A 140895-nucleotide genomic window follows, 5' to 3' on the forward strand; every position below is an offset into this window, starting at 1 on the left:
CTATAATCACCATGCACAGCACGGACGCCCACTAACAGAGAGGAGCAGAGGTCACGTGAGCCTGCAGAGACCGCACCGTGCATTAAAACTGACGTTCGGGACGAGGCGTTACCCTGGCATCTCCCACGGTGATGTTCTGCAGGGCTCCGATGGCGGCCTCGCGGCTGCAGGAACTGTAGTCGCTGTTCTGCAGGATGAGCTTGTAGAGCCCCACAACCTTCGGGTGCCACAGCCACTCGGACCCTTTAGGCTGAGAGAGGGTGGGCAGGTTCTGGTGATGCTGCTGTGGATGAAGAGAGAAATCACCTGAAACTGTTAGACTGGAGATAAAGCGTCCGAGAGAGAGGCCCACAGGAGGCAGCTCGAGGCGGAGCTTCCACAGGAAACTAGAGAACACAAAGTCTAAGGTCAAATGTGGGGAGACTCCTAATCCCAGAGGAATGTTCAGAGTATCCCACCTGAAAAACATTCCTCACAGCTCCACCGGGACTCTTCACCCAGACTCACTCAGAGAAAAGTCTCAACAGACATGAAGCAAGAATTTTGGGGAAAAAGCAGCAAAAACATATAAAACAAAAAGTTTATTTATTCAAATAATTCATCATTGAGGAAAATCTGCTGAGTGTAAACTCAACGCAAAACTAAACCAAACCAAGCTAAACCAAAAAAAAAGCTAAACTAAACTAAACTAAACTAAACCAAGCTAAACCAAACCAAGCTAAACCAAAAAAAAACCTAAACTAAACTAAACCAAGCTAAACTAAACCAAGCTAAACCAAACAAAGCTAAACTAAACTAAACCAAAAAAAGCTAAGCTAAACCAAACCAAGCTAAACCAAGCCACGCTAAACTAAACTAAACTAAACCAAACCAAGCTAAACTAAACTAAACAGAGCTAAACCAAAAAAAGCTGAGCTAAACCAAGCTAAACCAACCCAAGCTAAACTAAACCAAACCAAACCAAGCTAAACTAAACTAAACTAAACTAAACCAAGCGAAACTAAACCAAGCTAAACCAAACCAAGCTAAACCAAAAAAAAGCTAAGCTAAACTAAACGAAGCTAAACCAAACCAAGCTAAACTAAACCAAACCAAGCTAAACTAAACCAAGCTAAACCAAAAAAAGCTAAGCTAAACCAAACCAACTTAAGCTATACTAAACTAAACCAAGCTAAACCAAACCAAGCTAAACCAAAAAAAGCTAAGCTAAACCAAACCAAGCCAAACTAAACCAAGCTAAGCCAAACCAAGCTAAACTAAACTAAACCAAACTAAACTAAACTAAACCAAGCTAAACTAAACTAAACCAAACCAAGCTAAACTATACTAAACCAAGCTAAACCAAACCAAACTAAAACTAAACCAAGCTAAACCAAAAAAAGGTAAGCTAAACCAAACCAAGCTAAACTAAACCAAGCTAAACTAAACTAAACCAAGCTAAACCAAACTAAACCAAGCTAAACTAAACCAAACTAAACTAAACTAAACTAAACGAAGCTAAGCTAAACCAAGCTAAACTAAACTAAACTAAACCAAGCTAAACCAAAAAAAGCTAAGCTAAACCAAACCAAGCTAAACCAAACCCAACCAAGCAAAACCAAGCTAAATTAAACTAAACCAAACCAAGCTAAACTAAACTAAGCTAAACTAAACTAAACCAAACTAAACCAAGCTAAACCAAACCCAACCAAGCTAAACTAAACTAAACCAAGCTAAACCAAACAAAGCTAAACTAAACTAAACCAAACTAAACCAAACCAAGCTAAACCAAACCCAACCAAGCTAAACTAAACTAAACCAAGCTAAACCAAACAAAGCTAAACTAAACTAAACTAAACTAAACTAAAACTAAACCAAGCTAAACCAAACTAAAGTAAGCTAAACCAAACCAAGCTAAACCAAAAAAAAGCTAAACTAAACTAAACGAAGCTAAACTAAACGAAGCTAAACCAAACCAAGCTAAACTAAACCAAACCAAGCCAAGCTAAACCAAACCAAGCTAAGCTATACTAAACTAAACCAAGCTAAACCAAACCAAGCTAAACAAAAAAAAGCTAAGCTAAACCAAACCAAGCCAAACTAAACCAAGCTAAGCCAAACCAAGCTAAAATAAACTAAACCAAACTAAAATAAACTAAACCAAGCTAAACCAAACTAAACTAAATCAAACCAAACCAAACCAAGCTAAACTAAACTAAACCAAGCTAAACCAAAAAAAGGTAAGCTAAACCAAAAAAAGGTAAGCTAAACCAAACCAAGCTAAACCAAGCTAAACTAAACTAAACCAAACCAAGCTAAACAAAAAAAAAAGGTAAGCTAAACCAAACCAAGCTAAACCAAGCTAAGCCAAACCAAGCTAAACTAAACTAAACCAAACTAAAATAAACTAAACCAAGCTAAACCAAACTAAACTAAACCAAACCAAACCAAGCTAAACTAAACCAAGCTAAACTAAACTAAACTAAACCAAGCTAAATTAAACTAAACCAAACCAAGCTAAGCTAAACCAAACCAAGCTAAACTAAACTAAACAAAGCTAAATTAAACTAAACCAAACCAAGCTAAGCTAAACCAAACCAAGCTAAACCAAGCTAAACTAAACTAAACAAAGCTAAGTTAAACCAAACCAAAGTTGAGTCATTCAATACAAAGAAAGATTGTTATGAATTTATCTTTCAGTGGTTTTTACAGGCGGTCGTGTGATTAAACTGCTTACGTCTGTCTGCTGCTTAGTTTTCCAGTTTGAGGGATTTCAGGAGTTTTCACATTTAAGATTTTAAATGAACACATTACTATGAAATCTAGCGGACCATAACTACTCTAGCATGCAGAAGCAGAAGGTCTTTGGAGGTGATGGAGGGGGTGGAGGTGATGGGGATCCAGACAAGCACAGAGCACCACACGGGTGGATAACACCAGCACCCTCTCCTCCTGCTCGTACCTCCACGTTCTTCTTGCTGTGCAGAGTGAAGCAGCCGATGGTCTCGATCTCTCTGTTGGCAGAAGCTCTCGATGGGCCTTCGAGGCGGAGCTGGACTGAGGGGGGAAGCTCCGAGTACAGCTGATAGGACAGATTTCTCATCACGCACAGGGAGTTCTCCAAACCCTGAACACGCAGACAGGAAATAAAAGATCGATATCAGTTAAAAGCGACCGAAACAAACGGGCTCAAAGCAGCGAGTCTTAGTCTCGGTGCCGACTCTGATGAGCGTCAGACACTAAAAGCACATTACAGTGAAGATCTGCATCCACGCAGAAAGAAGTCTGAACCCTTTTCACACGATACCCAAACCACTGCACCGTTATTAACATGGAGAGTCGGCCACCATCGAAAACCGGGAATGACTGAGGACTCTGTCGCCCCCATCCTTTAAGCTCTCACATCACGATTCCTGCCCGCTCTGACCCGAGGACAGATAAAATCAATGTTTATTAACCAGCTGTTTTCTTTCTCCCAGCCTTCTTTATGATGCACTGCTGCAGTTTCACATTATTGACATGAAACACGACTTTTTAATAACAGCACAGAGATTATTTCAGAGAAATAACTGAGCAGACCTGGAATACGGGCCACACTAAAAATAGAACAAAGACATACAGGAAATGTCTTCAGTTTGAAGCTTTATTCATTTAGTGACACATTCCAGCACAAGCCCCCCGAGGAGACTTTGGGAAATCCGTTGAGTGGGACGGCGGTGAGTCAGCGACTTCCTGACAAACACAAACACTGAAACCGGTCCAGACTGCACCAGACCCACTCGTCACTGTGCACCACTTCATCCATGTTGAGAAGAGTTCACTTTAAAGAAAACCTGCTAAAGAAACTAAGAGCTGAGACTAAAGTATCAACCCGATACTAACGCAGCAGCAAACACGATGAAGACGAGCAGATGATCTGGAAGATCGGCCAAAGTGAACTCTGGTTTTGGTTTCTGTCGACCAGGTCTCAGATCTGCGGGATCACTCCTCGTTTATACAAGTTTAGAAGTAAAGCCTCCACAGTCATACAGACTGATGCTGAAACTGTGACATGAGGCAGTGATGAATCAGAGCGACCGCTCTCAAATGTGCGTTCACTTTCTCTTTGTCACGTCACTCTTTACACTCCGAGGTTAACCTCAGTGAGACCTGAGCCGGTTACTGTTCTGCTGTAAAATGACAAACGTTGTCTCGGCGTCTGTGGTTTGTGCTCACGGCTCCAGACGCCTGCGCTGCGGTGCCCTCAGACATCATTATCCACTCGCCTCTGTGGCTCACCTTCTCGTCGGCCTGTTCTTCCTGCTGGATGTAGGTCACCAGAGAGTCCACGAGGCCGGGCATTTCTCTCATCTTCTGCCTCGTTCTCTCGTTCACGGAGCTCAGGTTCCTGTCGGAGCAACACAGACGGAGACATTCAACCCGACCAAATCCTTCACTTACATCAAACAGCTGCTGCTCTGTGAGACTGCATTATGTGACGTTACTTTATTTAAACATCCATTCAATTAATGTTTTATTCCTGGAAATGATGCGTCAGAGCCTAATTGAGGTTAAAATCCTTCTAGGAGCCAGTCTCACTGTCATTAAACAGCTCTGGGCAGTTATTTTGAAGCATTATCTAAATTTACTTTAATTTCCATGTGCACAAAACTGTCCAGTCTGAGTGAAACCTCTGAAACGTTTGCAGACTTTGTACTAAAAGGATGAAGGAAGCAGCTTTCTCCCTCCAGTGAAACTTCTTCCACCTTCTTTGCTGTTGCTGATCTCTTCACTCTGAGTGAAAGAGCGTCTCTCGGTCCACGCCTGGACGACATTATACTGACCGAGTGCTTTCCTGAGTCACACTGAGGCTGTGCTCACTCTGCATGCTGAGACGGCCCAAATCCTGGCATGCCTGAGCTCTGCAGCAGGGTTTGTGGTTATTAAGGTAAAACCAGGTCAAAGCCTGTGTGTCAGAGTTATGAAGGTGGTTCACATCTTATATCAGAGCAGATTATGTTCCAGATGAGAGATCACCCCACGCTAAACCTTTTATTATTGACCCATCAGTTCCTGGAAAAGCCTCTGAATTTTTTCTCTGATGAGCCCAAAAAATTCAAAGATTCTATTTTACTCCAAGTTTAAAGCAATTTTATTGCCTTAACATATGATCCTAAAACAGGGCCTTGTAGTCACTGACCTTGTGTAAAATTTGAAACTAAGACTACTTATTGGTTTAAATTATGTTGTTTTTTATGTTATTCAGTCTTTACAAGCTATCAGACACCGAGTACAATAACCTCAGTTTGATCTGAATTAAGAAGCAGAAAGTTAGCGGCCATCCAGGTCTTTATGTCTTTAAGACATTCCTGCAGTTTAACTAATTGGTGTGTGTTACCTGGCTTCATGGATAGATAGAGCTGCGTGTCATCTGCATAGCAGTGAAAATTTATGCTATGTCTTCTAATGATGCTGCCTAAGGGAAGCATGTATAATGTAAATAGAATTGGTCCTAGCACTGAACCCTGTGGAACACCATAATTAACCTCAGTGTGTGAAGAGGACTCTCCATTTACATGTACACATTGGAGTCTATTAGATAGATATGATACAAACCTGTAATACCTGTGTACTGATTTATCAAGCTGATAATCAGCTGATGATGGTAGATTAAGAGAAGCCAGAGAAATAAAAGATATCCTGGACATGTTGAGCTTCTTTTCTATTCTCCATCAGATGATTTAGTTTTTTAAACCTGATGGCACAGAGCAGCCCATCACTGGTACCTGAGGCAGCCGGTGGTGCTGTTAAAGATGTCTCTCTCTGATGGACTTAGCGGGATGCTCCTGCACAGAGGAATCAGAACTTTCTGTGTCAGCACAGGTAACGCCTCCCGGGACAGCTTCTCCTTCAGGTTATCTCTGGAGGACAGATTCCACAGGACGCCTGCGGACGGCCACAGTGAGCTTGTAAGACGGGTTCACATCGCTAACATCTCACACTGGTCCAGAGAGCAGAGGGTTCCCACCTGTGATGGTCTTTCGCAGCTCCTCGTCAGGTTCGTTCAGGAGGCTAACGAGAGGTGTCAGCCCGCCGGCGTCGATGAGAGCCACCTTGTTCTCGGCGCTCTCGTAGATGAGGTTCCTCGTGGCGGCAGTAGCGTAACGCTTCACTTCCTGGTTGTCGCTGGAGAAAAGTTGCACCAGAGCTGGAACACCTTGCAGAACTCGGACCTGAGAAAGAGAGTGAGAGTCACCAACCACCTTCACCTCACCACGTTCTCTTCCTCTTACCCCCGCAAACACGGGGAGAACACCCAAACGCCACAGGGAAAGGCCCCGCCTGCATGGTGGAGTCAAACTCACTGTTGTTGTGAGGTAACAGTGCTAACCGTCATGCCACCATGCTGCCCTTTATGTGTCTTTATGCTTTTGTTTCCATTCATTTGGAACGAGAAAGCTGATGAAGAGTTCCTTTAAGCTGCTTCCTGCAGATCGTCCATCACAGACACGCTGACGTCACCGTTTATCTGCCTGTCGCAGCTTCTTTGTCTCTTTGTTGTGTCTGTGTGTGTTTCTGTGTGTGTTTCTGTGTGTTTCAGTGTCATGCCATTTTCTGTAGTCACTTCCTGTTTTATTTCAGTAATTCATTTGTTTCCCCGCCCTGTGACCGCTTGCTCCACGCTAACTGTTTCCATGTGTTCCCAAACAGCCTCCTGTCAGCACGTACCTGGTTTTTGGCGTCCCTGCTGTGGTAGCACTGATGCTGAATGAACGCAGCTCCAACAACCTGCAAGTGAGCGTCTGACTCGGACAGATACTTGACAGCCGTGGGCATGTCCAGATTTTGCATCCTGTACACACACACACACACAGACACACACACACACACACACACACTTGCATTAAAAGGGTTCCTACCAGCGGTGCAGCTCAGCCTGCATCAACTGAATAATCCAATACTGCTCTCTTTATTCTTTTTTCTGCTTCATCACAATTTTTACTGATTTGTTTTTTATAAGATCAAATAAAGATTCTCTACACTCGCAGTCTTTGGGCATTGGACAGTGAAATTTATGATTGCTGAAAGATTTTCAGATATTGATGTCAAACCCCTCCCACGCCCCGGGTGACCCGTACGTGACTCTAATGAAGCTCAATGATCCCGCCCACTTTAACACTTTGCTGCAGCAAGTCAGGAAGCAGTATGCGCCTCATGTTATTTCCAGGTTACCCCCTCGGCGTAACAGCAGCTAGCTACGCTCAGCCAATCAAAATTCACCTTGCACATGATTGGTTGTTTCTATGACGACGGTGTATTGCCCTGACCACATATGAAGTGATCGTCACGTGTCCTCTGAGGCTGATGGTCGGTCACGAGTAGTAGTAGGGCTGGGCTCTGGTTGCCTAGGTAACCCTTTAATTACTGCCCCTCACATGTGAATCAGTTGTGTCCTGTGCTCCTATTGGTAGTCACCTCTATTAACCTTAACTCTGGCCCCGCCCACTTAATATCTCTAAAGCTGCGTACATACTGGCAGCGATTCGCTCACACTGACGGCTGGTGGCTCTGGTTGCCTAGTAACCCTCTAAGGTATGTACTACCAGGTCATCTGTCAGTCATGGTATTCTTTACTCGATCGTCGCACACTTAAAAATTGAGAGAGGTTCATCTCGAGTCCGCGCACTTCCTGTCGCCCGCAGTGTCACAGAATGCCGTTCACCTACTGCGGTCTCTGGTCGCCACTTCCTGTGTGTAGTTTAATGGTTATTTGCCCGTCTGTTTCGTTTAAGTGAGCTAAAGATAAATCTGATGAAAGCTAAGCTAACTAGCTAAATAAATGAAGGTGTCTCACTCTCCCAGCGGGTCGTTGCTGTGGATCGACGCTCCATCGAAGACGTCCACTCCTTTCCCGACACTCCTCAGGCTGCGCAGCGAGGCGGCACGGTGCATGGTCCCGGAGCTCCTGGACACGTGTTGCTGCTGTTGTTGCTGCTGGTGGTGCCACTGTGTTCCCCAGGCGTCCCCCCCAGTGGGGATGCCCCTGCCGTTCCCCACCCAGCCCTCCTGGCCTAGGCTGGAGCTCTGCTGCTGCTGCTGGTAGTGCTGCTGTCTGTTGGTGATGCGGCTGATGGTGCGGTGGGAGGGCCTTTATAGGTGTACTGCTGTGGAAGCTCCTCCTCCTGCCAGTAGCCTTTCTCCTGGGCCAGAATACCACTGAGGCTGCGCCTCAGGGTACCTGGTGGAGGCGCAGGGAGAGTAAGCGAAGGGTTCTCCAGACGGCCGGAGGAAGTGACCGGAAGTGCCTCGTGCTCGCCCTGGGTCAGCGACTTAGAGCGTCTGCTTCTGCTGTACACCTGGGAGGTCTGAGAGCTGCTGTGGACCACGGCCCCACCTTTGTGGGTCAGCCGGGAAGTGGTGTCCACAGCAGAGCGAGACGAGAACCCCGAGGCAGGAAGAGGCACAGTGGGCACCTGGAGACAGGAGGTGTGGGGAGAAAGAAAGGTTAGAGGACGAACTGCTTTCTTAGAGTCTCAGTCAGATCAATAATTTGTTAAAGGTTCACTGAATCCCAAAATGAAAAGTGTTCAGTGAGATTTGTTCCCGGTTGGTTTTGGACTCTGCCCGGTCCTTCCGCTTCACTTCTCTTCATTTGATGGACTGAATTTCTCAGCACAGTCTGGAGGAGGAGCAAAGATCATGGCTGCTTGTTGTGGACGATGTCCTCCTGTTGGCAATGGAGCTGATTGCAGCTCGCTGAGAGCTGTGAGGTCTGAGGCCTTGTTCTCAGTCAGAAAAGGGCAGAGTTCCTTCTCTGGAGTTCAGAGGAGCCTCAAGTTTAAGTATCTCAGGGTCTTACTGCCGGGGGAGGCGTGAGAGGAAGGCGTGATTGATTGGCGTGACACCAAAGCTGTTGATTTACTGGTTGATCTACATTCCTACCCCCACCTATGACCACGAGCTGTGAGTGGGACTGAAAGAATGTGACTGAGGATGCGAGCAGCTTCCTCTGAAGGATGTCTGTGCTCTTCCTTAGAGATAAGGTGAAGATCTCGGTCGTTCAGGAGGAACTCGGAGCAGAGCCGCTCGTCCAGATATAAAGGAACCAGCTGATGTGCTTCAGGATGGGACCTGGATGCTTTTCAGGTGCGTCCAACTAGGAGGAGACTCTGAGCAGACGTAGGACAGGCTGGAGGAGGTGGCCTGGAGATGGAGCGAGTTTGGCTGTAGAGATGTGTGACAGTGTGCAACACAGCTAAAAGGAATGTGTCGCATTTAATAATAATACAAATGTCTCGTTCCAGAAATCCAAACTCTGCCGCGAGCAGCTTAAAGTCGGAACTATTTTCGTTCCCCAGAGTCGTATCAATGTGCAGACGAAGGCGTACTGCTACCTGCGAAGGTTCGTGCTCATAACAGGATGTAAACATTAACAGCATCCTCCCTCAGGTGAGCTGGAAGGTTAGCCAGCGGCGCGCTCGTTTTGGCCGCTGGTTTTAGAAAGTTGACTGAAAAATTGTTCCTTCATAAAACTGCTCACAGCAACCAAGGTTTGTGCAGATATCACTGCCGCCACTGCACGCCAGAGCGAGGGAGTGAAACGGAGCTGTACTGGGGCTCGGGCGCAGGGAGGAGCATTTTACGGCTCTTCCTCTCCTTCATTATAATCTACAGGAAACGCCGTGCAGCCTCTGTATTGTTAAGCTGCAGAGGTAAAGCAGCGGGTCGATGTCCTGTTTGTGTTTTTCTTTTCTTTACATTGTTCTGAACTCTGACAGACACACAGAGGAAACGCTCCAACACAATGGCTGCTCGGTGTGAGCGCCTTGCTCTCAGGCACACGTAGGTCGAGTAACAAACACTTCTTCTGTCGCACATTTAGGGGAAAACGATACAGGGCAGATGTAACCCGCTGCTTTTTTATGAAGGTGAGTGAATGATAAATCATTTCTTCAGAACGTTTCTCTTCACTGTTTCATGAGTTCTCAGCCAACAATAACAGGACAGCTCCTCCGAGTCCCGCCCCCGTGAACTTTGAAAGGTCGCCTGAGCCGCTGGTGACGTCCTGCAGAACAATGCTCTTTGCTTCTGTTGGAGTTCAGAGGGAGAAACGCCGCGGGGCACTGCTGTGGGCGGGGTTGATGAAGATGTTTGGACCTCTTCCTCACTTGTTACTCATGAACAATAAAAAGGATCCGAGCTGAATTTGAACGAAATCAGCATGAAAAGATCAAACAGAAATCATCGTCAGTCTCATCTTTACGCTGCTTTGTGCCTGACGTGGTCAGCCACCGACCTCCTTTTACAGTCTTTTTTCTCACTTTTGTTTTCACCCTCTGCTCCTGTTTCGCCACTAAAAGTTACTCAGCGATGCAAAAGATGGCGGCTTTGGCTAAAATACACACTGCACACCTGTGGTCCTGTTTTTAAATAATAATGGGCGAGGACCGACAGCACCGTCTCATTAACACTGAGCGTCACGCTCCAAACGACAGCTTGTGTATAACTGAGAATTATTTCAAATCCCAGGAATGAGGAGAAGCCCGGCACAGCTCGCCAGCTCAGCTGAAGCTTTGTGCTGGTTCAGGATTCCTAAAAGATCAAATTTAGTCAAATGTAATAATAACAAAAACATTTTATTATTATTATTTTCCTCTGAGCACGAGGCTCATTTCCTCATAGACTTCTATCCAATCGGACGTCTTTTCAAAGTCGCCCCCTGCTGGATGTTACAGAAATGTCAGCTTGAGGGAGCTTTCCTTTACTCGTACATCCCCACCCACCCCCACCCACCCACATGTCACAAAGAGGAAAACATCATCTTTTATATTTATTTATACATTTAAATTCTAATTATTGAGTTCCTTTCTGTGTCGCAGTGAAGCTGCTCCCACCACAGTGACTCACGCTGTGTGTTTAAAGCTCTTCGTCGTGTGTGTGGCGTGTACTCACAGCCATGACGCGGCTCGGCGTGTTTATCATGGATCTGGAGCTGAAACCGTGAGCGTGGCCGTAGCTCTTCATCTCAGGAGGGTCTGCACGGAGAGAAGGAAGACAGTCACACTCATTACAACTTCACGTTCTCGCCATCAGTCTAACCTTCACACACAAGCACCAGCCACTTTATTAGGAACACATGTGCATCTGCTCATCCAATCAGCCAATCAAGTGGCAGTGCATAATATCAGGTGCAGGTTACCGAGCACCAATCACAGTCAGAGGAACCGCCTCTGTGACCAGTTCAGTCCAGAGCTCATGAAACGCTGGAGAGGCTGAGAAGAATAACAGACAAAGACGTGTTAGAAAGAGGAGAGCCAGGAGGCGCTCAGGCCACAAATACACTCAGTGTGTCGTCATTTAACAAGAGGAAGAAGCACCGCGCACCGGGAATGTCCCCGACTCGGGCCAAAGGTGGACCAGCGTCGCCACTGAATACTCCGTCCAACAAACACACTGCACGCCTTCAACAGAAGCTTCAGCCGCCGCCACACGAGACCCGAGCAAAGCCCATTTATCCTAACACGTGATGCAAGCTGCTGGACGCAGTGAGAAAGCGAACAGAAAAACATCACACACCATCGAGCCGAGCAGGAAGGAGGGAGGAAATGCTGCTGGGCGGGCCGCGGGGCATGCAAGCATCAACACGTCAGAGATGAGGGAACGACGGTCACGCACGGCGTACAAACGGGTCTCAAACCAGACCAGATCAAACCAGAAAGCATCGACCTGCAGGTCAGTGAAGGTCGTCTGTACCCGACACACACACGACGCCTGCAAAGACCGAAAGTTTTTATGGGTTTGTGTAAATGTCATAAATGATGACACAGCAACAGACACATGAAACTGAGGTGGGCTCATACACCTGCAGAAGATCATCTTCTAAGCAAAATGATGAAAATAACTCAAACTTCCAACCAACACCATAAACCGACCAGCTGAGACTTCAGGATTAAAGCTTCTTAATCCCAAAATGAATCTTATTCACTTTTTGGCAGCAGCAGCACAGCCTGAACTGGGACTCACTTTAATTCTGTTATTTTTGAGTTGAAAGTACAAATTCCTGCAAAATAAACCTTTCTGCAGATTAAATGTAGTTTAGTTATTTCATAAAGCTAACAAACAGAAAGATATGACATCGTATGTGTGGTGACTGCGGCTCAGCAGGTGGAGGATCGATTCCCCCACAGACTGCATGTCCAAGATGCTGAAGCCTGAGTTGCGCTCGATGCATCCATGCGTGAATGCGTGTGATTGGCTGAAAAAGGCTTGCAATTAAAAAAGTGCTTTGAGTGTTCAGAGTAGAAAAACACTCCATCGGTACCAGAAACACCATGAAAACGAGGAGCTGGGGTGGAGGTGGGTTACAAAGCAGCTTGCAGAATGCAGCAACTGTATGGAGGCAAAAGCAGCGTCAATAATTTATACTGTGAGAGGTTTGAGCCATCAGCTGATTGGCTGCAATCTGCAGGCTTCTTGAGCTGATGACAGAAATAAAAACGTGGTGCACTTTGGATTTATGCTACAACTCAAATTACAAACTCAAACTGAAGATGAATTTCCTGAATAAAAACAGGCAAAACTAAGAGAAAATCAGGCCTTGCTGTTGTGTTGGTTTGAAGGTGTGCTGCAGCCGTCACCCCGTAACGTTCACACAGTGAGAAATACCAGCCTCACTGTGGAAGAGCAGCAGCCCGACCAACAGTCTAAAATAGGCTGTGATAACATGCTGTGAAGAGCAGATTGGAGAGGAATGTTCCACACAGGAGGTGGTCTATGAGCTTACACAGGGACCTTTACTTTCATTTTCTTTGGGCTGCACTGCGTGAAGGTCGTGTGCGTTTTACCCCAAACCGTCCGGATCGCTGCATTCCACGTCGCTCAGACTGAATCTGGCAACACGTTCACCTGTTAGAGACACAGCTGTGCCTCCAGTTTCCAGCAGAACATTGCTGACTAAGCAGCACAGTGATAATGGGAAACATGACATCAGTGCTCAGAGCTTTCTCACAGCCTGAGTAAAGCTGCTCTGCACGTTTCTAATGAGCGTGCTCGACATTTAGTGGACTGTGAAGCATCTGAATCAGGATTCAGATCCGGATGATCGATACGTCAGAAAAGGCCGGAGATCAGGAGAATCGAGGACCAACCCTCGACGCGGGCTCAACACTGCTATCTTTGTGTACAGTCTATTTACCACCGAATGCTGCTTGTGTGTGAACCTGCTTTTTTGGAAGTCTTCACCTGATGTTTGTGGACACCAGGACTGACCACATTTCAATAAGAGCTCATTCTTGGACGGTCACATGATGTCATTAAAATGCTCCAAAAAGCTCCAACAGCAAAAACACGGCGCAGCGGTCCAGCTCAGGTGAAGCTAGCAGCTACAGCCGCCTGTGTCACCATCCACCTGTCAGTCATACAGCGGGTCATCTGTGAGTCTAAACATGAGTCCATGCCCTCTGTTTAAATCTAGATTATAATCAGAGGTCCAGTTCTCTCCCCCATGTCTGCTGTCCTTCACGAACGCAGGGTTCATGTTTTTCCATATTCACCACCTCTGACATCACAGATGTCCACATGGAAACTGAAGCGGGATCACCTCCGACTTACTTTTCTCGCTAACATTGAAGGATCACATCCTTCTTTTCTTTAAGAGCAGCGGGAATGTTTCCAAGCAGATCCAGAGGTGGATTTGCTGAAACCTGCTGCTGCACTAACACTTCAACACGCTGCACAACGCTTGAATTTGAACCTTGTGGTGAAATTCCCACCCTGTAGATCTGTAGAGGACTCAACTCTTTATACCTGTTGCATGTTTAAATTATGGAAGGCAGACTCGTAAAAAATTCAAGGTTCAAGCTTAAGAACGGAGTTTGGATAAAGAGGACGTGACTCGGTTGGGATTTCTTCCCAGTTATGCACAAAGGACTCACTGATCTGTAAATATCTGCTGAATGCTTTATTTGATATGTCGCACTGAGCTTCCAGTGAATCAGATGCTTTAAATCTCAAATTCTCAAACAGGTCAGAGACTCTAACAACACCAGCTCCTTGCCAAAGTGTAAGGTTTGTCCTGCTCCCTGCAGTAAGAGCTCTGGGTCATGTGTCAGTGTTATTATAGGACAGAGAGGGCGAGTAGAACTGAATATTGAATATAACACAAGTTTTTCTCCAAGCCCGCAAACATAAAGTCATGTGGCTCCTCGCTGTCGAAGGGCTCAGACCCCCGTGCTGATGCAGTTAATCCAAAATGCTGCAGCAAGAGTCCTGACAGGGACTAGAAAGAGAGAGCAGATTTCTCCTGTTTTGGCTTCCCTTCATTGGCTTCCTGTTAAATCCAGAATTCAAAATCCTGCTCCTCACATACAAGGTCTTAAATAATCAGGCCCCATCTTATCTTAATGACCTTGTAGTACCATATCACCCTATTAGAGCACTTCGCTCTCACACTGCAGGCCTACTTGCTGTTCCTAGAGTATTTAAAAGTAGAATGGGAGGCAGAGCCTTCAGTTTTCAGGCCCCTCTTCTGTGGAACCAGCTTCCAGTTTGGATTCGGGAGACAGACACTATCTCTACTTTCAAGATTAGGCTTCAAACTTTCCTTTTTGCTAAAGCATATAGTTAGGGCTGGACCAGGTGACCCTGAATCCTCCCTTAGTTATGCTGCAATAGACGTAGGCTGCCGGGGATTCCCATGATGCATTGAGTTTTTCCTTTCAGTCACCTTTCTCACTCACTATGTGTTAATAGACCTCTCTGCATCGAATCATATCTGTTATTAATCTCTGTCTCTCTTCCACAGCATGTCTTTATCCTGTCTTCCTTCTCTCACCCCAACCAATCACAGCAGATGGCCCCGCCCCTCCCTGAGCCTGGTTCTGCTGGAGGTTTCTTCCTGTTAAAAGGGAGTTTTTCCTTCCCACTGTCGCCAAAGTGCTTGCTCATAGGGGGTCATATGATTGTTGGGTTTTTCTCTGTATGTATTATTGTAGGGTCTACCTTACAGTATAAAGTGCCTTGAGGCGACTGTTGCTGTGATTTGGCGCTGTGTAAATAAAACTGAATTTCTTTTAAACAAAGCAGGAAGTTTTAACACAATTTTTCCAAACATCCACTTTTATTTTGGATACTTTCATTATTTTACTTTTGCACACAGACACAAAATAATGAGCGCTCCCATTCTTCTTTAGTGAATCTCTCAGCCAGTCGGGGTTTTGTGCTCGAGGTCATTCTGGCTCGCTGTGGTCTTTTAAATGTTCCTTCTTTATTCCCGAGTCCTTCCACCTTGATGGAATTCCCAGTTCCAGACACACTGAAGCGTCCCCACAGCACAATACTGCCACCACCATGCTTCACTGTGGGGACGCCCGTCTCTGTGGACAAAGAGCAGCTTCATTTCATCTGACCAAAGGAGGCTTCAGCTGCAGAATCTGCAGAGACACACCTCTCGCTCGTTTTTAGGGGACTAAAAATATTGACTTTGGTCATTTTTGTTTATCCTGAAATGATTTTACTATCGTGTACAAACTGAAATAACTGATATTTACAGTGAGGAAAATTCCTCCCTTTAAAAAAGCACTTGGGAGAATTTAGACAAAACTTTGAATTTCATTGGTGGGCTAATAATTGTTTCCTCATCTGTGGCCTTTGCAGCATTAGCTTTAGCTTCCTTTTTCTTGTTTCCTCTTCCTGATCAACCCAGGGTGTGCAACAAATATGCTGAGTGAGGTTAATTACACCGAAGGGTTTTTCCCAGAGTTTGAAGCTTGTTGATGAATCTTGGTTCGAGAGTGGCTGCAGGGAGAAGCGAGAGAACCATCAGTCCAGCCTCCAGTTTGATCTTTGTGCAGAAGGAAACTGAAGCAAAGCAAACACACCTCAATATCTGAAGAACACAGAGGACTTTCCAGCACAGACCCCTGACCTGAACCCCACAGAGCTTTTCTCCGAAACAAAAACAGAGGCTCTGTGAACGCCGTCAGATCACGTCGGGGTCAGGTGAGAAAGAGGCGATGAATCGCACATTAGTGCGCTCGCGCTGGTCGTGTACGAGGCCCGCTGTGTTCACATGCTCTGGAAGCAGTGCTCAAAATACCAACGGAGCAGGGAGGGGCTCCGTCATCAGTGGCTCCTCCTGAAAAACAAGCTCTTCACTCAATATTAAGCACTTGAGCCCCGTAAGCTCGGACCAGGTGCAGCTACTTCATTGTTGATATTAAATACGAGCAGTTTCACCTCTATGGCTCTGTCGGGCATTTTACTAATAATTCCATGCAGACAACATCCTGACTCCTCTGTGGGTCAGACCGAGGGCCTCTTTCATCAGCCAAGAGACGGAGCAGCCGTCAGGAGGGGGGGGGTGTCTCCTTCCTCTCCCAGACGTTCTTTGTGAAAACAGATGTGGATCATCACAGCTCCCCTCCTCACCGACTGCTTATGTCCAAACAGAGACCACCTCTCTTCTTCTTTCTGCATTATTAACGTTCTGGGGTCGAACGTCCATGTTTAACATTTTATCCGGTCGGGAATTTGTGATGTCACACTGCACTTTTCCGTAAAGAGGGAAAAAAACAGGAAATGGTGGAAATAACACCCACACGGCTTCACACAAATTCACATCTGTGTGAACAATAAACAGACAGCTGCCCTGATGTCGCCTGTGTTTGGCTCACAGTGCAAATTACAGCCGCTTAGCATTTAGCTTTGTTTTCATCGTGCAGGGTTGCTGCTGTATTTGACCACAACACACCATCGAGCTTCTTCTTCTTCTCGTTTTTACCCGAACCAAAGCAGAGAGTCAAAAACGAAAAACATCCAACTTGACAGACGCGAGCTTCGCCCACCTCCACCCCTGTGAACACCCAGCCAGCATCTAAGACTGGTGTTACAGCAGAGCATCGGTTTCCCATCACGGCTGGTGTTTCTTTCTTAGAAAGATGCACAAAACTTCTGACTTCATGTTAAACTTTCCTTTGTTCACTGCAAACTGTCAGATTAGCTTCAATCTGTCTGCGCAGGTTTGACTAAATCCTGAAAGTTCCTGAGAAAAACTGTCAAAGAAGAAATGTTCAATTTCCTAAAAGCCAGCTGGATCCCGTCTTTCATTAGTCCCTCTGTGCATCCTAAACATCACTTCTGTCCCACTTTTAAACTCCAGTTGTGACATTTTCTGCTGATGACCCTGATAAGAAGGTCGAGTCTGTTAAAGCTCTGCGCTCTCTTCTAACACACAGCACAGCTCGTTCATACAAACATGCAGCTCATCGTTTCTGGATACAAAGTGAAAGCTGAGCTCGTGCTGTGACTCAGATCTCAGACGAACTCAGTAAAACTGGCTTATGTGAACATCTGGACCTCCCCCGGGTCCAGTGCTGGAATAAAGCTCCAGCAGACACACGGAGGAGACGATTAGAGGCTGAAGGAGCCGCTTCACTGATTGGCACAAAGATTCCAACACGTCGGGAAGAGCTCAGAGATGCAGGAGGAGACATGATTTCTAAAGAAACGCCACTGCCTCTGCTGGGTTTGGATCCAGAACGACACCGTTAGAAGCAAAAGTCACTGATTTGTTGGGAAATGAGCTCACAGTCCAGATGTTTCACACTGGATTAAACAAACCTGCCAAACCTTCAACTCGAAAGAAGAACATGAACATTCACCATGTTTATTTGCATCATACGGAGGGTACGGCTTAACTATAGTTTGTTGCTGACAGAGATTTATTTATTTGGGGGGGGGGGGGGTATTAATACTTGTGGGGTCTGGGGTTAGTTATATTAATATTATCGTGCTCATCAATATAAGCTGCGGTGTAACTGAAAGTGGGCGGGTACTGACTCAGAGTACTGCTCCACTACAGGCCACATTCAGACTCGGTGCTCTGTGGCTGAGTTTTGTGTCTGCTGGTATCGGGGGTTCAGCACCTCACCCAGATACAGCGTACGGACCGGGCTATCAAACCACGACCTTCTGATTAGCAGATCACCCGCTCTACTTCCTGAGCCACAGCTGCCCCAAAGGCAGATTTCTGCCTCCGTTTCTTTGAACACGTGCAGATACTGTGGTGGGGAAACGATCCTTCCACACTGAACGAGCTTCTGGTGTCTCAGCTTTTGCAGAATGATGATCTACAGCCCAAAGTATTTAGACAGTCACACCTTCTTTAGGGCTGAAGCTTTAGTGCTGCCATGTTTTATATGCTTGATATTCACTTCTTGGTAGCGATGACGATAAGCACTGTGTGCGCCATATGCTCTGTACTGATGTAACAAAGGGAAGGAGTTGGAAGAGTTTAAAGAGAGCTGAGAGGAGTTTCAGGCTCTGTACAAACATTTCACAGCCTCGCTCAGGAGGTCCAAACTGTCCATCACATCATCAACTAACCTTTCATTTCACCGCACACTTCTCTCAGAGAAACTACACATGACGGTTGTTTCACCAGGCTCCGCCCAGAGGTCGAGTGCCAGGGTGGCATCAGCCCACCTTGAGACATGATTTACCCCCAAAGCTACTGGATTAGAGCCCTGGAGGATTTGAGCACAGAGCCAGTGGTAATTTATTCCCACAGATCAGATAATGGAGGAAATCCCACAATCACAGGTGTGGAGCGATCAGCTGGACGCCGTGACGTACACTGACCTCTGACCTGGACAACAACTGGAGCTCTCTCTGACGTTTCAGCACGTCTCCTTGCAAAGACAGAGGGCAACAAAGATGTGAGACGTGGACTGGCAGCTGATGAGAAACACGCTCCAGGTGATTTGTAAGGTGAAGCAGCGGTACGAGGATGAGTGTGAGGCTGACTCAGAGTATGTTGAGCTTCTGATGGTGAAACGGGAAGAATGAGATTTATCCCCCACGGAGGATAAAGCACCCCTGTGGGGGGAATTCACCTCAAACTCAAAGTATGGAAGTCAAGACCTGTCCACTTCATGCAAATACGGTACTAATATATGGTAATGTCTTATTGTACATACAGCATCGGCACATGCATCACTAAAACCAGCTGTAACGTTAAAGCGACTGCCCATAAATAATGAAGGATAAACCCACAGAGATAAATGTGTGTAACAAGAAACGAGTTCTTTGGTATCAGTCTGATAATCACTCTCAGGGGGAAGTCATTATCTTTGAACTCAAACCACATTTTCCTTCCTTAAGTTTGGAAAAGTTCAAAATAAAAGTAAGAACAAAAGTGAGCAGAGTGAGACTCACATGATAGTTAAAGCCTGACAATCATCATGACTCTGATGAGGGAGGTTACTGTGAAGCTAACAACAACTATTTTCCAGTGAGTGCACATTTTTAACCCCTTAGCACCAAGCGTGTCATAGCTCAGACATCAGATTCCCCCAGAAGAACCTGACTAAAGGGTTAATGATCCGTTTACTGTTAGTCAGCAGCTGATCACTACATCCCTGTTTTTATTTCGTTGCATTCGTTTAAGTAACGGACGGGACCGTGGACAGAAGGACGTGAAGCATTACATCTGTGGCTTGTTGTGCTGCGATCGTTGTTTCAGTGTCTGTGCTGTGTATTAATATCAATAACAGACAGACTTTAAATGACTCTCTGTGTGAACACATGCTGGAATATTGTGTTTATTATCATCACCTCTGCTTTCATACTCGCTGCTCTTTTTAAAACTAAAGCCAACTGCGGGGCCCCCTGTGGCCCCAGTAAAAAGAAATCCTGGAAACGCCCCTGATCGCTACTTTCGGTGGGGGGAAACAGATACTCCACCGTCCACTGTGGACTTTACTGAGACTTTATTTTCCCCTCGGCCCCACCTGAGGCTCTCCCGCCCGTTACTCTCCTCCTCTGCGCTCATTTCAAGCTCTCACCTGTTGATCCTTCCAGCCTGCTCAGGGAGGACGACTTCCTCTCAGCCAGCCGCATCCGGACCTGCTCCCGGACCCTCCGAGCTTTCGCCACCGGGTCCGGAGACGGGCCGTCCGAGGGGACCACGTAGGCGGTGCAGGAGGAGTTGGGCTGCAGGGCGGACAGAAAGCAGCCCTCCGGGATCCCGACATTCATCCTGACGCTTCACCGGGCGAACAAAGAAAAAAGGCTCCAGGCAAACTCCGGCGAACAGCGGACCGTCCGGTGCGCAGCGCAGCTACGAGTGTTCGCCAAGAAACGGCGCTCCGTCAGCCCTGCCTCTGTGGGCGGGGCCTGAGAGTGGGGGGCGGGGGTCTAAAAATCCACCTGCTGTCAAGACAACCGGTACACAGGAGGTCTGACCTCACACGCTTACGTCACAGCAGCCCCCGTGACCTCTGCGTTCCCACAAATATTAATAAACATGATTACAAATAAAAACAGATTAGTGTTCAGCTGTGTGGAGACCACATACCTGCTTCACGTCAAACTCAGGTGAAGACGTCGCCATCCACCTACCAGTCAAAGAGGCCACGCCCCTCATAATAATGATGGACTGGTTCTTATATAAGGCTTTCCTACTCTGAGGCTTTATACAGCTTGAACATTTTATTCACACAAGCATATTTTTCTGTGCTGCTTCTAACATTCACACGCATTCACTCTCCAATGGATGCATCAGACAGCAGCTTGGGGTTAATACCTTGCCCAAGGACACTTGGCATGCAGACTGGGATTGAACAACAAACCTTCCAGTTAGGTGACCTGCTCTACCACCTGCTCATAGCCCACCCCACAGGTGTTATGAAGGACTAAATTACCTATAGAGACCAAACAGTTTGTGTATCAGGCTGTAAAAATATTTGTTTTAACATTGGAGTCTATGGGGACTGACTCACTGCTGCCTCTGCTGGACGCCAGGGGAACTGCAGGCTTCGAGTTTCAGAGTTGGCTTCATCTCTCAGATCCAGGAGTGGAAACAACCTGATAAACTGAGTGCTTCAGCTCACAGGGATGACTGATGTCGTTTAATATGAACATCCACCAGTGGAACAGGAGATACGTGAGTGGAAACAAAGAGTAGGTTTGAGTTTAACCGCCTTCAAGAGCGGCTGTAAATGATTCATGAAGAAAAATGGTCACTTTGAACTTTGGTGCTGTGAACATGAGTAGAAGTTAGAAAACGTGTCAGTCATCAGTTTTGGTGAAGCATGATGTCAGGGTTACACATCTGTACGTTATGCAAGCCGATGAAAATAACCCTTCTTACCCAATCCTGATAAATGAGTGGAGTCAACAGAAGGGCCGAGCCGGGGTCAGACGTTTAGCTCCAAACTCGACTGTCGATTCACAAAAACAACATGTGCTCACACTCAGACATGTGTTTCTAATGTATACGCCGACAGAAAGTTAGCTGGCCCCTGTGCTTCTTTTAGCAACTTTTGAACAGGGGTACGAGCGGGATTGTGAAATAAGCCGAGAGACTGTGATTGTTTAAGGGTCCAGGAATGTGGAAATAGTTGGGGGAGGTCTGGGAAGGCGAGAGTGAGGAGCAGCAATACGTCAGGAGGGAACAGGGAGGGATCCTGCAGCAGAAACCACGGACTTTCACACAAACCACTCCATCTGGTTTTGGATGCACACAGGAGTGCATTTAGCAACACACACACAGGTCACGACCTCTTTGTGTGACTTCACAAACCCAGAAATATGTGCAGAAAGATCTGCGGTGTGCAGCTGAGAACACGCTCTTCTGATTTTGTTTAGAGGCAACAAAGCTACAGACAAGCTGAGGTTTCAGCCCAGAAGAAGTTTCACTCCTTAGATTCTTTCGTGTTTGTTTTTTTACTGTTTGTGATGAATCTCCACTAAAAAAAACAAATAAAGAGCGAGACCGCCTCCCTAAAAAGAACGCTTTGGACAGGACTGGATCACAGAGCATCTCAGGACAGGAAATTGGAAAATCAGCAGGAATATGAGGACAGCCTCAGCTCATGGTCTGACAGTCCTCGTGGTTAGTAAACGACCTTTGTGGGAACTCCTCACACATCCTGTGGAAACAAATGAAGGTGGTGTGGGGGGAAAGAACAAAAAGGATGGTGGGGAAGGAGGAGGAGGGCGCCTCCCAGCCAAGCGAGTGTAGGAGAGAAGCCGTTTGTCAGCGCTGCCCAAAGATCTCGACTCCTGTAACAGGGAAATGGGAAATGTCTCCGTTGTGATCAGAGACGGGATCCTGATTCTTTAACACGATTGTCTATCGACTGAAATAGTTAAAAACCTATTTTAAAGTTCTGTAACTTTAAACACTGAAATGAAAAATAAATGGTGGAGAAAGGGAGGAGGGGGGGCACGGGGCCATCCTGTAGGGCGTCAGGCCCGGGCTGGACCATAAAGCGTGTTTGGCGAGCGTTTCAGCGCTCCCTGCTGATCTGCAGCATCCATCACAGGATGTCTACAACAAGCAGGCTGCACGACGAAGAGCCAGCAGCCCAACACCCCCCACCCCCCCAGGGCCTTTATTAGCTTTGATTCTTCTGCAGCGAATCCAGTCATGAGAAAGGGTATTTAGGGTGGCCAATTGCATCTTCTCTCGAGAGTGGCTACATGGGAGCCTCAAAACAACTCTCAAATGACCTGGAAACAAAGATTGCTCAACATCATGGTTTAGGGGAAGGATACAAAAAGCTGTCTCAGAGATTTCAGCTGTCAGTTTCCACTGTGAGGAACATAGTGAGGAAATGGAAGACCACAGGGACATGTCTAGTTAAGGCCGGAAGTGACAGGTCAAGAAAAATCTTAGATAAGCAGAGGCAAAGGATGGTGAGAACACTCAGAGTCAACCCACAGACCAGCTCCAAAGACCCACAACATCATCTTGCTGCAGATGGAGTCACTGTGCATCGTTCAACTATTCAGCGCACTTTGCACAAGGAGACGCTGTATGCGAGAGTGAAGCAGAGGAAGCCTTTTCTGCGAAACTAAAATGGAGTTATTTGGGCTTAACAAGGGGCGTTATGCATGGAGGAAAAGAACACAGCATTCCAAGAACAACACCTGCTACCTACAGTAAAATATGGTGGTGGTTCCATCATGCTGTGGGGCTGTGTGGCCAGTGCAGGGACTGGGAATCTTGTTAAAGTTGAGGGACACATGAATTGCAGTCAGTATCAGCAGATTCTGGAGACCAATGTTCAAGAATCAGTCACAAAGCTGAAGTTGCGCCAGGGCTGGATCTTTTAGCAAGACAACGACCCGAAACACTGCTCAAAATCCACTAAGGCGTTCATGCAGAGGATCAAGTACAACGTTCTGGAACGGCCATCTCAGTCCCAGACCTGAATATTATTGAAAATCTGTGGTGGGAGTTAGAGAGAGCTGTCCATGCTCAGAGGCCATCAAACCTGAATGAACTAGAGATGTTTTGTAAAGAGGAATGGTCCAAAATACCTTCAACCACAATCCAGACTCTCATTGGAAGCTATAAGAAGTGTTTGGAGGCTGTAATTTCTGCAAAAGGAGGATCTACTAGATATTGATGTAATTTTTCTGTTGGGTTGCCCAAATTTATGCACCTGCATAATTTAGTTTAAGTAACTTTTGCACACTTTCTGTAAATCCTATAAACTTAATTTCACTTGTCAAATATCATTGTGTTCACCTGCTATATGATATATTTAAATGAAATTGCTGATCCAAACAACCAATGATTTATGAAGGAAAATCATGAAGATTATCAGGGGTGCCCAAACTTTAGCATACAACTGTAACACAGGAGGATTTATAACATGAAACATTTGATTCAAAATAAAGAAAATGTTATTCTAGTTTAGCTTTCATGTTGTGTTGATCAAATACTGCAGACACGTGTTTCACACACACAAATCATACAAACCATTCAAAAATAGTGACTAGTTGTCTTTTGCAATATGAAGTTTTTTCTTAGTGCGTCCTCAAATATGGGAGTTTAGCTGAGTGCTGACTAACACTGACTGCACCAGTTTACACACCCTGACCTACTTTTATGGTAAAGATCAGTGAAACCTCCAGACTTTAATATTCAAACATTGCCTCAGTGTGTAAAAAAGGTCCCGAAAGGGGTCAAAACACCATTTTTCAAAACGATTTATGTTCAAAAGTATTTGATATCTGAAGCCAAAAACTTCCAGCAATAATTCGATGTGTTCAAACTTTGTACCATGTTTACACTGGTGGAGCAGAAACTATTGTAAAAACTGCTGATGTGAGATGGAATGTGTGACTTTCTCTATGTTGAAGTATAAAAGTGCAAGTTTGACTTTAAAACGAGGCTCAAAGAGTGAAACAGAACACGCAGCAATCATTTCAGTTTACTTACTGTTTCTAAAGCAGCAGCTCGGGACACATCTCACTGTGTGACTACATGTGACAAATAAAGAACCTTGAATCTTTAGACAAGGCGCCACGATAACTCTGTTTCTCTGAAAAACAGGATTTCTGATTTTGTGATATTGAGATGAAGAAGAATTGGTGCCATCCGACATCTTTAATATCGCTGAGACGTTTAAAGCAGCTGCTGGTCTTCTACGGTCGCCAGGAATCATCAGCAGGTCCATCTGTGTGTCAGCGTGGCCGTGACACTTTAAGCGGGAGGAAAAGTGACAGAAAATAAAACAGGACCTACCAAAAAATCCTGCAGGAGGCCACAGGTAATGCAGGCTGCACACCAAAAAGGTTATAAAACAGTTTCCATGCGTCCCTGCTGCAACACACCTGAATAAAACTGACTCCATGCTGAGGTGCCCACTCCCAACCTGCTCACGTACATTTAAATAAGTGGTTAGAAAAATGTACTTCTTCTAAAAGTACTTTTATTGCACCGTGTTCATTCACTCCTGAGCTGCTGTAACATCGATCAAGTGGCTGAATCGCCTCCTCAGCATGCAGTCAAGTCCTGCTGATGACCTAATAATTTTATTCAGCTGTGTTGCAGCAGGAACACATGGAAAAGTTTCAGGACAGCAGCCCTCGAGGACTGGAGTTTGACACCTGTGTTCTCAAATATATGAAAGCAACAAGTGCAGCATCCTTGATGCCAACCAAAGCTCGACTAAAGAGCTCACACTGCTGCACTCACTAACATATTACTGGTAAAGGTAACCAACCCCTGGACTGAAGGTAAAAGCGACCCCCTCTTACAACAGTCACCGTTCCTCAAATAAAAGACAAGAAGAGCTGAAAGGTTATTTGTAAAATACATTTAATCCCTTTATATTTGGGCAAACCAAAGTCTACAGAGCAGAGAGGAGATTTATGCGGCAGTTATTCAAAAGGCAGCATCAACGCTTCATCCCATCGGCGCTGTCACAAAATCTTCCCCTCCCCTTCCAGACTCCTGTGATGACGTACCAGACACAGATATCACGATACAAAGAGAAGAAAGGCATACATTGTTTCTACAGCCTTCATTATTTTCATTAGTACGATACATCAGAGCTGTACGTCGCACTGTCGAGCGCGACTTAGTTAACAAGGCAAGGTTTTAATTGGTTGAGAAAAGCTACGGTTATACGGAGGGTTACACGAGGCGCTATGATTTAAAGTGAGGAGTTAGAGGGCCGCGGTGCCGTGCAGTTAGCGGTCGGCCGATGAGGCGGGAACAGTTGGGACGAAGGCGGTGAAATAAAACAGCTCCTGGAGCCGCTCTGCACGCGCACAGGTCAGCTCGGACGGGCCGATAGAGCCACGCTCGCTACGACAATGACGACACAACAGATGAGCTGCACGCTGCTAACGACGGCGGGGGGATGACGACCACATAAACATGTCAGATTAGACCAACAAGGCTCAACCGGACGAGGCAACCAGGATCGGAAACTCCAAACCGAGGCTGCTGCACTCTCTGAAGCCCGTAAGTACGGGGATTTCAAAATAAAGGCAAAATACACAAAATGACTCAAATATGCCAAATATAACATGAATTTAAGATGCAACATTAATTATTATTTCTGGGTTTTTATAGTTCTGCTTTTAATCATTTTTAGCAGCCCATTGTTTTATTTGTGAGCAAACACAACCAGCTCCCTACCAGGACAACCAGTTTGCTGGGAAACGCACGTGACCAGTACACGACTGCAGGAATGAGCCAGACATTAAACTTTGAGGCGTGTTCCAATTCTGAAATGATGATCATAGTTTAACACCGCTCCGATAAGAGCGCAGAAAGTTTGGACCAACAAAGGAAAGCAAACGGGGTCAGAGGTCACTGACTTTGGTTCCAGCTTCAGATTAAACATTTCAGTTCCTGACAACATCCCACAGTATGACCAGAGGGGTGTGTGTGTGTGTGTGTGTGTGTGTGTGAGTGAGAGAGCGCCGGTCACGTACACCATCTGTCTGGATCCATCCACAGACAAACAAGCAGAGTGTTCGGGAACAAAGCTCATGATATACAACATCCGTGCTCAGGCAGACATGAAGCACTGTCCACATATATTTATATACAGTTTATACAGAAAACAGTGGGATAACATCCAGAAAACCCCGATATGAGAGCATGGACGTAGGCAGGAAAGCAGTAAACTAATCAGATTACAGCACCTCGACGGTGTGTGACAGTGTGATAGCATATCTACATAAAACACTGCTCTAATATGCATAACAGCATCTGTGACTAACAAAAATAACAATAAAAAATGATCTTTGACAGTGTAAGAAAAACAGGATATTGTCTTTAAGAGCTGACTAAAATCCAGCAAGCAATACATGTGGCATTTCCTGGTTATAAAAAACAAACAAACAAAGGAGACGGCGAGGTCGTCCTCTCCTCGTTCATTGGCCGGAGCCCTGGCACTTTAGTACACGGGGCTGTTGCGGATCCCGCAGCACAACACCATGCTGAAGATCATCTCGAAGATCTGAGAAACAGGAGGAAGCTGTCAGGGCTGCGTCACAACATTACATCATTACAGCATCTACGATTTCCACTCGGCGATAGCATTTGTACGCTCGCTCCGCCGTCCGCCTCCTGATTATCACTGAGATTCTTTTTGACATGAGAAGGTGGGATGGTCCTCTTTGACAAACAGAGGGAGGAGCAGTGCCTCAGCTTCACTAACGCACCAGTAAAGACTCTGTTTTCTCTGCATTTCACAGACTTCAGTGGTCAGGGGTCACCTTCATCTTCAAAGCGGGTCTATCCCGCTCATTTGTAGTTTGTAATAATCTTTACTTTACACTGAGCTCAGTTCATCTAAAATAAGCTTCTTTTTTTAGCTCCTCCCTTTTTCATTCATCCTTCTGATTGGCTGCCCCTCACACACGGAGGTTTAAAGAGCTAGTGGGTGGGGCTTCTACGTGGCTGAGGATGACTGCATAAGGACGTATCCTCTCTCATGTATGCATGCAATAAGCAGAAACAATCAAATCTGCCCCTCAGCCTTCAGCACATTTACCAACAGTTTGCAGCACTGTGCGATGTTCATGTTCTCACCATAATAACGGCGACCACCAGCGCGGCGATGCCGATCAGGTAAATCTTATCGTGGAACAGCTCGTTGATTCTCTGGTGGCAGCTCTGCAAAGCAAACATCACAAAACATTCAAACACCGCCATCTACTGGAGATCAGAGAGAATAAGATAAGATAAGATGACCTTTATTAGTCCCACAGGTGGGAAATTTGTTTCGTTACAGCAAAAGTGCAAAGTTATGTGGCAGAAATTAGAAAACACTGGAATGCAATAAAATAAAATACTATATACAATAGAATAAAATAGAATACAAATGCTATATACAACTGAGTAAGAAGATACAAAAGTACAACTTTGTCAGAAAAAGAATTGCACATGTAGCAGTCTTACTGCACATCCTGCTCTCCTGCTGCTTGTTCACATTTTTACAAACACCACGTGTCGACATTTCTTTATTCTCTTAAACCACGATTTCATTTGAGGATTCTTTTGTTTTGAAGTTTTGGATAGATGGAGGTTGTCAACATGGAGAAAAAAACCCATATTTTTTTTAACTGGTCCAGTCTTAGAGACAGCTGATCACCAACACACATCGTCTGTGAGCTTCTCTCTTACAGCCACCTCAGCTCACACACACTCATTTATTTATCAGTCATTAATATTTCAGCTCATTCACTCTGTAACACTGCTTTTATTTATTCATGCTAACGCTACTTTAGCTTCCTGCTGTGTCCACATGTTCAGTGCGTTAGCTTTACCTCCTCCTCCTCCTCCTGATGAGTTTCCTCTCACAGAAATCAGCAACAGACAAAGTAAAAAGTGCTTCTTTTAAACACTTCTGTCTTGTGGCAGCCGCGCAGCTCTGCACTGACCTCGGGTCACTTCAGTAATGTGACTGCGCTGCCAACAAGTGGAGCTAAGACTCGTGTGAAGCTGCAGGCTGCATACAGATCAGCCTCCTGCAGATCTTTGGACTCCTGAAACTTTTCCTCAGTCTGAGGTTTTTGGTGTCTCGATGTTCTCTAAATCTTTTATCCGGCCTCTGAGCTGCCGTGTGAGAACGTCCGAGGTTTCAACGCAGACACTGCTCAAGAGGAAATGTGTATTCCTCGACGGGCTGGCAGTGGCTGCAGAGCTCAGACTACCACAAGTTTTTACTTATACTGCTGGCTGCGTGGTAAAAAAAACGTGTGACACAAACTGAAAATGGAGAAGGTTTACCTTCAAAGTAAAAGTCTCAAAAGATGTGACTTTTACTTTGAAGTGAAATGTTCTCAGTTTGTGGAGAGCAGCTGCACAGACTCAACCACTTCCATTCATTTAACTGAAACTAAAATATACGTTTTTATCTCAGTCTAGCTCCATTCACTTCTGTTCAGTGAACTAAAAGCGCCCCCTGCTGTGCCCTCGGGTGAACTGCAACTACTTTCGATACCACGGTTTAACAGGAAGTGGAACAGCCCCCCGTGACTGCATCAGGTCACCAAGAGCAGATTATTTTACAGCAGCACAGGAGAACCCGCCAACACTATCAATGACATGAATGACCCCGCCCCTCGCACACCTTTGTTTGCCTGGTGCATGTATACAGCAGAGAGAAAATGTCTCACGGCAAAGTTTGTGGAGCTTTTTTGACTAACTTCATGATTTCTGCAGAGAACTAAATGATGGTCCTGCTTTTTCTCCCCGTGAGCCAGAAGTACGCGAGCAAAGATTGAACCACTGAAAAAAATATTGTGCTTACCGTGAATGCACCACTGGGGCAAATATTGGTCAATCCCAAACTGTCTGTGAACTTTGTCCCGATGTTAGTGGCTGTGCCTTTACCGCAGCAGCTCAGCTGAAACACAAAGACAACACAGTGAAGACCTGGAAACCTCCTGACAGCTGCATTTCCTCTGACGTCCAGCAGAGGCAGCAGTGAGTCTGTCCCCATAAGCCCCTTTTCCATTTGACCTACTCGGGTCGACTTGGATCGACTGGTTTTCCATTATAACCCAGTAGTACCTTGTTTGTACGCTTGTCATCATAGCAATGCGTCTGCACATCTGATTGTTCCAACAAAGGTGGACATCGAAGCTAATATTTACCTGCTGCTCGGTCTGTAGGTGTTCGTCACACTCGGGGGATCACGGTGTTGTTTTGTAGCTGAGTTTCAAAAATGTCAGTTTTGATTTTCGTGAACGAGACGCTCTCGTGACTCGTCGAGTGACACTACTGACCAGCCAATCGGTTGCACGCAGTCTGACGACGTCACATTTTAGTACCTGTCTGGATCACTTAGAACCCCGGCTGAGCAGGTACTAAAAAAGTACCTGGTACCAGGACTACGACCTAATGGAAAACCCTGGAAAACTGTGTCGAGTCAGTCCAAGTAGGTACTCTAGGAAAAGGGGCCGTAGACTCCCATGTTAGAACTTTACAGCAGAAACAAACATGTTTACAGCCTGATACACAAACTGTTTGGTCTCTGTGGATCATTTCCTCCTTTCCTCCCTGTACAGGGGAGGATGTTTCTATAACTCACCTGTTTAAATCCTATTAAAGTTTAAAGTTTGCATTATTAGGGGCGTGGCCTCTTTGACGGACAGGTGGATGTAGCCGCTAGGTGTCTGCTAGCTGCACCTCAGCTAACTGCAGCGTGTTTGTGCTGTTGGAGCCTTTTGGAGCATTTTTAATGACATCATGTGACCAATAACACGGCTGCTGTGAGGTCACTGTACTAACAGGCCGTCACAGAGGGCGGAGCTCCAGGTTTGCTGAGTGAAGTTTGAAGATTCTGACTTAATGTTTGTGATCAGTGATTATTAGCAGGTTTCTGCCTTAGTGAGGGTCTCGTGTTAGCTAGCATTAGCCGATAACTCAGGGCTTCACCGTCTCATGAAAACGCGGTGACAGACAAGACGCTCCAACAGAGGACGTGGTGCAGACCTGACGTCTACCTGCATCTCTCTGATTTGGAGTTTAGTTTCTGCTAATTCCAAAGTCAGCTCACCTGGTATTCCCAACTTTTATTCCCAAATTCAACACGTCAGAATTTGTACGTGAACTTCAAAGCATGCGTTCATGCATTACACCGTGTTCTTAGTGTTTGCTGTACTTTAAGGAGACGAGGTTCCTGGAAAAGCTCAGGACCCCTCTTTCTCCAAAAGTCAGAAAAACATTCCCTTTACTTTATAAGAAAATATTCACATGATCATTTTGTAATATATCTGCGTTGTACCGTCTCATGGAAGGCCTTGAGGACAACGGAGGCGGCATTGTTCTTTTCCTGCGTATTGACGGTAGTCTGCATTGCGCTGTCGTAGGCGCTGTCATAGAAGTTTTTCATCTCCTCTGTAACCTGCAAAAGTTTAAATAAAGTTATTAGTTGTTGCCTGGTGACAGAAGCACGCTGATTCAAAGGTCCTGCAGTATAACTACTAACTCACACAAGGTTGGTGTCCTAAGTACATTTTTCTTTTTGCAGTTTTGTATTTCCACCTTAAATGATATTCATGCAGTTATTCCATGAAAAAAACCCCCAATCAGCTTCTCTCACCTGACCCAGCTGACCCCTCAGAATCAGAATCATCACAGATCTCAGTACAGTCTGCTGTTGCTTTCATAATTTTTTCTTATTAAAGTTCAAACCTGAGGTTTTGCGTGTGCTGCTGACTGTATGAACCACGTTTAATCCCAGGTGTCAACCAGGACCAAACGCTTCCCGATCCGATCCTGTACTTTGGAACCTGCAGTGTCCGTGCGCACACTCACCGTGTCCCTGTTCATGTAGCCCCAGATTCCAGCTGCAACCTCACAGGCGAACAGGATGACGAGGCAGGCGAAGAACTGCGGGACGGGCCAGAAACACAGCAGGTGAGTGCAAGCATCCTTCTACCTGAGCTCTGACTCAGAGAACACGTGCAGCTGCTGCTTTTATGACGTCAGAGCAGATTCACAGATTAAAACCAGACAAAGACAAGATGCATTCTGGGTAGTGATGTAAAATGGCTGGTCCCGGTCTGCGGACCTCACAGCGAGATAAATGTGTTCAACCTTTACATAATGTAACCACGGAGACGATTGCAGACATTACATCACTACGGCAACAACCCCACAGGTGAGAGTGGCGACTGGACGCCACCCAATGTGGAGACAGTTCCACTTCCTGTCATCATGAAGTACGATTAAGCATCTTCCACTAAGAGGCGTCTCACAGATGAATCGTCTGCATCAGTCTGAGCGCGTGCAGGCTGCTGAGCTCACTGAACAGCTGATGCTTCATATGTAAACACCGTGGAGGTTCTAACGGCGCCGGAAGCTCGAGCCATTCAGTCTGAAACTCATCTTTGGACTTTCCCATTTCTGTGCGTGAGGATGCTGAGGACTCACGCCGCCGTCCTCAGTGGGTGCAGATCTGTGTCCGGCCCCGCCGTGAGGGTACGAGCGCCCTCTGCGGTTTCAGGGGTGAGTCCACCTCTGGTCAGCTCAGCACTATGGTTCTACACTGATGAGATACTGTGAGGTTCAGTGGGGATGTGTGTGGATGGGTTTACGTTTCTCTTGCTTATGTTTTTGGATCTTACAGTTTCCCAAAAAATTGATTCTGTTCATCAGGACGTAGCAGTTTTTCTTTGAAAATGTCCAGATGAACAGAATCAACTTTTGATCAACTTTGGGACCAGGATGCTTGAGCATGCATCCAGATATCTTACAGTTTATTTCATGCTGTGTGGACCTGCAGATGGAAATTAGCCGGGAGCTAAACCTGGTGCGAAGCATCTTTTCACATCATTATTCGTGCACCGTCTCAGACAAAGAAATATTAAAACTAGAAGCAGGTCGAAGTCCACAGGGAAGCTTCAGTGTGACTCACAGTTCCCAGCAGGCACTGCGACTCCTGGATGGCGCCGTAACAGCCGAGGAAGCCGACCACCATCATCACCGCACCGACAGCGATCAGAATGTGGACACCTAGACAGAAACACAGACGGATGGACGTTACGAGAGGGGTGGAAATCATCCTGGACCACAGACTCACAACTTCTCATTTTATAACACCTGCAGTGACGTGTGGCGGACAGCAGATGGCGCACTTTTGTTTTCGTGCCAGGGTGGTGAGTCATGTTCCTGTTATGTTCACACTTTTCTCAGTTTCTGACACAAAGCTCCAGCTCTGTAATGTAACACGGCATCCATCATCGGGGCACCAAACAGATTTTTCCTAAAGCTTCCACAGAATTCCTGGTAAAGATGGAAGACGGTGGAAACTAAAGCGTGAACGTGCCCCAGTCTGTGTGTGTGTGTGTCTGTGAGTGTGTGTGTGTCTGTGAGTGTGTGTGTGTGTGTGTGTGTGAGTGTGTGTGAGAGTGTGTGTGTCTGTGTGAGTGTGTGTCTGTGAGTGTGTGTGTGTGTCTGAGTGTGTGTGTGTGAGTGTGTGTGTCTGTGAGTGTGTGTCACTTCTCAGTGAAACTACTTTAAACAGAAATGAAAAGTTTTTAAAGCATCAGAGAAAGTTTGCATGTTAGAATCAACATGTTAAAGGTTTTACTGAAGAACAGTATGATCCCAGTTTACAGGAACAATTTCACTGGAAAAATCTGGAAACACACAAATCTGCCATCATCACTTATTTCCTGCAGATTCTCACTTTCATGCTTTAAGGCCAACAAATACATTTGACATCATTGAGCTTCAGAATAAACACAAAGAAAAAGGAAGAATCGCTGAAGCGAATGTGGAGACAACAGACGAGCAGACACTCGGAGCAGCTTCTGACACAAACAGGAAGTCGAACCCAAACAGATTCCAAATTGTCGTCCCGGCAAATATAATCAAAGATCGAGCAAGACCGCCCCAGCGGAGACGGCGGTGTCCCCAAGAACGAAAGGCCGATGAATCACTGCAGTGGCAGCAAAGTTCAAGATGACGGCCGCGCCAACAGCTCGCCTTTATAAACACGCACACCATTTACAGTGACACAACATAAACGCTGCTTTTCACAATAAAAGCCTAAGGAACTACATGAATGTTTCTTCTAAACAGCTGTGGAAACCACAGACTGTACATAGAAGATGGCACCATGAAATCGCCTGCTGGTCCTGCTTTGAAACCAGCGACAGGCGGAGCGCTACATTTAGACCCACCTCACAGTTATTGACATCAAAGATAAATAAGTAAATAAAAAAACAGAAAACTCTGAACTAAAATGTAAAAAAGGAGAAACTTTCTGAATAATTAGCTGAGCTTCAAAAAATTTCCTTTGAGTTTAGTTTCAGTCGTTTCCTTTTTTATTAAAATAACACCGGCGCTCGTTCGCGCACGCACAACTCGGATGCTTTTATTTTGGGAGGCGTTCGGCCCGCCCTCCTTCCTGCTTGTCAGATCACACATTATTGAATAATTGGACCACTAACTGGTGCTCTACGCCCCCCTCCCTTTTCTTTCTCTTTCTTTTTTTCTTTTTTTTAACTCGGAGCCACAAAACTACGGGTAATTTATAAATCGATATCTTGGCAAGTGCTCCCTCCATCTCTTCCATTACGGCTCTCCGGTGTCAAACTCCTCCTGGCGGTTTGGCGCTCTTCATCCCTCGCTCTCCTGGCGCTGGGCCATCCGTCCGTCCTCTCTGCGTAATGCATTCTCTCATTCAGAATTATGCTCTCAACCATCCATTTACTTAAATGTCTCTTCCTGTCTCTCCTTATTTAATCTTCTTATGGCTTTGCTTCCATTACAGCCTCTCTGCTTCCATCCTTCAGCCTGCTGCTCCGCGGGAAGAGGAGCTGATGGAATGTGAGATTCTCGGCTTTGTGCCGAGATCTTCTCAGATGTTACAGAAGAACGTCCGCAGGAAGAATTCGAACACATGGTTTCTCATTTTTATTTGTCTGGAGAAAACGTATAAAACTGCATCTGTACAGGCCCCTCGCTCTCAGCTCCACTCCTTCCTCGCCAATCAGATCACCGTTATCCTCGACGTCATTCGGCTGTCTCGGACAGACGCCGCCTCCTCCATGTTCGACTGCAGTTGGTGATGGCGGTCCTGGTTCTGGAGAGCCTGTGCGAGCTGCAGCAGGTGGAGAGATGGTTGTTGAGCCACTACGCCAAGCAGAACCAGAACCTGGACCAGGTCCACCAGAACGACGTGGAGCACGCCAAAGAGGGACCGCTGTCTCTAATCCCACGAGAATGACTCATGGCTGGTCAGAGTGTGAAAGCCAAACCCGACACTAGGGCAATAAGACATTTCTCATCCCGATAACGATATAAATCACACAATAGCGCATTTTCTGTAAATTCTGTGAATCTCAGGCAGCTCGACTGGTGTGAAGTGTTTTCAGCTGGGCGTCAGTTTCAGCCGGAGACGAGTGTGTGACCGATGCTTAAACGATACATTTTTAGACATAAGTTGTAGCGGCCGCCATTTTCTTTGTGAGTATTTATTACACGGCGTGCTGCGTGAAAAGCCCGTTCTAACGTTTGAGCCGGAGGTTTATTTGGAGCACCTGACGGCTCTTTTTGCTTCTCATCCGTAAACTCTCTCCATACTCTGTCATGTGATTCTTGCGTAGGTGGTTGAAGAGGTTTGCCGTGTTTGAGTCTGTGGTGGGGGCCGGTTTGCAGCATAATTTGCATAGTATCAGTTTTCTGGTCCGTGTCAGACGTTTCATTACGAAACCACGTCCAGAACCAGAACAGCGTGTGGACGCTGGACTCTGTCTCAGGATGTTGGCCTTTATGGAGCTTCAGGACTTTGGTTTGGAACCAAAAGTACATTCATACCATTCCTCTATCCAGTTAAAAATGTAACTGTGGTTCAACGTTCAGACTGATGGATTCCTCTTCTAGAAGTCTGACTTCAAAGTCACCCCACAGGCTTCTGCTGGAAACCTTTACTTAGTCTGCTCCAACAACTTTGATTCAACTGTCCAGAAAACAGACGGAAAATACTTTTGTTTTCGAGTCCACAGACGTCCCCCTTACAGTCATTATCTGTCAGTAGAGCCTAAAAGCTCTGCCCTTTGCCTCTGCGTCAGTTTGATTACAGCAGCAGTCACGACCGGCTGTTCCCCTGTGAGCAGGACTTGGTGGCGGTGGGTGGAGATCTGCCTCCACCAGGCTCTCTGTGGGTTAGCCTTAGATTTATTATCATTTGTCTTTTCTGATGAGCACAGAGTCGCTGCTTCCTCCGCTCGCTGCTGAAAATAACCTTGGAATTTCCCTCTGACGATCAAGACTTTATAACCCAACCTTCAAATATTTTACCCATGTGTGAAGTCATCTGGGTATTGTTCATCGTACGGTGGAAACCTTCCCTTCTGCTGCTTCCTGTTACTTTTTTTCTTTTATTACAGTTATTGTTAATACAGTAGTCCAGCCTCGGGAGGAAACTCTGAATCCACAATGGAACAAGCGATAAAGACCTTTAAGGTGGAACTTCAAGGTTGATGCTAAAAACGTTGCCCACGGCCTCAACTCTTTGTTTTGGTTCAGTTAGTGAGCATCAGCCTCAGACACAGCGGTGCCCGCAGTGTTGCCAACTCCTCAGTAAGGAAAATCGCTATTGGCTGTCTTAAAAGTCGCTAGAAGTCGCTAAATGACGTCATCACCTAATTTGCATAATTGGTCACGCTAATGTAATTGTAACCTATGTTGTTGGAGAGAGAAATAACATCGTGGAAGAGACATAAAGTGAGTAAAAAAACGTCCTAAATGCATTTAGAGTTTATTCAGAACTAAAAATTTAATTTCTTTTAGCTATTATTGTTTTTTTTAATGTCACAATTCCAACCCTGCTCCTTTACCCAGGCTTGGACCGGCAAAAGTGATCTGAAATAGGCACTCTGGTGGAGTTACTTTGTGTGTGTGTGTTTATAAGTAGTTTTAAACCTTGTGATCCACAAAACAGCATAAGAGTAAAAGAAGAACTGCCTGCGTTACAGCACCCGCTGCTTGTTGAGAGTAAAAGCGATATGCGCTTTCACGTCTTTTTTTAGCGACTTTCTTTAGAAACAAAGTCGCTAGGGGGTCTGAAAACTCGCTAAATATAGCGAGAAAGTCGCTAAGTTGGCAACACTGGGTGCCCGTGCTTCCTGCCTGAACCCTTTCCCCCATAAAGATGACCTCAATGACAAGCTGTGAAACCTCAGCATGCATCAATAAAGTCATGCTTTGGCGACCATTAGAGTAGTTTGTGTGTTTTTCCCAGGGTATCTGCAGAGAGCACCCTCGCTCGCTCCTGAAGCACAGCCAGTCGTTTTGGTCTAAGCAGCCTCAGGAAAGAGCTTCAAGGGTTACTGAAGCAAGTCTTCAAGAGGTGAAGAGTCTATGACAGTCGATGGGACAGCATTTTAAAATCTGTGACAGCATCAGTAACCAGCTATAGGAAGCGCTTTCACTCACTCAGTGACACCGAAATTACACAACCGGCCGTGACAAGCAGAGGTGGTTTCTATGTTTGGAAAGGGAAGTAGAATAAAAAACCAAAAGGGGAATTTCTGATGTAATATTTGATTTCGTGTCATTTAAGAAAACTTCTGTATTCCCAAGAACAAAAATAACCAACATTTTTAAAATCCTTTTTAAAGAGCGATGACGTGATGCGTGGGTGTCAGTGAGTGACGCCTCTGCAGCGTTTCCAAAAATAAATCTGCACGTCTTTGGATGTGTGTTCCCGGGAACGTTTAATCTGGAGGTTTCTGCATCAGAGCGAAGCGTCTCCTGCAGATCGACCTGGAAAGGTTGGAGGTTCTCTAATAAGGATTAGCCACATATGACGCAGTCACATGACTAACCGGGTGGTGGTTTCATTTCTTTACTGGACATTATTCCCAGTTCATGATGCACCATTTTTGTACCTCTGAGCATGAACCCAGAAATGCACTAAAATAAAACTACAGAGCAAAGTCAGTGTATGTGACGCAGGCTGTTGTTAGGGGAGTTTTTCAGTAAATGAATTCCCCACGTAGTGGATTATTTAACACCGCTCCATATTGGTCCCTCCTGTGAATGTGGCCGAGGGTCGAGACTCTTTGGGATGTCCTGACTAGGGATGGGTATTGATAAGATTTTCACGATTCCGATTCCATTTTCGATTCTGTTTAACGATTCGATTCTTTATCGATTCTTTTTAAAAAGGAGAACACTAAGGTCGATTAGCTTAGAACTTTGTTTTATATCTTCTCTTTGAACAAGATAGAAATTTAGGAGTAACATGGCCTTACAAACCCAACAGTGGGATCTTAAGAGATCCACAGCCTACAGCTCTTCAATGGGGTGTCACAGGGTCCCAGGAAAAAAAATTGTCAATGTAAAATAATAAAATAAATATTCTTCTGTAGCAACAACAAAGTATAACATAAATTATTCTGTAGCAATTACACAAGAATATCCAGTAATGTCCCTGCCTACAATTAAACACATTCACTTATGGAAAATCGGGGGCATCTGCTGTGGCAAATGGGTGCAAGCCTTTGACCACAAACTTAGTCACTGCTCGGTGACATTCGTCTATCCTGGCCTGAAAGGAGACGCTAACGGTAGACTGCAGCGAGAACTGCCAGCCAGACTCTGTCTGTCTCATCATGGTCACCTAAATGCACAGTAATGGCAGGTTTTGTAATAAGGCAGATCGCGCTAACATAATATGCACTGTTAGCTGATTATTTACCTGCCGCATTAACGGGAGAGGACGTGCAAACGTTACCGCTGCTGCTGGGTTGAGATTCACGAGTCCGGAGCGGAATTAAAAACACGACATTCATTTAAGGTCATCGCGTGTTTTGTGAGCAAATGCTTTTGCATATTCGTAGTGTTTCCTCCTTTAAATGAAATATCTACTTTGCAAGTATTGCAAGTTGTCCTGTTGTCATCCGTTCTCGTAAAGTATAACCAAACTTTTGAGCGTTTAAGCCGCCATGTTTCCTGCCAGGTAAATGGCGCTCCGCAACGGGGTGATGTCATTCGGGGCGACTGGGATCGATAAGGGAATCGTTTGCAAAAATGGCAAACAATTCCAAGGAATTGAAACCGTGGGAACCGGCTCTCAACAAGAACTGGTTTTCGATACCCATCCCTATTCCTGACAAACGGTCCAGTGTCAGGTCGGTGTCATTTCAACTCTTCTGGGAGTCAACGTGAAACCAGGGGGTAGGACTGGGCGATATGACCCAAAATTCATATCTCGATATTTTTTAGCTGGAAGGCGATATACGATATATATCTCGATATATTTTTTTTTTTAAGCCATAAGGTAAGAACAAAAAGAGAGTTCTTAGTCAAAGCTGTGTCCCAGATGTCACACAGGCACTTTTATTAACATACAGTGTAGATGTACATGAAGACATTACTCAAAAATAAATGATCAGCATTTATTAAGTAATAATGCTCCATAAATAAAAGAAAACAATGTTGTTTTTGTGCATAACAAAGAGCTCACAATTGTGCAGTCAAAATGTAAACTAACAGACACTGAGCATAATAACAAAGACAGATTGCACAGCTGCTCTGTTCCCAACTTCTACTGCGTGACTGACAGCCTGGAGTTTGAAATCCGCTTCGTAACCATGTCTCTGAACAGGAGCCATTTATGGTCCTTATACACACACAGTACAGTAATATTACCTTGAAGCACAGTACGTATCACTCCGCGAGGCTCCTCGGTAGCCGTAATGCTCCGACAATCCATCAAGCGGTGCAGCTCCGTAGCTTAGCAAAGTCGAACTCAAACATTTATTGACAGATTGCTGAGCGCTGTGTATCACATAAAATCGGTTCGCGGTCATCAAGCACAACCAGAATTCATATAAAAGGCGCACAGTCAACTTTTGAGAAAATGAAAGGATTTCAGGCCGTGCATGGCGTTAGCGCGGTTAGCTCGCTAACAAGTTGATGCCGTCCAGCCCCACGCACGGGGCGATCCGCGGTAACTCGTTAACTGAGATTTGCTGTGTCCATCTTGTCGTTGCCTGCAGGTGAAGCGATGGGGGAGGAGGGGGAGTTGTGTTCAGTGAAGGAGAGGCGAGGCAGAGTAACGTTGCATAGAGACAAAAGTGGACGAAAGAGAGGCAAACTTGAGGCTCCAGTATAATTATAACGTAACATAGACTATATTGATATAAATGATATTGTCACATCTTATATCTCGTATAAAAATATATCGATATTTTTAAAAAACTCGACCCCAGTCCTACCAGGGGGCTCAGTTTACTCCTCTGGGTGTTGGAGGTGTCGCTGTGTGAGTGACTTACTGCTGAACAGGAAACTGAGTCAAGTGGAGTCAAGTGATCTGAGAGCACAAGAACTTCCTGAAGCCCCAGTGTCCTCAGACATTTACTGGAGATTTAAAAAAAAAAAAAAAAGCCTTCCCGCAATCGCTTTCCATGTGGGCGGGGTTTAGAGGCTTTTACTGTGAAAAACCTGCAGGGACATGTGGAGCTCAAACTGGCAGCAGATACTCTCATTGTTCATTTGTTGAGTCATTGCTGAGGCTCAGTGAGTTTTCCTCTGACATCTGGTCCCATCACACGCACGCACTCTTTACCCCCCCTCTGTGTCAGGACACCCAGGGCAGAGCTGGCTACACTATTGATAAATGCACATGTCACTATTAAAGGTGCATTTCAGCAAATGTTCTCCACATTTACCTGGGTACAGCTCAACTAGGCCCCGCCCCACACGTTCAGCATTTTTAAATGCAGGTGTCCATTCATAAAGATTACTGCAAATATGAAATGTTATGTTTAAGATAAAGGAGAATATTTGGTTCCCAGTCATAATTTAAACGTTAAACTTTTGATATAAACAAATGATCTATCTGCGCGACTGTCATCAGGCATCTGTTTCCACAGGACGTAATCAGAGTGCGTCAGAGTCACCTGTCGACAGGTCTTTTATCGTGTTCACGCCTCGTTTCTGCGAGACTGCAGTACTCACAGAGGGCTGCTCATCCTAGTGAAAGGTAACCAGACAGATCACCGACCTCAGCTTCCACATCAGCATCTCGTAAGAGTTGCAGAGACCGAGAGGAAGTTTGTGCTGAATGAAGATCAAAGTGTGAAGATCTACGAGAGCTTCAAAGCTGACGATGGAGTCACTGAGAGAGAAGTTCAGACCAAAACTTCAGCCGTCCCTGACCGAACGTGCGCCACGAGCTCATGAATAAACGAAGACTGATTATCTGTTCTGATGAACGTGAGCCTCTGCCACTAACAGTTTTCACTCACACTGAGAGTTATTATAATGATTATGACATCATATATGGGCCTTGCAGATTAACTTGGAGTAAGTAAGTAAGTAGCTCTCTCTTGAATTGAAGTATATTCATACCATTCTTCTACATGTGCGTCACAGCGCCAGGGCTCGCAAAATCGCTAGCCCGACGTCCCGGGGCTAGCGAATTTTCCAGTCAGGCTACCAAAATCTATCTCAGCCCTGCCCGTCGGGCTATGATAGGAAGGAAAAATATGTGTCAATGCTTTTGCATTCTTTCGGAAATGTAGCTGAGTAATTATGTCATTGGCATCGGGGAGCCACTGTCAATATGTGACATATTGAAATCGCGTTTGAATTTGCGCTTGTTTTTTGCTTTCACTTTGCGATCGCGCGAACTGTGTGTAGAGAGCGGCAGCACTGATTGGTGAGTGACGATTAATTGCGCACCAATTCCTCTGACATCGTCTTATCACTCATTAGCTACTATTCAAACGTGAAAGTGAAATCTCCCACAGCAAGCTTAAACATGTGAGAGGTTGATTGCGCAGAGAATCGCTGACCGTTATGTGAGTACGTGTGTAAAGGCAGCAGGATATATATTTTAGCTCTGCTGAGCCAAATAAGACCGGTCAGGGTGAAGAAGACAGCCAAAGAAAAGCCGACCACAAAACGGAAAAGTTATGACAAATCAGACTATGAGGCAAAAAGAAAGCTCAGCTTTATAGTTTCATGGACAAAAGAATTTCTGTGGCTGGAATATGACAAGCTAAATAACCAGGGCTGCACATAAGTGGTCCGCAGGTGCGCATTCGCTGTCAAAATAAAAGACACACACCAGATAAGTAGTTGCAACGCGCGTTTGAGTACATAAGATTTTCTGGAGGAGGACAGACATTTGTTTAGAACTCTTAAAGATGTCGAAGAAGCTCCTTTAAGCAATTACTTTGGTGTTCCTCCACCTCCAAAGAAATGTCATAAGGAGTCCGAACCGCAAAAGAAGCGCGTACTCTCGGAAAAGTGGTTGCAGGAGGTGAGCTGGCTTCAACAAATGATGAACGCACAGAGATGTGGTGCAGAATATGCTGTGAAAATCCCACTCTAGCGGACAAAAACAGCGCCTTTTATATGTACGCAAACGCGCGTTGCAACTTCTTATCCAGTGCGCGTCTTTTATTTTGACAGCAAATGCGCACCTGCGGACCACTTATGTGCACCCCTGTAAATAACATAATGTTCTGCCGGGTGTGTTGTTGGTTTTCCTTCGATTTCTGAGTCGACAAGCGCCTTTGTTACTGGGACCAGTAATTTTCAGAAAGACCCCCATTAGAACCCATGAGAAATGCAAGAAATGCATTACTGCTCAGTCTGCAATGTCTTTCCCAGAACAAACACCAACTGCAAAGAACATACTAAAAATAAACCTGAAAAATCTGTTTAGAACAGCGTGCTATGTTGCAAAGAGTGAAGTACCACTGGCAAAATTTAGCAGTCTTTGCAAACTTAAAAAAAAATGGCCCAGATCTTGGTTCCACTTACCTCTTACCTGTGACTTCAGTGGAAATGTCAAATTCAGGATCTGACACAGACTGATTCACAGTTCTTACAAGTTCATAGAAATTTCTGTTCAATTAGAACCAAGTATTTGAGTTGATGATTGTAATTTTTATACAATGTTGTAATTTGTGTTTCAACAATTTTTTGATTAATGTTTCGTTTCCGTTACAATATTAAACAAGTATAATATTGTAACGGAAACAAAACAGGAAACAAAACGTCAATCAAAAAATTGCTCTCTTTTTTATTCGGGCTACTTAAATTTATTTTGGGCTACACAAACTGAAGAGTCGCTGCCCGAAGGGCTACCAGGGATTTTGAAATTTTGCGAGCACTGAGCGCCATTAATGCCTCGCTCCAGAGCTCCGAGCGAGCGCCATGCTAACTTTCCATCAGCAGCAGCTGAGCTCTCACGGACAACTTATGCAAAGAGGATTTATTCTGATCCATCTTCTTACTCTTGGACTCTTACAGAGCAGCTTTGCATGATTAACAGTTTGAAATATTCAAAATAATCCTCTGACACTGGGCCTCAGCCCATCTTCCGAAACAAGCCATTTTAGCTCCTCTCTCTTTGAGACAACTTTCTTTTAATTGGCTACCACTCACAAAGAAAAAAGGGTGTGGCTTCTATCCTGTTTCTGTGACATCATTCAGATCCAAGAGTAGAAAAAACACTATCAGAAACTTTGTTTAGTTGGAACATCCGCCACTGGAACAGGATGTACATGACAGGAAGTCATTTCAAAATAAAATTCTCAACGTTCCACTTTGTGACAAAGACAGAGGAGATGTTGGGGATGATCCAATACGAGGTTTACAAAATGAATCTACAGTCGTTATAAACGTCTCAGTCATCAGGTTACACTTCTTTGTTTGCTGAGTGGATTCAGTCCAACATCTCAGCAACGTTTCTCCGATCAAACTCGGACAAATTCAACCGTGGAGATGTTCCTCTTATTCTTTCCAGTAAGCCTGATTTTTAAAAAAAGGCATTTGTAACTAAAGGTCAGATAAAATTCTTACTAACTGTGCAACAAAAGATTATGCAACCTGCAGGAAACCAAACCCCTGACTCCTCAATCACTGAGAAATCTACAGTAACGGCAGCGGAGGAAGTGAGAAATCTGGTTTGAGCAACATTTGTTTCTCCGGAATTCAAGAAAAGCTCGTTTTTAGAATCATGAGTACATTTCAAACAGATTATTCAGCCGTCTGTCGCTGCTTCAGAACACAGTTTAAAGTGTGTGCGTGTGTTTAATCGTGTAGAAAGGCGAGAGGAGGGTCATTGTGTCTGTGAGCGCCGGGAGAAAGGAGAGAAACAGATGTAGGGGGAAAGATGGCGATGGAGCCGCAGAAAAATAAGTCGAGTTGAACGCTAAACACAACCAGATGGGGACGGAAAGCAGGAGCGAGCGAAGGAGAAGAAACTCTCACAGAGGAGGGGAGAGGAGGGGTGGGGCCACTGAGGAGGAGGAGGAGCAGGAGCGAGTGAGGAATTTTTTCCTATCCCGACAGTGTTTTTTCCTCCCCTCCTCGGGAATGAGAGGGAGGCTTTATGTAATGTGAGGGTGCAATCATCGAGGCCGCTGCAGAGAAAGTCCCTGAGTGGATCCTCTCTAATGAACGAAGCTTTTCCCCTTTAACAACCGCAGCCCGACAGCGCCGTCCAAACAGCCACGCCTTTACTTTCCCTGCGAGACTCTTCCTCACTTTTATTTTACTAAATCACACCAGTTCTGCTTTTCCTGTAATCCCAGCTTTCATCTCTCTACTCACAGACGGGGGAACGATTTGGATCTCGTCACAGCCGTTTTGAAACAGGATCACGTGACGGCCTGTGTGCGCTCCGTCAGTGCTGATCACAAGTAGCTGTCGGTTTGGGCGCGGCGGGCTGAGCTCTCAAAACAGCCCCTGACCTTCAAGTCATGAATACCGTAAGAAGTTGAGAGCGTTCAGCTTCACTTCCACCTGACTGTGTCACATGACAACCGCATTCATGCTGAGAATCCCACGCTCCACCCGAGTTGCAACATGGCGGCGTTACAAAACCTATTCGTGTCTTCCTCTGGTGGTTTTGTCAGACAGCAGCACGGCCCCAGGACCTGCCATGATACCTGCACCGGCACACACCTGGCCTCCTCCTCTGTATGACCACACTGACCAAGTTACAATGAAAAGGAGGAGCTGTTGGCAGCGTGGGTTGCAAAGCAGCTTGCAGAGGAAGCAGCAGCAACTGTAGGGAGGCTAAAGCAGCTTAAAAAGTGGGCTCTGAATGCTCCACCAACAGGAGTAGCTTTCATACAGTGCTTGTGACTGAACCGCACAGCACGCGTGGGCCCGCCTCGCCTCTCTGCACTGGACTCACTGGGATGTTCAAAAACCAGTCTGACTTTTGCAGCGTGAGCATTTTCCTGCAGCCATTAGAGAACGGAAAGCCGTGTCCATAAAGTGATGCACATCATGGTGAGCAGCAACACTCTGCCTCTCCCTGTGGTATTCAAACCATGATTGATTGGTACAAAGAGGCCTGCAGTGGGCCAAGAACACCCCCCTCCCCCCATCACTGCAGCAGCTGCAGGCGGGATCGACACGCTCTGGCTTCACGGTTCAGGAACGCCAAACCCTGAATCTGTGTGACTCGGCAGGAAATAACATTCATCATATCAACTTTTTCCATCCTCGAACTGTCCAGCGTTTCCTGAGCCCGTTCCCAGCTGACGCCCGACACGATCCAGTCATCCTCGTGCTGCAGCGCGTCGAGCCTGAGCGGCTTTGCTGCTCTGCAGCAGCCTCTCATCTAAAAGGGGTGGCGGCCGCTCAGAGCGGCCGCCGCTCGCCGGACGCGTTTTTATTCCCGGTGACTTAAACTCACACCAGCAGCCTCAGAAACACTCAGAGCCGCTCGTCTCTCGCCAACAATCCCATTCCTTATTAATCCGAGTGAACAGGTGTTCAAATAACGCCGCTGTATGTGTGAGAAGGCTTAGAAGCCATGCGGTCAGGATTCATGATTTCAGTAAGAGAAAACTGAGCTGCAAAAATCCACGACTGCAATTAAAGAAGCCCAACATTTGGAGGACGAGGACGTTTTAGTCGTGTGTTGGGAGGACTTAAAGTTCTGGTCAGGTTCCTTTGTTGGTTCTTGGTCCAAGAAGGAACCACTGGAGTTGATCCAGGAATCTTTGGAAGCACATGGAGAACTCCACACAGCGGGACCCCGCCGGGGTTCAAACCCAGGCCCCTCCTACCACGCTACAACCTCATCTGGACGTTCTTCAGAACATCTGTTGGACTGCTCTGGTTGAGCCATCCAATGTTTTAAACACATTTGATTTCATCTCACCTTTAATAAGAGTGAGGAGGACGACGGTGAGCTTCATCGCAGCGAGCTGATGTGTTTCCTCTGATAGATCCACATAAACTATTTATGCCCTGATAAGTGGAACTACTTCAGTCTGAGGCAGATGCATGATTGATTCATTATTAATGTTAAAATAACAACGTTAAACTTTGATAGTGTCTAATAAATAGTCATAAACTAAGGGTTAGGAACACGAAGGCTTCACTCACTAATATATTTAATCATGAGCTCAATAAACACTGGCACAAAACTGACCAGGTGAGCAGGTGCTCACAGAGGACAGTCCTAACCAGGAGGACGTCTCCTTTTTAACGTCCAGCAGGGGCAGCAGTGAGTCAGTCCCCATAAACATGTTTACAGCCTGAAACACAAACTGTTTGGTCTCTGTGGATCATGTGACCAATTATATGGCTGCTGTGAGGTCACTGTACTAACAGGCCAATTTTGACTGGAAGTTACTGAGCTGCTGGCCTAAACACCGAGGGCATTTTCACACCTGTAGTTGGTTCACTCTGGCTTGAGTCCCGTGAACTCCAAGCGAACCAAAAATGCATCGCTACAAACCATGTGACCATGTTCAGTCTGCTCACTGGCCAGCAAAAGTAAATACAGGAGGAAGGTTCTGTGTACGGAGAATTATCCTTCATCTCAAGGCTAGCTGCTAGCCCACACTGAACTTTGCACATCTGTAGTTCACACGGGACGTTTTTCAGCTCTAAGGGGCGATCGTGGCTCAAGAGTTGGCCGTTCGTCTTGTAATCGGAAGGTTGCCTGTTCGAGCCCCGGCTCGGACAGTCTCGGTCGTTGTGTCCTTCACCCGTTGCCTACTGGTGGTGGTCAGAGGGCCCGGTGGCGCCAGTGTCCGGCAGCCTCGCCTCTGTCAGTGCGCCCCAGAGCGGCTGTGGCTACAACGTAGCTTGCCATCACCAGTGTGTGAATGGGTGGATGACTGAATGTGTAAAGCGCTTTGGGGTCCTTAGGGACTAAGTAAAGCGCTATACAAATACAGGCCATTTACCATTTCTAATGTCTAGCATGCACCTGGTTCAGATCGGTGCGAATCACATTCACACCTGTTTCACATACATCCTATGATTGTAGCACACACTAAATAAATCCTTCTGGTTTCAAATCTGCGGGCTGAGAATATGTAACAATGAACGACGGCAGGAAAGTACGCTGGATTTGTTTTGAACTGTTTTGACTTTTGCTGCCATGAACCAGGGCTCTGGAAATGGAAATGAGATCTGAATCTCAGTGAGATTTTACCTGGATAAATAAAAGATTCATAAACAGACAGGAGCATAACGTGGTGAGCACACACGTGACATGAAGCAGAAACAGATGAGTACGTACTAATGTAGAAGGTGCTGGGGGCGTGGTTTCCATCATATTCGAGACCCAGCAGGGTGGAGATCTTGGGGTCGTGTCTCAACCACAGGGCCACTCCCAGGATTACACCTCCGGTAAGCTGCAACACAGAACACGGCACATGTAGTCATCGACATTAAAGCTGTGGGATTAAACAAGTTTGTATGCATCCACACTGAAACACCAAAGTCACACAGCTGCACAAACCAAGGTGGAAGAGCAACAAGTTGAAGTTCTGTGAGATTCAATTCCTGCTTTTTTCAACAGAGTCTGGTGGACAGTAATGGCTTCACTTCCTGTCTGACTGCAGGTGAAGCACTAAAAGTTCTCAATACAGCATCCACTTAAACTCCAACTAATTCTTTCAGGTGTGTAAAATCCACAGTAGTCTACTCAGGGGGCGTGACCTACCGCCACCTGTTGTAGGTAAAACACAGACTGTAGATATGAGGCTCAAATAAGGCCACCTCAGAGAAACTGAACCATCAAAAACTGAAGTTGAACACATCTTCATTCAGCCCATCACCTTTGAGATTCTGGTGTACACTCCACCATCGGTCTGAGAAACAAGACCAAACATCTGCAACCGATCTGAACCGACACGTTCCCCCAGTCACATGGTCACATGGTTCCCCCAGTCAGAGGAAATCTCTGTGAGGGCCTGATAACAACAAGCCATCAGCGGCAGCAGCGGCACACGCTGCAACTGCTGCTGCCGCCTCAGAGGCAAAACACACGTTTGCCTCCGAGTACAGTCAGAGTAAGGAGGAAAGTTCAATGCCTGGTTTTCTTCCTGTATCCATGACAGTATGTTGGACTGATGTAATCTCCAAAATCATCAAAACAATATCAAATGTTCCTGTTGGTCTGATTTTTATAAACGCAGCTGTGGTCTAAAAGAGGAAAATAAGACCAATCTGAGGAAAGCTGTGAAGCTGAAAAATGACGCTCATCATTTCCATTTTAAACTCAAGCTTCACTGAAACCAAAACAACCCCCCATCCTCCTCCTCCTCCTCCTCCATTATCGAGGTCCATTCCAGCTCTACAGCATGCTGCTGCCTAGCAACCAGATCAACACCACAACACACACGCACTTGGAGCATGACTCAGGGAGGCTAAACGGTCTCTCGGAGCTGTTTCCTAAGAAGCACTTAACTCTTTACCCCCGACAGCCGACGGCAGTAACCCCACTCATACAACAAGACCAGTTTACATAATGGGTCAGCATCAGAAGTGAACGAGGGTGGTCTGAGGGTACGAGCACGCCGTCATTGCGGGGGCAGAGTTAAAGTGTTTTTATTTGTTTCAAACTCAAAAACCTGACAGACGTTTTTATGGGTTGTTTAAAATCGGCTGCGTCGGATGGGAGACGATATGGCGGTCGGATTCGTAACTTCATTTTTCTGCTGCTGTTCCTTTTCTGATGCTGATGTTCCTCATCTTTCACAACACGGGAGTGAAAATGTGCAGAACGTTCACATATTTACAGCCGTTTTTAGATGTTGAGCAGCTGTTTGAGTCATTCACTGTTTAGTGGAAACTGTCGGTGTGACGTTTGCAAAGACAGCAGACGCTCTGAATGTGGAAACAGTTACGGATATTGATGACAGTCACTGGACGCGCCCACCACATCCTCATCACAGTGTCACAAGTGCTTGTTGCTAGGTTACAAAAACTATCACTTCTGCATTTCTTTCCTTTTCCAAGTCTGACCCCCATCACTTATCTAGGAAGTCAGGGAGAAAACAAAAACATGTCCGCCAGAGATGCCAAACGTCTCTGAGGAAGCAGAGATCAGGTAAAGATAAACCGAAAACATGAGCAGGCTTCAGGTTTGAGACTGAACAGGATCCAGAAAGTCCTGCTCTGCTGACCGACGCGGCCTCTGACTGACAGGATAGAAGAAAAGCAGAATTCAAGCCACCGTGTTTGAGTCGATTTGGTTACGCAGCCTCGTCCAGAATAAACCAACAGAGCCCGACGGGAACCACGCCACGCGTAGGCCGGGTCGCCTCCACAGATTTAAAGCTGGATCAGGGTAACCCTTCAGCAGCCATGTTCACGTCTGCAAAGTTCTTCAGTCTGGTTAAAGTCCAGACTAGATCGTCACGCGTTCCCGTGAGGCTGACATGACGCACACCTGTCAAACTGATGATCTAACCCACCTGTCCTGATTGGAGGAACACAACCAGATTCTTGGCACGTTTACACAAAGCATTTTTATCCCAGTCAGGCTTTGAGTCCATGTGTCCATGTAAACACGGACTGTGTCATAAGTCCCGCCCCTTTTAAAGCGCAGCAGATTTCCAAAAATTGAACATTTATTAACGAGCAGAGCTGGGAGAGCACCGAGGACTCGGACTGTGCTCAGGACGTCTCTCTGCTCTTTCTTAAATTCTGACTCCTGCAGTCATTAGTTTAACCGACAGTCCAGCCTCTTGTTGCCAAGTAACCTTTTAAGGTGTTTACTACATTTGTCGTTTAAAAGTACGAACGCAGCTTGATACTCTTGGCGAGACGTGCGATCCTGGAGGAAACGACGGGGTGTTCCAGCGATCATCATGCAGAACGTGAGCTAAATGCACAATAATGTGGAGTCTCAAAGAGCTGGATGGGCTCAGAGGGAGCACACCGAGTGGACGTGTTTCACGGAGCGTGGCGGTGAGATGTGGACACCCTCCCACTGTGACTGCACCGAGCTTCAGCACTTTCAGGTTGACAGGGACGTGAATCCGAGCTAGGATGGAGGAAAGCGGCGTAATCCTGCGGCCGGGATGTTTAATGCGTCCGTATTGGTCGCTGATTGATTTCCTCATTGTAGCCGTTTGAATCAACACTGTGTGGATTCCTCCATCAGCTGACACAGAGCTCATCCTCTGACTGCAGCTGTGGTGGATGGATGTGGTCAATTAATGAATTCTGCCTTCATCACTTACTGGACAAACAGAAAATCATGAGCACACCTGCACTCGTCTTATATTTAAGCTCCTTTTTTTATTTATGTCTTCCTTTGCTGGGACATCAACTAGAGGACTTCCTTTGGACACAGTATACGATGAACCGTCATCTTCTACTGTTTGGACACATATTTCATAAACAGACAAAATTCACCTAATGCTCAACATTTCCTGGTAGTTGACCTCAAAGCTTTAAGGTCCCAGTCTCATGCTGTTTACGCAGGTTTAAGGCGATGAAGGTCAGCACAGCCTGGAGGAGTCATCCTCTCAGGGCAGACACACAACAGGGTTTAAACCAGCTCGACCAGGTGCTGGTGTGCACAGGGAAGTAATAAACGAGTTAATCACAGATTCGAAGGACGTGAACCATGATTATGGTACCTGGGATCATTTCAGGACAGGCTGAAGGTAGAAATTTACAGCTCGATGCTCAACAAGCACTAAAATCAAAAAAAGAATGCAAAAGTCACAGCTCAGTAAGCCGTTTGCTTCTTGCAGTGAGAGTCTCAGCAGCAGAAGAAACTCTTTCCTGTCACATGTACTTTCAAAAACAAGCTTTATCTGGCATCCTTGCTGCAGCCGCTCAGGCCTCACGTGCACTTTCACTGAGCAGAGCAGAAGGTAACGCCGCCTTCGCCTCTCTCTCTTTATCACACTACACAATTGTTTAGAGAAAAAACATTATTCTAATAGCAGATCGGAGGCTTTTATAAAATATATAATTTCAGCCAGTCCTGCTGAGACATTCCACTTCCTGTTGGTCCCATTGTGCAGACACTGGAACTCTGCCAGGAAAAACACTTCGTGGGACAGATAAAATGTTAGCTGCAAAGCACTGAATCAACCGTACTTCATAATAAATAAATGATCCGAGTCAGACTTCCTTCCAAAGATCAAAGTTTGCTTAAACAGATTCTTCCCGTTTGAAGCTCTGAAACAAGCAGATTTGGACTCTGTGAGCAGATAACGGTCGGTGGGCTCAGGTCACACAGAGATGCACCGAGCCAGACCCAGTTCAGACCTTATCGGTCTGCAGGTTACCGTTTAACGCAGGGAGGGCTGCATGTTGATTCTAAATTCAGTTCAACTTTATTTATACAGCATCAAAGCACAACAACAGTCGCATTAAGGTGCTTTATATTGTCAGCTAGACCCTACAGTAATATCACTAAGTGACGCGGCTGTTTCAGTATCACTGGAGCTCAACGAGCTGGAGGCGTGGCCTCATAGACGACACCTACACGATCACAAACACAGCCGGACTCTGAGCTCTTACCTGCAGCAGCTCCTCGAGGCTGACAGCAAACCAGATGAATATGGAAATGACCGACGGTTATTCATTTACATTTTAATTTGTATTTATGAGGTGATCTCGTTGATGTTATCACCGTTTACAGGTCTGCGGGTTAAAGTGTTCGCCTTAAACTTTACACTGGCTTTTTTTTAAAACTGCTTTATGTTTTTATTTCTGGAACTATTGCTCATTTACACAAACAGGCCTTCGCAGCAGCTGCAGAGCCACAATCAGGGCTCGCTAACACGCTAACATACATTTTTCTTCTTGCATACTTGCTCCACATTGCAAATAAGAGTAACACCATAATTACTTTAGTTGCATAATTCAGCAACACATGGAAAGGCAAAGCACCAAATATGCACTGCAGGGGAATCACATGTGGTGAAATGTGCTGAGAGACTCAGATTTGCAGGTGCATGCAGACGGTTTAAAGTGCGATGATGGCAGTGCAGCTCGTGGAACAGACTTCACTTATTCCAGCACCGAGTTACACCACCCAGACTCCACCCACCTGGTCAGACATGAACACTAACTGCTCCCGGCTGTTTCAGTATCAGCGCTGAACAAGCTGCGTGTCCACAGTGCGGTGGTTTACACGCCTCGATCCCACTGTGGCGAGGCCTTCATGGATAACACTTAGCAACATTTGTTTGGTTCTTTATTCGTTTCCTTAAACTTGTGTAGAAACCGATTCGTAGCTTTTCTTAAATGTCAAACGCCATCAGTGCTGAAGGATAATAAAAGGCAGTCACTGGCAAACCGTTACTGGTTTGGTGCTCTGGTCAGTTGGCCTGCTGGGATTATGAAATTGCTTGCCTGTGTTTATTTAATCCCATTACAGTTTAATCAAACCCAAAGTGACTCACAGCAGCTGCCGGAGGATCCTGATCCTCTTTGTTGTCCAAAAACATTTAAAGGCGTTAATGGGCCACAGAACCAAGCATCGTTTTGCTAATCACGTTTTTCCCCGTTAGGAGCGACGATTTAACACAAAATCAGGCGGGACTTGAGCTCGCCAGTGAAGACGATTCCAGTTTGAGACCAACCTGGGGAAAACAACGTTCATCGCTTTCAAACATGCTCTGGTTGCCTAGGTAACCCTCTAATGTTTTTATAAGTTCAACATTATTTATATAGCACCAATTAACAACATGACAGTGGGAAGGAAAAACGCCCTTTTAACGTTAAGAAACCTGCAGCAGAACCATGCTCAGGGAGGGGCGGGGCCATCTGAGAGACCAGTTGGGGGGGGGGCGCCCACTTTGCTTCCATTTTTTTCCACCCACAGTTGTCTGACATCATCGACTTTCTGTGGTCACTTCCTGTGTTGACGCAGCTCTACGATAATTCCCCAAACCTCTGTTCGGTCAACCAACCACACCTTGCACACAGGTACATCTTAGACCTCTGAAGGATCTGATCTATATCAGATATCATGATGTCATGTTACCTAGCAACCAGCTACCAAGGGACTAAAATGACCTGGCTTTAGATTTTATAAAAGCTTTGAGTTTTAATCTCATGTCATTAACATTTAATGAAACTTTCATCATTATTATTATTATTGTTGTTGTTATTGTTATGCACATATGCGATGGCAGCCCCCAAAGAACAGACTCAGCTCCCAGACCAAGCACTGCCACACGGGCATGTTCCAGTTTATTAGAATGTGTAAAAGCAGATGTGAGCGCCTTTAAGAGGACTGAGCAGACCAGATGTGCCAGACTGCTGTGACCGCGTCACCACACACAAAGGAAGCACGGCAGGTATCGCGATATTTAAGGAAGCCGGGTGTGGTTTGTGGTGTCATGGTGGGTGTCAGGAGAGGCTGACCCACACAGCTGCTCTCATATTTCAGGGGAATGCCGGGACCCGACGGGGGAGCTGTAAGAGGACGGGTCAGCTGGAAAGCTGCACAAGAAGAAGAAATCTTTTTATACCACGTTTTATACCACGCTGTGACTTCAGGATAACTGGATTCTTCATCACACACTTGATCTGCAGCTCCATCATAGCTGCTGTTCAGCTCGTAGCTCACAGGCAGGGAAAACACGGCTGCTCCGCCCAAGTCCTCGCACTTCAGCTCGAGTTTCCGTCCCACCGCTGTCTATTTCTGCCCGCCGCACAAGCGCGAGGCAGAATGTCGGGCATGCTGGGGGTGGATTGGTGGAAGGGTGGGGGTCGAGATATGTGGCTCCTTTCCAAACTACCCCCACCCCACATCCTGTTTTACACAGCAAGTCACGCCTTTAGACTTTGGTTTGACTGTTTTTATTGTTTTCATTTAGTTTCAGCGATGATCCAGATGTTTTCAGGCCGGGGTCGGATTATTTCCCACGTTTGTTCCTCACCGCCTTAAAAATAGTAACTGATGATTAAAAAAGGACATCAGAGTCATGATTAAACCCAGGAAAACCCACGGTTTAACTGTTTAATCCTTAAAAACTCTTTAAAGTTTGATCAATAAAGAAATAATCTTTACTTTTAATGACTAAGTTTAGTCAAAAGGGGAGAAAAGTGAAACTGGGACATCTTAAGAGGTCAAATACCTTCAAACTTAAAGCCCAGTTGGCTTCTTTTCCACGCTCTTCATGCTACCGTGACCTGGGTGACTGAGAACTGCACACACAAACTCAGACGTCACTTCTTTGATTTCACTCGTTTTTTAAGCAAAATGCCGTCCTGCTCATTCCCAGCTGCTGCGAGGTCAGCTTGCGAGGTCAGCTGCACTAACAGAGCGTCCAAGAACCTGAGGGAAAATCAAGCATTTCATTTGGAAGTTGCTCAGCACTAATTGGCAGGTATCTGTGCTAACTTAGCACGCCACCCGGTCATCCAAACAAGGTCGCTTCTGGCGCCTGAAAACATGGCAGCAAACAGAACGCTGAGGTCGAGTCCAGAAACGCCTGTCGGGCTGTCTCTTCAGTCCGGCTTCACGCGCTCGTATTTTCCTGCCTGTTTTTCCAATCAGTCTGTCCCACATTCCTCTGCTCCGGCTACACTTAGAAGGTCAAAGTTCAGGGTGCGCCGCTATGATGGAGTGATATGCCTCAGTGCTGTGCACACACTTTGTACGAGCAGCTGCGGCACTCGGTGAAAGTAAGAAGGTTTGGTAATGTGTGTGTGTCTGTAAATGCAGCGCTCTGACCATCTGCTGCACGCCTCCTCGCTCCCCGCGGACTGTAGTCTTACCGCCGCACGACGCGTTTAGGGCCCGACAGGACTGCAGGATATGAGGCTGCCGCTCATGCTCACGGGTGTGTAGTACTCTGAACGTTTGTGGGCTACGCTCTGATATTTCTGGGCAGCATTTGGCCGTTTTTCCACACGGAGACCTAAAAATGCAACCTCCCGCTAAACGAGCAATTATCTTCTCGAAGCTGTCGACTGCAACAAACACACGAGCAAAGATACCTGACCGACAAAACTGACTATTCACGAGAAAAATAACGATAAACCAGCAGCTGCTATGACGCTCACAGACCAAAATGGATAAAAGACTCATTGAAGCACAAAGAGAAACAACAGTTTTCTGGAGCAGGCAGGAAAAAACACGCCAAGCATCGATTCATGTGATATGATTCAGGTTTGATCGTTTCTACCTGAAAGTCTGAAGGTGTGAGAATTATTAACACAGCTGCTCGCCAGCCGCCGCCGTCGGTGGGTTTTAAAGAGGGCGTGGCAGACGCAAATAAAATGTGACTGTGAAGATAAGAGCTGCAGCAGGCTGATCAGCTGATCAGGACTTTAACAAAAAAACAACGAGTCAAACAGATTTGTGCTCGGCATGAGAACTTTTATTTCATGTGCACAAACAAAAGGAAACGGCCGGGTCGCCTTCGGACCATCATGCCGCTGCGCAGGCTGTGGGGTCGAGCTGATCCTTGACCTTTCCTCGTTCATTTTCTTTCTCAACGCTCTCGCTGTCTCTGCTTTACAGCGAGCCTCTGAGCCACGATGACAGAAACAGGCTTCAGCCAATAACACGTGTCTGATGAGAAGGCAGCGGGAGGATTTTACAGGTGAGCTGCTGGAAGCATCAGTAACAGAAACGGCCTTCTTCGCTCCATCACCGGCTCCCCGGCGCACAGCTGACTGCTTGGCTGTGGCCCTGTGAGTCGGGCCTTTCAGTCAGAAACAGGGGTTATTGTGGGCCGGACTCCAGACAGGATGACCCTGCATCATTCATCAACACCACCCCCACCATCGTCACCACCTGTGTTTTTACTCATTTCTTGCCAATTATATTCACAGTAGGGCTGGGCGATATGACCCAAAATTCATATCTCGATATTTTTTAGCTGGAAGGCAATATAAGATATATATCTCGATATATTTTTTTTTTTAAGCCATAAGGTAAGAACAAAAAGAGAGTTCTTAGTCAAAGCTGTGTCCCAGATGTCACACAGGCACTTTTATTAACATACAGCGTAGATGTACATGAAGACATTACTCAAAAATAAATGATCAGCATTTATTAAGTAATAATGCTCCATAAATAAAAGAAAACTATGTTGTTTTGTGCATAACAAAGAGCTCACAATTGTGCAGTCAAAATGTAAACTAACAGACGCTGAGCATAATAACAAAGACAGATTTCACAGCTGCTCTGTTCCCAACTTCTACTGCGTGACTGACAGCCTGGAGTTTGAAATCCGCTTCGTAACCATGTCTCTGAACAGGAGCCATTTATGATCCTTATACACACACAGTACGGTAATATTACGTTGAAGCACAGTACGTATCACTCCGCGAGGCTCCTCGGTAGCCGTAATGCTCCGACAATCCATCAAGCGGTGCAGCTCCGTAGCTTAGCAAAGTCAAACTAAAACATTTATTGACAGATTGCTGAGCGCTGTGTATCACATAAAATCGGGTCACGGTCATCAAGCACAACCAGAATTCATACAAAAGGCGCGCAGTCAACTTTTGAGAGAATGAAAGGATTTTAGGTCGTGCATGGCGTTAGCGTGGCTAGCTCGTTAGCGCGGTTAGCTCGTTAGCACATTGACGCCGTCCAGCCCCACGCACGGGGCGATCCGCGGTAACTCGTTAACGGAGATTTGCTGTGTCCATCTTGTCGCTGCCTGCAGGTGAAGCGATGGGGGAGGAGGGGGAGTTGTGTTCAGTGAAGGAGAGGCGAGGCAGAGTAACGTTGCATAGAGACAGAAGTGGACGAAAGAGAGGCAAACTTGCGGCTCCAGTATAATTATAACGTAACATAGACTATATCGATATAAACGATATTGTCACATCTTATATCTCGTATGAAAATATATCGATATTTTTAAAAACTCGATATATCGCCCAGCCCTAATTCACAGTCCGTGGAAATCCCCTTTAAACACATCTGTTAGAGTTCAGCCGCTGCATGGCGCTTGATAATTAGAGGAGCTGATAAGATAATGAAGCAGCCGCAAGCTTGGTTGAATATTTTCAGGCTTCTTCTCGTCCACATATGGACTGTTTATCGGACAAAACAGGAAATATGACATTTTCCAACATTTTCCTGGGGGAGACATTAAATCCAGAGCTCTAAGACTTCACTGTGTGTGTGTGTGTGTGTGTGTGTGTGTGTGTGTGTGTGTGTGTGTGTGTGTGTGGAAATGACGTTCAAACACACATTTTCATGCTTCGAGGTGACGACTGCACACGGAGAACTTCGGGGTAAGCCCGTCGTTTCAGGCGCTTCCATTGCAGGAGCACTTTAAAAGGCGCAGACTTCCTGTTAGCGCCGGAGCGTGGACGCGCCTGATGTGTGTGAGCGGTGGAAAGCCCACAGGCTGCTGAGCTGCAGCTGCTTCCTCAGCTTCACTCACACTAATCAGCACTTCCATGTAAAAGTTCACACATTTTTAACTTTGTGACTTCCTGAGAAGCACGTACAACATTTCCTGTGAGTTCTATTAAAGTGGCTGAAATCGAACCATACAGCAGACCCGAGCTAAACGTGGAGAATTATCCCAGCAGTCTGACACACAGCTGAGGCTTCAGTCACTTTATTCATTTATCAGACATTTCTTAAAGTATTGAAGCTGTGCTCGTCAAAGGGTAACTAAACGCCGCGTGCACTTCTAATGAGAACAAACATAAAACATGAGGTGGAGGTGGTGGGGGTCACGGGGTGATCATCTGGGGACTTTCACATCTGTACTGATTCCAGGACTCGACACGACATTTTTAAACAATAAAATCACATTTTTCTCTTAAAAAAATAAATAATTAAAAAACTTGCGCCTGCGGTCGCTGTCACAGAGTACTACTACTAGTACTATTAAAAATACTGTTACACTTTAATTGGGTAAGGTTACACACTTGCTCACATACGCGTTTGTTTACCGTAAACAGCTGATAAGAAAATAGATGTGTAAACATGTGAAAATAAACCTGTTTCTATGACAACAGCTTATCCAACGACCTAACCGACGGTGATGATGATGATAAAGTCGCTGATGTCTAACTAAAAGTTTATCGTCATCATGGATTCAAATTCTACATGCTGGCGAGACCCGTGCTAACATCAGCTGCAGGTCGGCCATCAGAGAAGTGTCAAACATAAGGTCCGGGGGCCAGAATTGGCCTGGCAAACACTGTAATTTGGCCCACTGGACAGCTGTGGTAAATGTGAAGGAGGGTTAAAGTTTGGACTTTTAACTGTACTTCATAATACAGATGACAGTGTCACAGATTTTCCTGCCGATAAAGTTTTAGAGCCTTCAGCACTCGACTGATGAGTCAAAGCACCTACGACAACGATCACCGTGGGATTGAGGTTTTGTTAAACGGCCTCACACAAACAGAGCCTGGCTGTGCTGAACCTGCTTCAGAGGTTGATGCTGTATTTGGAGAGTGGCTACCTGCCTGCTGATCATGTGGTTTTGGCACTAAGAGCGCCTCGGTCAGTTTTAGGAGATGTTTGATTTATTTCTGATTTAAAAACTCTTGCTTCTTGCTCTGGAGACGCTCCTGGTGGTGCTGGTCTATGGATGCGTACGGTGGGACGGCTCAGACTCCTCTATGGTGGCGTGTGGACTCCGCCCATGAAATGGTGCAGAGCCTCTGTTTGCTATGAAGGGTTGCTTCACTTTCACTTTTAGTAAGGATGTAAAACAGGGATCGTCTGACTTTCTGTTCAGCTTTCCAGGACTGCAGCTCGGAGCTCCTGGACTTTCCACAGAGCAGAGAAAAGAAACCAGGAGCAGCAGGAGGAGGAGGAGGAGATGACAAACTGCCCACAAATGTTTCCACCATCCATTACCCAACACAGGCTTTGACTCATCCAGTGGAAACCCCTCCACCCACCTACACACACACACACACACACACACACACAGACTCGGGTGGAGGATGTAATCCAAACAAAGCCCGCACACCGAACAGAGCAAACTTCCAGCTCTGACTTTCCTGCCACCCAAACCGAGCAGTGAACACCGCCCGCGGTCACACACCTGAGCTGTCCCCACCTGTGCACGTCGGCGCACAGCACCCACACTTTGCCTCGGAGGTACAATGTGGTTACGTAAGCGGAGCGCGCGCACGCCTCCCCCACGACTCCCGCGCTGACCGTGATTTCCCCACCGCGAGCCCCTGCTGCCGACAATGTGCGCGCGCGTACCGGAGCAGGCCTCGCGGTAAATGGGTTAAACCCGAGGGACGTGACGCTCATGTCCAGCAGCTCGGGGACACACACAGACACACACACGCACACGCACGCGAGCGCGCTCGTGCTCACCCAGAAGATGAAGTTGAAGAAGAAGAGCAGGTATTTGATGCATTTGGTGCAGCCTTCCACTCCCATGATGCTCTGGGACTCGGTCTGTTCGGCGCAGAGAGGCACAGCAGGAGGAAGAGGAGCAGCAGGAGAAGGACGGAGTGACGGTTACGGAGAGAGCTCAACACTGGAATGAAGCTCGCACACCGAGGCAACACCCAACCCCTCCCTCCTCCCTCCGCCTGGCAGCCAAACAGCGTCCAATCGGAGAGGAACAAAGCGCGGGCGCAGCCAATCAGAGCGCAGGGTGGTGCGAGCGAGCCAAACTAACCCATTGTGTTAATGAGTCGCAATTTAGTTACATTTTATTTACAAACACAGAAACAGACGGTACACACACCCTCCTGATTACGTCATCGCCGAAGGCTTTCTCTTTCTCACTCACTGGAGGGAGACGGGGGGTCACAGGGGCTCTCCCGGGGGAGTAAGGGGCTTTCAGGGGGACTGCGGGGGGGTTTACAGCTGAAGATAACAGAACAAAAAGTAATCAAACGAAACCAAAAGCATTTCTTAAAATATTCGATTATTTCTGCCTCATTTATGTTCATGTTCATGTTTCCTCTCTTTCTCTTTATCCAAATTTATCTGTAAACACATTTAAAACAACAGCACTAACCAAAGAGCTGCACATGAATCACAGGGTTACACAATATAGCACACACACACACACACACACACACACACGAGATAATGCAGCAGCCTGAATACTGAAACTCTCACTCTGGGCCGAAAGCCCAAAAAGGCTAACATGGCTGTAAACACAGGCGAACGCCGGGATTCAGAGGTCATGGAGCCAACCACATTAAAGGATTTAAACACACGCACACACATACACATATATAGATCCATATATATGTATATGGGTTGTTTTTTGTTACGTTCTAAAAAATAACCCGCGATAACTGAAATCCGCGAAGTAGCCAACTTTATTTTTTACAATTATTATAGATGTTTTAAGGCTGTAAAACCCGTCACTACACACTTTATACACTTTTCTCAGACAGGCATGAACATTTTCACACTTTTCTCTCTTGTTTATACGCTCAAAGTTCAAACCTTCGTAAAAAAACAAGTCCAGTATTAAAGAATGAAACCAAAGGCGCCCGCAGGTGACGACGTTTCGTCGACATTGTTGTGTTTGTTGGGGAGGAAACTTACAAACATACAGTACAGCACTGCAGAGTCACACTGCTAGCGATGAAGATTTATGTAAATTTGACAAACTGGACGCATTCTGTACTGTACAGGAGACACGGCACGAGATTGATTGACAATGGTCTACAGCCAATCAGGACGCAGAACACAATGCGCTGTAGAAAAAAAGAAAAAAAAAGCATGCAAAATTGCACAAAAAAAATCAGCGAAACAGCGAGGCCGCGAAAGATAACCACGATATAGCGAGGCACCGCTGTGTGTATATATGTGTGTGATACAACCACGTTCTACTGTTGTTGTGACTTCTGTCTGAGAAATCTCTTTACATTTGAAATGTTCATTCCTGATTTATTTTGTCTTTTACTTCCTCTGTTTGTCTCCTTGTTTCTGGATTTTGTTTTTTTGGTTCTACCTGTTGAATTTTTGCTGTCAGCCTAATGAAGGCTTATTTTTCTTACTTTGTCTGGCTAGTGTCCTGTTTTGTGTCCTCTCGTCGTTCCCTACAGACACTGAGACCACGAAGTGCTTCAAAACAAGTAAAAGGATTTCGAGTCATTGACGTGACAGTGTGAGAGGTCTGACTCAGCCCTGAACCTGCCCATATGCGTCACAGTGGCCCAGTCTGCTGGATATGACAGCATGCATCAGTTTGTCTCTGATGACTGAAAAGCACATTTAGTGGCAGTTCCCACACGAGCAACTTGAAATGTGAGTCAAACATTATTCCCAGGTTCCGGCTGGAAGGTTTGGAGTCCAGGGGGATTTCCTCCTCGCTCCCTGAGCTTTAGCTTTCAGTTTCATGTTGATTGAGCTCTACGGGGTTTTGTCACATCCACATGTGCGTATCTAAAATACACCCACTGTGGATTTCAGGTTTGTGCGGTTCATGTACAAAGTGATGTGAGCTCTGAAAGTGTAAAGAGTGTTTTTCATGATTGTTTACAAAAATGAGTCACATGCTGGGCCCGGATGATGCTCCAGATCCTGCACATGCACAGAAGTGGTGAAAATGACACAATCTGCAGTTCTTCTTGCACACGTGGCTTCAAAAATGGCTCCATGTCACCACCTGCAAACTTCCAGTAAAGCAGCTCTGGCTCTGTCGTTAATGCACATGTATGAAATGTACAGAAAAGCCGCCGTTTGTTTTCCAGCTGTTTTTCTTTAACACACTGACTCCATATTTGTTCCTTGTCATCCAAGCACCTGCGTGGTGAAGTCGGGGTTTTCCTACGACACCTGAAGATGTTAAAATGAATGTCTGGTAAGAGTCAGAGCAGAGACATCTGCTCACCAGCACCAAGTCACAATCATGGCTCCTCCTACTGGCCACAGGAAATCAACAATATGTGATAAACTTTATCTGATCTCCAACATCACCTCATGAGCACAGGAAGTGATTTGTTTGTGCAACAGCTAATAGTCAATAGAGCGTCTCGAGATGCTCCAGGAGAGACGAGCGTCTGATAAACTGAAGCTGTCGGCATGTTTGGGCTCTTGCACGTGACGCAGCAGTTTGTTCAGACAGGTGGTGTGTTGCTCTTCAGGCGCTGGAGGTAGTCCCACCCCCCTTCATGCTTTGGGTGGACGAGGAACGCTGTAGCCAATCAGCTTCCAGCTGTGGGTTTGTAAGCAGCTGTTTGCAGTCACACTGGGGGACTTTGTCCTGGACTCTGCTGTGTTGTTGGAGTCACTGGCTTGTCATTTTTCTGCTGTTGACAGAGACTCAGAGATGACCTCTGACCTTTGGTTTGTGAGCAGTGTGTGTGTGTGTGTGTGTGAAGCCTTGTTCTGAGTCTAAATTTAAACTCAGAGTTTTCTGTTCCTGTTATTTCAGTCGACTCTGATCACAAAGCTGTCAATGAATCACCATGGCGACCAATAAATACAGAGCAGAGACATTTTTAGCAAGGCCAGAATTATGAATACTGGTCGGTTCAGAATAAATCCTCCGTGATCACTTCCTCTGTCCTGTCATTGATCACTGATCGATTAGAAAGTCACTTGTGTTTTATGTCACAAATGTTTCATGTTCATGTAAACTCTGATACGAGCTGTGAGATTCACAGGATGTGAAACAGAGAGTCAGACGGGAGGAGAGGGGAGGGGTCAGCCACCTGCCAGGTGAGGTTTCGTCTCAGGGTTAGCAAACTCAGAGATCCAGTAAATCCTGAAGTTCTCCTGAGAAATGACTGAAATGCTGAAGAGCTTCGCCTCCTCATGTCATTTAGTTTTCCTCCTTGGTCCATAACTTCAGGTATCAGGATGATACCTGAAGTATCATCACGGTGAAGCACGGTGGATAAACTGTGCAGGATGTGGATGTGATGATATTTGAACAGATAATATTCATTCTTGACTTAAATACTCAGTGATTCCTAACAACAAGCACGGCTCTCATATGAGGTCCTAACGATTAAAGCCACAACTTGATGTCAACCATTTTCTCTCACTGCTGTTTAAATTAGACTCTTTGCTGAATAGTACGAGCACTAACAGTCCAGCTTCTCTGAACACTGGAACTTGTATACAAACTTCAGTTTTTTCTTTCTCCCTCCACCAAAGATCCACCAATCAGCTCGGGACGTGCAGCGCTGTGTTAGCCTCCTTTCAGGCTCCTGGCAGCTCTCACTGCTGATTTTAAGGGCTCTTTGTGGACTCTGTCCTTCGACATGTGAGCTCACGGTCACCTATGAGCTCGGAGAGCAGAACATCACAGTCAGTGACAGGACTTTAAATGATTGGTCAGTGTTTGCTGTTAGTGTGAAGCATCCTTCCAGTTTGCACCGGTGCTTTATGGCAGGTCTGATTATACATACAGAGAAGTATTTTAACTGTGAAATATCTGAAGTGGTGTACAGGCCACATTTAAAAGTTTGGTATCAAACTTTCAGTCAAGCGTGAGGTGAAACATGTTTTTAAAATATAACCTTAGGCTGTTTTTTGCAGGACCACCCTAATAAGGTTTCATATAAGAAAAGAACTACATGACACAAAACCATTACTCATTATCAGAAGCACAAAGTTTCTAATAATACCTTTCTGAGCCCAAACCCAGCTGCTCTAAACGCTTTCTATTCTTCGACCTGTCTGATGTCACAGAGGAAATAGGAGCCACACCCACCCGCCGTTCAAACCTTTTGGTTGTGAGAAGCAGCCAATCAGAAATGTATCTTAAAGGGGGAGGAGCTAAAGGGATGAGCTGAGGAGTCGCAGGAGGCCCAGCAGGTAAAGAAGGATTATTTTGAACTGTGAATCATGCAAAGCTGCTCTGGGAGAGAGAGTCCAGGAATAAAAAGATGGAGCTGGAGATGAGCGGAGGTATTTAACCGGGGCTCCCCACTGACATCTGCTCCCAGTCACAAGCTGAAGGTTCCAGCTCAGTGACAATACATCTGTGAGCTATTTTTAACCAGTGAAGTACTTTTATGGTGCTGCTGGTACTCAGTTGTAGATACTGGTGGGGTGGCTGAGTGGCGCCCTCTGCTGGTGTGAAGCATTCACAACTAAATGCTGCTCTTTGCACACCCAGCAACACTTTGTTGCTTTAAAAGTTGTTGTGATGCCTCGTGTAGGTGTGTGCAGCTGATCTAATGGACACAGGTGCTGTGTTGCATTAAATGCTGCAGTAACTGAGCAGCAGCACAAACAGAACCAGGATCAGATCACTGCAGAACTCTCACACACGATTATGTGTATTTTATAGATCATCACACAAATTCACATGATTACAGACAGATTATCACGGCACATGTGCCGCATTTTTACAGCTCAGCCTACAAACAATAACTGTGTCCTAGCGAATGTTTCAGGAGGCCCCTCCCCCCTCAGGAGGAGGTGTCGGTTTTGTTGCAGCAGCAGTAGATTCAGAGCAGAAGCAGAGACATAGAAGCAGTGTTCGGCTGTCAGCGGCTTTACTTTGAGATGCGTTCGGCAGCACCTCTTTACACGCTCTGCAGTTTTTTGCTGAGTCGGTTCAGAGCGTCTTCGACGATGTCCAGCTCGTGCCGGATGTCCTTCACCATGCTGTTGATATTGTTGGTGTCCTCTAGAACGTCCACGCTCTGAGTGTAGGGGTCGTAGCGTATCGTGAAGGGACGTCGAAGGGTCTTGGCAAACTCCCTGCAGACACAGCACACACTTTACATCCTCAGCTGAAGCTCCCACATCAGCTCAGAGCCAAAATCCCTCAGAGATGCGTCGCAGCCGAGGCTCAACGAGCTTTCTGCATAAAACACACCCTGCCTGCTACCAAAGATCCAAGACAGCGGTAATTAATCTATATGAGTCTCTGCCACTCATGTGAACATCCCGCCAAGAGGTTTCAAGACTTTAAACTGCGATTTTAAACTTCATGCTCTGCGCTGTGATACGGCCTGCCCACAAGCATTGTTTTCAAGCCTGAATCCCAACAGCAGCACAGGGACACACAGGGTCAGGGTTCACGGTGCATCTTACACATCATGCGGGGAAAACTTGCAGCTCACCTCATTTTGTTCTTGGCTTCCTCAAAACTGTCGGCCACATAGTAAACCTGCTGAAACGTGGTGATCATGCACTCCTGGTTGCAGGTCACCGTGGGGTCAAAAGGAAGGATGTTGGCGCAGCTGGACAAAGCGTGCTAGGAGGACAGACAGACACGTGCACAGATGTTTTAGATAAAGTCCAAACTTACTGGAACCTGCTGGGTCAGGTAACTAGCTTAGCAACGCTTGGTGTTAGACTGGATCAGCTGGAGGGACGCTCTGTGCTGCTTCTACCAAAAACCAAACACTGAGAGCGAGTCGTGAGTGCAGTGAAGTAAAATCTGCACATGTTGAAGTTTTAAGCATCAAAACCTGAAAGTACTCAAGTAAAATACAAGTACACAAAAATGGGAGGAGTTTTAAGATGGTGTTTTTACGCCATGTGGATTTTTTTAACCACTCAGTGGGTTTAAGAAAACACAAAAATCACTAATAATCTGTGTTGTTTAAAAATCATCATATTTCTGAGCCGAGAAAATGAAAGACAACATGAAGACAATAAGAGCAGCAGATGAATGTGCAGTGTGGAGGTCAGAGGTCACCTGGAGTTCACTGGCAGAGGAGAGGAGCCCTGCGCCGTACGCCCTCAGCCTGCCGTCCTGCTTACAGAGGCCAAACTCCACAGTGAAGAAGTAACACTGAAACACACAGGAGGACACCGACGTCAGCTCAGAGCGCCACTGCACGCGCTCAGTCAGCAGCGCTCATCTGTCTGTTTGGTGGATTAAAGCCTGGTGTGGATGAAACTGACTGTCTGTGGGCAGGTGAGGGAAACCAGCTCTCTGCTGCTGAACCTTATCTCACTAAAAAACACCTGAAATCATCTTTAAATTGATTTTTTGGGGTTAAATGAGCTTCAACCCAAACCTGAGGTCTAACCCCACCATGACCCGCTAGTCTGCAGACATACAGTTTTTATAGCTGCTGGTTTCATCTGCCTTCTTGTTTTTCACATTTCTTTCCAGTATTTATATTTACTGAATCCTTCTTCATGTTGAACTCAGCAGCATCACATTAGCCCTAACTCAGCATGCTGTATACATGAATACTGACAATAAACAGTTTTGAGTCTTGATTGTATTTATTTATTCTTATTCTTTTCTATTCAGTACTGTTGTTCTTATTCTTAGTTTATCATATTTCTGTATATTTGTTTATGTGATTTTTTTCATTTTATTTTTACAGTTTGCACCTTCGATCCAGGAGGATGATATTTCGTCCCACTGTATGCTTGAGTGTATACTGTTGGGTTGACAATAAAACTCGACTTGATTCAAAGACTCGTCACTGACGATGACCTTGGTGGGTTAAAGCTACCCGGATAAAAAACCAGGTGGAAGTACAGAGGACAAAGGTCCCCCAGTGAGGCGGACGTTCACCCCGGGGCGAGCGCACACTGAGAATCACTCAAAGTCACCTAAACAAACTTTTCACATGAATATTTTGAACCTGAAGGTTTGGAAGGAAGAATTTTGTAAATGCTTCAGCTGCTGAACAGCACTGCTTATTATGAGGAACTCTGAATATACTGTAAGTAAGAATGGCTGTGATTGGCTCGTTCCTCACTAATGAGAAGCCTGATGGTGTCACCTGGTGGTGGAGATGTGGAAATGCAGCAGAGGTTTGGCGCAGGAGCTCAGCAGGTGATTAACGGGACAGGTAACCACGTACATGCACCTCTATAAGCACAGCAGGCTCTACCTGTAAGATATGTACACTTTGTACTTCCTGTGTAAAGCAGCTGATCAATAACTCTCAGTGAACAGCATCGCAACACATGCGCTATCAGGGCCAGCCAATGACACGCTGCCACAGCTGTGATGTCAGATAAACAGGCGTGTTTCTGTGAGGATTGCCTGCTACTCAGGACGTCGATTCTTACAGGAAGAGGAAGAGGAGACCCTGAGACTGACTGAGGCTGAGTGCTTGGGCACTACAGCACCTAATCCAGGTGTCCTTCACCTTTATGTGTCAGTCAGTGGTCTGTTTCACTCCTATTGGTAGTTGCCTTAATATTTAGACAAGTTCAACTCAGGACACGCCCACTTCGCAACACTAACGGCATGTTTTCATTGAGAAATTCGATTATTATTGAAGCTTAAATGTTATTATTTGCCTTTAAAGCCTCCATATTTTGCCTCCAGCTCACTGAGGTCATCAGCCCAACCTCTCACCTGCTACTGCTGCCTGAGTCTTCCTGTCCGCATAAGAAGAACTGAGATCAGATTTAAGGACCTATTTTTGTCATGTCTGGGGTCCCTCATGGTTTCCTTTGCACTGTGTCTGTAAGACTGTGAGAACTTTGTTAACCCTTTGTGACGTTTGCTGTTTGGTGTTTGGGTTCTTGGTTTGCAGATACGTGTCCATGTAAAGCACTTTGGTTCAACTTCTGTGCTTTTAAAATGTTTTATGTAATAAAACTGACTTGACAGCCTTATGAGCCAATCCCTTCATATGTGGGGGGAGCCATGTTGTTCCCGCCTCATCCAGGTGTATTTAGGGTGAGTCGGCGCTGCAGCACTCACTGTGGCCAGTTTGTTTACATCATCATCTGAAGCGCCGAGAGACGCCAAACCGAGCTCCTGAGAGAACTGAGCGAAGCTGGGCTCGGCGAGCAGAGGCACGTGACCCAGCAGCTCATGGCATGTGTCTCTGCAACACACACGCACGCACGCACACGCGCACGCACACACGCGCACACGCACACACACACGCACGCACACAAGCACGCACGCACGCACGCACACACACAGACACACAGACACACACGCACACACGCGCACACGCGCACACGCACACACACACACACACACACACACACACGCACGCACACAAGCACACGCACGCACACACGCACACACACACACACACACACACACAAAGTTTTAGAAATATGAACACAATAAAGAAAGACAGTAGAACTGACTGTTATAGTGTGTATATGTGTGTGTGTGCACTCACGGTTCAGGTGTGTACAGAGGCTCTGAGCTGTGGCGGACATACTGAGTGCAGTGAAAGACTCTGAAGGCCAGGCCTGCCAGGAAGTCTCGGGGGGAGAGGTAACCGGCAACGGGCCTGATGATGAAGCCTGAGCGCTCTGCTCAAACACACACACACACACACACACACTGTCCATCTTAATCTTTAATCTAAACAGCGACCAAAAGATGACCAGATAACCAAAAATAAGAAAGCCAGAACTGAAGAGGAGTAAGATTAGACAAAGACTCAGGCACCGGGATGAGGGATAAAAAGGCCTGGAGGATACTGAGGATGGGAGAAAATAACAAAGGATGGAAGTAAAAACACAGAAAGGTAACATGGACTTAACTGTCAAAATAAAACAGAGGCACAAAAAACAACCCACACAGAAAACAGGAAGGACGCAGGTAGTGGGGTTAGTGGGGTTACCATGACAGCTGCAGTTCGTGTACCGTCCAGCAGAGGCAGCAGTGAGTCAGTCCCCATAGACTCCCATGTTAAAACTTTCCAGCAGAAATAACCATGTTTACAGCCTGATACACAAACTGATTGGTCTCTGTAGATAATTCCCCCCTTGATAACAACATGCATTATTGGGGGCGTGGCCTCTTTGACTGACAGGTGGGTGACACAGGTGGCTGTAGCTGCTAGCTGTCTGCTAACTGGACCTCTGCACCGTGTTTGTGCTGTTGGAGCATTTTAATGACATCATGTGACCAATAACATGGCTGCTGTGAGGTCACTGCACTGACAGACCGTCGGGGAAGGCGGAGCTCCAGTTCTGGTGCACAGTGAACTTTGAGGACTTTATTTGGATGTTACTGAGCACTGACTGGCAGGTATCTCTGTGTGTGTGATGCTTCCATACTGTGCTATGCAATACATGGAGCTAGCAGCATTAGCTGATAATATGGTGACCTCTGGCTCCAAAACAATCAAACTGGTTTTGCCCATCATGTGCGAAACCTGAAAAGGTGCCTGAAAGCTGCAGTGGGAAACATCGGTGTCACTCTCCTTGTTTTTGGCTCAGATATTCAGCAGCTTCCAAACATCTGCCTGCGTTTGACGGTCAGACATGGGCAGTAACGTGTTACAAGTAACATGTTACTGTAATCCGATTACTTTTTTCAAGTAACAAGTAAAGTAAGGGATTACTATTGCAAAAACGTAATTAGATTACGGTTACTTTCCCGTACGCACGCTGCATTATTGCATTACTAAACCTTGATTTTGTTTGCGAGAGTGTCTCATGACAATGATGTAAGTTTGTGCGTCATTCATGGTAACAGACGTGTGCAGATCAACACCGGATAATATGGAGTGCGGGAGAGAGTACGACCGTGCAGTGTTTAAAGCGTGGAAGTACTCACATTACTTTGAGTTTGATTCCATAAAAGTAACCAAGCCTTAGCGTCCACTGTACACTCTGGGTGAGAAGAAACCTTCTTTTTACAGCGAAACCCCCTAAACTTCTGAGCGAGCAGCGAGCGCGCTGCCACGGGAATGTGACATTCACAGAGAAACCCCCGGATCCCCCCACTGACATGACCGCTGTGGGCAAACCTCCACCCGCTCCACTCCTGCTAAACAGCTGACAATAGATTTAAGAGCCACAGGACTCATTGCTGCTGAGTTTTTGATTTTATTTATTTTCTGCTGTGTTTTACTTGCATCTATTTGAAAGAGTGTAAACACAAAACATGATTTTATTTTATATGCTGGAATATGCAGAAAACAGGTTTAAATGTTAACGAGTCAGAGAATGTTGCATATAATTTAATTTTTGCTTGATGCATAAAGTAAAAAGATTCAAACTAATAAAACAAGTTTTAAAAAGAGACTTTTTCATTGGATTCAGTTTTACATGATGGATTATGAAGAAAAAGTAGAATTGGGCTGAAAGGTCGCTTTATTACCTATACAGGGTGTTTATAATGTTTTTTAAAAGTAACTAAGTAACTAATTACTTTTGAAAATAAGTAATCAGTAAGGTAACAGGATTACTTTCTGGAGAAGTAATCAGTGATTAGTTACTGATTACGTTTTTCAAGTAACGACCAACACTGTTGATGGTTACCTTTAAGGAAGTGCGAGACGTCCTCCAGCTGGGGGATGTTGTCCTCGCTGTATTTGCAGTACTTGGTCAGCAGTGGGAGGTTCTTCAGGTACTCCCTGCAGGCGTGGCTCGGGTACAGCTTGTGGAGCTCCCGGAACACCACGCCCCAGGTACGCACCTCCTCTGCAGTGTAGTCCACACGAGGGATGGGCTCACCGCTGTGAGAGACAGAGTTAAAGGATGAAAGCCCTTCTAGGTTTTTATTATTAACTTCATTAATGAAGAAATCCATAAGAGGAACTCACTGTTTGTAGTTTATAGCTAAATCAGAAAAATATTGTCTTCTTTTTCTGTATATGTTGTCCTTAAATCCCTGCAGGAACAGCAAAACCTCAGTCGGTTACTGAGTTCACACTTCATTTCAGAGCTCTGTCCGACGACCCACATACCGGATGATCTGCATCAAGTTCAGAGCCATACATCAAAACCCTGTTTGCACACAAGTCCAAGTCAGAGATCTTCTTGGGGAACCACGGCACACCGAGCACATCTGAAACACAGTCAACACACGCAGACCTGTGAAATAACTCATTTCTATCACAGCTTCTGTTTAGTCAAAGTACGACAAGGTGTACCGTCCTCGGGTAGAGCGGAGCTGTCGAATGGCGAGATCTCCACGATGTCCGTGTGCTTCCTGAGCAGCTCGGTGAGCTCCTTGAACTGCTCGTGGTCTGTGTCGCAGTCCACAAAGATCTCAAAGTCTGAATTCCTTCGTTTGGACTTACGGGACTCGATGTGAATGAGGTTGACGTGTTTTTCCTGTGCGCGTGCACACACACACACACACACCCAAAGAAAATGCTGTAAATGCTTCCGATCAAATTCAAATTCCTGGCCAGTCACACACATCCTCAGAAAACACCATATCTGTGTCAACATAAAGAAAATGAAACCTCACCTGGAAAAGTTTCAGTGCCTTTATAAAACCACCGACTTCGTTTTTCAGAGTGAATATGATGGTTGTCGACCCTCTCCCAAAGCTGCTGGAGACGGTCCTGTTGTCCAAAGACCTTCCTCTGCGAAGCTCCTTTCCTTCTGACTTCCTGGCGTACATGCTTCTCTGGATTTCAGCGACACAAATATGAAATTTATAATGATGGTTCAGTAAACTTGTTTTTGCACTGGCTGCATCAGAGAGTCGTCTGGTAGGAGTAAGACGTAAAGGTTGAGACAGGATGAGTTTCCAGCTGTTCTGTCGCTCTGCACGGCGGCTGCTGCGTTTATGAAGCTGCAGCAGAGGGGAGGGCGCTCCAGAGAGGAATATTCATCAGGAGGAAGATCAGCATAATGCCACATACATCACAACACACGGCGCTTTGACACGTCACCACCTGATCACTTATTGTAGAGTCAAACACACGTGATGATAAAGTGTTACTGTAACTGTCCTTTAAAATACACGAACACGTGAACTTTACAGTAACTGTGAACGACTTACTGTTAGCTTCATGCCAATAATTTACTGTACAGCAACATGTTTATAGTACTGTGTACTGTTTATGTACAATGAATTAGATATTTACTGTATTTATGACACATTTTCATTTACACTGTTTCAGGATTAACATCCTTTATTAGTTATAACAATAGAAGTGTATGACTGTAATATCATTTCCCAGGTTATACGTGGAAGGTTTCTGAATTCATTGTGTAATTTTCAGTACCTGAAACATGCACACGTTTCTAAATCAAACTGAAATGTAGTTACAGTAGAACAGTTTTAATAGAGAGAGGGAACAAATTATGTTGCAAGTATTTGAATTAATGAGTATCCAACATGTTAAAGTTATAGGCTGTATCATAAAGGATAGCAAACTTTCCTTTCTTTCACTGAACTCACAGAAATCATTTTGAGCTGCAGGTGTCGGTTCCTGCTGTTCTCTCTTCTATTACATATGAAGACAGTTAAACCCTAAATTCTGGAAATGTGGGAATGAAGAGATTCCTGTTTGTCTGTTTGCTGACTGTATTTTTATGCAGTGATTAGCCACTGGACAAAATAAAAGAATTATTTATAAGACAGAAAACACACACAAAATATGCTTTAAGTGACAAATACTTTAAAGAACAGAGTATTATCAGTATTCTGACCTCCTGTCGTGGACTCTAGTTACACAGTACTCTCGGGTGCAGACAGCTGTAAGGTGAATCTGGAGACACTGTTGAGTCATTTTAAAGAAACTTCTGGTTATGAATACAGAAATTATATTTACAGTTCTAATTTTTGAAAGTTTACCATCATTTTTTTGTTCAGTCCTGTTTTAATATTAATTTTTTGACATATTCAGCAGGTTATTTTTGGATCTTTCAGCAGGTAAATGGACTGATTGTTATATAGCACTTCCCTCTGTCCCAGAGTACTCAAAGCGCTCTATACAACATGTCACATTCACCTTCTGATTTTAAGTGCTTACTAATGTTCACACACATTCATACTCTGATGGATGCATTGGAGAGCAACTTAGGGTTAGTATCTTGCCCAAAGGCATGCAGACCAGGCGGAGTGCCAGGGATCGAACTCTACCTCCCGAGCTACAGCGGCTAGTATACTCTGTAATACAGACAACATTCCAAATAGTCACGTGTAACTACAGTGTAAGGAGGGGAACACTGTTTGTCCAGAGCTATAAAATATAAAACTGTATCAGTCTCCAAAAGTTGAATCTGTTCATCTGGACGTAGCGTTTTGTGGGAGAAACGTTTCGTCACTCATCCAAGTGACTTCTTCAGTCTGTATCAGTGTTTTCTTTTACCCAGATAATTACGCTTGGAGCAACCAGTCAGTGTGAGTGTACACAAGCACTGATAATAATATTGCAAAAGGACTGTAAAGCGAGCCATCACAGCTTTTTATTGATAAGAGTTCAAAACGTATCAACTGGATCTCGTGATCAGGAGTCATCAGGAATTTCGATTCGTCGCTCAGGACATCACCTCTGTCAGAAAACAGAGGGCGGGTCTGAGTCACCTGTTCAGCAACAAAGAGCAACTTCAGTTTCACCAGCGGACGTTTTGCACAGGTGGCATCTTATCGCAGCATCATGCTGGAGCTCCTCAGAGCGACCCATTCTGTCACAAATGTTTGTAGAAGCCGTCAGCATGAGTAGGTGCTTGATTTGAAACACCTGTGGAAGTGATGGAACACCTGAGTTAAATGATTTGGACAGGTGAGTGAATGCTTTTGGCAGAGCAGTTTAGTTTTACATAAAAATAACTCACTCACTGTGAGTTAGAAGTTTCCACCAAAGCTTTCATCACATGTTCGGTTGCTCATGGTCATAACCTCATACGGGAGGGTAGCTCACAATGGCCATGTAGTCCATCTATAATGAGTAATTGTAGTTATAGCGAGAGACAGGAAGTCTCTATCTGCTCCTCTAATTTTGTCTAAAACTGCAGCCTGACTCCAGGAGGCTCCACATGAGGCCTGGCGTATTTAAACACATTTACGGCCGGACGTGACCCTCAGCAGCCCTCTGAGATGAACGTCACTGATGTGGGTTTGCTGCTAACTGCAGCCGTGATTTTCTGGGCTGCAGATCTGAGCCTGATGCTGCTTCTTTGAAAAGCTTAATGAGTCAGACTCAGAGTGTGATCCATCTACTGTCTGTTTATGCGATTAGAGAGCCCAGGCCTTTGTGCAGCACTGTCTGCTGATGCTGTATGTGTTTCTGTGCAGGCTCGTTTTTTTACTGCTTTACCTTGTTACGCTCTGATCTTCATTCACATGAATGAAATAATGCACATGAAATACAAATATAACTTCCAGCATGAATCCAAATGAAGCCGACTCTAAAAATATCCCAAAATTACTCTAAAGATGCTAAAGCCCGGTAACGCTGCAGACCAGCACCTGAGGAATAACGGAATAAAATAATCAGAGTGTGTAATTCAAGCGGAAAACTACTGAGAACTGTGAAGGCCTGAGAAGTGTACAGTTTTAGGACTGAGCCTGTATCAGTGCAGAGACCACAAAGTATGACACGAGTCCATAATTACACTGGCTTTGTGAAAAGTTTTGCATTCAGCCAGCTCCAAACGTTTGGACCATAACGTGTCTCGTACTGTATCTCACTTTCATTTGGAAAGTCTGTAATTACTCCACATAAATAAGACACATGTTCCACCATGAGACATTACCGCAGTTTAACTGAGGCTCAAATAGAGACAGGTAGAAGAAGAGCTTCACACAGAAGGAAGTCTCTCAGTTTGAAAAATAAGCCAATAATTTAGACAGTGTCTTCATTAATTAATGCCTATCAAATTTCAGAAATTCATTCATCCATTCTCTTCCGCTTATCCATTTCAGGGTCGTGTAGGCGCTGGAGCCTATCCCAGCTACCATCCAGGACGGGTCGCCAGTCTGTCACAGGGCCTTCAGAAATTCGTCAAAAGAACCCCCTCCCCAATATCCGCTTTATAACCCAGCTGTTTGTCTTGATGTCATAACGTCTATTACAAAAAAGTTGGGACTTTTATAAAAGTACATAAAACAGAATGCAAATCACAACATATCAAACTTTTAAACTGAAAAATGAATTGAGTCAAAGTTTTAATAAAAATGATGAAGACAGTAGCATGACTCTAATAGTCTCCCAAACATCTGGGAGCTCTCCCGTCCTCGGTGCTCATGCTCCAGATGTTCTGGGCTGCTGAAAGGTCAGGACTGGGCCGGGTGCGTTCACTCAGTTGAGTGGGTAAAGCGAACATGTTTGGGACGCGGCCCGCCTGAGGAGGCTGGAACAGGGCGTTTCCGCGCTGAAGGGGACGCGGCCCGTCTGGTTCCTGTCTCGGTCATATGTCGGGGCTCCTGGTGCTCGCAGCGGCGGTTCGCGGTTCCACAGACAGAGAGTTGAGGGTTCGAGCAGCGGGTTGTCCGGGTCAGCTGAAGCTCCCCAGCAGCGGAGAGGATGCCGGCGGTGTCTAAAGGGGACGGGATGCGCGGACTGGCCGTGTTCATCTCCGACATCAGGAACTGTGAGTTTGTCTCCTTCACCCTGCAGCTAGGCACGGCTAGCCTCTGTACCGCGGGGACCTCAGGGAACACGCCCGGGGGGGGACTTCGAGCCCGGGGTCAGTTTCCCGCCCCTGCCGCCCTCATTCTGGGCACATTTACCCCGTTAAAGTGGGATAAACTCCCGCTCAGAGCTCAAACCTCCCCGGCTAATCAACGCTAGCTGCTAGCTCGGAGCTGCTAACGTCACCGTGTCAAAGGGCGTGGGCCGCCGTGGGGAGATAAACAAACCGTCACTTTTTAACGGCGTGAGCTGCTTTATCAGGCCAACATGAGCGGCTCAGTGCCGCCTTAGCCGGTCGAAAAAGTCGGTGTGTAAAATCTCCGTGCCACCGCCTCAGTTGGCGTTAGCTGGAACTAACGTTAATCGCGAAAAGTAATGCAAAACGGTAATCTGAGTACTCGTGAAAGAGCGAGAGTAGTGTGGTGGTGCTCTCCAGGGGGTTTAGGGAAAATCAGCAGCGTGGAAAATAAAAGTTTGAAATGAGAGCGTGTTCGTGGGCAGGTACAGGTGAAAGGTGAGAAACTCGGGTGAGGCCGAGGCAGGTAGACATTCCCCGTGTTTCTGTTTGCTGATCGTGGGAACGAGTTACAGCTACAGTAACTGAATCAGCTGCTGTGTGACGGTACGACTCTGCTCTGCGGTACCTGCATGATGAGCAGGCCAGTGGTTTTTGGCCTCTTTCAGCATCCTTACACTCTGTGATGTGAGTCTGTGCTGCCGCCTCTGTAGAAACAGACACGTTTCACGTCCGTGAGCGTTTATACCGGGACATGAGAGAGAGATGACTCTCTGACCCCTGACCTTAACCCAGAAACACTAAAGTCAGGTGACTTTCCCCCACACTTTCGCCCACATGGTCCTTATGTTGCCTAACATAAGGACCACTAACATGCAGAACTGCATGTTAGTGTTCTGGGTGAGAAAACAGGAACGCGGCCTCAGAGCTTCCTGTTGCTGCCCCGACACAAACCGTCCTGACTCTGATTTTATTCTGCAGTGTCCCAGCTGCTGCTGCTCTGCTGGTTTTGTTCATGCTGGTGTTTCAGGGTGACCTATTCTGAATCCACCACAGCAGCTTACTGTGATTCACAGTTCAAAATAAGCCTTCTGTATTTGATAGTGCAGCTGATTCAGTCACAGCTGATCTCAGGCCCTCTGTGTTCATACAGCTTAGACTGTCAGTGAGCGCTCCCACATCCACTCTGCTCCCTTCACCTCTTATTATCCGGTCGATGTGAAATGTTGGTGAACGCTCATCAGGTTATAAATCACGTTCTTCACAACAAAGCACATGAAAAATGTTCCTACTGTCACAATCAGAGACCGGACTTAAAGATGGATTTAGCTGAAAGGTAAATCTGACACAGACGTGTCTTCAAACATGCAGCAGGGGGCGACTCCTGCGGCTGCAGAGAGAAGTCTGATTGGATGGAAGTCTGTGAGAAAAAGAGGCTCCAGCTCAGCTGATCTGAGCTCAGTAAACACTGTAATGATGATTTATGGTCTCAACCGCTGGTTTCGGGGCTTGCTGAACAAAGCGTGATGTTCGGTTTGGAAGTTTTGGTCACAACAGAGCGAGAAAGGAGCAGGAAGCAGGGAGGATTAGCTCTGTGTGATCCTGCAGCGTCATCAGGTCTACGCTTCAAAAACGGGCGGCCTGAGGTTCCTGCTTCTGGGGATATTTTCTTAATAAAGTAAAGATATGTCACTGCTTTATCAGGAAGCTGTTATGTTGTAGTGTGCGATTGAACCTGGACGCCACATTCCTCAGCGGCGGCGACCTTTAAAAAAAGGCAGGATGTTGTATTCATGAGTGATCACAGCTCTGTGCATGCTGAATAATGCTGATCTGTCTGCAGGTAAAAGTAAAGAGGCCGAGATAAAGAGGATAAACAAGGAGCTGGCAAACATCCGCTCCAAATTTAAAGGTAGGTGATGGAGAAACGAGCTCGCCGAGTCACCTGACGTGCTTCCTGCTTCCTGTCCTGACTGCTTTGTGTCGCCCTGTGAAACCTCACTGACTCTCTGGTTGCTGCTGTTTCTCCTGTTGCCACCTGTTCCTTGCTGCCTATAATTAGTCTGCTGCAGAGAGGAGGCGATATGCAGGCAGGGAGTGTCCACATAGCGCCTCCTCTCCGCCCTCTCCACCCGGCATTCAGGCCTCTTCACTGTGTCCACATGTCTCTGCAACTGTGCTTCTTATCCATGAGGTACTAAGGGTGGCGTAACACTCTTTCTTCAGGTTTATTTGATGATGATGTTTCCAAACGCCTAATTAAAGCCCAGTCATGCAAAAACAGAGATTACGTGTGTTTGATGTTGCACTGCTGCAGATCCTGAACCTCCCACTCTCACTGGGTTTGGATTATTTGACTAGATTTGAATCAGACAAAGTCCACCTGCTCTTTTCTCCGAGCCTCACCTGTTTGGAATAAAATGCTGCTGTTTATCACATAGACAGTAAAGAGTGTGTGTGTGTGTGTGTGCGTGCAGGAGACAAGGCGTTGGATGGCTACAGTAAAAAGAAGTATGTCTGCAAGCTGCTCTTCATCTTCCTTCTGGGCCACGACATCGACTTCGGGCACATGGAGGCCGTCAACCTCCTGAGCTCCAACAAGTACACGGAGAAGCAGATCGTGAGTGTCGGAGCCGCTCGGCTGCCATGTTTCAGGGTTATCACGGGCGAGCCAGAGCGTCAGGACAGCCCCCTCTCGCCGCTCTGGCTCTGCTGCCTCACAGACGGCTCTGTGGTCTCTGCTTCTGGGTTGATAAACACATTTTATGTTGGTTCCAAATGTTTTTATTGCAGTGCCGCTTGTTTCCCCTTCGCGGCGTCCTGTTTTTTTTGGGTTTTTTTCCCACCTCTAATGAAGCAGACTGTAATAACCATGTAATAACAACTTTACCAACAGTGTTCTGGATGAGAGCGAAGTGAATCGGCTCAAATCATTTCAGCTCTGAGAGGCTAGATTTTATTTCCAGCTGTGATTTTAGGCTTCCAGCGATCATGAAAGAAGATAAAATGATTATTGCTCTGCTGTAATTTTCTCTGCAGAGCTCTCATTTAGTTTTGTCTCGAGACCAGCGCGCCCTGTCCCGTCTCTAAAAGCCCACACTCACTGTGGTCGGATCGCTGGCTCAAACAGAGCTAGCTGCCTTTGACTTGAGCTCTCTGAGCGTCTGTGCTGAGTTTCGGCGGGCATCCTTCCTGCTGAGCATCAGTCACTGGAGGCGGAGCTGCATGCGCCATAGGTTATAAACTCATCCACTGTGTAGGACCTCACCAGACTCCACTTAAAGTGTATGTGACAGAAGAAACTACAAGAATGTAAATTTACCGAGTTCTGCGACGGTCCACCCTGTGACCCTGACGTGGGTTAGCTGTCGTTAATCAGCTCCTGATCAGTTTTATTTCATTGATCAGTTTTTTGTTACCTTCTTCAAAAACAGACGTAAAAGGAAACGAGTGAGCGTGTGGAGGCTGATCATTGTTACAGCACGGCGTGGAGTCCTCCAAAGCCTCTTAGAACTACTGTTCAGTTACACAAGTAATCCAGTAAAAATACTTTAAGCACGAGACTAACATGAGTTTGATAAACGACGATGATCGTCAGTACAGCAGATTCGAGAGTTGCTGGGATCAGCTGATGTTTTGGTAACAGAGGCCACGCCTCCAGCTGCTCCGTGTGGGGGGTGGTGACGCTCCGGCTCTTCTGTGTGTGTTTGTGGATTTCCAGAGTCGGAGAGAGATAAAGAATATCCTGTTCCTGTCACGTGACCTTTGCCGTGTCTCCTCCTTTCAGGGTTACCTGTTCATCTCAGTGCTGGTGAACTCCAACAGCGACCTGATCCGCCTCATCAACAACGCCATCAAAAACGACCTCGCCAGCCGCAACCCCACCTTCATGAACCTGGCACTGCATTGCATCGCCAACGTGGGCAGCAGAGAGATGGCGGAGGCGTTCGCCTCGGAGATTCCCAGAATCTTAGTGGCCGGGTTTGTTCTTAAACACGTTTTAGCTTCAAGCGGCTCAAAGTCCTTTAATAACAGTTTGTTTGTGTTGGTCATGAATCTGGTTCAGGGTCAGCTGTGGGCGCCGGCGGATCGTGAGAAATATGACGTTAATTATGTAGATTGTTGCAGCAACCAAATCCAACCTGATATTATCTGAGATTGCGCTGCTGTGGCCTGAAGCGCAGCCCCGTCACTCATTACACATAAATAAAGCCGACCCCATTACACAGTGACGATCCACGGACTGCAGGCCGGTGTGTGGATAACAGGCCTTTATTGGCCTTTATTGGCATCTGCACATGAAACAGATGAGCAGGCAGATGGATGGATAACCCCCCACACACATCTCCATCCTTCCAGTCGTTACAGACAGATGTCTATCACAGGCAGAGCCGCACAGCTGTCTCAGTCACTCACAGCTGGAGTCAGCACAGGCTGTTATGGGCTGTCGGCACTTTGGTAAAAGTTTCCAGAAACAACCTTTAAAAGTGATGTTATAGATGATGATTCATGTTCAGACTTGGAGTGAAACACACATGTTGATCTTCTGTTTGGGCCTCAGCCCAGTCTGACACTTAATCAGGGAACTAGTTTTTGGAGGAGGAATACTCTGACAGGGAAGTGGGGCCAGTGTTAAAACTCAAAGAACAGCAAAAAAAAATGCAAACCTCATCCTTCTGGGCCGGACTTCACTGGAAGTGACGGATATTATCTCTACTGGGAACGAGCGAGCGAGGCTCACGAGTGAATTATAAGAAAACAGCGATCGTGATGGATCAGCATTACTGAAATAACACAGAAGAGTTAGTGTGAACAGTCTGAGCAGACTATAAGTTTAGGACTGTATTCTGATGTAGTCTGATTACCAATGAGAGGATGCGTGTGGGCGTGTCCTCGGCTGCTCGCTGCTGGTTTTCTTCCTGTTTGGTGAACGCGTGTCGCCGTTGCTTCTCTCAGGGACACGATGGACAGCGTGAAGCAGAGCGCAGCTCTGTGTCTGTTACGGCTCAACAGGACGTCGCCCGACCTCGTGCCCATGGGCGAATGGACCGCACGGGTCGTCCATCTGCTGAACGATCAGCACCTGGTGAGACTCCGCCTCCTCGCTGCGAGCTAAATACTATATTTATCGTGAGAACGAGCCGATCGATGTGATGTCGTAGTTTAAACCCCGCCCTGAAACGCTGACTCTGCCTTTCTTTATTTCAGGGCGTAGTGACGGCAGCCACCAGCCTCATCACCACTCTGGCCCAGAAGAATCCGGATGACTTTAAGACCTCCGTCTCACTGGCGGTGGCCCGGCTCAGCAGGGTGGGTGTCCGTGTGACCCTCCGCGTCGCTCGGCTCAATAGTAAACCAGCGGGGACGTTAACCTCCTTCCTGTTTGTTTAGATCGTGACGTCGGCGTCCATCGACCTGCAGGACTACACGTACTACTTTGTGGCTGCCCCGTGGCTGTCCGTCAAACTGCTGCGCCTGCTGCAGTGCTACCCTCCTCCAGGTACGGCACACACGCCCGCTCCTGTTTGCTGCACACACGCTAGTCCACCACGAATAAGTAAAGGTTTAAGAGGCGTAACCGTGGCGACGGGGCTTGAAGCGTCTGGTTTTCTTTGCAGAGGACGCCGCGCTGAGAAGTCGTCTCACCGAGTGTTTAGAGACCATCCTCAATAAAGCCCAGGAACCTCCGAAGTCCAAGAAGGTCCAACACTCCAACGCCAAGAACGCCGTTCTGTTTGAAGCCATCGCCCTCATCATCCACCATGACAGGCAGGTCATACATGAGGCGGGCTTTATTTATCCACAAGTGTGGGGGGACTTCAGTCACAGCACCCGAGAAAACAAAACCGTCAGTTTGCTTCCACATGTGGGCGGGGCCAGAGCCTAGCACAGCTGTCATAGGGTTCCCGCCTCTCACCCTAAATAAAATTAAATAAATTACACTATAACAATAGAGCAATAAAATATAACAGCAATCTGGTTTGTGTGTAAAATGTAAATACAATGCAGCGCGTTGCCATGGAAACCAGAACAAAGAGCTCAGTAAGTACAAATTTAACTCAAATACAAATTAAAAATAAGTAATAAATTAAAAGTACTAATTTAAGTTAATTGTTGAAAAACAATATAATGCACTGCAGAGCTCAGTAAGTTAACATTGAAATATTTAACATTTTAAAATGGTTCAAATTTAAATGTACAAAGTAAAAATATGCAAAAAGCTCAACGTGATAAAATCAGATTAAAAACAAACAAACAGCACAAATATCAGATGATGTCAGAGCGCAGGGCTGAGCGAGCAGATGTTTAGCTGCTGTACAGATGTGCTGCAGTGTAGAGACGTGGTTCCTGGGCCCGGCTCACACTCCTGAGACCCGTAGCTCCGGTCGTCCTCGGACGTCACGCTCATCGTGTTCGGGTGTCGGTATTTGAGCCTCACGCTTGTCCCCCGTTGTCTCCCAGTGAGCCCACCCTGTTGGTACGAGCCTGTAACCAGCTGGGCCAGTTCCTCCAGCACAGAGAAACCAACCTCCGTTACCTGGCGTTGGAGAGCATGTGCACGCTGGCCAGCTCCGAATTTTCCCACGAGGCCGTGAAGACGCACATGGAGACTGTGATCAACGCTCTGAAGGTGAGTCTCCCTCAGCTGGACGTCAGTCGTCCGTTCCTCCTGAACTTGGACAAAACTCAAAGGTTTGGTTCGGTTGAATCTTTGAACACTAAAAATTAGTCTTGCGAATAAGTCTGACCTTTACTTTGAAATTCACACTTGCTTCCTGGTGTGTATCCTGTGCAGACGGAGAGAGATGTGAGTGTTCGCCAGCGCGCCGTGGATCTGCTCTACGCCATGTGCGACCGCAGTAACGCCAAGCAGATCGTGGCAGAGATGCTGAGCTACCTGGAGACCGCCGACTACTCCATCAGAGAAGAGATAGTGGGTCGTGATGTCAGCACGTTTCGCTGTTCGCTTTAAGCGGTGTGAGCGCTCTTCTTCAGCCTCTGGCTTCTCTTCCTCAGGTCCTCAAAGTGGCCATCCTGGCGGAGAAGTACGCCGTGGACTACACCTGGTACGTGGACACCATCCTGAACCTGATCCGCATCGCTGGGGACTACGTCAGCGAGGAGGTCTGGTACCGCGTCATCCAGATCGTCATAAACCGAGACGACGTCCAAGGTTACGCCGCCAAGACCGTGTTTGAGGTGAGCCTCGCTGTTGTCCCTGAATGCCACCGCTACAGAGCTCACCGCTGTTTTAAGACTTCTGCGGTGAATCTTTGTCAAGCCGGCGCCGCTGCCAGCTTCATGCTCACGCGCCGTTTATTCGGCATGTGGTCGCACGGGGACCCGACGGCACCGACCCGGCCAATCACAGTAGCTGCAGGCTGCACTGGTGTGACGTGTAGTTATATTTGCAGGGAGCAGCGTGTCGGGATATGGCGCAGATTTAACCCGCGCTTCTTTTCCCAGCAGACACGTTCAGAGTGGCTTCAGTCTGTGATCATGTGATCAGGTTTTATTTTGTCCGGACGTTTGGGTTTCTTCTTTAAAGGCTCCAAACGGCTGTACGACACGCACAGTACGACAGACGGAGTTTAACTGACTCGATTATTGAACACTGAGTGAGATCCTCACTGGGTGGGTGGGCTTAAAGCTCTTTGATTGGTCGGTTGGATGAAAGAATCCTTCATAAACGCAGCTTTGATCCTGAATGTGTTTCCGGCCCGTGTGAGTGGTTCGTTTGTGTCTTCTACCCGTCTCATGAAGTCACTTCCTCTCTGACCTGCAGGCGCTGCAAGCCCCCGCCTGCCATGAGAACCTGGTGAAGGTGGGCGGGTACATCCTGGGGGAGTTCGGTAACCTGATTGCTGGTGACTCACGCTCCAGGTACAAACCACACCCACAGCTGATCGTCACAGTCCAGGGGATGTTTGTCTGGTCTCGTTGTTATTTGAGATTTTTATTATAAAGAATAATAAATCTTTGAGCTCTTCTCTCATTCTGGACGATTTTGTGACAGAATAGGAAAAATGTGCCTGCAGACTTTAGGAAACATGTCATTTATCAGCAAAGCTGATGTGTTGCTGCACTGCTGCCTGATGCTGGTAGTCTCTGTATGTAGGGTGAACCATGACACGCTTTTATAGCCTCAGCTAATCTGATGTTTTGCCTTAAACTGCTCGGAGGTTTCACCGCGACTCTGTCTCCTCTTCCTCAGCCCTCTGGTCCAGTTCAATCTCCTCCACTCCAAGTTCCACTTGTGCTCTGTGCCGACTCGGGCGCTGCTGCTGTCGGCGTACATCAAGTTCATCAACTTGTTTCCAGAAGTGAAAGCCACCATCCAGGACGTCCTGCGCTCTGACAGCCAGCTTCGCAACGCCGACGTGGAGCTTCAGCAAAGAGCCGTCGAGTACCTGAGGCTCAGCTGCATCGCCAGCACCGACATCCTGGTGCGTTAACCCCCGCAGGGAGTCATCCCCTTTATAAGACCCACCAACGTGGGGACACCTGCCGTGAGCTAGCACTGATGCTAACTGACTTCCTGTTTCTCTGCACAGGCCACCGTTCTGGAGGAAATGCCGCCGTTCCCGGAGAGGGAGTCCTCGATTCTGGCCAAGCTGAAGAAGAAGAAAGGACCCGGAAAACTGCCAGACATGGACGATAGTCGCCGCAGCGTCAACGGCAACACGGAGCACAGCGAGAACACTGACACCACGAACAAGGTAACCACAGATGCAGAGCTGTGATTGGCTGCTGTGAAATCTGCCCGGTACCTCTCGTCAGCTGTTTAAAAGCCTGCAGCAGGTCGTTATTACAGTCTGCATGCACAGGCTGCCTTTAGCAGCTTTTCCTTTATCTTCAGTCTGTCTGTCCATCTTCTTCTTCACTGTTGGATGACCTTCTCCCTACTGACAGGCCCCGCCCCTCCTCCTCTGATAGGAACATGGTGCTGTCAGCCTGACTTAGTAAACAACAGAACAAGCTGTGCTGATGAGCGCGCTGCTCGACGATCAGCTGTGAATCGATTCATTGGTGAAAGCAGAGATTCAATCCTAGCAGGAGGGTGTAGTTCACACCTCCACCTGTTCTCATTTTGTTTTCTCGTATCTGTCTTCCAGAGCTCCACCCACTCTTTTACGGATGTCCTGAATCTAAACTCCGCCCCCTCATCAGGAGCCAATCTGCTCATTGATGTGTTTTCCGAGAGCTCCGCCTCCCCTGCAGCCACAGAGGTATCGGAGGAGAACTTCCCCAGGTGAGTGTTCGGCAGCAGTGACCTGCACTGATGTTTCTGTGAGTCTGTCTAGTCTCTGTGGACGAACGTTGGTCCTCTCAGCGATGCTTCAGCTCACTCAGGTTTGCAGCATTGGTTCATGCACAGCTCTCTGAAGGCTGAGGCTGGACTTTGGACCATTGCTGCAGCTTTGCAAACAGCCATGAACTCTGACCTTTCACATGCTAACTCAGGCCTGTAGAGACGGAGCTCTTGGGTTTACCGTGTGACCCAGGGTGACTGTGCGTCGATGGAGGCGCTCACAGCGCTGCAGAGTCGGGCTGTTTCACACGTCGTCCACGAGGATGCCCGTGTAAATCTGAACGTGACATAAAAGTGTCGTGTTGTGAGTGATGCAGCGCGCCGTGTGTTAGGTTTTGTTAAGCTGCGGTGTGAAGCAGGCAGGTTGCACGTGACCTCGGCTGTGTGCGTGAAGTTGTGTCACGCCTGCTGTTTGCACACCTTGAATCAGACGGTGTGAAAATCTCAACATACAAACTGTTGACAGAAATGTCATCATCGCAGGTTTCTTTGCAGTGTGATGCATCCCGCTGCTGCAGAGAGACTGAGCCTGCACGTCAGAGCTCTGATAGGAGGTTAGCCTCTGACATCACCGAACGCCATGTTTACCTCTGTACGCCGTTGTTCCTGTTCGGCCTCGTTGGTAGTGATGCGAGCCGCTCTGAGATCTGCACAGGATGAAGTGAATCAACAGATCACTAAACTCTGAGCTGTGGGCGTGACCGAGCTTTACCGCCATGCTCGGCCTCACCATGATGTCTCTTCTTCATACAGACGTTTCCTTTGTGTAACCGTCGTCACGTTTTCCTTCTTCCAGGTTTGTTTGTAAGAACAACGGCGTGATCTACGAGAACCAGCTGTTACAGATCGGGCTGAAGTCTGAGTACCGGCAGAACCTCGGTGAGCAGCCGCTCATTAAATCCTGAGGAATGAATCGAGGTTTAAAAAGCACAACCTCCTCCTGCCAGACTCAGACTAAAATCTTGTTTCAATTATTTTTGTCTTTTGTGTGAAGCTCTGTTATTATTGCTGCCTGACTTTGATGGTCATTCGCAGGTCGCATGTACGTGTTCTACGGAAACAAGACGTCCACCCAGTTCCTCAGCTTCTCCTCTTCAGTGAGCAGCAGCGACGCGCTCAAGTCTCATATCCTTTCATGACAAGCCTCGTAATTCTGCTTCAGCACAGCGAACCGGAGCACGAGGAGCTCCCACTTCAGCTCTGCATGACTCAGAAAACCACTCGGGAGGCGAGGCGGCGCTGGAGAGGGTTGGGCAACGTTAACATCATGACCCCGGTACCAGCAGCGTGCAGACCCTCTTTAAATATTTATATTCTGTTTTCTACAGAAATGCATCCGACTCTTTAGCATCTCTGTGTCTGTGGGCGTGGTGTCCTGTGATGACCACGCCCCCCTGAAACAAGTTCAGAAAAACAAATGTCGGCAGGCAAGTGAAGGAAAATCCAATCAGAGCTGATTTAAAATGCTGTGACATCATAATATCTCCAGAGCGATCAAAGACGTCCTGGTGGGTAAAACGCCCGTCAATAGATCTACGCGCTAATGTGAGATACCCGCTGCACTTCCTGTTCCATCAGAGCTGTGGAAGCTGATGGCTCCTCTTCATGCACCGACTCTGAGGCCTTTCTTGTCTCTGCCTGTGTGTCCACACCGAGTGCTGGGTTTGATGCTCGTGACTGCAGACTCCTGCAGGGGTCTCACCTGTAAGGCAGAGGTTCCCACACTGTGCTTAGAGAGTTAGCAGCATGCCATTACTGCACAAAAACCTGTGAATGAGTGTGAATGCATGTTTACTACCAGTCCTCTGTTTGTACTGTGTGTCTGTGCACTCACAGCAGCACATCAACACGGCCGTGAGTAACAGGGTGCAGGTTAATAATTAAAAAAGCATGAAGCTGACCTCTGAGTGGAGCAGACTGAAACACCAGAGCAGACGAGCCACAAACCTGAGAACGCCGTCACAGCCGGTTTTGTCCCAGAGGAGTGAGGCACTTTAAATGAAGACGAAAAAAATCCTAATAATACAGTAAAAACCTGTCAGCTGACTGCAGTGCTGCAGATACTCTCGTCACACGCTTGCGCTTGCATCTCTGGTGTTAGTGTTTGTGTCGGGGGACGTCCTGCGTTTAAAAAGAATAAAATCCAGCTGAAAGTTTGATCACAGATGTGTACACACAGTAGTACACTCAGTACTCTGAGTATACCCCGTGAGTATCAGGAAGGCTCACTCAGAGGAGTTTGTGTCACTGATGATGTGGACCCCTGTGACCTTCAGTAGAGTCCTTAATGGTCGTGTCCACAGCTGAACATCCACCCGAAGGCGGTCGACCCCGTGATCGAGGGCGGAGCTCAGATGCAGCAGATCCTAAACATCGAGTGCGTGTCAGACTTCAGCGACGCGCCGGTGCTCAACATCCAGTTCAGGTGTGTGCGTGTGCGTGTGTGCGCGCGCTCACCTCTGTGTGTGTGTGTGTGTGTGTGTGTGCGCGCGTGTGTGCGTGCGCGTGTGTGTGTGCGCGCGTGTGCGCGCGCTCACCTCTGTGTGTGTGTGTGTGTGTGTGTGTGTGTGTGTGTGTGCGCGCGTGTGCGTGCGCATGTGTGTGTGCGCGCGTGTGCGCGTGTGCGCGCGCTCACCTCTGTGTGTGTGTGTGTGTGTGTGTGCGCGTGTGTGTGTGCGCGCGTGTGTGTGTGCGCGCGTGTGTGTGTGCGCGCGTGTGTGTGTGTGTGCGTGTGTGTGTGTGTGTGCGTGTGCGCGCGCTCACCTCTGACTGTGTGTGTGTGTGTGTGTGTGTGTGTGTGTGTGTGTTCTCACGTTCAGGTATGGTGGGGCCCTGCAGAACATCGCTGTGAAGCTCCCCGTGATGCTCAACAAGTTCTTCCAGCCCACAGAGATGACGTCGCAGGACTTCTTCCAGCGCTGGAAGCAGCTCGGAGCGTAAGCACCGCTTTCACTGATCAATACGCCGATCGATGGTCGATCATTGCTTTGATTGAAAATATTTCAGCCTCTGACTTCGAGCGCTGACACCAAACATTTGTTCTGTTTTACGTCTGATCGATCTGAGAGAGCTCGGGTGTGTTTCTGTGAGGAGCTTTCAGGATTGGATAACGGGTCACGTAGTAATCGACGACTCGTTTTCTTCTGTTTGTCCTCAGTCCTCAGCAGGAGGTCCAGAAAATCTTCAAAGCCAAACACTCGATGGACACCGAGGTCGCCAAGGCCAAGGTAAAAAAACACAAATCACTCTGACTGTAAACAAGTTTTAGTTCAGTTTTATTTCCGCAGCTAAAATCACAGCAGCCGTCACCTCAGGGTGCTTCATGTCGTCAGGTACAGTAGCGAGCTGTTTGTGCTCAGGTGCCTGAAGTCTACTGACACCTAGTGGTCAGATGTTACCTGCTGGACTTTTGATGAGGATGAAGTCATCCTCTGACCCTCGGTTCAGGTGTGAGCCACCTGAGTCATGCAGAACAGCCACAGAGTTACACAGTAATATAGCTGTTTTATAGCAGTAATCAGATTACAGCGTATGCTCTTCAGGCTGTGGAGATCAGACAAACGTGATCAGGAACTTTCGAATTGTCTGAATTTGCTGCACAAAGATCAAAGTTGAGGTCACTCGAGGTCGGCACACAGGTAGCAGAGTGAGGCTCAGGTGTGCCGACCGCGAGACCTGCGGGCGTGCAGAGACGCTGACCGAAGTTTCCACGTTTATTCCCACTGTGTGAATATGAAAACGTATTTTTCTCCAGATTTTAGGTTTCGGCGTCGCTCTGCTGGACGGCGTCGATCCCAATCCTGCGAACTTTGTCGGAGCGGGAGTCGTTCACACGAAGTCCACTCAGGTGGGCTGCCTGCTCAGACTGGAGCCCAACATGCAGGCTCAGGTAAAGACACACACACGCGCACACACACACACACACACACACACACACACACACACACACACACACACACACTCTCTGCGTGCAACCCTCACCTGTGTGTAACTCTGAGTGCTTCCTGTGCAGATGTACCGCCTCACGCTCCGGACCAGCAGGGACTCGGTGTCTCAGAGACTCTGCGAGCTGCTCTCAGAGCAGTTTTAGACTCTCGCCGCCTCTCACACCTCAGCTCCTGTACAGTGTAAAGTCTTTTTTATTTTTCTTGCTTTACATCTGAATGAATCCAAATGAATCCAAATGTATTTTTGCACACAGCTTTACTAATCACACTGCTTTAATCGTCCCTCACTGTGAGCGCCTCGCTGCAGGTCCTGACTCTGCCGCCGGAGTCTTTCCTTTTAGACAACAATCGCACCAATCGCACGCCTTCAAACCAGAATCGCTCGATCAGAGGTCGACGTCGTTTACCTCGGGAGGAAAAGCCGCAGCTTTTCTGTCTTTGGTGTAACAACGACTTCAGATGCTTCGGGCGATTCTGCTTTTGCACATAAATTTTACACGATAATTCAGCAAAGACAAAAAGTCCTCGTAGAACACTAGCTAGGATCTTCTTATTGTGCTGGAGGTCATGAGGTCATAAGAGCACACCTGTTCTTCTTCTTGTGCACCTCTGAACCGGTTGGCTCGATTTCAGACACCAAACGGGAATGCTGCTCCTCCAGCCACGGATCCACGCTTCCCGTTTGGAGCGGGACTTCCAGGGAGCGATCTAGGAATCGGCAGCAGCTGCAGAGGTGAACAAGGAGACGGCTTTGTAGGTTTGAAGGGGACGTTACCCAAAAGTCATTCTAAATTAAAGGTGGACCTTGACCTCGCCTCGTTCTTACCTCCAGACGGTCGAGTCTGTGAATGTTTGTTACTGAGAACATAAATGGCCTTACAAAGAGCCCCAATCACTGCCTCACACACTACGTTTGCCTTAAAGCTTCGATGATTCAGAGCACCGCTGCACTCTTCACATTTCTGTCGCTCATGTTTGCTGAATCTCCTGCGTTTGTGTGACGTGTCCTCATCCTGATCCGCGACGGCACACGTGACGAGTACAGAGCGAGCGTCCACGCGTGGAAACGGCAGCAGGCTTCAGCTTCACAGACGTCGATGTGACAGAAAAAAACGCCGTTTCTAGTGTTTACGCCTCACACGGCGCCGTCACCGTTTCGGCTTCATTTCTGCAGGTTAACAAAAAAGTCTTCATCGTTTTAAAGGAGACCGTCAAACGCCTCACCTGTAGTGCCTTCAAGGTGAACTCTGTTCAGCCTCTTTTACACCTGTGCCTTCATCAGCAGAAACGTGCTCTGCTGACCCCGCAGCTCGCCCCCTGCTGTCAGCACACAGTGAGCCAGGTACTCTGATTACTGATTACAGAAGCTCTGATGACTTTGCCTCTGCTGACACATCAGCCTTTGTGCTAAACATTAGAGATGTTGGAGGAACAGCCCTGTACGCAGCAGGAAGCAGTTTGCTGAGCCGGCAGGTGAAGCCTGGCTCGAGGCTCTCCCGGCTGGTTTGAAGGCTGCAGTTTGGCACACGTATATAAACCAGAACTGAACTACAATGTGAGTTTGAGCTTTTAGGAGACGATGAAATGATGGAAAAAAAGTCTGAGCGTTGGTCGGCCCAGCAGGAAGCTCTCAGGGTTCGTCCTCGTTACTGCCCATAGAGAAGTGTTTAATACCACGGGCTCAGTCGTCATGGCTTCACCTCAGAGCGAGGAAACAAACTTTCAGGTCTGACCTCACGCTGTGGTTTCGAGCTCCCGCCTTCGTAGCTGGACGTCCTCTCAGTTTCTGTCCTGAAGCTAATCTGTAGACGAAGTCTGCGGCCGACCCGGTGAAGCTCCGTGTGGCGGCTCAGGCCGAAGCAGCCGCTCGTCGCGTTTCCTGAACTTTACGTCTTTGAAATCCGCCGTCGCTCCTGACGGACGCTCGCGCTCAGTCACGTGTGCCTCGCTGAAGGATCGCGCGGCATCGAAGCAGAAGAAATAGCTGCTGATGTCACTGTGATGTCATTTCAACATCCAAATGTGTTTTTACAAATAAACATATTTTACAAACTAACAACCTGAAATCTGCTGTTTTTATTCAAAACGGAAAAAAAGACTCCTGGTAACTCGATCTCGCTTCACTTTAAATAAAAATAATAATAAAAATGTTTTCACATCTTCAAAAGTGTTTTTATAAATGAAGCTAAAACTTCACAGCACTCAATCTGAGGAAGTGTTTGAACATGAATATCTGATTTTATTTTCCTTTTTAAATTGTTTTTTTCAATTTTTGCAACACTTAACTTTGTGACCAAGCATTTCATCTTAATCAGGATCAGTCATTTGGGACAGATGTGTTACTAATGTTTGGGTACTGACCAGTTAAAATAAGAAATCAAGTCTGTGAAGTCCCATTTTTGAGCACGCACTAATAAAAAAAACTTCACGTAACAACAGACGACTAGTGAATGATATGTAAACATTTTTGTTAGTTTTTCTTAAACCACAACATGGATTTACACAATCATTTGTATGAAACCAGCCATGCAATACATGGTTTAAGACTTTAAACAGTAACTTCTCCAATGGAATACGAGTGTCCATCTCTGTCCAAGTATTGACAGCACATCCATTTTTCTCCACGACAGGAACGTCATTCTCCTGAGCAGCAAGAGTCCAAAGTCAGCCAGTTTCCTCCTTTGAGTTAAACATAATGCTGTTAGGTTATAAACTTATACACAGTTTTCATAAGGTACCTGTATACCAACAATATTAGATATAGTCTGGATGACAGCGCCAAATCACAACAACAGTGCTTCAAGGTGCTATTGTAAGGTCGACCCTACAATAATACATGCAGAGAAAAACCCAACAATCATATGACCCCCTATGAGCAAGCACTTTGGCGACAGTGGGAAGGAAAAACTCCCTTTTAACAGGAAGAAACCTCCGGCAGAACCAGGCTCAGGGAGGGGCGGGGCCATCTGCTGCGACCGGTTGGGGTGAAAGAAGGAAAACAGGATGAAAGACATGCTGTGGAAGAGAGACCGAGATTAATAACAAGTATGATTCAGTGCAGAGAGGTCTGTTAACACATTGGTCGTGTCCAAATTCATGGGCTGCATCCTCCTGAGGCCGCATTTGTAGACCGATTACGTCACAGCGACGCGCCGAAGGCTGTCCAAATTCGTAGACTCCTCCGAATGCAGCCGACAAATGCGTCCTCCTTTTCCCCGAATTTGAAGGATGGGTCGGGTGTGTCCTTCATGGCCCACCATATCCCAGAATTCATAGCGCGGCCCAGCCAAACTCCAGTTTCCAGCAATGGTGGCCGCTACTAAGTTTTAAAATTACTCTGATTAATTTTTCTGGGTCACAAAATAAACTTTTAACATATTTTCAGGCGAGAAAGTAGCTGTGTAAACTTCAAATATCTACTCAGTTTATCAAGGTATTGCATATTTGCAAAAGTGCTTCGACGTTTTCAGAGACGTCTGTTACCCACCAGCTCGATAACTAGCCGAGAGCTCGAGGGTCACTGAAGCCGCCGAGAACGGCACAACTCCCGGCACATCATTTTCAGATCACCGCAGACTTTCGCTACTCTGGTTAAACGTAATATATAAGTCACTTAGACAACCTAAAAATGATATTGTTTGGCTTTTTTCAGTGTTTTATTTGTTCATGAGTAAATTGGTTTGGCTGAGATTAAAGATATTAGATTAGATTAGATAAAATAAAACTTTATTAATCCCCCGGGTGGTTTTCACACAGCTGAATAAACGTCAAACAGAAAACTGATTAAACAGAAGTGTGAGATGGTCGAGAATTTACGCCAGTGTCCTGTTATATTTTAGATAGCAAGGAGCAGACGGCTGTTTATTAAACTCCACCGAGACAGCGGTGACGTTAATCAGAAGGCTAGACCGTCCAATTTCACAGCCGTTTACTTCCGGCCTACCCGACCTTCTGAGGACCCGGCCTACCCGACCTTCTGAGGACCCGGCCCACGTAGACCGCGAAGGCCGGGTCCTCAGGAGGATGCAGCCCATGAATTTGGACATGACCATAGTGAGTGAAGAAGAAACACCCAGTGCATCATGGGAATCCCCAGCAGCCTACGTCTATTGCAGCATAACTAAGGGAGGATTCAGGGTCACCTGGTCCAGCCCTAACTATATGCTTTAACATCTTCCAGTGTTTCTTCAGTGTTGACCAGTCCCATACAGAGTGAAGAAGCGTGCCTTTTTCTCCTGAAAGTTTCCAATATGAGTCGGGAATGTCTGATTCCAGACTCTCTGGACCCTGGTTGTTTTTGAGATTTTAAACGAACCATTGTTTCCTGTATGTTTTCCCGAATATCCAGTCTCCATGCCTCCAACTGATCGATTAAGATACAGTTCCAAAAGCAAACACAACTGATCAGTGCTGAGAGCGGTCCTGTTGCTGAGGTTGGGGTGATCCTGTAATCTCTTATGAACTACCTCCAACGCTTCTATGACTGGGATGCAAGTGAAGACAGATGTAACATCTCTCTCTCACTGTACATGTACTGTTTATAAAATTAGGGAAACATAACCTGCACAAACAAAATAATTTGCAGGACAAATGTTTGACATCAATTTTGTTCGATTTGAAGAAGTAGGGGGGCCAACTTCACTCACATGTGTTTATAAGATCTGGGAAACCTGCAGTCAGCTGAGACTGAAGAAGTCACTTGGATGAGTGACGAAACGTTTCTCCAACTGAAAATGTCCAGATGAACAGAATCAACCTTTTGGGATTTACTTACCTGGATGATTAAGCACGCATCAAGATGTTATTTTATTAAAATTTTTAAAATGATAGCAGCACAAACAAAAATTTTGCAGCACAAATGTAGCACAAACGTTTGATACCACTTTTGTTGGATTTGGGTAATGTGGGGGGGCCAACTTCACTCACATATTTGATACCAAGTATTACAAAATGAATGTTTGATTTATGGTTCTTATTCTGTCCCATTACTTTTGATCCCTTAAGAAGTGGGAGGCACATTTGCAAACTGTTGTAATTCCTACACCGTTCACCTGATTTGGATGTAAATACCCTCAAATAAGAACTGACACTCTGCAGTTAAAGCATGTCTTGTTCGTTTCATTTGGAATCCATTGTGGTGGTGTATGGAGCCAAAAATGTCAGAATTGTGTCGATGTCCCAATATTTATGGACCTGACTGTATGTGTTAATAGACCTCTCTGCATTGAATCATATCTGTTATTAATCTCTGTCTCTCTTCCACAGCATGTCTTTATCCTGTCTTCCTTCTCTCACCCCAACCAATCGCAGCAGATGGCCCCGCCCCTCCCTGAGCCTGGTTCTGCTGGAGGTTTCTTCCTGTTAAAAGGGAGTTTTTCCTTCCCACTGTCGCCAAAGTGCTTGCTCATAGGGGGGTCATATGATTGTTGGGGTTTTCTATTTTTCTTGTAGGGTCTTTACCTTACAGTATAAAGCACCTTGAGGCAACTGCTGCTGTGATTTGGTGCTGTATAAATAAAATTGAATTGAACTGAATTAAAACTTTCTAGGTTGTCTACCCCCCTTTTTGCATCATCAGTCACTGTGTGAAATTGCAAATGACCAAGAAATGTGTTTTGGTCTTGTGGCAAATTGAAACATTGTGATCGGTATGATATTCCCTAAAACTATTGTAAGTTTCTGGGGGGTCTATTATTAGGTTTCCTGAAGAAGTCATTATCCTGGTGTAACCCAGCTGGAGAAACGGGTAAAAATAAGATTATCTTCATAAGGTATTTGTTTAGTTTCAGAATCATTCTTTTATTTGTTTTATTTTATTGTCACAAGAAGTGGAAAAATGTGTTTATTTCCACACTTCCTGCTGTGCCTAGCAGGAGCTTTTATTTTGAAGGTTAACAGGAAGTTGTGTGTTTTACATGGCGTATTGATACCAGCCATTCGAGGAAAAGAAAAATCCGAAGCTATCTTGATTAGCAGCGGAAACTGCCGCGGTTACAGAAGCAAGTCTTCATAAAAGTTGTCAAAAAGTGTTCAGATGTTATCGGCTAACATTTCAATAGTGAGCTGAATGTTAGACAGAGCTGCCGAAACCAGCAGAGGTGGCGGCTAAGTTAATAGTGTTCCACGTGTCTTCGTAAGCTAACTGTTTTATGTTCAATGATCGTAATGATGATGCTAATCATAGTAGTTAATGCATATTTTTCGACTGTATGTGTCATGTCAATGATGAGCGTTTGTGTTATGAGGGAACAAATGCAATTTGTTAGCTTTTGTGCCGAATTTAGTGTAACGTATGTTCTGAAGAAATTTAAGCTTTAACATTTGTATTTTATTTGTCTAAAAATTGTGTTGCGTGTGTGTCTATTGCAACTATGTTGTTTAGACAGAAGTTCTAACACGAGTTACAATTTAATCTGTTAACTGAAGAGTACCACAATTTTTCAGGATGTAAGTAATTGCAAATTGCAGTTATTGTTGTTGAATTTATGATTAATTTGAATGCTGGAAGAAGTGATAGATGAGAGACTATAAACCTGTTTTTAAATACAGGTCAGGTCTTTTAGTGAGCTTTGAGCTCCACGAGAAAAGACCAGTGATTCCAATTGATGGCGAGCCTCCCAGTGTGATTTCCAGGATCCAGATCTGCACAACCAGTCAGACGGCCAAAGGTTTATCTGGTTTCTGGTAGGATTCCATCAGTCACCCCGACTGGCAACGGTGAACAGATAAAAAGAGTGCACTCTAGACTATAAAAACACTAAGTGTGAAACTTCACTGGACCCCCTTTTTGCTGACTGACAGATCATTACAGATCATTCCCTCATTCGATCTGTGTTTTGACTTGACTGACCCTCTACTCTATAAACTCTGAGGAACAAACTGAACTATAAGGTTGCAACCTAACAAAATACTTTCAAAGGGACAATTTCAATGATTAAGGACAATGCATTTTATTTCTATTTTTATTTTAAGGGCCCTAGTTGTTGTTTTGCTGTGAAACTGTTATTATTGAAGCTAAAGTCACAGTTAACTGAAATTTCTGTGTGCTATGATTATTCGCACTCATGTCCAGCTCCTCCCCGAACCTAGAGTGAGGTGTACTTACCCGGGAGCGGGTTACACTATTCATTGCTCTCTCAGACTGTGATGTCTGGGTTCTCCGTGCCCATTCACAGCCTTTTCTCCTTGATCGTAATATGATTTTTTATTTTTTTTTTTTTGAACCAGAGCGAGCTTTTTCTCTGCTTTGTCAGTGGGTTCCTTGTTATATTTTGCTGTCAAAAGAAGTAAGTTATTTTGAGTAGTTGGGTCTTTATTTTTAATAAGCTCAAGTTCCAAGAGTTTAATCTGTTTTTCTGAAATTTCCATTTAATTTTTTCTCTTTAAATTTTGGAGCTTGTAAAGCTGATTAATTCTCCTCTAAGCTTTAGATGCCTCCCAGCTTATGTTGGAGCTAGTTTGGTCAGTATTTGATCCAAAATAGACGTCTGTTCTGGTTTTAACATATGTGATAAATTCAGCATCCATCGTGTCTGAAACCACCGTTTTGTTCCGTCTATGTAAATGGTCTGATTCTTCTGTAGCGCTTTTCTGCTCTCGCGGAGTACTCAAAGCGCTCTATACAACATGCCTCATTCACCCATTCACACCCACTCATACAAGCACTTCTAAACACAAGTGCAAACTAATCTACATTCACACACATTCAAAACTCCGATGAACGCATCGGAGGGCAACTAGGGGTTAGTATCTTGCCCAAGGATATTTGACATGCAGACTGGGGAAGCCAAGGATCTAACCACCAACCTTCCACTCATGATCTGCTCTACCACCTGAGCCACAGCCACCCACCCATAAATGCTAACAGACAGGACCATGGTCACTTGTAACTATACAGCTGTACCAGCAGTTTTACATTTGTGCTAACAGCTCTCTTGACACAGGGAAGTCATCTACGGGGGGCGAGTTTTAAATGTACTAGAGTGACACGAGTGTTCCACTTTTCCAGGATTGTGTTCATGCCACACCTCAACTAGTATTCTTCGAGTTTGAGGCTTACGTCTATGTCTCCCTGTAGAACGAGCAGTTACTGGGTCTAACGTACAATTAAAATCCCCTCTAATAATGTACAAGGCTTGCAAGACAGATGCTGTCGGAAACAAATCCTCCGAAACTTTAGGGTCCTCACTCGGCCATATAGAGCAGATAGATTCAGTCTAGGAGAAAGGATATTATATTTATTCCGCTGACATTACAGCGTGTGATTTTTATATTACAAGTTGTCTGGTTAGTTGTTTGTTGTGGTAAATGATGCTGAGACATGATACAAGATAAACAAGCAAACAAACAACAACACATTTACACGCACATCACTTAGACTTGAGTTACCCGTCCTTAACCAGAACTATAACCGACATCCTGATCCACTCTATGAAGATGGAAACCCCAGAAAAACGTCTTCTGGATCGCATTAAACTCACAGTGTTGTCATGTTGTCTTAGCTGAGGAGTCATGGGTAAAAAAAGAGCCTGCTTCCTTCGAATGTGATATTCTGCTGTTTGTGTGGAAACTTCAGAAACTGGATAACAAATTTCCCACGTGTGGGACTAATAAAGCTTATCTTATCTTATCTTATCTTGTAAGATCAGCTCTGTTCTGATTGGGTTTTGGTGGGCCAAGGGTTTGATGAGGTCGCTCTAAGTTGAAGGATCTGTTGGTGTCCATCTCTTGTACAAGTTCCAGCATCAGCTCGCCAGCTCCAGCACCTTCCTTGAGCCCAAACAGTCGTTGATTATTTCAAAATATAAATTTCTTTGACTCCGGTTTTCCAGAGCTTCCATTTTTGACTCCTGGTAGGCAGTTTGCTCCATTGCTTTGGCTAATTCGGCACTGCTGCTCTCCAGACGTTCTTCAGCTTCTTCTGTCTGCAGGCTGTGGCGCTCTACTTTCTGCTCGATCTCTGTCAAACTTGGACCCATCCTGTTAGTAGCGCCTTCATGTTGTTGCTCCTCTGAAGGAGTTTTGGGGGGTTTGCGAGCTTTGACATAGCTCGGCTTATCTTGGTGTGGTTAGGTAAGAGTTTCAAGGTCATACTGAGCCTCCAAGCTGTGCCGGTGTCGTTCCAAGGTAAGTATCCCCGACAGGATTTGTTTCCCATGCGTTGCAAGCATGCGCTGGGCTTTCCAAGTCACGGACAAATGGAATCTCTCATTCTTGATTTTTAGTTCACAAACACTTCTTATAGTGACTAACTACTCCTGAAATTTTGGAGATGTTAATTCTTTAGAGCCGCAGTCCCCAACCCCCGGGCCACGGACCGGTACCAGTCTGTGAGTCGTTTGGTACTGGGCCACGAAAGTTGAGGTTTGGGTGCGAAATTTATGGTTTTTAAGGTTTTTATGGTTTTTTTTAATCGTTTTTATCGTTAACTTGGTTTCCTGGGTCTTTTCCTGTGTGTTATTAATAAATCTTCTTTTTTGGTACCGATATTGGTTTTATTTTGTTGTATTCATCCGCGACACCTTAAAGAACGGTCCGTAACAATATTGTCGGATATAAACCAGTCCGTAATGCAAAAAAGGTTGGGGACCGCCGCTTTAGACAGTAAAGTTTCAGTGGGATCCAAATAATTATCAGGCAAAATGTCCTGTTTTTTTTGTTGTTGTTTTTTTATTCATCCCGTCCGATAACAGAACAATAAATGTATCATTTTCTGTTGTAACCCACAGACTGAACGACAGTGTAACGACACTCATCTTTCACCTTTTCACTAAAGTCAAACGTCTCTACTTCCACGTCTAGTTGGTTGTAATGGAGGCGGAGTCAGCTGGGTCCGCTCTCCCTGCCCAGCGCGTGCTAAATCCTGTCGGGGAAACCCACCTTGGCACGACACCCCCGCGTGTAGAGACCCTGTCAGGGTCCTGGGTCTCCTGACCCAGCGGGTTTAGTTCTTTGTGATTTTTGTATTATTGTACTTGTGTGAGTTATTCTATGGTTTCTAGTTTTGATCCCTTGCCCTTCATGTCTCTCTGTGTCCCCATGTTTGAGTTTCCCTCTGTGTATTTCGGTTCTTAGAGTTCTCTGCCTTATGGTTTATGTCTCTGTTTCTCTTAGTTGCTGTCTCCACCGTGTCAAGTTTGCGTCTCTGTGTCATACTTCCTGTTTTACTTTGAAGGTCCGTGTCTTATGTAAATGTGTCCTGCTTTGCTTCCTTGTCTCGTCAGTCCTGATTTCTCCCAGCTGTGCTCTCCTTCTGTGTCTCATTCACCGCGTTACTTCCCAGTGTATTTAAACCCTGTGTTTCTCTGAGTCAGTGTTGCATCGTCCCTCTTGCTGTGTAGATCTCCCTGTGAGTTTTAGTTTGTTTCCCAGTTTAGTTTGTATGCTCGTTTTTCTGTGACCAGCAAATAAAGCTGTGATTTTGAGTTCATCCCTTGAGAAATACAAATACAAAAATATCAAATACTCCAAATAAATTTGCAGGTGGTACTGTAATTATAACTCCCAAAGTAATTTTGTTCAGTATGTGCGTGTTTTTGATTTTGTTCAACCTACCTGCTCTACCTACAGTTTCAAGTAGACCTTAAACTGAACCCGCAGCTTGTATCACTTCATCGGGTCTTTCAGCATCATCGTCGGCTCCAAAGTCTCCGACCAGCTTTTTCACCCTGATTTAGCTTGTAGCAAAAGCAAATTGTCCATAATGTACCCGTGCAGCGCTGCACCTTCAATCATTATGTGAACATTTGTGGAAACACAAAAAGGTTCATCACTTTGTTTTATTTGAAAAAGATGAAGAAAGAGATTTTCTCTCCTCTGTATGTTTCAGGGTTCAACATGAAACATCTTTATTCAAAGAGACCTGACTGTCATGAAAAGTCTGCAGAGAGCCAGAACTCACGGCACACCTGTTCTCAGTTTAAAGTTTTCACCCTGTGCTTTAACTCATCAGTGATTGCTTTCTTGAGAGGAATGTCTTTCATCACATAATCAATGAGCCCCTCTACAGTTTCCCATTTCAGATGGCCTAAAATAACCATGACTGATTTAAGGAGCTCGTCCAATTGAGCAGGAGGCATCTCCCGCAGGATCTGAGGCAGAGGCTTGAAATCGTCACTGGTCTTCCAGCTGTAGATGCCTCCGATGGCTGCACCTGGAAGACAAGAGGGTGGATGGAGAGTCACATATGCTGTTTTTAAATGGCCGCTGTGTTGATGCTGATTCGTGTTATATTTTTGACTGATTATTTGAATTAAGTTTCCTGTTAGAAATATTTCTGCCTGTCTTCATGAGGAGACTGAGAGTAAATTATATCTGATGGGACTGAGGTTCAGGTTCATCGCATGGCTTTTAAAATGCTTCGGTCCCCTCAACTCCACAAAGCTAAGAATTTTCACTTCATTGCAACTTTGTGTTGGTTTGGTTCAACAGTTTCCAGTTTCCCAGCAGAGAGAACACAGAGTGATGGAGACTCAGAGTTTACCGCTCACAGTTTGCTGATCTGCACTTAAATGGACAAAAAGTTCACGTACACCAGTTTCTACAGAAGTTTGTGTTGGTTGCATTTTGTCTTTTGGGAGCTGAGAAGTTAAGGCTCTGTGTGAGGGATCGATTTCTACCAATTCCACATACGTATAGATTTTTTTTTAACATGGCAGTCTATCAGTCCAATAACCCTTTTTTTAAAAAAGCCTTTTGAAATTTCTGATTTTGTCCTGCACCGAAGATCTCACTGTGTCCTCGATTCTTTCGTTTCATTTGGCCTGTTCATCAGCTGCTTTAATATCTGCTTCACAAATGGATAATTGATGTACTCACCCACAGCGATCCCCGGAGGTCCACCAACCAGCCCACCAACAACCGCACATCCTGTGGTCTTAATTCCTCCTTTCACTGAGTTCTTCATGGTGACCTTGAGATCTGGCTCAGACCATAATTTGTCGAGCAGTTGTTGGAGATCTTTTTTTATTTTGTCGTCCATCTTACTGACGAAGTATTTGGGTGGAATTCTCTGTCAGTTTCTGCCTGGATGTAACTGTGATGTAATTTTACTGTCGCAGCAAATTCAGTTTTATTCATATAGCAGCAAATCACATCAGGCCTGTAAGGTCCAAGCAGCAGATGTTCAGTCTAATATTTAATCAGAAGAAAAACTTTGTGATTTATTTGTAATCACTGATAATATTTTAGACTGTTAAGTTGATTCATAAAAAACACTACTGACTCGTCGACAGGGGTGAAAGTTAAAATAAGCTGATATCGATGACATGTGGCAGTGTCAGAGATCATGGATCAGCTGGTGCGATCAACAATGACTGATCAAGTTTAAGTGACAAGTTGCAGAAAGAAAGAAAAGCTGTAATGATCTATGTTTCTTACCTTTGCTGTCCCGAGAGTGTCGGATGAAATCTGCCGCACGAACACAAACACACACCTTTATAACAGGTGTGTGTTTGTGTGTGAGGTGTCAGTGTTTGAGTTTCTCTTTCAGTTTCATTATTTCCAGCTCATCATACAAATATAAATACTGCAATACTTTCATCAGTGCAAAATGTCTAAAATGATTTGAAGTTTTGTAGTTTGTAGTTCACCTTTTAGTTACAGGTGGCTGCCCCTCCCTCACCCTCCACTGTCTCCAGGTGCTGCTCATGAACATCGTCTGATTGCTGGGTTTCTCTCGAGCGTTGCAGGGTCTTTACAGCCTTACACTTTAAAGCTGCTGGAGGCGACTGTGGTTGTGAATTGGTGCCGTGTAGTAAAAGTGAAATTAATTTAAAGTTACAGATAAGCACAGATGTGTGCTCAGCTGGATTCAGCTTCACACTTCTGTCGTGCTGACACAAAAACACCTTTTATTTTTCACTTTTTGCTGAATGTTACTGGACCGGTTTGTCTCCTCTCAGTTTGACAGAAGGATCCACCACCATCACTCTGCACTGACATCAGTGATGCCGGCTATTGTCTCTGTGAATGCTGGAAGAACACACCGGGAACTTTTCACTCGCAGACCTCCGCTTTTGTTTCTGGGCTCATTCCAGAGACCAGGTTTAGGTAAATATCTGAGGGTTTTCATCCTGAGATGAAACTCCAGGTTTCTGTTCAGGAACAAGAGCTGACCTAAACTCATCAGCGTCTGAAGAGTAAAGCCAGAACTGAAGGTCCTTAAACCTGCATTCTTTTTAACGGTCAGCAGGAGGCGGTGGTTAGCATGGCACGTGGTGGCTGGTTAAAATAAGAGGCTCGAGGCACAGAGAGCCAGTACTGATGAACACAAATAAATGATGTAGCTCAGCGGGGGGAGATGGATTCAACAACAGCCTCCGATGGTAACTCTTACAGACTGCTGCGCTCAGCCCGGCTTCTTGCACTACAAATGTTGGATGAACACGGTCAGAGCTGACTGAAAAGACTCTGATCGACTCTTCTGGAACAGAAACAGAAAGAATTTGATAAACCTGCTTTCTGGAGCAGGGCCGGGCATTTACCGGAAACCTGAAGCTCATTCACCTTCATATTAAACAAGCAAAGGTCTGACTTGGTGACCAGCATTTTATTTAATTCAATCAATCACTGACTAACAGATGAGTTGGTTTCAATTCAATTCAATTCAATCAGCTGCGACCGGCTGGGGTGAGAGAAGGAAGACAGGATAAAGACATGCTGTGGAAGAGAGACAGAGATTAATAACAGATATGATTCAGTGCAGAGAGGTCTATTAACACATAGTGAGTGAAGAAGAAACACCCAGTGCATCATGGGAATCCCCCAGCAGCCTACACCTATTGCAGCATAACTAAGGGAGGATTCAGGGTCACCTGGTCCAGCCCTAACTATATGCTTTAGCAAAAAGGAAAGTTTGAAGCCTAATCTTGAAACTAGAGATAGTGTCTGTCTCCTGAATCCAACCATTATAATTGCTTTTGAGACAAAAAGAAATGAAAGTACCTTGATCGAATCATATCTGTGTCCTCTGTGGAGGACCACACAGACCTGATAACTGATCAGTTTCTTACCTTGCTGTCCTGACAGCGAAACACTCACCTGAGCATCCCACTTCCACTTTATAACAAGATGTCTGTGGGGCGGGTGGGGGTGGAACTGGCTGTTCTCTCTGCAAACATCCGGTACAAAATGCTGAAAACATACAAATACTGCAATAGGTGAGATGGAGACGCCTGGATGTGTTTTTAGGTTTTTAAAGGTGTCTCCTCTGAAAGGTTTCTTCAGCTCTGAAAGCTTGTTGGGGATCAAGTGTGACGGCTCAGGCCGAAGCAGCCGCCGTGTCCTCACCGTGCGCTTCTGAACTGAAGATGTTTAAGGCGTCTCTGTGCTTCCAACAGACGCTCCTCTCCAAACATCCAGACCTGTATGATCATGTTACCCACTCTGTGAGGTTTAAGGACCCTGCCAGTGTTCATTAGTGGTTTAATATAAACTCATTCACCATATTAGCAGCCTGGTTTCATTTCTTCAGAACGGTACTGGACTGGTTTGTCCCGTTTTACTCGTACAAACCAAACCGGACCCTTAACACAACTGTCACATGTTAGGAATTTTCACTTTCAATGTGAAACGATATTTCACATCAGCCGACACCTTTGGTTGGATTCTTCTTTAGCTTTATACGCACACTTGTCTTTCAGGACTGGTTTTAATGATGTCACAGTGTAGATTCCAGGTGCAGCAGTGCAGAGGAACACCTGAGATCCTGAACCCTGAAGTGCAGGGCCAGAAACGCTCCTGTAGTATTAATCTGTCATTTTAATGTTGGCTCAGCTGCACCTTTAAACACTTCCTGTTAATGTTTGTGTCCTGGTAATGTGTGACATGACCAGAAGTTCTAATATCGAGCTCCATGTATGAACAGTATTTCCTGCTCTCAACACTGTTTTGTTAACTCTTTGTTCTGGATGTTGTCATGGGGAGGTGAAGGCTGCCCTGTCCACCTGTCGTTCAGGTGTTTTTTTTGTGAGGAGCAGCCAATCATGAGTACGTTTTCTTAACCCTCCTGTTGTGTGCACCCCCACCCACCTTACTTTAGTGTTCTGGTCACAATTGACCAGTTAGTCTTAACAGCTCTTAAATTAACATAAGAAACATTTTTCACCACCAAATTCAGTTCAGTTGGCCATTCAGGGGGTTAGAGGCCAAATGGGGTCAGGGGTGGATTCCCATTTATTTTCTATGGCGGTCACTTTTGACTGGGAACATTACAGATGTAACGAAGTTGATTAAAACGTTCAAAATTCAACTACAGAGGTGCTCATCACTTTTATATAGTGCATACTGTGGAGGATGTCATAAGACCTCGAGGCAATCGGATGTGAAACACAATATTTATGAGTTTTTTCATTTGTAAATTAGTCAGATTTGACCCAAATAGGGATGGGTATCGAAACCCGGTTCTTGTTGAGAACCGGTTCCCACTGTTTCAGTTCCTTGGAATTGTTTGCCATTTTTGCAAACGATTCCCTTATCGATTCCAGTCGCCCCGAAAGACGTCACCACATTGCGGAGCGTCATTTACCTGGCAGGGCGCCTAAGCGGCTCAAACGCTCAAAAGTTTGGTTATACTTTATGAGAACGGATGACAACAGGACAACTTGCAATACTTGCAAAGTAGATATTTCATTAAGGGAGGAAACACTACGAATATGCAAAAGCATTTGCTCACAAAACACGCGATGACCTTAAATGAATGTCGTGTTTTTAATTCCGCTCCGGACTCGTGAATCTCAACCCAGCAGCAGCGGTAACGTTTGCACGTCCTCTCCCGTTAATGCGGCAGGTAAATAATCAGCTAACAGTGCATATTATGTTAGCGCGATCTGCCTTATTACAAAACCTGCCATTACTGTGCATTTAGGTGACCATGATGAGACAGACAGAGTCTGGCTGGCAGTTCTCGCTGCAGTCTACCGTTAGCGTCTCCTTTCAGGCCAGGATAGACGAATGTCACCGAGCAGTGACTAAGTTTGTGGTCAAAGGCTTGCACCCATTTGCCACAGCAGATGCCCCCGATTTTCCATAAGTGAATGTGTTTAATTGTAGGCAGGGACATTACTGGATATTCTTGTGTAATTGCTACAGAATAATTTATGTTATACTTTGTTGTTGCTACAGAAGAATATTTATTTTATTATTTTACATTGACAATTTTTTTTCCTGGGGACCCTGTGACACCCCATTGAAGAGCCGTAGGCTGTGGATCTCTTAAGATCTCACTGTTGGGTTTGTAAGGCCATGTTACTCCTAAATTTCTATCTTGTTCAAAGAGAAGATATAAAACAAAGTTCTAAGCTAATCGACCTTAGTGTTCTCCTTTTTAAAAAGAATCGATAAAGAATCGAATCGTTATACAGAATTGAAAATGGAATCGGAATCGTGAAAATCTTATCAATACCCATCCCTAGACCCAAACACGACAGGAAGGTAGGGGGAGGAGCTAAAAGTGCTTCTTTCAGATGCAGTGAGCTGAGTGGTTGCACTGAGGCCCAGGATCAGATACAGACTGTGAATCGGAGCTTAAATGAGCAGAATGGATTACCTTTAAATGTTCCATTTAATGTAAAAACCTGAAGAACAAGTTCAGATACTTCTACGTATTTTCAGTCAGTGCGTAGTGTAATAGTACAGAGAGATTGCAGACCTCAGAATGGACATCCTGTCTTCTCTCTGGTTTCACACTGAAGTTTTTGCAGGATTCATGTCCTGGTTTCTGCTGGACTGGTCTGATTGCATCTCACACTCTCAGTGTCTCACTGAAACACAAGCTTTTCTGCTTCATCTTCTTCACACGCTTCCTTTCATTTCACTTCAGCCCAAACATTCAGCTCAGATCTCGTGTATCACCTCGAAATTCTTAAGATTTCACGGGAAACCTGAAGCTCTTTATCAGCTTTACTTTTAACTCCACCCTTTGGTTACACCTGGTCTGACCTTTCAGCTTCATTCAACTTTAACATCTGAGTTTGTTGAATGTGGGTAAGCTGGTCATGTGCTGCGTGTGGATTTTACACTCGTTTTTTTTTCCATAAACGTGCTGCTGATGTTCCTCAGCTGCACCTTCTGACGTTTCTTTTTCTTCCAAACCCAAAAAGGCGAGCAGGGAGCTAAAGATGAACATGCTGGAGGAAACTGATGTCCGACATTTAGGAGCTGTTGGTCTGAGAAAACCGGCTGCCAACTTCAAGTATAATTCTCCATATTTTACATTTGCACAGTATGTGGGGTACTTTATTCAGGATAATGAAATCATTTGTAAGGACACAAAAATGTTCAGCAGTTTTTTTCTTTTATTTGAGTCAGAGTGAGGAAATACATTGACTTTCTACTCCGGCACAGATTATCTCTAATTTATGTTTGTAACTGAGAAATACGTCTGACTGTGTTTGTCTATCATGAAGGCCAACACACACACAGAGTCATAAATGATAAGACGCCTGTTCTCACATTAACATTCTGATTAACAAATTGATAATTGTCCTCTTGAGATCATAATTTCCCATTACTGCAGCAATGAGCTGCTCTGCATTTTGCCACGTCACCCCACGTTCTTGTAAATGTCGCCTGATTGCGTTGAAGAGGTCTCTCCTCTGGTCATCAGTCATCTCCTGCAGGATCTCAGGCACAGACTTGAACTTTTTACTGGTCAGCCAGCTGCAGAGGCCACCAATGGCTCCACCTAGGAGACACAGAGGAGAGGGTGAATGGAAAGTCAGAAACAGGTTTGGTATCCAATCCTGTTTCCACAAAAAGGTCAAGTGTTTGAATTATCCCAAATAAAAACAATCAGAAAACACGGCTGAGGATTTTTATCTGTTTAATAATAGATTTATATTTACTGTGAACAAGTTTCATGAAAGCCAAAGAAAATGATCTGATTTATGGTTTTGTCCCTGTATGTGTTTCTCCTCCATGTTATCTGAACAGTTTAATATCACCATGGAAACAATGACTTTATTTTGTTTTTATTTTCTTAGTATCACCCACTGTAGGAACAGTTCCCTCTTATCTGGAATGTTGGTAAATGGACTGGCTCTTATATAGCGCTTTTCTACTCTTCTGAGCACTCAAAGGGCTTTACACAACTTGTGATTTCACCCATTCACACAAGCACATTTTCCCTAGGTGCTTTCTAACTGACATTCACACACATTCATACTCCGATGGATGCATCGGAGAGCAATTTGGGGTTAATATCTTGCCCAAGGATATTTGGCATGCAGACTAGGGGAAGCCAGGAATCGAACCACCAACCTTCCGATCAGTAGATGACCTGCTCTACCACCTGAGCTACAGCCACCCACATTCATTCACTCACCAACAGCAAACCCCACAGGTCCAATGAGAGCCCCGCATACTAATGTGCATCCTCCCGTCACAACTGCTCCTTTGAGGAGGCTCGTCCAGGTGTTTCTCAGCTCCCTCTCTACATCAGGTGATAATGCATGAATCAGTTTTTTGATATCTTTATTATTCGCTTCCATCTTCTTGATGAATCTCCTGTAAGAGAAAAAATATGATAACTGATCACAGAGAAGTCAAACTAAAACAGAATACACATCCATATTAATGCAGCTGGAGGCAACATGAATAAGAATAAATGTCTTACCTTGCTGTCCTGAGTGTGTGAGCTGATAATCTGCTGTGCACAGAAACACTGACCTGAGCATCCCGCTTCCACTTTATATCAAGATGTCTGTGCAGTGGGTGGGTTGGAATTGGCTGTTTGCACTTTCACTTCTTTCCAGGTTTCATTATTACCTGGTGCAGCAGTGCAGAGGAACACAGAGATCCTGAACCCTGAAGCTCACCTACACATAAGTATGAACTTTGGACTTTTACAGTGCAGGGCTAGAAACGCTCCTGTACTATTAATTTGTCATTTTAACCTCCCAAGACCTCCTAAGATGTGGACACTAGGTTAATATAAACTCATTCACCATATTAGCAGCCTGGTTTCATTTCTTCAGAACGGTACTGGACTGGTTTGTCCCGTTTTACTCGTACAAACCAAACCGGACCCTTAACACCGGAACAACTGTCACATGTTAGGAATTTTCACTTTCAATGTGAAACGATATTTCACGTCAGCCGACACCTTTGGTTGGATTCTTCTTTAGCTTTATATGCACACTTGTCTTTCAGGACTGGTTTTAATGATGTCACAGTGTAGATTCCAGGTGCAGCAGTGCAGAGGAACACCTGAGATCCTGAACCCTGAAGTTCACCTACACATAAATATGGACTTTGGACTTTTACAGTGCAGGGGAAGAAAAGCTCCCGTAGTATTAATTTGTCATTATATTGTTGTGTCATAACAGCAAAGCTGACCAAGAACTTTTCAGTGCCAGGTAAATCATTCCTATAGTTTAAATGAGCCGCACTGACAGAAGCAAGGATTGGTGCTTTGTAGCCTGTGAGGCAGGATCAGGACAGGTGTGCCCACCTGTTGGTGCCATACTCTACGCTAGAGGTCGGCAACATGGGGCTCCGACCCCCTCTTTAGTCTTTATACTGCGGCTTCGTGGTTTGGGAAAATAAATTGTAAAATTATTTAGCTTAAGTGTATTTTATTTATGTTAGTTCTTTTTTAACTTGTAGTTCTAAATTGGAAGATTATCATGATCTTGAAATATAAAAATAAAATGATATTTTATTATTTTTCATCACTCAAAATAAGAGTCACACTCCTGGAAGCCGGTATACCTGCCGAAACGCCGTGCATTTATCAAGACTTTCAACCCCAGGTGGGCCAAGTATGGAGAAATGTAAAAAAAGAAAAATATCTGAAGAAGATTTAACGATGCCTGGGCAGATTTATTTGCATTTACTTCTGAGAGAGCGGCCTACCAGTATGCCTAATTTGTGGATTGTCGATCTTCGGATCCACATACATATTTGAGCAGCTGTTCTCCACCATGAACTATGATAAAAACAAAAACCGCTCACGCCTCACAGACAACAGCTTACAGTCCTGCGTAAAGATGAAGTGACTTCGTACAGCCCCGGTCTGCAGACGCTGTGTGGAGAGGTTCAGGAGCAGGAGTCCCATTGTACCACGGCAGACCCGACGGTGTTTGCATGAACACGCTTTACAGCTTCTCTTTATTGACCACTTTCCACACACGGCTGCTGTACACATGCAGCTGGCTTTCCAGCACACAGCCCGACACATAACACAACAGCAGAGAGAGCACAGACTTTAAGGCGGCGAGGCATGATTACGGATGACGCTCAGGTGCGACCACCTCTCCTGCAGCGGCACTGCAGGCCACGCCCTGCCATACACATTAACCAGATAAAATAAATATTTATGCAGATATTTTGCGAATATTTATTATTCATTTTTTAGGAGCATAGTGCTTTTTTCCAATTATTTTTAAAATTCAGGTCAAGGCTCTACATGCTCCGAAAGCCCAAAGACGATATAAGGATCAGTTTTTGTTTGCTACATGAATAATTTAAGTTCAGCTTTTTAATTCGTTTAAAAGAGACCTTCAAATGGATGTTTTTATTTTTTGTTATAATTTTTTAAGAGTTCAAAATGTGTTCATTACATAAATAAAATTTCATTTTCTTTGTAGCCTTTCATGGATTTCATGAACACACTATAGTTGTTTATACAAAGCATAAAGGTAAAAAACAATGTGTGCAGTGTTATCTTCATTTTAGATGTCAAAAAGTATTTGCGGCTCCCAGTGTTTTCCTTTCCGTGCAAACCGGGTCCAAATGGCTCTTTGGGTCTTAAAGGTTGCTGACCCCTGCTCTACACCCTTCTGCTGATGATCATTGTGCTGTTCACCTTTAGCTGTGATAACCTTTAAGATATGCGGTCCAGTATTAAAGATGAAAAGTCCATAAATATCTTTGTTGGGTCCATGTGACACTAATTCTCTGCAAACACCTACAAGAGCGTCTTCTGTGCTCTTCCCTCTTTTCTGTGCAAACTGACGTGGTCCCAGTTTACCTTTCACCTCACTAAGAACACGATCTGTTCTTTAAAGCTCTTCATTACAATGGACGTGTTTTTGGTACAGGAACTTATGAGGACGCCCGGGCTCTGAGACCAGTGTGGACCATATGAGATTTGGAACTGGTGTCTAAAGCCAAAGCTAAGCTCTTTCCTACACTCTCTTTCAATCCTACCAGTTAATCCATCAGGCCTAGCTGCTTCTGTAACACTGACCTTTCTAAAGGTTCCTCCCTGCTCAGACACAAGCTGCTCCCTAATGTAGCTCTGTTATCTATTGAAGTCAATATTCCAGCTGCACGGCTTCATAGGAAGCATGTCAGCTGAAAACATCTGGAGCACCAGCAACAGGACGAAGCAGAGCCAGGACTGCTGCCCTCCTCAGCTCACAGACCATCACAGGTTGATGTTAAAGAGGAGGAAACAAAGAGCTGTCCCACTTTACAGATGTGTCGCTGCCATCAGATTTTCTCATTTTAAACATTTGATATGTTTTCTATGTTCTACTCGGAATAAAATCTGAGTTTATGAGATTTGGTAGATACCAATAACAGCTCACTCTGATTGCTGATTTGGTGAAAATTGGGTCAAAGTCAACCAAATATGAAGATCAGTAAAAACTTTATATTACCCACAATTTTTATGGATTGTCATCAAATTTCACAACAATATACTAGGCCTTCCTCGAGAAGCACGAGTACCTAGATTGACCTTAAAGGCCAAGGTCAATATTGACCTTTCAATTCAATTTTATTTATACAGATCACAGCAACAGTCACCTCAAGTTGCTTTATATCAGGGGTAGGCTACTCCAGGCCTCAAGTGCTGGTGTCCTGGAGGTTTTAGATGTGTCCATGATCCATCACAGCTGATTTAAAGGGCTAAATGACTCCTCGGCATTTCTTGAAGTTCTCCAGAGGCCTGGTAATGAACTAATCATTTGATTTAGGTGTGTTGACCCAGGGTGCAATTTAAAACCTGCAGGACACCGGCCCTCGAGGCCTGGAGTTGCCTACCCCTGCTTTATATTGTAAGGTAGACCCTACAATAATACATACACAGAAAACCCCAACAATCATATGACCCCCTATGAGCAAGCACTTTGGCGACAGTGGGAAGGAAAAACTCCCTTTTAACAGGAAGAAACTTCCGGCAGAACCAGGCTCAGGGAGGGGCGGGGCCATCTGCTGTGACCGGTTGGGGTGAAAGAAGGAAGACAGGATAAAGACATGCTGTGGAAGAGAGACAGAGATTAAATAAGTAGTATGAGAAATACGTCATGTGAAAGGCGACGTAGAGAGCTGTACAACACAGTTTTTATTTTTCCAACGCAACATCCTGCAGTGTCACAATGATGTCATAACACGCTGTAGTAAAAACAGGATAAAACATCAGAGTTGTAGTACCAGCCCCCGCCTTCGGGGGGAGTTCAATCATTTTACAGCGAACCAACTGAGGTCGTCACTGAGCTGTCAGTCATCAAAGCTGGTGAACAAATATTAAATGAAAAGCTTGAAAGGTTTTTTTATTTGAAATCTGAGAGCAGGAGCACTTTAAAAACACCCTGATGCAGAGTGTGGGAATGAGCAGATTTTCTAATCTAGATTAAATTACACGCTGGTCCCATTCAGGGATTAAAAAAGCCAAAGTAACAAAGACATCAGTGCTGTACAAACATTACTGAGAACTTCGTCTGTGTGAGCTGTGAGACGTCCAAGTTCAAAGGTCAAGTCCACGTGGAGCCATCCCTCAGTCCTTGTAGCGCACCTCGGCTCTCAGCTCCTTGGTGACGTAGCTAATTAAGGCGGCGGCGACCTGCTGCTGGAGGGTGGAGTTCCCCATCACGAACGAGACGAGCTGGGCCGCGTCCGTCCAGTCCAGGTTCCCCAAGACGGCCATGATGGACTCGTAGAGCTGCCTCTGCTGAGGGGAGGCAGCTCCATCAGGATCTGAGGCAGAGGTCTGAACTGCCCGCTGGTCAGCCAGCTGCCCAGGAGACCGCCAACGGCGCCGCCTGGCAGAGACACAGAAGAAGAACACAAGCGCATCAGAGCTTCCACACACAGGCGCGAACAAGCTGAAGTAAAAGCTGTGGCCGAGGTCAGCGACAGCGCACACGGACGTCCAACTTTAAACGTCTAAAGCTTTAAACCTTTGAGAGGACTTTAATCAGATTTACTGATGAGTCTACCCAGGCTGTTTATATCAATACATTTATTGATTTCTTATATTTATATCGATGATGGAAAAGTTAAGATCAGAGCGTTCTAAGGCGTGTGCTTTCAGGGAAGTCCAGGATCTTTTTAAATCAAGCAATCAGTAAGAAATAAAGACATTTCAACAGACTGCTGTGAGCACACTGAAGGCCTGAGACGAGATAAAGCCTCCTGGTGGACACGTGTGGCGTAAACTTGTGACTTCCTTGTTGAATTAGTTTCAGAAAACTTGACCTCTGACCTTGACCTCTCATCAAATGAGATGTTAGTAGACGCACCTGTGCTGTGAATTTCAAACTCTGCGTCGCCTCGTTCTCAAGTTATCAGATTTACAAACTTTGGTGACAAAAGTGCGTCTGTGTTTCCATGAATGGTAAACGATTAAATTCAGTGTGTGGTTAAAAATAATCGTCACAGAGTGAATCAGGTAAACTCGTTCATGTTAAAACGCCAGAGGCATTTCAAGATGGCTGCTGTGTGGGGAGGACTTTGCTGGTCCAGGTTACTGAGGCTGCCCGGGTGACGATCACTGCAGCAGCAAAAGCCTCCAAACTTCTTCTTACCTGCAGTTACTGTAGAGGACTCGAGCCTGCCGTGTTTACTGCCTTCTACCACAAAAGCCTCACAGTACAGCGTATTATTACTCCTGACAGCTGTGGTAAACACACGGTCCACAGTCACAGAGGTTTAAACTGACAAACTCAAACCCAGCGTCCTCCTCAGGCTTCTGCTGTTTCCTTTTTATCTCCTTTGCTGAATCAGCAGATTTAATTCCTCCTGCTTCTTCTTTTACTTACCGACAGCGATCCCCGGAGGTCCTCCGAGCAGCCCGCCCACAAACGCAGATCCTCCCGCCACCATCGCCCCTTTGGTGGAGTTCTTCACGGCGACCTTGATCTCCTCGTGAGCCGATACTTCACAGCACAAACGCATGACGTCATCCATCCGGGCGGGCATCTCTGCGGACTCTACGTGGTGTCTTTCCTGAAAACAAGGTTCAAAAATGAAGACGAGCGTCCTACGATGCATTTGTAGTTAAGTAGTTATTCCTTACACAGCGAAGCACACCTGGGACAGGTGAGCTGTCAGCATCACAGTTTCACAGGTAAATCTGCTGTTAGCGTGTCGAGCTCCAGCACAGCTGTCAGACATCTTTAAATGCATTTCTGTGTTTTTGTTGCATCATTGATGTAACAGTGTGTGAGCTCTCTGAGAGAGGCAGCGGTGACTAACGTCACACACAGCGTGTTACAGTAACACACGCGTGTGCGACACGAGGTCACGCGTGTACTGACTCTGTGTCTTCGGCCGAACCGGAGCAGAAATGTTGGAGGTGAAAGTTTTCACCCGGAGGTAGCGGACCTTCCTCCGGGTCATTTAAAAATCACCGTCACTCATTTCATGTGAGCAGCTGCTCACCTTCACAGTGCTGCGGGTGGGTCACCGGGTGGGTCACCTTCACAGTGCTGGGGGTGTGGGTCACCTGCACCGGGTGTGGGTCAGTAGGTGAGATGAATAAGAACACAGATGGCACAATAAGAACCTGTGCCAAATGTAAGTGCAGCTGTATGATGATGCATGAATATAAATAACATACAGTAAAAATGCAGCACGGACACAAAAGTGGAAGCAGCACGTCTCTTTCTGACCTCACGGGAAAATCAGGTCTGACTCTAAAATAAAAACCAGTTTCAACTTCAGTTTTTTCATCAGCTGCTGACTGTGACACGTAAAAAAAGAAAAGTGATATTCAGCAGAGTGTCTGTACTCGGATCGTTCATCCACCTTCAACCTGTTTACATAAAACTGTCACACACACGCGTGAGGCACAGAAAGGACCAAAGTTTGGTTTCACTTTTACTTTCCAACACAGCCTGAAACCAACAGACGGACTATAATCGTTATAATTACTTGAATAAACCACATCCACGGCCCTGCTGCTTTATCTTTCCTGTTTCTTAGAGGGACTGTCAGTGCTCCGGATTCAGGACAGGGCTCCGTGTAAACACGTCGGGCACAATCACAGCAGTTAGACTTAAATTAGACGGTTTCTGAGCGGAGTTTGGTGGGACGGGCTCGGCAGTGACCGGCAAACAAAAAGTAAATACAGAGTCAGGACATAAACTGAGTGAACACCACAGCTGCTCTCTGTCTGATTCATAGAGTCGGATAATCTAATCCGGTTGGATTAAACTGCGAACTCGGGACTTTTTTTTACCGACCACTCAGACTCGTTCCCCTCTCTGTGTGAGGCTGCAGAGGTGAAAGGTCACACAGCTGATCGGGACACATTCTGCTTACCTTCAGTCCGTCACTGTCCGCAAACTGTGGAAACTCTGCACATCCACTCTGACAACTTCCTGCTCTGCAGATCAGGGAGTGAGGAAACAAACGAGCCTGTTTGATTCTTCTTGGCTGAACACAAACCGGAGAAACGGAGAGAAGATGGTCCGGTCTGACCGTCCGCTCAGGATCTCACATTAAAACACTCACGCTCTAATCTCACTCTACTTTTATTTAACGAACGCATGCGCACAAAGTTAGATACGCTCAAAGGGCACATGCGCACTAAACAAGCCGGAGACCGGAGAAACTTCAAACTAAGTTTCTACACGGAGAGTTCTGATTGGTCACTGATGCTCGCTACGTCACCCAAGCCACCATATTGGTCGCTTTAATTAAAAAACTAAATTCTTTCTTCATGTTTTACAGCTGAAAGTCACCTCGCTTCATTTCCAACATTCTGCAGCGTGTTGTATTCATTTCTGTAATCCTGTATGGATTTAGATTGTTTTGATATTGTGGTTTAAGTATATTGTTCATTGTGTTGCTCATATATTGTGTGTTTTACATTGTTGTGCTTGAGAGACCGGAACCAAACTCCTTGTATGTGTTTGTGCATCTACTTGGCCAATAAATGTGATTGTGATTCATCTCAGTCATCAGAAGATTCTTCTGAGATGATTGCTGCAGAAACCTGCAGTGTGTCACAGTGCTGTCTGTCTTTATCACAACATCTGGGCAGTGCGTGCGTCACAGAGAGAGAGTCCACCATCACAGGATCAAATGACTACAGGTCTGTCTCCATGACGTCTCAGGTCAAAGACCGGTGTTGATCCACCTGAAGGACCTCACAGAGCCCCCGCTGGACCCCCTGCAGTTTGCTCACCAGGCACACGGGTCGGCCGAGGATGCGGTCAGCATGGGTCTGCACTTCATTTCGTTTCACCACGACCAGCCTTGGCTCTTCAGCTTGGTCTTCAACACCATCGTCCCACTGCGCCTGCCTGCGCCCGTCAGTGCATCACTGGCTTTCTGACGGACAGCAGCAGGTAAAGCTGAGGAGCATCACCTCCCACATACAGACCAGCAGCTCTGGCCTCCCTCAGTGGTCTGTTCTCTCCCCGCTGCTCTTGTAAATATACTCTTAAATATGTAAAAATTGTGTATGTTTCTGTTCTGTGTCTTGTGTACTGTTTGTTTGTATGTGTGTCTTTCTTGCTGCTGTTACACCCAAATTTCCCCTTGTGGGACAATTAAAGGATTATTCTATTCTATTCTATTCTATTCTATTGTCCCTCTGCACTGTTGACTGCACCTCAGGAGAGCCATCTGTGAAACTCCTGAAGTTCGTGGAGGACACGATGATGAGTCCGTGTGCAGACAGGAGGTGGAGCAGCTGATCCACCGGTGCAGTCAGAACACTTCATTCATGCTCAGCTCTAGTTTGTTTCTCAAGACCTTTTGTAACTTGTATTTTTCTAACGTTTTGTGTTCCCCTTCATTATATATGCCTTAATCATGTAATGCCTATTAAAAATGTTTCTTTTTGAGAGCAAAGTGAACTTGTTTTTGTAAGTTGCCAAGTAAAGATGTGGGGGGTGGGGCTGAGCCTATCCCAGCTACCACAGGGCGAGAGGCGGGTACAGCCTGGACCGGTCAGCAGCCTGACGCATGTGCTGGATTGGGTCTTGCCTGGTGTGATAGACCCCAGCCTCTATAGATCTTGTGCTCATGATTAGTGCCTCTGCTGTCTTTCAGTCCAGCTTTGGTAGGATTTCTGGATGTCAGCCGCCTCCTCTATCTGCTGGTGGTACACATGGTGCAGGGGCCTGTCCTCCCATGATGGTTCCTCCTCTTTCTTGGGTTTCTGCTGCCTGAGGTATTCACTGAGCACAGGGTCGGTTGGAGACATCTGAGTTCGACTTTCATTGGTTCAGTTTCTTTTATAATGTAAATGAGAAAAGTGAGAAAGTGAGTTTATTATTAAAATCTGTTTGATTTTGGAGCCCAAAGATTTGCTCGTACAGCCCTCACTCTCTGTCCTTCACATTTTACTTTATTAAATATTACATGATAATTAATTATCTGCTTGTTTTTCTTATTGTATTCATTCTGTTTAGCTTTTACCTGTTTGTTTGGTCAGATTTTATGTTACTGAACTTCAGACCAGAGGACTTTTCTGTCTTTTATGTTTGACTTATTTTTTTTTCCCTGCTGAATCGAAGGAAAAATTAGGTAAATCGAACCTCGCTGGCCTCACCTGCAGTACCTGAAGCTGCCACCAGGGGACGTCGCCCCCTGTTTTAATAAATCTCTGAAGCGTTTGTTTCATTGAAGCTGCGTCCCATACACGCCCCGGGTGGGGTGAATGTGGGACTCGGGACCTTGTGGCTGTAACAAACATTCATATCTGATCCTGCGTCTGAATCCTGTTTGTATTGTTTCCTCTCTGCGAGCACAGGGACTGTTTAACCTCCTCACATCCTTCTAATATCACAGAGCCCGGTCCAAACACCCCGGAACAGCGAGCTGGAGCAGCCTCCGTGTCAATCACTGACGTGTTTACATTTATTCTGTTGTCATCTTTATTCTTTTGTTCTCGCTTTCTTCCTATAATTACTTCCTGTTACGTAACCCTGCCACAAAGACGTTCTTCCCTGTTTAAAATCAGCCGCTCCGCTGACGTTACACTCATCCGTGTTTGTGATTAGTCAGATGCTGTCAGCCCCGCCTAGCCTCGCTGAGCGCGCGGGTTAATCCAGCGAGGTGATAACCTGCTTCTGGTGACCTCTGACCCTGACCGGCACGCTCCCGATACCTGAGGAGTGACCTCAGGACCGCCGGGGCCTGCCCGGCTGAACTCGGCTCAGTGCGAGGATAGGTTCAGGGGGCGGGGCTTTGTTTGTTTACGTGTGATGCACTGAGATACGCTCCGCCTGATTGGGTGGATTTTGGTGACGTTTGAGGGGGCGGGGGAGGAGCCTGTGTGTGAGATAAACAACCTGTGGATGAAAACAAGCACAGAGAGAACCGGAAGCTTCAGAGCAGCGAAAACATCAATTTATCGGAGCAGGTGGGTCTGAATCTTTATTTACACTCACGCGTGACCTTTGACCTGCACGCGGTTAGTGTTAGAGCCTCTGTTCCGCCGTACCTGAGCACGGGCAGGGATGCTTGTTCCAGCAGGAGGTACACGGAGTCCTGCCGAGGTCTGCTTTACACACACACAGGCGTGTGTGTGAGTGTGTGCACTTCTGTGCAGTTGCGTTTCACGCACAGATGTTTCTGTAAACATGATGAGGCTGAGGGTCACGTGATGAAGAGCTGCTATTACTGTGCTCTGAATTAAATCAGCATGAAGCAGATAGCTGGAGTCAACAGACGTGAGCAGGACAAACACACACAGTAAAGTTTTATTATTTTAAGATCTTACAAACTGCTGTTGAGCATTAATGTGGACACAGGAGGAGGAGGTGAAAGGTCACGACCCGACTTCCTGTCTTTGTGGAACATCATCTGGGTTCAGGCTGCTCGGGTTTCTGAGGCTTCGGCGTCATAAGGAAAGTTTTTACCTGTGATGATCTCACCTGTGTGCTGCTCTTTATCCACAAGTGCTGTCAGAAACGTCGGAATGATCGGAAAGATTCTTTCTCAGCTTCTCGGGAATGCCAGCGAGGACCTGGAGTCAGCAGGAGCAGAACACGAGAAGCTGCTGGAGTTCGAGGACGAGGGCTGGGTCATCGTTAACCTGCCAGGTGAGAAAGTCAACCTGCTTCAGGTGTTCACGCCGTGGCGCCGATGGTTCTAAAACATCTTTGATCCTCATGCAGAGGACGGGCTCCTGTCGGCTCCAGACGCGGACCTCCTCGAGAACCTGCTGATCGAACACCCGAGCATGTCCGTCTACCAGATGAGACGCGGGGTGGGTGGAGCCGAGGAGGAGGAGGAGGAGCCGGGCTCTGATGAAGAGGAAACCTCAAGGTTATGATGCTGACGACACTTTCATTCAGATAATCTGAAACCAGTTTTACAAACACAGAAGAGGACAGCAGGGCAGGTGGGCGGGGTTTATAACGTGGCTTCCTGTGTCTCTCCAGGCTTGTGGTGGTAAGGCGGCACGTATCCTGGCGTCTCGCTGCCTGGGGGCTCCCTCTGCCTTTCAACGTCCAGCTGCCGGCGGCGCAGCGTGCCAGGAGTCGTGCCGAACGCAGGAAGCTGAGCCGCGGCGCCCTTCGCCGGCAGAACCTCGCCAAGACACGCTTCTGCCCCGCAGAGCGGCGCTACGGACACTTCAAGCAGCCCTGCCAGCGTCTCTACAACTACTGACTCCAATAGCGGCGCCGGTCAGGCTTCACCTCACTGTTACATCACATGACATTCACCACTTCCTGTGCAGTAAAGCCATCAAACAGCTGAAAGAACCACACGTGTTTTTCATTCTTCTGTAAACTTTATTATCAGCAGGGTGAGCGCGGCGCCTCGCGGCACAACAGTCACTGCTGAGATTAATGTTGATGATGTCAGAGCTTCGTGCTCTGTCGCCGCGTTTAAATCTGTCATTTTGGCGGCTTCGCTCTTCTTCTGCGTGTTAAAGTGTGTGATGAGTTGACCTCTTGACCTTTGCAGCATTCCTGCTGCTTTTCTTTTTATTTGACACAAATGTGAGATTTTAATTTGTTTTTATTTGTGTGTATTTATAAAATCTTAAAAAAAAAAAAAACAAGTAAATAAAGTTTTTGAGATTTTCTAAAGCTGCGGTCTGCGTGTCTTTATCGTGGCGGCTCGTTCACTGGCGGAGCTTCCGGATTTTTCCCATGAACCTCTTCACCCGCTGCGGGTCCACCTCGTTGGCCCAGTGCCCGCCCAGCTTAAAGTGGGAGCCCACGATCATCGCATTTGCATCCAGGTAGCGTTCAACATTGTCATAGGTCACTCCTGAGCCAATCAGCACGGGGATTCCCACAGACCGGGAAACGTCTGGAAAAACAGAGAAAAAAAACACTTGACTGAATTTCTATTTAAGAACACGTCAGCTAACGGAGAGTCGAAAGCTTTTTTTCCCACCATCCAGCAGCACACGAACGCATCTCAACCCTCCAGACTTAAAAACCCTGAAGAGGTTTAGAATTTGAATGAAATCATTTACATTTCATTTAAAACTCTGAATATTACAAAGGAATCTAGTAGATCGCTACTAAACGCACTGCAGGCTGGACTCATCGCACAGAGGGCTGCTGTGGTTTGGGATTGCTGTTTGAATTATTGGTGCTACTTCCTGCCTCTGTTGATATCTGACCCACCCTGAGAAGTCTCACCTGGTCACACCTGTTCCCACTCTGATGATCCTTCGATTCCCTGACACAGTCCGAGTGTTTTCCTGGCTTCATGTTGGGACTCTGTTCTGGATTTTGGACCTGGTCTTTGCGCCCTGTCTCTGATACGTTTGCCTCGTTTACTGTCAGCTGTTTGAACCTTGGGTTAAATCACTGCTAACTAAAACGCAGCCATTGCTAGCACGTGTGGTTTGTTTATCTCGACTGCAGCAGCCTCTGCTATATAAACATCATCACTGAGCGCTAACACCTTGGAGCTCAAAGGTATCTGATTGCATGCTGTGCAGGACCTTTGGGTCGGTGCAGGACAGTGTGTGTGCAAACAGGCTCACTGCATGCATATTCTCTGGCTTCATAATGACTTTGCTCACCTGAGGTGTGCCCTCTCTGACCTGTCAGAGTCTCCTGTCTGTGCCGGCAGTCCTGTGTGTGGTAGATATAACACTGACATACATTAGAATGTGACTCTCCAAAACTTGATTCTGTTCATCTGGACGTAGCGTTTTGTGGGAGAAACGTTTCGTCACTCATCCAAGTGACTTCTTCAGCCTCAGCTGACTGCAGGTTTCCCCAATCTTATAAACAGTACATTTGCATAATGACTGAAACCAGCCCACTGAAGGAACAATGGGCTGGGCAAAGATTAGAATGTGACAGACAGAATATAAAATACGCTTCAGACGCCTTCATCTCCTGCAGAGCTGCACTCAGTGAACCTCCACTCACACATGTGACCTGCTGAATGTGTCTGAACATGACCAGCCCGTGTGTGTGTGTGTGTGTGCAGCAGTGGCATGTACGGCACTCAGACTGTTTACAGGGTTGAGTGTCCGGCTGCTATAAATATCCTGGACCCCAGCGCTGCTGCGAGGACGCGGTGCAGAGCTCAGACTCAGTAACCTGAGCTGATGCAAACCTTACTGACTGATTACTGCAGGATTTATGGTCCTGTGCATGAAGCTACATGAAGACTGAACACTGCGTGTAGCTTGAATGCTGATTGGTTAAAAGTTTTAAACAGGAAAGGGAACTACAGATGAGCTCACCGTGAGAAAGAGGAAGCACAAAAACATGGCACTCAGCAGGTATCAGTAACACCTGAGGGCAGGTATAGCTCTGTGTTTATCTCAGTGACTGTAGGCGGAGCCATGACTTTCATTTCTAAGCTTTCAATAGGAAATGGACTGGTTCTTTTCTACTCTGATCACTTAAAGACACAGAGTGGATTTATCTCCCACACACAGCTCAGGTGGGCCTGACCCCCTGCTGTGAGTGTGACATTTAAAATTCTTTGGGCACCGGTTTAGCTCAGTGGCCAGAGCGGCCGCCCGGATTCGAGTCCGATCCGCGGCCCTCTCTCCCTCCGGTTTCCTGTCAGTCTTCACTGTAACTATTTAATAAAGCCAGAGAAAGATTCAGATTTGAGCTGCTGAACAAACACTTCTCTGATAAGCAGTGAGGAGAAAATGTATCCAGTCCTGCTGCTGATAGAGGTGAGGGGGACCTCTTCTGGACAAACGGGGTAAAAGCAGGAGGACCTGGGGTGAGGGGGCGGGACTTTCCTCTTCTGTATGGAGACAGTCTAGAGCCACAAATATTAGCTTAAAAAAATGTCTGATATGTTGTGAAATACTGTTCTGAGAATAAAGTGAAGCGTGCTTCCACCCACACAACACAGCTGATGAAGTCACACCTCAACCCTGCAGGGCCAATCAGCTGTTTCTGTGCTGCATGCAGGTGAATCCTCTCTGCAGCTCTATCAGGAGTTACCTGACCTGAGATTTTAACTTTAGATTTAAATTTTAATGTTAAAATAATCAGATCGTTAATCTCAGCAGTGACGAGAAGCTGCTTCATATTCTACACTGCAAAAACTTAAAATCTTACCAAGTATATTTGTCTGATTTCTAGTCAAAATAATCTCATCACACTTAAAATAAGACACAATCAGCTACAAAGTAACATTTCAGTAAGATACAGGAACTTGTTTTTAGACACTTTCCCTTATTTCATTGGGAGATTTTTTCCCACTTATTCCAAGCAAAAATATCTTGTATTAATTGAAAAAATCTGCCAATGAAACAAGTGAAAGTGTCTAAAAACAAGTTCCTGTATCTTACTGAAATGTTACTTTGTAGCTGACTGTGTCTTATTTTAAGTGTGATGAGATTATTTTGACTAGAAATCAGACAAATATACTTGGTTCAACATTACAAGATTGGTACAAGTTTTAGAGTTTTTGCAGTGTAGGATTCTGATTTTAGATGATAAGGTAATAAAATGCAGTGAGTCACAGTCTGTCTTTATCACAGAGTGACGAGTGTCAGGCTAACATCTGGACAGCGTGTGTGTGTGTGGCAGGGGCGGGACCTCGGAGCTCCTCGGGGTCGGCCTGCAGTCCTGTGGCTGCTCCTGTGATGATGATGCCGTCTGAGAGGAAGAACTCAGCAGCACGTGCCGTCTCTGCGACGCTCACGTCTGATGTCAGGGCGTGCGAGCTGGAAACACAAACACACACACAGACACAGAGACATGTGTGGATGTTACACACTGGAGATGATAAATGGTTTGCACTGTAATAAAAATCAAACCTTGTGTGAGGTGTGTGAAAGTTTCATGAGTTGCTGCTCAGTGGGGTGGATGCTCCTACCACAGCAGCAGGTGAGCTGCCCTTCAGTGTGACTGCAGTTGTCACCAGAAGGACACCACAGGGGACCATCAACACGATAGCCGCAGGTCCAGGCAACATCCAGGACGGCTTCTAAGAGCTCGCCAAGGAGCTGACACACATTTCAACACCTCTCTTGCCCAGGCTGGGCCCATTAATGTCCCAGTGGCTAAAAGCTCAGCTATGAAAGGCATGAATGACTATTGGCCTCTCATCCTGATTCAAAGTACCTGGAACGGCTGGTTTTGAGGAGTCAGGTGACATCAGTGTGGATCCACAGCATTACGTGTACAGGAAGAACCGGTCTGTGGATGATGTCACCGTGTCCTCAGCCGTGTGAGGCTGCTCTTTCTGGACTTTAGTTCTGCATTTAGTAAAATCCTTCCATCCATGTGTAACTGGGTGCTGGACCTCTGACAAACGGGCCACTGTCTGTGAACATACACGGCGTCCTATCCTCCACCATCACACTTAACACCGGCTCTCTGCAGGGGGGTGTACTGACTCTCTGCAAAGATTTTGGGCAAATGTATCCTGAAGTTTGCAGACAACACGGTTGTTGTTGGTCTGATCTCCAACAACCATGAGTCTGTGCGCAGGACGGAGGTGGAAGACGAGGTGGAGGAGGACACCTCACATGTCTCCTTCCCTCCTTATTAGAGGAGAAGCTGTGGAGCAGCTGACCACAGTCAAACACCTGAGTCTGCACATGGCCCACAGGTACACCAGCGTTATGAGGAGGCTGATGCAGGCTGGCCTCGGTGTGCTGTGCCGACTTCCTTCAGTGACCGCGTGGTGGAGAGCGCCCTGACTGCTTGTATGATTGTCAGCTATGTAACTGATCTGAGGCCGACAAAGAGTGGGGAGATCTGCCAGAAACATCACTAACATCACTCCCCTTCTTTAAAAGACAGATGCAGAATCAGAGCATTGAACCCCTCCCACCTCCCACCACGGTCTGTGCCTTACGCATCCTCCCCAGACCTGCGTACACTAACCTGGGCAGGTACGCTGGTCCCTTGGTTTATTGCTCCTCATAACGATCATCTTAATCAGTCTTCGTTTGGTCCCTCATTTAGAGCCAATATGGCTTGGGGGACCCCCCGGAATCACTGGGACACACAATCCGCATTCTTAGAGGAGTTTGTCTATTTATCCATCCATCCATTCGCTTCGGCTTATCCTTTTCAGGGTCGCGGGGGCGCTGGAGCCTATCCCAGCTGTCATAGGGCGAGAGGCGGGGTACACCCTGGACAGGTCGCCAGTCTGTCGCAGGGCCAACACACAGGGACAGACAACCATTCACACTCACATTCACACCTAGTGACAATTTCGATTATCCAATTAACCTATCCCCACAAGCTGCATGTCTTTGGACGGTGGGAGGAAGCCGGAGTACCCGGAGGGAACCCACGCAAACACGGGGAGAACATGCAAACTCCACACAGAAAGACCCCGGCCTGATGGTGGAATTGAACTCAGGACCTTCTTGCTGTGCGGCAACAGTGCTAACCACCGTGCCACCGTGCTGCCTACAGAGTTTGTCTATTTATAATACATGAACAACAACAAAGGAGGCAAATTAATAATGTAAATTCACAGCAGAAGAAAATCCTAAAAACGTTTCCAGGTGGGTCGTCAGCTCTGTGCTGACCCACTGAACACTCCAGTGTCCTCCGGTCCGATAACCCTGTCCTGAGCTGTTTCTCCTGCAGGACTCAAACCCGGCTGCGTGGCTTCTAGAACGTTCTGCTTGTTGCTTTAAACTCATATTTTCTCATCAAAAGAAAAGAGTAAAACATTTACTCTCAGGCGGACTTTGAGGATGGAAGTGAAGGATTTTCCTCTGAAACCTTTGACCTTTGATCTGAAAGTGAAAAATTAGCCTCAGACAGTCTGATCAAGACAAACTCTGATGTTTAATAAATGAAGCCGATCACTAACATACAAAACCTCTGCTGACACTGTGAACTTTGACCCTGTCAGTGTGAACGTGGGTTCATACTGTAGCTCTGTATGAACCTCTGCAGCTGTACTCAGGAAGTGTTTTCACGTCTTCTTGCATCACTGAGTACTTCATTCTTTACTATAACTGCACAGCAGGTGACCTCACCTGTGCTTCTTCTTGATGTCGGTGAAGATCTGCACGTGCTCAGCTCCGATCTGTTTGCGGTACCGCAGTAAGTCCCCAGCGCCGGCGTTCAGGAGGCCTTCGTCTGCCACGTGAGCAAAGACGAAGCCCTCAGCCCTGATGAAGTCCAGGCCTGGAAGCACACAGCGCCGTCACTGTGCTGATCACATGTCCTGCATCTTTCCAAACACATCAACATGAACTGAACGAACAACTGAACCTGAGGCCAGAGCCACAGCCAGAGCCTGCTGATTGGCTGCAGTCAGGATCTGCGCTCCTATCGGCAGGGACGGACAGGCGGCCCTAACGCTGCAGCAGACGGCGGTCATGCAGGCGCTCACCTCGGGGCCCACGCTCAGAGAGTACGGCACATCGTGCATGTTTTCAACGATCAGTCCATCCTGAAAGACGGGATTGGAGCTTCGGTTAGCGCCTCGCCTGTGCAGACTGCAGAGCTGTGAGGAATGCAAACAACGTGCACAAACGTACAACCCCTGCGTCTCTGTAGATCGCAGCCTCCCGGCACGCCGCCTCGCTGATTTCAGACATTTTCAAAGAGCCCAGTGGGCTACCTGAGGAAGAGGAGGAGCCTGTTATATAAGGTCTCAAAGAGTACCCTCACACTTAAGGATGTGGGCACCGATGTGCACATCATGCATGTACAAGAATACGAGTGCAAACTGTGATGTTTTTCTCTGCAACTCCTCCTACTCAAAGTCACGAGTACACCTGGTAACACATCAGGACACAACCATGATCACCTGGACGAACAACAACCCGCAGCATATTCACAGCGTGTCATTATTTATTTAACACTAAACCAAAATGCAGAAGCAGTGTGTGAGAAACTATCAGGTGCTTCTAATCAATGCAGGTTGATTAACTGATCATCAGCAGTGTGAGTCCCTCTATAAAAGCAGAGGTTTGGTCTGTTTGCAGGTCGACGGTGTTCAGGTGTGTTAACACAATCCCAAAATATTCCTACGAGTGGACGTCCCAGAAAATTTACCCCAAGGTCAGAGCGTGCAGAAAAACTCCATCCGAGACGCTACAGACCTCAGTTAGTGTGTGAAAGGTCAAAGGTCATGACAGCAGAATTAGAAAAAGTGTGAACAGACCTTCAGCAGCGTTACAGTTAGGGTCGGTCATTTTGCTACATTCGTCTTGCCCTCGTGGACATTGATGTACTTATTGTGTATTTTGTTGCCGTGTATCTTCGTATGAAGTTAAGGTTGATGGTACTGCTGTGTGTCTCAGCCTGCAAAAGGGATGTCTGATCTCGACTCCTGGTTAAATAAAGTTTAACTGCCCCGTCACACTGCGACCACACACCGGTGTGTGAGGCTGAAATGTTACACGTCTGACTTAATCAAGTTCATGTCTGAGTGCAGCGTACGCAGGAAAATGTGGCTCACATATCAGCTCAATCTGAGCCAATCAGAACGTGCAATGTTGTCTTAACGTGATGACGTGCAGGCCCACGCGAAGCTGAACCCCAGGTCACCCTGAAATCTGCACCCGTGTGATCACATTTTGCAAACTTCTGTGCTCTTACTGACCTCCCCCTGCCACGACCAAACACTTCACCTGAACTTGGAGGACGCCGACAGGTGGACTCTGTTACCTGGCAACGCTTTCACGTGAATCATTCCAATAACGACGGATTTTAGACGCCCAAACAGCTCCAAAAACTTCATCCTTCCCTTTCTGTGCAGACGCAGCAGAATGAAACCTTTTTGTGTCGTTCTCAGGAGGGGGTCATGTGACTGACCAAAGGTCGACTTAGTTCTGTTCACCAGAGTATTTCAGCTTCACCGAAGATAAGAACACACTTTCATCTCTGGAACAAGTTTGTTTCTGAATAAAAGAAGTTTCCTGGCTGTAAGTCAGGGCCAGCAGACCGACCTCAGCACAAGGACGTGTTTCATCTATTTAACTTTTACACTCTCTGAGGAAGCCGAAGTTTAACCATTAGTTTTCCATTAATGTTTGTCTGCACTCACCTGGGTCTGGGTTTCCTCTCAGATTCACCTTCCTCCACTCTCACCCACTTATTCAAAGTCCTGTTCTTCATATAGCAGCAAACCTCGAAGCTCCGTGCTGACTGCAGGAAACTCAAAGCAGTCGTTCTGCACCTGGCAGCTCCATCACCCTCCCTCCTCTGCACATGCTCAGACCATCTCATCCTCTCTGACTCTCAGCTGCTCCTCTGATGGACTCCTCCTTCTCACTCCCAGTGAAAGTCTTAACATCTTCAGCTCGGCCTCCGCCGTCTCCAGCTGTCCTCATGCTCCCTCCTGTCTACTCCCTTTCTCTCATGCTGCTACCCTTCTGTCACGAATCACCCCTGACATTCGTCTCCACCCGCTCCACCCTGCCTGCACACTCTTTTTCACTTCTCTAGTGCACTGTTCATTGCTTTGGGTCCACACCAAGCCTTCTTGTCCTCCTTCCTTTGTCCAGAGGATACTCCAAACACTTTCCCTGCAGTTTCCCTCAACTTTACTTTTCCCACTCTGTGCAGCATCCTTCCTTCCTTCACACTTCCTCTTCTTGATGTCCAAAGTCACCCTGCAGTCGACCATCCGATGCTGCCCAGCTACATCCTCCCTGATGCCACCTCACAGTCTCATATCTCGCTCAGATCACACCTTCTGTACCTTCCTCCACCCCTCTACCTGACCTCCACCCTGTGGGGCGTACACACTGACAGCCTTCAACCTCATACTGGTGATCCTGCTTGTTACTCCTCACCTCCACAGCACTGCTCACGCTCCTCCTTCAGGATACCTCCTGCTCCATTTCTCCTCCTGTGATCAGAGCTGTCTTTAAATCACGAGGAAGCCTCGGTGCTTCCCCCAGCTCACACGGATCATCGTGGAAGTCTCCACTGTCCTGACATGTGCTGCTGTTACGGGTCATGTCTCAGCAGCAGCAGGAAGTATGGTACTGATGTGACGTCATTACATTTCCTGTACAAGCTGGTTATTAAAACCAAGGATGACCTAATGAATGATCATATTCAGCCTGCAGCAGCAACCCGTGTGAGGACGCTGTGGTGTGATCGCGTGACCAGCAATCACAGATTTGCTGACGTCAAAGGTTGGTTCGCCTCCTTCCGCCACTTTATCAGATTTAACGGTGAGTTTAGGAGCCCGGGGAGGAGGCCGGAGGCGGCTGAGCGGGTCACTCCGCTGCGGTCGGAGGCGGGGCGAGTACGGCGGCCCGCAGTGGACATGTGGGAGGCGATACGCTTCATTTTCCCGCTGAATCACAGCCTGGTCCCGGTGACAGACACTGAAGGCAACGTGCACGCACCCGCTCGCTCACCCGCTACGTCATTCTGCCCGCTTTGCGTCGTTTTCCGCGTTTTTCTGCGCCGCTTTTGCCTTTGTTTACATCTGACACACAGCCACGCGGTGCCGGAGCGCTTCCGGTCTGCGAAGATCCGCCCCTCGCAGCTGTCAGCGCGGCACTCACGCCCCCATTTTTACCGGCAAAACTAAAAACTCACCTTCATTTCCTTCACGCTCGCGACCAACCGCGCAGACTTCAGCCAGCATACCTGCCGCGTGCCCTGCACAGGTGAGCGGCTGAGGTGACGCAGCTCAGTGCGGCTGTAAAGCGGCGCAGAGGGTGGAGATTTAGCGCCAACTGGAATCTACGCCTCCTGACGTGGAGCTCATCTGCGCTCTGCGAGGCGCCAGCTCGGAGCAGTTAGCCCGGCCTAAGCTCAGAATCCCGGGCACCGCGAGCAGGAGAGAAGCCGAGGAGAGGCGGACACACAGCACACACCTGGAGGACACACTTGGAGAACCCGAGGGGAACCCGCTGCGGGGTTAAACCTTCTTTTGGAGCTCTCAGCGGAGCAGGGTGAACTTCAAGGGAGGAACTTGAGGTGAGTTTCTGGAGCTGGATAAAAGTTTGCGTGAGTGGAATTGGGGCTTGATTGCGTGCAGCGTGATGTGACCCGGGCTCCCACGTTAAACCCCACGGTCTCCGGTGTGGACGTGGACAGCCCCCAGTGGTTCGGCTCTTTGTTGGCCCGCTCCGTGTCCGCATCAGGCGGCCATGATGTGCAGCCGGACTCGGTAAAATATCGCTGTTTTCGGTTAACCGAGCCCCGTGGCCGCCTCAGACCGACCCTGCTCGGTGTGGCGTGGATGTCGGGGCAGTTTCCCGGGTCTCTGAGGTCCGGTGGGGGGGCTTTGGGGGCACTTTAAAGCGGCTTGCTGCCCCCTCTCCGCGCCAGACTGAGCCGGGCTTTGTCGGGAGGAAGGCGGCTCGGAGTGGGGGTTGGGGCCGCTGTAAGTCGCACTTTTACGACTGTTTAAGTCTAAATTTCAAGTCGTTTGTCGTCCCCAGGTTTGCTCCCACGGACGCTTCCACGGCCCCGACTATAATGAGAGGAACACGGTGAGTTTGGCCCACGCAGGAAGAGCCGCCAGGAGCTTTAGCCTCACTGGCTAACTAGCCTGTTGTTTCTGGACCGTGTGAGAGTTTACCCGTGCTAACCCGGGTTTGTTCGGCTGACATGGACATGGCAGCGCTCGCTAACAGCTGCTGTTTGCTCTGCTTGTTTCAGGGAAGACACAGAAGCGAAGAGTGCTCCTGCCGAGGCCCCCAAACACACCACAGTCCGACCGAGGAAGAGGAAGGCAGATGTTGCTATTGTGAGTGTCCTGAAAGGCTGGCTGAGGCTCCAGCAGGGCCACAAACACACACACACACACACTGCTGGGGTGGGTTATTAATGTGTTTTGTCACAAAGAGGGTCACGCAGGGTTCCAACAATGTTAGACATCATATTAGAGAGCAACAGCGAGGAGGAAGAACTCAGTTTTGACAGGAAGTGACCTGACACAGAAGTAGTGTGCAGTCATCTGAGAGGAGATGGTGAACAGCACACAGAGGTTTGTGACATGTGCACCCAAGATGAGCTCAGTGCATCATGGGAATTGTTTTGATGAATGAAACTCTCGTTCAGGCACAGCGCGTCTTTAAGCTCAGGCTTTTGTAACTGCAGCCCATGGCGCCGCTGACAGGTGGATGGTTAGGGCTGAATCAGCTGACCTCTAACTTGTTAGCTTTGTCAGGAAGAAGGTTTGAAGGTTGATCACCTGAAACCAAGCACGGTCCACAGGAGGGATGCCTCGAAATAACAAAAGCATGAAAACAATAACTCCAGGGTTCCTTAAATCACCTTTTCTGTTTGTTCCTCAGGTTTTACCGGATCTGGATGAGGAGGTAGCAGAGATGACGAAGAAGAAGCAGCGCGAGTGTGAGGTGGGTCTAATTACCTGCAGCGACACCACGCCCACATTCACGTTTAGATCTCGGAGGCGTGTGTTCCTCCTCCTCCTCCACTCTTCCTCGACTCTAACCGAGCTCTTCCTGTCTTCCAGCCGGGCTGGAGTCCTGCAGCTGATCGCGCGAGTCCGCAGAGGTGGATCCCACGCCTGATCAGGAGGAGCGCCCGCCCGTCCCCCTGGTCAATGCCAGCTTTCCTCATTACAGCTTCCACAGCACGTGTGTGACACCCGTGCACCACGCGCCACTGCCCGCGCTCTGGTGAGTGGCGCCAATGGCTGCTCAGCCTCGGCGTTATATCGTAGATTTGGAGGATCTGTGGTCGGGGGTGGGGGTGTTTTCCGTTAATCTGTCACCTGTACCTGTGCCGTGTCAGTAATCTGTTTGACTCTGTGTCTGTCAGCTGGGCCAGTAAGGACGCCGTGTGGAACAACATGCTGGAGAAAGACAAGACCTACACCAGAGACGTCCACATGATGGACAAACATCCACACCTGCAGCCCAAGATGAGGGCCATCCTCCTGGACTGGCTCATGGAGGTCAGTACTGAGTCTGTGAACCTCCAGCACGACCTGATCTCAGGTGTGTCTGTACGTGAGCTTTACGCTAACCTTTAGCTTCAGGCTGCAGGTTTTACTGTGGACCATCCACGGCAGACACAGCTCAGCACATCCTGGAAATCATTCATCTATGGATAAACCGTAAAGATGCAGTCAGTCACTTTAATGTACTCAACGTGTGTGTCTGTGTGTGTCTGTGTCTGTGTGTGTGTGTCTGTGTGTGTCTCTCTCAGGTGAGCGAGGTCTATAAGCTGCACAGGGAGACATACCACCTCGCTCAGGACTACTTTGATCGCTTCATGGCCACCCAGAGGAACGTCCTCAAATCCACGCTGCAGCTCATCGGCATCACCTGCCTGTTCATCGCCGCCAAAGTTGAGGTAGGGAGGGCGGAGCTCTTCTGTACTGTGCGGGTGCATCTATGCGGTGTGTCTGCTGCATTTCTTATCTTTAAATGTTTCTCTCCAAGGAGATGTATCCTCCTAAAGTCCACCAGTTTGCCTACGTGACAGACGAGGCCTGCACAGAAGACGAGATTCTCAGCATGGAGATCATCATCATGAAGGTAAAACGCACGACCTGCCTCGGCCTTAACCGACCTCTGAACACACGCAGGCCGCAGTCAGAATGTCACACCTGTGTCCTCACCTGTGAGAAACGGCCTCTGTGACATCATCAGGTTTCCTTTGGTTTCTCAGCTGAAGACCAGGTGACCCTCTTTGGTCAGTTTAATTTAGCTTTATTTATGCAGCGTCAAAGGTGCTTTATGCTGTCGGGTAAAGAACTACAGAGAAACCCCAACAATCAGACGATCCTCTATGAGCGAGCACTTGGTGACAGCAGGAAGGAGAAACTCCCTTTTAACAGGAAGAACCAGGCTCAGGGAGGGGCGGGGCCATCTGAGCGGTTTAATGATGCTCATTAATAGTCATGTGTTTTTAAAAAAAAAAAAAAAAAAATTGATTTTATCTTGAATAAAGTGATCTTGATTCATTAAATCCTAAATGGAGTTTAAATATAAATTTATTTTGCCAGAAACGACAGAATCTCAGGTTAAAGCTCACAGAACTATTTCAACAACCAGCAAACCGCTAAAGACGTAAACACAGAGCGTGGATCGTTCACCCGACGACACGGGCACGCCGTCGGGGCTGAAAGTCGACATCTCACAGATTCTGAAGCTGCAGTTTCGTCACTCTGACCAAAATCGACTGAACCAGCAGCAAAAGAAGATCAAACTCTGCTTCACGTTTGATAAACATCGACATTGATTCCCCTCTGACTTTGGCTGCTTTACTTCATCACGATAAAACCTCACTTCCTGCACCTCTCTCTCTCTCCCCGCGCGCGCTCTCTCTCTCTCTCCCGCGCGTGCGCTCTCTCTTGCTCTCTCTTGCTCTCTCGCGCTCCCCCCCCCCTCTCTCTGAGACCAGTTTACCATCAAATCTCTGTTTTCTGCTTTATTCGCTGGCTCGTTATGCACCAGTCTACCGTTGTGTGTAGCGCTGCCGGTTGCTGACAGTAAAGCGAGTGCTAGTTCAAACGGTCACCTTCAGACCGGTGGTTGGTCAAAGGTCAGGTTTAGAGTCATTTCGTTACAGGAAGTGATGTCATTCTGTCATTGCAGCCCTTAAACCTGCGTCAGATGCGAGTGTGGGAGTGTTGCGTGTCTCTAACGTGGACTCGTCTTCTCTCTAACACAGGAGCTGAAGTGGAGCCTGAGCCCGCAGACTCCCGTGTCCTGGCTCAATGTTTACATGCAGGTGGCTTACCTGAAAGACACGGACGAGCTCCTCCTCCCCAGATACCCGCAGGCCACCTTCACGCACATCGCAGAGGTACGCCGTCTGTTACCATAAATGAATTCTGACTTTTGTGCCGATGTGCTCGGAGATGAGCGTCTCTCACTGAGGTGGGACTCGTTCCCGCGCTGCTGTCTGACCGTCTGTCTCCTGCCGAGTGTCTCTGATGGTGCGTCTGCTTTCAGTTGTTGGACCTGTGCATGCTGGACGTGCGCTGCCTCGAGTTTTCCAACGGCGTTCTCGCCGCTTCGGCGCTGTTTCACTTCTCATCCCTGGAGCTGGTGGAGAACGTGTCAGGTAAAAATCATTTTCCACCCTTCCTGTTTGTCCCTGCTGGTGTGACTCCACCCCGACTCATCTCCTCCTCCTTCTGTCCGTGCAGCTCTGAAGAGGGTGGAGGTGGAGGAGTGCGTGAGGTGGATGGTGCCGTTTGCGATGGCGCTGCGAGAGGTCGGCAGTTCGCTGATGAAAACATTCCCGGGAATCTCCGCGGATGACATGCACAACATCCAGACACACGCCCCCTACATGACCTGGCTGGTAGGTCCAACATAAGTTTGACCCTCCGGGGTCCAGAAACAATCGGCTGTTTTTGACTATTTCACCTTTAAAACGGTTTCTCGCTTTGTTTGGTTTCGTTCTTTCAGCACAACCTCGTGTCTGAATTTACTGTTATTTTTTCATTTTGACACACCGTATTAACACAGCTGATCTGAAATCAGACAAACATAAAATCAGAGTAGAAAAATTTTATTTTTTACTGTAACAAACACAAACATGTTTAAAGAATCATTTTCATAACTTTAAATGCAAATAGAAATGGTACATTTTAAAAAACTATGCACAAGTTTTGCAAACAAAGTTATTTGTAGCTGTTCACCTAAAACTGCAGCCAAGGTGTTTTTTATAACCATTTCAAACTATTTACAGAACAATCAGCTGTTCTACTTAAAATAAGAGTCACACAAATTATTTGTACTTCTCCAAAAAATAGTTTGTGTCCACTATAAGACCGAGGAGCACATCGCAGCCTGATACCTGCAGGCTGACAGCAGCAGGTGTGTCAGGACAGCGTTTACACTGCAATCTGCCTTTGGCGGCTCTTTGGCAGCAGCTGTGACGTTCAGCAGTCGCCTCGTTATTGTGACACACAACAAAACTATCCTCTACTGGAGATGACACCACTGTCTCCTGTCTGATACTGATATCGTACATTTGGATATCTGCCGATACCGATATGAATCCGATATAGTCTATTTTATAATCAATGAAACTGGTTTCTTGCTGCATTTTGTATAAGTTCATACTAAAATTTTAAAAAACAAAACGCTAAATGTGTTCTGTTATACTTGTATGCAAAAAATACACTGCAGCCAAAATATTTGGCAGTTCAGACATTTGTTTAAACTTTTAGCAAAACTTTAAATCTGAGTATTTAAAGTTATATTCAAAAAGTCATTTTAGGTGCAATTTTATGCAGATTTCAAAAACTCTTCGGTTCTGGAAATATTCAACAGCTTAAAAAATGGAGCCTTTTATTGTTAAAGCTGAACATAAACAGACATCCAGAGTGGAAAACAGTGCAAATAAATGTAAAGGCGCTTCATGACGCTCAGCTGTGATCAGGATGGGTGTCAGCCGTTTCTGTCGCGTTAACCTGAGGCTGAATTTTGTGTCATTTCTATACAAAAGTTAACAAAAATATGAAAAAAGTGTTTTTCATATTTTTTTTCGAACCATGAAATGTTTTAGCCACGCGCCGTGCCAGCAGACGCTGGGCTCTCCAAATCACGGACACACAATATCCCACGTTCTTGATTTTTAGTTCACAAACACTTCTTATAACGACGAACTCCTCCTGAAGCTTTGGAGCTTTTAGCTCTTTATGCAGCAAACTTACAGGATAAAAATAATTATCAGTCGTTTGTTAAAATAACCCCGTCTGACGTGAGAACAATAAATATATAATTTTCTGTTGTAACCCTCAAACTGAATGCTAATGTAACAACACTCATTTTTCACTTTTTCACAAAACTAAAACATCACTACTTCCACGTCTAATTGTCTGTAATGGAGGCGGAGTAAACGGGATCCCCACTCCGTGCCCGGCGGGTGCTCGCGGCGCAGGGGGAGCGGGGTCTGTCGGGGATGCCTACCTTGGCACAACACCTGGTTTGGCAGCACGTAGCGCGGCTCCAGATGCTTTCAGTGTGAACTCCAGACCACCGACATGTCCGGCACACAACAGCCGCTCGTGATGCGCACTGCTCCGACGTGCTGAGGTCACTACCTGGGTTGCGCCATGTCGCAGCTTTTGTGATATTTAAAGGATCGGATTACCTTATTTTTAATTTCTCCCCGATATCCGATCCAGTAATTTCGGTCAGGATCGGACCGATGCTGTATATCGGATCAGTCCATCCCTGTCCACGACACAACACGCTGACTTTAGACTCCAAACGCGCTCGACGTCACACATCTCTCACATCTCAAAACTCTCTCGCTCTCCACCCTCTTCCTAAACAACCAAATGCCGTGTTGCCGTATCATTGATTGGTCGATGTGGCACATTTTTCCACCAATAGGAAAGGGGAGAGTGCTTGCTAGTTCTGTCCTTAGAAAACACAGTTTTTACCTTTTCTTCCTGCTGTAAATACCACAGCTTCACTCAGGAAAAAACATCACATGTAATTTTTATCATAACTCTGGTTTTACGTGGCCCGTCGACATAGTGTAAGGACTTGTCTATAGATTGAAGTCCGCACTTTTAACACAAGTTAAAACGGAGAGTCGTCTTAAATTGGTCATGTGATTAGGACACGCCGGCGTGTCCGTTGACCCCAAAGCGTTAATATCAGAACCGAAACAGAAATTCAGACAGAAACAAACGATAAAAGAGAAGTTGGGGTAGAAAACGACCTGAGGGGAGCGGGTGACGACCTGAGGGGAGCGGGTGACGACCTCTGGAAGCAGAACATTAAAACTTCATCACAGCTGAAAAACGATAAAGGTCTCATCCCAGCTCCTTTCAGGCGTGATGAGGGATTGAGGTGAAACGCGCTGCCACCTCTGGTTAAACGAGCTCTAAGACCTGGAAGTTTCCGTGAAACGGCTTAAAGCAGAAGAACTCTTAAATAAACTCGCGTCAGGTCAAACTGATGCAGCAACGCCCTCGAAGCAAAACAAGTAAAACTCCTCTGTTCACACTTCCTGTTTCCAGCCCCGTCGCCGCGGCGATGACTGATGGGCACTTTTATGGTTGAAAAAAACAACATTTAAGTTTTTGTTTGAACATTTAAAGACAGGATCCAGAAAACTGCTCAGCTCGGCTGATTCTGGATCGTTTCCGTTTCCTCCTGAGAACCGAGGAAAACTTTCAGTCTAAGTTTTTCCAACATGGGTTGGAGCGAGGACCGGCCGCTTCATGGCGGTCAGGTTAAAGGTTGAGCGGTAAAGGATGTAGTGAAAGTGAAAAAGGTCCAAACGTGTGATTTTTCACACGCGTGTTCCTGTTGTGTTACAGGAAAAGGCGTACTCCTACCAGGAGGTGGAGCTGCAGCGTCACGGCGGCTGCCCCGTCCCCTCGGGCGTCCTGACTCCGCCCCTGAGCAGCGAGAAGACAGACGAGCCGGATCGAGGCGAGGCCACCGTGGTTAAGATCAGAGCCAGCATGGAGTCTCCGCCCCCCCAGTAGCAGAGCGCTGCTGACGCCGGCGGGACGGGAAAGCTCGGCGTGTTGGATTTGAGTTTCAGCTGAGATTAAATTTTTAATTCCAGGGAGGGGAAACAGTATTTTGTGCTTTCAGGGAGCTTCTCAGAGCCTCTGTGGGCGCTGCCGATGGTAGCGAGGCGACGCTGCGGTCTGAGCGCGAGCAGAGGAGACTTTGTTTTCATGCTTTTTATTAGCGGTGCTGCTGAACGCTCGCATCAAGTCCAACCACGCCTTTATTTTCTATGCAGAGGCCAAACTGAGGAGACCTTTAGGGTGTGTGTGTGTGTGTGTGTGTGTGTGTGCGCGCGTGTGTAAATAAATTAGTGGCCTCATTTGCCCACAAACTATTTCTAGGGTCATGTTTGGCTCTACGTGCTGCTATAAAGTGGGCTGAGCATGATGGGAACACTGTGTGTGTGTGTGTGTGCGTGCGCGTGCGTGCGTGCGTGCGCCTTTTTAATGGGCCCAGTGTGGCCATGTTCTGCTTGGGGACCGGTAGCTTGGCTACCTTAATGGCAGGTGAACCAGCTGGGCTTCAGAAGCTAAATGTTGATTGTACTGAACTTTGAACTTTGACCTTTTTAATCCCAAAAATCTCTCTACATGATTTTTGTTTGTTTTTTAATGAAATGCTGCTACATGTTTTCCAATAAAGGTTTTTAAGCTCTTTGACGTGATGAGTGAGATGGACGAGCTCAGGCTGTGCTCCACTAGGTGGCACTGTGACGCCGTCACACGCTTTAAGCTGATAGAAAAGAAACGGGAACTCGAAGAGCATCTCTAGCACTCAAACACGAGTTCACTGCATTCAAACAGGAGATGATGTGTTGGGATAACACAGTGGTAGTGATGCTGACAAAAAGACAGCAGCTCGAACTAAAGATGTTCAGATGTTCATTGGCAGTGAGACAGGATCAGAAATGAGTCCATCAGAGGGACAGCTCAGAGGCTGAGGGGGTCTGAGTGTGTGCAGAGGAGGGAGGGTGGGGGATGAAGAGGAAGAGCTCAGAGGACTGATGTAGCGAAGGAGGACATGCAGAGGGCTGGTGTGACAGAGGAGGATGCTGAGATAGGAGGAGGTGGAGGTAGATGATCCACTGTGGAGCTGAAAGAAGTTAAAGCAGTGAGTGTTACACAGCAGAAGACTCTGGTTAAGACATCTCTGTTTCTCACACGCGGACCATGAAGCTCACTCTGAACTTTGTACATCCTTCAGGAATCACAGTGATCCACACTAAACCTTTCAGTGGAGTTATGTTGAAAAACTAGTTCATGCATTTATTACTTCCAGGCTGGACTACTGTAATTCATTATTATCAGGATGTCCTAAAAACTCCCTGAAAAGCCTTCAGCTGATCCAAAATGCTGCAGCAAGAGTACTGACAGGGACTAGAAAGAGAGAGCAGATTTCTCCTGTTTTGGCTTCCCTTCATTGGCTTCCTGTTAAATCCAGAATTCAAAATCCTGCTCCTCACATACAAGGTCTTAAATAATCAGGCCCCATCTTATCTTAATGACCTTGTAGTACCATATCACCCTATTAGAGCACTTCGCTCTCGCTCTGCAGGCCTACTTGTTGTTCCTAGAGTATTTAAAAGTAGAATGGGAGGCAGAGCCTTCAGTTTTCAGGCCCCTCTTTTGTGGAACCAGCTTCCAGTTTGGATTCAGGAGACAGACACTATCTCTGACCTCTGTTTCTCTCACATTGCTGACAGTTTGATGTGAGTTGTGCTGATTTTGGATTTAATTTGAAGCTCAGACCGTCCAGAACACAAACACGTGACTCTGATCTTCAGAGGTGACTCCCAGAATGCACCTGCAGGCACAGGTAAAGTCACCTGAACCTCACTCTTTACAGCTGGGTGGAGAAACTCGTGCTGTTCTTTGAACTCTGGATTGGAAACACACGCATGAACCAGCAGATTAAAGCAGAGCAGAGAGTGTGCCGGTCCGGTCCCAGAGGTTCTCCTGCAGAGACTGATGAAAGCGCTCTGTGAGCCTCGATGAGGACGGTAGCTCAGCTTTATCAGACCAAGGGTTCGCTGACACCGCTGCTTTATTAAAGTTTGTTTAAACCAGGATTATCCAACTCCAGGCCTCGAGGGCCGGTGTCCTGCAGTTTTTAGATGTGTCCTTGATCCAACACAGCTGATTTAAATGGTTAACATACCTCCTCAACATGTCTTGAAGTTCTCCAGAGGCCTGGTAATGAACTAATCATTTGATTCAGGTGTGTAGACCCAGGGTGAGATCTCAAACCTGCAGGATACCAGCCCTCGAGGCCTGGAGTTGGGGACCCCTGGTTTAAACTATTTTAAAAGGGGTTTTTTGGGGGTTTTTTTTCTCAGAGTGCAGGAGGCTAACAGCTACAGCCAAACACCTCAAATCTGAGCCGCCAGTTTGGACTGTTAAAAACGCTTCACTGCGGTGTGATGTCACCGATCAGCTGCTGCTGCACCAACACCACCTCCGACTTCCAGGAGAGTCTGAATTTTCCCACCCAGGAATTCATTTAATCCTGACCCCACAGGAAGGCACGCTCACTCCTTCAGGATTGTCTTTTAGTGAGGAGTGGGTTTGTTTCAGACTCTCGAGGATAAAAAGGCCTGACCGCTGGTTAGTCTCATTATGTGACAAAGGAGCTGTGGATCTGCTCGTCTGGTTTCATGTCTTCACACAGGTGACCTCAGATCGACTTGTAGTTTAAACCTGCTTAATAAAAACTGCTCTGATAGACAGATGCATGAAAATAGCTCAGTGCTCTCTGTCACTGTTTTAATCAAACTCTATCAGGTTCCCTTGGAGTCCCAGAGTCAGTGAGCCGCTCAGAATCAGGTGATGTTTTTGTATTTATAGGTTTGTGAAACCAGTTTGGGTGGACTGGAGTTTTGCTGTTTCTTCACTGTTTCTAAAGTGGAGATCTGCTGAAGAAAAAAAGAAGCAGCTCTAGATCCGGATCGGGGGGGTCAGGATCCACGTCAGGATCCATGTCGGGCTTCTGATGAAGCAGCGTGGTGGATGCAGGCCTCCGGGCTCCTGGTGGGGGTGGAGGGGTGGTGTTTCCTCTCTGTGTGAAGTGATGTTTGCTCGAGCTGAGCGGCGTCAGAACCAGGCCAGACCTCCCTCAGGGCCGTGCCACCGCCCCATGTAAACAACTTGCTCCAGTGTATGTTAGCAGACACTTTGATGTTAGCAGCTCTCTCACTTTCTCTTCTCTTACTCTTAAATATTTCATTCATCGTATTCATGTCGCCTGGAACGGCTGCAGTCTCTCTCAGGCACCGCTTTGGGTAACGCAGACTTTTAGCTCAGAGACTCTCAGTGAGTCCACTAAAGTTTGTCGGGTCTGCAGAAGCTTTGAGGGCCCGAGGAGGTGCTGGACAGGCTCCTGATGGTTTAGCTGGGATTGTACCTCCCTCTGGTGGACACTCACGATAACTACAGTTTACCTCAGTTTACCTGTGCAGGACTTAAATCCACTGATGTTGTTATTGTTACTGAAGCAGGGTTTCCTTGTTGAGCCCAGTGTTCATCACCTGTCTGTATATTAAAGGTGACCTGTTCTGCTCATTACACATCTATATTTCACTCTTGACTCAAATCCCTCCTTGTCTGATCCCGCCTCAGTGCAGCCCTTTAATTCATCCTCTCTTTGAAATACTCCGTTTTAACGTCAGTTCTCTCCTGATTGGCTGCCCCTCAGTAACAGAAGATCTCTTTAAGACAGAGACTCCAGCATGATCTTAAATGGGCGGGACCACTAAGAGCTGTTGCCCAATAACCTTGGGATAAAATCACCTCCTTCATTTAGTGTGAAGAAGCTTAAATATGTTACATTTAATAAACCATGCGATTATAAAACCGATGAGCAGTCTCAGATATCTCAAGAAAAATAAGTCTCAGTTTCTCCGTGTGAATGCTGAGTAAATCGGCTCCTTGGACTTAACCGCCTTACTTGTGTATAAGCGCAGTGGTGTGATGCCTTTCAGTCCGACAGTAAAACGGACTCAGACCTGTGGTTCAGGTGATACAGACGATAATGATGCAGAATAGAGTGGAAAGTGCCACATCATGTTTGTGTATTTAAAGTTTGGTCTTGTATGTTGTGCGTTATCTCTTAAAACTTAGTGGAGAAAAAAAGATGTGAACTGAAAACATTTACACTCATTTGCATTTAATTTTATACACATTTTAAAACGTGATGCATAAAATGTAAAAGTTTTAATTCTAATAAATGACAAACTAAGCCATTTTATTTCCATTTTATTTTCCATAAACAAGTTTGGAAACTATTTTTGCTGCAAACTGAAATGTAAAATAAAACATGTTTTTTATTATTTGTTACAAAAATTCATATTAAAAACTCAAAATATATATTTTATTTCCATAAACATATGTTCATTTTTTCTTTAAAAAAACCCTGAAAACATTTAAATAAAAAATAAAGTTTTATTTGATTAATTTTTATGCGTTCAAAAACATGTCAATACAAAAAAAAATAATCAAAATCAAAAAAGAACAAGTTTACTGCTCCATCATCCGACCTGCAACCGACGACACCACAAAACGACGCAGACTCGATCCTCTCGGCTCTGTTTCTGTAAATGTTATTAAAATATATCCGACCCTTTATTGGCCAAGGAAACATATTTAATGACGTCAATGGACATCAAAATTGGCCTCACCATGACTCACCGTGAGATTATCCGGTCTTTAAGTCTGATGTCATTAGCCTTTTCGGGTCCAAATTCCGCTTCAGGCATACTGTACTTGTCAACCTTGACACCTCAGAATTAGGGAGACATTCAAAAGTGCTGTTGGGGGAGTAGTGTGTATATATATATATATATATATATATACACACATATGTATATGTGTGTGTGTGTGTGTGTGTGTGCTTAAAAAAAACAAACAAACAAACAAAAAAAAACACCCAGCACGCCCCTGCGGGCGGTTTATCCTTCAAGCTCGGGTCCTCTACCAGAGGCCTGGGAGCTTGAGGGTCCTGCGCAGTATCTTAGCTGTTCCCAGGACTGCGCTCTTCTGGACAGAGATCTCCGATGTTGTTCCTGAGATCTGCTGGAGCCACTCGCCTAGCTTGGGAGTCACCGCACCTAGTGCTCCGATTACCACGGGGACCACCGTTACCTTCACCCTCCACATCCTCTCGAGCTCTTCTCTGAGCCCTTGGTATTTCTCCAGCTTCTCGTGTTCTCGTGTTCCTTATGGGGTGATCGTGGCTCAAGAGTTGGGAGTTCGCCTTGTTAATCGGAAGGTTGCAGGTTCGAGCCCCGGCTTGGACAGTCTCGGTCGTTGTGTCCTTGGGCAAGACACTTCACCCGTTGCCTACTGGTGGTGGTCAGAGGGCCCGGTGGCGCCAGTGTCCGGCAGCCTCACCTCTGTCAGTGCGCCCCAGGGTGGCTGTGGCTACAACGTAGCTTGCCATCACCAGTGTGTGAATGTGTGTGTGAATGGGTGAATGACTGGATATGTAAAGCGCTTTGGGGTCCTTAGGGACTAGAAAAGCACTATATAAATACAGGCCATTTACCATTTACCATTCTTCCTGCTATTGCTGTCATTCGGAACCGCTACATCGATCACTACGGCCGTCTTCTTCTGTTTGTCTACCACCTCTATGTCCGGTTGGTTAGCCACCACCATTTTGTCCGTCTGTATCTGGAAGTCCCACAGGATCTTAGCTCGGTCATTCTCCACCACCCTTGGGGGCGTCTCCCATTTTGACCCTTGAACTTCCAGGCCATACTCGGCACAGATGTTCCTGTACACTATGCCGGCCACTTGGTTATGGCGTTCCATGTATGCCCTGCCTGCTAGCATCTTGCACCCTGCTGTTATGTGCTGGATTGTCTCTGGGGCATCTTTACACAGCCTGCACCTGGGGTCTTGCCTGGTGAGATAGACCCCAGCCTCTATGGATCTTGTGCTCAGAGCTTGTTCTTGTGCTGCCATGATTAGTGCCTCTGTGCTGTCTTTCAGTCCAGCTTTGTCCAGCCACTGGTAGGATTTCTGG

General features: G+C 46.3%; 8 protein-coding genes, 2 long non-coding RNA genes and 2 other non-coding genes across 19 annotated transcripts in view; 4 read left to right on the forward strand and 8 right to left on the reverse strand.

Annotated features, from left to right (window-relative positions):
• LOC100695882 (plakophilin-3) overlaps positions 1–20134 on the reverse strand; it is a 26555-nt gene extending 6421 nt beyond the window's left edge. The window contains 11 exon segments of the mRNA XM_005447843.4: positions 1–31; positions 113–283; positions 2942–3106; positions 4258–4366; positions 5745–5904; positions 5987–6191; positions 6688–6811; positions 7814–8102; positions 8105–8432; positions 10912–10994; positions 19803–20134. The exon segment at positions 1–31 is cut by the window's left edge and continues 123 nt beyond it. Coding sequence (XP_005447900.2) covers positions 1–31; positions 113–283; positions 2942–3106; positions 4258–4366; positions 5745–5904; positions 5987–6191; positions 6688–6811; positions 7814–8102; positions 8105–8432; positions 10912–10994; positions 19803–19995 — 1858 coding nt within the window. The 5' untranslated portion in view covers positions 19996–20134.
• A 4924-nt stretch (positions 20135–25058) lies between these two features.
• Positions 25059–58955, reverse strand: LOC100696046 (CD81 antigen). Its single transcript, XM_003437605.5, has 8 exons — positions 58761–58955; positions 46758–46872; positions 32145–32242; positions 31043–31117; positions 30510–30629; positions 29031–29126; positions 27308–27391; positions 25059–26732 (listed from the first exon to the last, which is right to left on the reverse strand). Exons 1-8 carry the CDS (start codon positions 58824–58826, stop codon positions 26670–26672), a joined length of 717 nt encoding a protein of 238 aa, XP_003437653.1. The 5' UTR covers positions 58827–58955; the 3' UTR covers positions 25059–26669.
• Positions 52659–55332, reverse strand: LOC102081908 (uncharacterized). The gene is made up of 2 exons (XR_265707.4): positions 53578–55332; positions 52659–53396 (listed from the first exon to the last, which is right to left on the reverse strand). It is a non-coding gene; the product is annotated as an uncharacterized LOC102081908 (long non-coding RNA).
• A 4668-nt stretch (positions 58956–63623) lies between the features above and the next one.
• Positions 63624–70747, reverse strand: LOC100696141 (tryptophan 5-hydroxylase 1). Its single transcript, XM_003437520.5, has 10 exons — positions 70477–70747; positions 70154–70337; positions 69968–70068; positions 69824–69891; positions 69540–69736; positions 67442–67577; positions 67006–67132; positions 65023–65118; positions 64442–64575; positions 63624–64076 (listed from the first exon to the last, which is right to left on the reverse strand). Exons 1-10 carry the CDS (start codon positions 70630–70632, stop codon positions 63899–63901), a joined length of 1377 nt encoding a protein of 458 aa, XP_003437568.1. The 5' UTR covers positions 70633–70747; the 3' UTR covers positions 63624–63898.
• Positions 70748–74210: 3463 nt separating this feature from the next.
• LOC100696314 (AP-2 complex subunit alpha-2) lies at positions 74211–89928 on the forward strand. Of its 3 annotated transcripts, XM_013275319.3 has the most exons (22): positions 74212–74555; positions 76456–76524; positions 77090–77232; positions 78400–78593; positions 79569–79698; positions 79821–79922; positions 80004–80112; positions 80231–80381; positions 81075–81243; positions 81409–81546; positions 81630–81812; positions 82399–82496; positions 82828–83059; positions 83168–83332; positions 83729–83865; positions 84722–84804; positions 84961–85050; positions 86227–86350; positions 86745–86861; positions 87083–87152; positions 87680–87814; positions 87938–89928. In XM_013275319.3, the coding sequence occupies exons 1-22, from the start codon at positions 74489–74491 to the stop codon at positions 88013–88015; spliced, it is 2784 nt and encodes a 927-aa protein (XP_013130773.1). In that variant the 5' UTR covers positions 74212–74488; the 3' UTR covers positions 88016–89928. The 3 variants fall into 3 exon arrangements, with proteins under 3 accessions (XP_025764374.1, XP_013130773.1, XP_025764376.1); XM_025908589.1 differs by lacking the exon at positions 76456–76524 and having other exon boundaries at positions 74211–74555; XM_025908591.1 differs by lacking the exons at positions 74212–74555; positions 77090–77232 and having other exon boundaries at positions 76473–76524.
• Positions 89929–93309: 3381 nt separating this feature from the next.
• On the forward strand, positions 93310–95403 carry LOC109203176 (uncharacterized). The gene is made up of 2 exons (XR_003220763.1): positions 93310–94319; positions 94422–95403. It is a non-coding gene; the product is annotated as an uncharacterized LOC109203176 (long non-coding RNA).
• Positions 95404–98890: 3487 nt separating this feature from the next.
• On the reverse strand, positions 98891–100455 carry LOC102082338 (uncharacterized). Of its 2 annotated transcripts, none has more exons than XR_003220765.1 (3): positions 100251–100455; positions 99690–99972; positions 98891–99024 (listed from the first exon to the last, which is right to left on the reverse strand). It is a non-coding gene; the product is annotated as an uncharacterized LOC102082338 (transcript). The 2 variants fall into 2 exon arrangements; XR_003220764.1 differs by having other exon boundaries at positions 99690–100001.
• Positions 100456–105146: 4691 nt separating this feature from the next.
• LOC100696406 (uncharacterized) lies at positions 105147–107395 on the reverse strand. The gene is made up of 3 exons (XR_002063148.2): positions 106486–107395; positions 106195–106376; positions 105147–105555 (listed from the first exon to the last, which is right to left on the reverse strand). It is a non-coding gene; the product is annotated as an uncharacterized LOC100696406 (transcript).
• Positions 107396–110140: 2745 nt separating this feature from the next.
• On the reverse strand, positions 110141–113627 carry LOC100696575 (protein C19orf12 homolog). The gene is given in 4 exon segments (XM_003437606.5): positions 110141–110774; positions 110777–110860; positions 111860–112046; positions 113364–113627. Coding segments are annotated over 3 exon segments (423 nt in total). The 5' UTR covers positions 112020–112046; positions 113364–113627; the 3' UTR covers positions 110141–110595.
• A 2644-nt stretch (positions 113628–116271) lies between these two features.
• si:ch211-260e23.9 (tumor protein p53-inducible nuclear protein 2) lies at positions 116272–118096 on the forward strand. The gene is made up of 4 exons (XM_003437608.5): positions 116272–116418; positions 116958–117100; positions 117176–117326; positions 117443–118096. The coding sequence occupies exons 1-4, from the start codon at positions 116354–116356 to the stop codon at positions 117669–117671; spliced, it is 588 nt and encodes a 195-aa protein (XP_003437656.2). The 5' UTR covers positions 116272–116353; the 3' UTR covers positions 117672–118096.
• On the reverse strand, positions 117965–127292 carry zgc:162297 (uncharacterized protein F13E9.13, mitochondrial). 5 transcript variants are annotated; one of them, XM_025908606.1, is made up of 8 exons: positions 125481–125740; positions 125102–125265; positions 123967–124049; positions 123698–123878; positions 123460–123610; positions 121049–121176; positions 119050–119101; positions 117965–118322 (listed from the first exon to the last, which is right to left on the reverse strand). In XM_025908606.1, exons 1-8 carry the CDS (start codon positions 125660–125662, stop codon positions 118268–118270), a joined length of 996 nt encoding a protein of 331 aa, XP_025764391.1. In that variant the 5' UTR covers positions 125663–125740; the 3' UTR covers positions 117965–118267. The 5 variants fall into 5 exon arrangements, with proteins under 5 accessions (XP_025764391.1, XP_013120013.1, XP_005447909.1 ...); XM_013264559.3 differs by lacking the exon at positions 119050–119101 and having other exon boundaries at positions 118008–118322; positions 125481–125734; XM_005447852.4 differs by lacking the exons at positions 119050–119101; positions 125102–125265; positions 125481–125740 and adding an exon at positions 126992–127292 and having other exon boundaries at positions 118008–118322.
• Positions 127293–127409: 117 nt separating this feature from the next.
• Positions 127410–135533, forward strand: ccne1 (cyclin E1). Its single transcript, XM_019361724.2, is given in 12 exon segments — positions 127410–127568; positions 127843–127893; positions 128063–128150; positions 128701–128756; positions 128902–129048; positions 129191–129326; positions 129581–129727; positions 129817–129912; positions 131051–131185; positions 131335–131446; positions 131532–131689; positions 134673–135533. Coding segments are annotated over 12 exon segments (1317 nt in total). The 5' UTR covers positions 127410–127548; the 3' UTR covers positions 134844–135533.
• Positions 135534–140895: the final 5362 nt, after the last annotated feature.

The sequence above is a fragment of the Oreochromis niloticus genome, linkage group LG1 (assembly GCF_001858045.2).
Source record: "Oreochromis niloticus isolate F11D_XX linkage group LG1, O_niloticus_UMD_NMBU, whole genome shotgun sequence".
In the NCBI taxonomy this organism is placed as follows: domain Eukaryota; kingdom Metazoa; phylum Chordata; class Actinopteri; order Cichliformes; family Cichlidae; genus Oreochromis; species Oreochromis niloticus.

Coding starts and splice junctions, on each gene's coding strand:
- LOC100696046 (XM_003437605.5), bottom strand. CDS start 58,826: ATGGGAGTGGAAGGCTGCACCAAATGCATCAAATACCTGCTCTTCTTC. Junction 30,630..31,042: donor GCTACATGAACAGGGACACG/GTGAGTGTGCGC, acceptor AAACTTTTGCAG/GTTACAGAGGAGATGAAAAA. Junction 26,733..27,307: donor TGGTGGTCGCCGTTATTATG/GTGAGAACATGA, acceptor CCTGTTTCTCAG/ATCTTCGAGATGATCTTCAG.
- LOC100696314 (XM_013275319.3), top strand. CDS start 74,489: ATGCCGGCGGTGTCTAAAGGGGACGGGATGCGCGGACTGGCCGTGTTC. Junction 81,244..81,408: donor CTGTGATCAACGCTCTGAAG/GTGAGTCTCCCT, acceptor TATCCTGTGCAG/ACGGAGAGAGATGTGAGTGT. Junction 81,813..82,398: donor CCGCCAAGACCGTGTTTGAG/GTGAGCCTCGCT, acceptor TCTGACCTGCAG/GCGCTGCAAGCCCCCGCCTG.
- LOC100696141 (XM_003437520.5), bottom strand. CDS start 70,632: ATGTACGCCAGGAAGTCAGAAGGAAAGGAGCTTCGCAGAGGAAGGTCT. Junction 70,069..70,153: donor CTCCGCTCTACCCGAGGACG/GTACACCTTGTC, acceptor ACTGTGTTTCAG/ATGTGCTCGGTGTGCCGTGG. Junction 67,133..67,441: donor CCTCTGTACACACCTGAACC/GTGAGTGCACAC, acceptor TGTGTGTTGCAG/AGACACATGCCATGAGCTGC.
- si:ch211-260e23.9 (XM_003437608.5), top strand. CDS start 116,354: ATGAAAACAAGCACAGAGAGAACCGGAAGCTTCAGAGCAGCGAAAACA. Junction 117,101..117,175: donor GGTCATCGTTAACCTGCCAG/GTGAGAAAGTCA, acceptor ATCCTCATGCAG/AGGACGGGCTCCTGTCGGCT. Junction 117,327..117,442: donor GATGAAGAGGAAACCTCAAG/GTTATGATGCTG, acceptor GTGTCTCTCCAG/GCTTGTGGTGGTAAGGCGGC.
- zgc:162297 (XM_013264559.3), bottom strand. CDS start 125,662: ATGAGATGGTCTGAGCATGTGCAGAGGAGGGAGGGTGATGGAGCTGCC. Junction 125,266..125,480: donor GAGAGGAAACCCAGACCCAG/GTGAGTGCAGAC, acceptor TCTGGTGAACAG/AACTAAGTCGACCTTTGGTC. Junction 118,323..121,048: donor CGACCCCGAGGAGCTCCGAG/GTCCCGCCCCTG, acceptor CTGTTTTTCCAG/ACGTTTCCCGGTCTGTGGGA.